Here is a 121896-nt window from a genome sequence, read left to right on the forward strand (position 1 = left end):
CCACTCGGAAAAAGACCTATTTATCCCTGCTCTTTGTTTCCTGTCTGCCAACCAATTTTCTAACCATCGCAATACACTACCCCCAATCCCATGCACTTTAGTTTTACATGCTAATCTCTTAAGTGGGACTTTGTCGAAAGCCTTCTGAAAATCCAAATAAACCACATCCACTGGCTCACCCTCATCAACTCTACTAGTTACATCCTCGAAGAATTCTAGTAGATTTGTCGAGCATGATTTCCCTTTCGTAAATCCATGCTGACTCTGCCTGATTCCACCACTGTTCTCCAAGTGCTCTGCTATAAAATCTTTGATAATGGACTCTAGAATTTTGCCCACTACCGACGTCAGGCTGTCTGGTCTATAATTCCCTGCTTTCTCTCTACCTCCCTTTTTAAATAGTGGGGTTACATTAGCTACTCTCCAATCTGTAGGAACTGTTCCAGAGTCTATAGAATCTTGGAAGATGACCGCCAATGCATCCACTATTACTAGGGCCACTTCCTTAAGTACTCTGGGATGCATACCATCAGGCCCTGGGGATTTGTCGGCCTTTAATCCCATCAATTTCCCCAACACCATTTCTCTGCTAATACTGATTTCCTTCAGTTCCTCTCTCTCACTAAGCTCTGTGCTCCCCAACATTTCTGGTATAATATTTGTGTCCTCTTTTGTGAAGACAGAACCAAAGTATGCATTTCGTTGGTTAGCCATTTCTTTGTTCCCCATAATAAATTCCCCTGTTTCTGAATGTAAGGGACCTACATTTGTCTTCACCAATATTTGGTTCCTCAATGTATTGGTCCAGAAAACCATCCTGTATACAGTCCAAGAATTCCTCCTCTACGGTATTGTGACTAGTTTGATTTGCCCAATCTATATGCAGTTTAAAGTCACCCATAATTACAGATGTTCCTTTATCGCATGCGTCTCTAATTTCCTGTTTAATGCCATTCCCAACATCACCACTACAGTTTGGGGGTCTATATACAAGCCCCACTAACGTTTTTTGTCCTTTAGTGTTTCTCAGCTCTACCCATACAGGTTCCACATTGTCAGAGTTAATATCTTTCCTTACTATTGCGTTAATTTCCTCTTTAACCAGCAATGCAACTCCACCGCCTTTTGCTTTTTGTCTGTCCTTCCTAAATACTGAATACCCCTGGATGTTCATTTCCCACCCCTGATCACCTTGCAGCCATGTGTCCGTAATCCCGACTATATCATACCCGTTTACATCTATTTGCGCGGTTACTTCATCCACTTTATAACGAATGCTCCTCACGTTAAGGCACAAAGCCTTAAGGCTTGTCTTTTTAACATTACTTGTCCACTTCCCACTATTTTTCACTGTAGCCCTGTTTGATTATGGCCCTTGATTTCTCTGCCTATCACTTTTCTTATTCCCCTTACTGTCTTTTGTTCTTGTCTTTGATCCCCCCTCCTCTGACTCCTTGTAAAGGTTACCATCCTCCTGCCATTTTAGTTTAAACTCTCATTAAGTCTCATTCGTAATCCTCAGCAACGACTTGTTTACTCCCAGTCAGCTGGGCGCTGTTGGGAGAGAGTGTTAGGCCAAGCGCTATCCACTAAAATGCCATGCAGCCTTGTTAATGTGTCCTAGCAGGCATTTTAAATGGCAATCAGCCCCTTAGTGATCCTCCGAGCGGCCATTCCTAGTACAAGTTTCAACTCCTTTACCAAGATGGCATCGCGCTAAACCAGCATTTCAGCTCAAGACTCCATCTTGGCCACCTTGGATGTTCTTTAGTGCCTTAAAGTATCCAGGGATAATTATCCCCCATATATCTAATGGAAATCTAATGGAAGTTTGACTCTGTCTGATAGCCAATGAAGTCAATTGGAATAAAAGCTAGGAGAGAGGTAACATGGCTGCTGATTCACTATTGCACAAAGTCAGAATTAACCCCAATGTTTGGGACAACATAGAACCTTAGTATAAATTAAACAGTTAATGGTGCACAAGCATACCTGTGCAAGATGATTTTACCAACACTACTCCAAGGGGTAAACATTAACTGGCGCAAGTAGATAGGCTCTCCGTTAGGCAGACTAATTGACTTTGCTTTACCTTTTACTTTGATTGAAATTCCCTGAAGGTTCTCCCAGTCTCCCGTGGCTATTTGTATTGTTTCTCCAGGCGTCTCCTGTTAAAGGTAGGGTGAGAGACTGAGAGGGGAATGCAAACTGTGGGTCACAGTTACCCAGAGAGAATGTGCAAAGCAACAAAATGACAGCCAAGATCCTCCGACAGAATTAGCAGGGTCGTAAATTTGTTGCTGCCTGGTATTGGGCACAAACTTAGGTATGCGACTACCTTAACTGGGAGGCCTGAAGCTGGCCCAAAATCAGGCCACAGGCCTCTTCCCAATAACATGGCCAAGTTGCGGCAATTCACCTTTTTGCAGAAACAAATTTTAGGCCAACATCTGCACTGGCAGTGACCTTGGATAAGTGCCAGGGGAAGGGGACGATGGAGTGCATGGGGCGTGGAGGGGGGTGGTTGGGTGGGGGTATTAACAACAACTTGTTTTTATGTAGTACCTTAATGCAATAAAATGTCCCAAGGCACTTGGTGAGCAGTGGCTACAAGGAACGCTGATAAGGTGGGAGGAGCTCCTATTGGCTCCACAGGAAAGTTTTAGAAATTTTTTCTTTGATGTTAATCTTACCTTTAGTTGGCAGCCACTGCTTCAGCCACGATGACTGCTGAATCCTAAGAGGGCAAGGGACAAATCCTGTCCCATTCTTTGGAGACCTTTCTCTGTCAGCAGATTGGCATCAGCCTCCACATTTACATAAGCTTGAAAAATGGCCTATATCCGATGTCCTCTTTGGACGTTTTTCAGGGGTCCTGGATCCCTCAAAATTGGGCCCCGTTGTGCTTGTATAGATGGAGCTATCACAAAGTCTTCTGTATCTTTTCCTGCAAATCTCAACACTTATTTAATGCTCCCCCCCCCCAACTCCCACCCACCTCCCCATACGCATCCATAGGCCGGGAAATCCCTCAGAGCTGCTCTCCCTCAGCTAGCATTTACATTTGTAAACGGGGTTCCTGCCTCACTTCCAGCCAAGTAACTGTGACAGAGCGGGAAGCGACTCCAGGGAATTTCCTGACCGTAGTTTCTCACACGTTGGAAAACCAGAGAAATGGGAGCAAGGGGAAAAAACTTTTTCTCCAGCTGGATTTTTGTTCTGAGGGAATCCTCAGAGAAATGAAAGCCTTTTGTGAACCGTGGCGCACTGAGTTCCCTTCAGTCAAAGAAACAGAATGTATTCACAGTTTAAATCTAAGCTGATGTCAGTGGATCTTGTCGCTATGTTTAGTTTCATATTTGTGGCCACTGGACACTTATAATAGAGCGACATCATAATGAAGCTGACATCACAGTGAATTAATCGATTGCTGAAGCTCCACAACTCTAACATCATATAAAACAAATCTTAAGGGCACAGGAGTTAAGAGAATAGGGAAATTAATTTGAAACGATGACAGGAATTATTTCAATCCCCCAGATCAAGCACACGTTATAAAATCCTGAAGGAAGTTGTTCTTTTTCTTCTTTCAACCACAATCTAGCCATAATGCTGCAGGGCAGCTTTCAAATTCAAACCACAGTTGAAAAACATCATTGTGAGCCTCAGTAATAGTAGCTGCTACTCCATGGCTGTTGCCAGAACAGTCCCATAGAAAGACACCCTGATTTCCCAACCTCTACATATTTTAAACTACTCCTGAGGTAAGCCTGACTTTAGATCAAATGTTAACTTATTCTATATATTCTAATTTTTTTTTAACGTTGCGAGCAGACACATGATCAAAGCACAGGTTATGATATCTAATCCTGGCCAGCAGCGTGACACCGTAAATATAACGTGCGAGACTGACAGTTGGTTATTGTGATGTCATATCAAAGCCACTTGCAAAGTTAAAGATTTGCCATAATATTTAACCAGTTTATCACCTGTCCAACACAGATCTATTTTTCCAATTAACCTCGTCAGACCAGAGCTAGGAGAAGTTTAAATCTGAATAACAGTCTAGGGAATTTAGAACTGAGATCACCACCTACCGCCATCTTGGCACGAGGCTCACATATTACTACAATGGTGGAATAGGTGTTTACATATATATATATAGAATTGCATAGAATTTACAGCAGAGAAACAGGCCATTCAGCCCAACTGGTCTATGCCAGCGTTTATGCTCCACATGAGCCTCCTCCCACCCTACTTCATCTCACCTTATCAGCATAACCTCCTATTCCTTTCTCCCCCATGTAGTCATCTAGCTTCCCGTTGTGCATCTATGCTGTTTGCCTCAATGACTCCTTGTGATAGCAAGCTCCACATTCTAACCACTCTCTGGGTAAAAGCATTTCTCCTGAATTTCCTATTAGTTTCATTACTGACTATCTTATCGTTATGGCACCTGGTTTTGGACTCCCCCACAATTGGAAATGCCTTCCTCACAGCTACCCTTCATAATTTGAGGTCATCCCTCAGCCTTCTCTCTTCTAAAGGAAAGAATGTTCTCGCATGTAACTCCATCTACATGATCATGAATTTGAGCCGTCACATTCACTGACATGTAACAAGTACTCCTCTACATACCCTTTGTCTTTAGGCCTGGCCTGTGGTGAGTGAGAACAGGATATTAGTTTACTAGAAGGTTTATGATGTGCTTGAGCAGGCTGACATTCTATTGAATGATCAGCATTTTAGCAGTGATGTGCCCGTGGGCTTGCAGAGTAGCAGTGATACAGCAGAAAACTTGTGGCTCATGGGCAATGATACATGGAAAAGGATGTGAGCCAGTCATTCAGGTAGAAGGCGTGGAGTTGGACTGGCAGATGCTCTGCCATTGCAAAACTGGGAGAATATTTTATGTGTAACTCTGGATCATATTGTGCATTAACATGACTGAAAAATGGTTTAAAATAGTTTTATGGTATTGTTGACCTCATGAAAGCAGTGCAGAGAAAATCTAATTCAATATAGTCTAGACACACTAAAGCATGCTGAGGAAGTTGGGCCTACTTCCCTGAACCCAAGCTTCGACCAACAGTTTCATTCCCAAAACACTCTCGAGTGCATTTCTCAGTACCTTTTATTTACTTTCTCAATAAAAATAATCACACTGCAAAGCACTGTTCCTGTGCCATTTGTTCATTGCTTCAACACAAATTACTAATTCAAATTACATATAAAACTGCTCTAATCATCCTGCACGCTTTCCCATAAAGAAAATTCTTTACCCTCATTCCTGTTATTTTTAAAAATAGATGTTTGCAGTCTCTAACCTCCTGCCATTCCCTTCTCCTCTTGAGGTGCCCCTTCTTATCTGCCACTCTGATGGTACCACATGTCCTTCACTCTCCAGCTCATTCCCAGTGTCTCAAAATGTATTCGCAGTGCTGCGCAGTGATGCCTGACTGTTATAGAGTAGTACACTTGGCAGATAGGTAGGGTAGCAACAGGACGCAAAACATTTCCTAAAATCCCTCCATTCTGGCCATTCTATCGACACACTGGATAAAAGTCCACCTTCAATTTCATCATCTCTCTTAATGTATTTTAAACTTGCATTCACATCATCCCATTCAACATATGGATAACCTCCTGCCAACACCCCCTCGCCGCCACCCCCCCCCCCCAAAATCAGATGGTAGATCCTTGCCCTCAGAGCTCTCCTGTCCCATGCCATGTCCGTCCACGTGGACTACCCCCATTGGGAATTTAACCCCTCACTTTTGAGCAATGTCTGCAGACTCACTCGTGTCTTTCCTCTCTCTCCACCTCTCCTTGCATGCTTTCGAGATCAGAAGTGCACATCCTTGTGGCTGAATGTTTTCAATTTATTAAAAAACTGCAACCCGCTTATTTGTTTCTGTCACCAGGATTTGAGTATCAACAGATCCAGCTCATTGTGTAAATTTGAATACTTGGGCCTCACGATTTAAGAACATTATTTGAAGATTGGTACCTTGTTGTCCCAATGAAAATTAAGTAGAACCATCTCCCATAAGAGCACCTACTTTGGTTGCAATCAGTTACTGTACTGTGTTAGTGCCTAAAGCTCACCTTACTAGGAGATTTAAAATGGAACATATAATTTATCATATTAGCTGTCATGCAGCACTGATTCTCCACCCCCAGATGTCACCAGCTTACTGTGTACCAGTGGGTGGGTGTTTGTGTACTAGTTACATCTGGTGTTATAACACCTTCACAATTGTAGTGAAACATGGCATATTTTTGCTGAATTTCATTTACCCTTGTGTTTCCTGTGAATGAGATAAACAGTACTTGTCATTAAAATTGTGCTATGTGATGCTGAAGCCAATGCCTTCCTGCACCTTCTTGGCTCCGGTTCCTTGCTCCCCCCAGCTTCCAAAGCACCCTCCATTTCTTTTTAATATTCATCCTTGGGATGTGGGCGTTGATGGAAAGGCTGCCACTTATTGTCCATCCCTGGATGCTCCTGAGAAGGTGATGATGAGACATTTCTTGAATTGCTGCAGTTCATCTGGTGTTCCCACCCTTAATCCAAAGTTTTACCCGATTTGGCCACTGTCCTCACCAAGTCTAACAGGCCTATCATTTGCACCTTTAGACTCCAATCACCCCACCCTCCCCCAACCATTCCTCACCAACTTCTTTTCCTCATTCCTCTACTTGCTAACATCACCAACCTAGCTCTATGCCTGGCATCACTGTATACCACACTTGACATAGCCATCATCACACCTCCCCCTCAAAACAAGCTCCGTAACCTTGCCCCACACTAGCTCAGTGGTCTCCTTCTGACCTAGGTCCCTTCTTACACCCTTTGATTCTTTGCCTCTGATCTATTCCTTGATCCCTCATCCTTTATACTCCATCATTGGTAAACATTCTTTCAGCTGGCTTTTGGAACTTCCTTGCTAAATTCCTTTGGTTTAGTGGTAGTCTTCCTGCTTCTGAGTCAGAAGCTGAAGTGTTTGAATGTCTCTCCAGACAGAATGGAGCTCTGGTTCTGAATTCTAGTTGGGACACTCATGTCCAGTGGGATCTGGGTGGTCCCCATACCTCATCATATAGGTTGTGGAAACCCATAAAATCCACCTGTTATGAAGGACTAACCACCACACCCGCAGTATAAAGATGGTCACAGCCATGGGAGGAACATTCTGTCAGATTGGTAATGAGCCTGTGAATTCTTCCACTACTTCACACCATTCTCCAAAGCCCAACCATCTTTAGCTGCTTCACCTTCCCTCCATCATAAGGTCAGAAGTGGGGATGTTTGCTGTTGATTGCACAATGTTTAGTTCCATTCATAACTCATCAGATACTGAAGCAGTCCATGCCTGCATGCAGCAAGACCCGGACAACATTCAGGCTTGGGCTGATAACTGGCAAGTAACATTCGCGCCACACAAGGACTAGGCAATGACCATCTCTAAACAAGAGAGAATCTAACCATCTCCCCATGACATTCCATTGCACTACCATTGTCAAATCCCCCACCATCAATATCTTGGAGGGGGTTGTGGTGAGAGTGAGGGGGAGAGTGGGGGTGGCACGGTTGGGGAGGGCGGGGGTAGTGATTGCAATGGCGGCTGGTGGCACTCCACCATAGATTTATCTGCTGGATCGGGCAACTTGCTCTTCCATGCAGCTGCTGAGCTTTCAGAGTCCAGGGAAACGTGGTCTGCAGGGGTAAATCCAATTGGCTGCCAAAATCTGAGACATGCAGCCTCGTTAATATATCACAATTATCACCTTCCTCTCTTAGAGTGGTTTACTCACCCGAAGCCTAACCCAGCCTGGATAAACTGGACCTTGGTGTGTTTGTAGTGAATGGGGGGTCAGGTTTCCCATTTATTACAATTAAACCCCCCCCCCCCACCTCACCCAACCCACCACTGTCCTGCTCATTCCGGCAGGGGAGGGGGGCATTAACATTCCATCCCCACCTGTCACCTGTGCAGTGATATTTTTCTTTTGGTGAATGTCAAAGATTAAAATCATATGTTCTATCAATAGAGCAGGTTATGGAAAAAGAAACACCTCACAAGGACCAGAAAATCCATATTAATCCTTGGCTGCAGTGATCACAATTGTTATTATTTATCTCAATAGGAAAGCAAATCTCATCAGAAATACTGCCCAGCTCTCCTTGAAATTGTGCCACTGTATTGTTATCCTATACAAGAAAATGGTGCCTAAATTTAGCGTCTCATTTCAAGGACCACACAATACTTAACTGGAGTGTCAGCCTATGTGCTCATCTCCGAGAGGGAGGCTTTTCTCCACAATGCCCTAGCTTAGAAAGAAGAGTCAAGCTGATAACCTATAATTAAATACTCAGGACTCAGTGGAAAAGATAAACATCCTACATTATAAAATACATCAAACAGAGTAAGCAGATAGAAAACGTGCTCACAAAATCTTTTTTTTTCCCTTTCTACAACAACAATTGTGAGGTATTAGTGCCGCTTTATAAATCGTTGGTGCAATCTCACTTACAATACTAGACGCAGTTCTGACCTCCCATGACCAAATTTCAATCCAGTTCACTAATGAGCTGCCTGGGGACACATAGCAGGTGTCTGCAGCTCACCGTCCTTAACTGAAATGAGGCCCAATATTAAGCGTGCCTCAGGCCTACCTCTTATGGTGCAGGGATTGTGCACTATCCAATTTCAGCCCCTTAAATTCTGCAAAATCTCTGCCTCACCATCACTTTCGATGCCTCCACTGCCTCTGAATTGTCACGCTGCTTACCTGACATTAGCATTGGATGAGCAGAAATTTCCTCCAATTAAATAATTAGGAAGACTATTGGCTTTGGCCCGCTCCACAAACTCTGGCCCTAGCCACCAAGTCCATCCCTCCCCCTGGCCATTGTCTGAGCTTGAACTAGACCGCTCATTACCTCGGCATCCAACTTGACCTGGAGCTGAGCTTCCTTTTATATCCTCTCTATCATTAACACCACCAACTTCCACCTCTGTAACATTGCTATTCTCTGCCCTGACTCTGCCGCTGAAACTCAGACATTGTTGTGATAGTTTTCATTTATTGTGAATCAGGACTCCTAGATTTCTGTCATTTTCCATGCACATTATTTTTTTTCCATTTAATTCCTGGTCCGTTCCTGGATTTTTTGTCCCTATATGAAGCACTTTGCATTTTTCCACAGTGAATTTCATCTGCTACCTGTCTCCCCAAATTCCAAATGCATTCAAATTCTCCTGCAGCTTATAGTGCTCAACTTTGGAGCCATATTGGCTAGCGTTTAGGATTTTATTTCTATCCATTCTTTTTTTCTTTTGGGCCTCCTTATCTCGAGAGACAATGGATACGCGCCTGGAGGTGGTCAGTGGTTTGTGAAGCAGCGCCTGGAGTGGCTATAAAGGCCAATTCTGGAGTGACAGGCTCTTCCACAGGTGCTGCAGAGAAATTTGTTTGTTGGGGCTGTTGCACAGTTGGCTCTCCCCTTGCGCCTCTGTCTTTTTTCCTGCCAACTACTAAGTCTCTTCGACTCGCCACAATTTAGCCCTGTCTTTATGGCTGCCCGCCAGCTCTGGCGAATGCTGGCAACTGACTCCCACGACTTGTGATCAATGTCACACGATTTCATGTCGCGTTTGCAGACGTCTTTATAACGGAGACATGGACGGCCGGTGGGTCTGATACCAGTGGCGAGCTCGCTGTACAATGTGTCTTTGGGGATCCTGCCATCTTCCATGCGGCTCACATGGCCAAGCCATCTCAAGCGCCGCTGACTCAGTAGTGTGTATAAGCTGGGGGTGTTGGCCGCTTCAAGGACTTCTGTGTTGGAGATATAGTCCTGCCACCTGATGCCAATTATTCTCCGAAGGCAGCGAAGATGGAATGAATTGAGACGTCGCTCTTGGCTGGCATACGTTGTCCAGGCCTCGCTGCCGTAGAGCAAGGTACTGAGGACACAGGCCTGATACACTCGGACTTTTGTGTTCCGTGTCAGTGCGCCATTTTCCCACACTCTCTTGGCCAGTCTGGACATAGCAGTGGAAGCCTTACCCATGCGCTTGTTGATTTCTGCATCTAGAGACAGGTTACTGGTGATAGTTGAGCCTAGGTAGGTGAACTCTTGAACCACTTCCAGAGCGTGGTCGCCAATATTGATGGATGGAGCATTTCTGACATCCTGCCCCATGATGTTCGTTTTCTTGAGGCTGATGGTTAGGCCAAATTCATTGCAGGCAGACGCAAACCTGTCGATGAGACTCTGCAGGCATTCTTCAGTGTGAGATGTTAAAGCAGCATCGTCAGCAAAGAGGAGTTCTCTGATGAGGACTTTCCGTACTTTGGACTTCGCTCTTAGACGGGCAAGGTTGAACAACCTGCCCCCTGATCTTGTGTGGAGGAAAATTCCTTCTTCAGAGGATTTGAACGCATGTGAAAGCAGCAGGGAGAAGAAAATCCCAAAAAGTGTGGGTGCGAGAACACAGCCCTGTTTCACACCACTCAGGATAGGAAAGGGCTCTGATGAGGAGCCACCATGTTGAATTGTGCCTTTCATATTGTCATGGAATGAGGTGATGATACTTAGTAGCTTTGGTGGACATCCGATCTTTTCTAGTAGTCTGAAGAGACCACGTCTGCTGACGAGGTCAAAGGCTTTGGTGAGATCAATGAAAGCAATGTAGAGGGGCATCTGTTGTTCACGGCATTTCTCCTGTATCTGACGAAGGGAGAACAGCATGTCAATAGTCGATCTCTCTGCACGAAAGCCACACTGTGCCTCAGGGTAGACGCGCTCGGCCAGCTTCTGGAGCCTGTTCAGAGCGACTCGAGCAAAGACTTTCCCCACTATGCTGAGCAGGGAGATTCCACGGTAGTTGTTGCAGTCACCGCGGTCACCTTTGTTTTTATAGAGGGTGATGATGTTGGCATCGCGCATGTCCTGGGGTACTGCTCCCTCGTCCCAGCACAGGCATAGCAGTTCATGTAGTGCTGAGAGTATAGCAGGCTTGGCACTCTTGATTATTTCAGGGGTAATGCTGTCCTTCCCAGGGGCTTTTCCGCTGGCTAGGGAATCAATGGCATCACTGAGTTCCGATTTGGTTGGCTGTATGTCCAGCTCATCCATGACTGGTAGAGGCTAGGCTGCATTGAGGGCAGTCTCAGTGACAGCATTCTCCCTGGAGTACAGTTCTAGGTAGTGCTCAACCCAGCGGTCCATCTGTTTGCGTTGGTCAGTGATTATGTCCCCCGATTTAGATTTGAGGGGGGTGATCTTCTTGATGGTTGGCCCAAGAGCTCTCTTCATGCCATCATACATTCCTCTGATGTTTCCGGTGTCTGAGGCCAGCTGAATATGACTGCATAGGTGTTGCCAGTAGTCGTTTGCGCAACGCCTAGCTGTTCTTTGTGCAGTACTTCTGGCTGCTTTAAGTGCTGCGGATGTTAAATCGCTGGGGGCTTTCTTGTAGTTCAAAAGTGCAATGCGCTTAGCGGCTATGACAGGTTCCAGCTCTTCATTATGAGATTGAAACCAGTCTGCATTTCTCTTCGCACTTTTGCCGTAGGTGGTCAAAGCTGACTCATAGATGGCGTCTCTGATGTGGGCCCACTTGGTCTCAGCATCCCCTGTGGGAGTGTTTTGAAGGGCTGTTGCAAGTGAATTTAGAAATTTTTGTAACAGCTGTGGGTGAGAAATTCTGCTCGTGTTGATGCGCGGGTGGCCCTTCTGCTTGGAATGATGCAACTTCTTTGGTCTGAGTCTAACCTTGCTGCACACCAGGGAGTGGTCGGTGTCGCAGTCCGCACTGTGGAAGCTGCGTGTGATTTGAACACTGTTTAAGGCGGCTCGCCTTGTGACAATGAGGTCTAGCTGGTGCCAACGACGTGATCTTGGGTGCCTCCATGAAACCTGGTGACAGGGTTTAGTGTGAAAGAACGAGTTGGTGATGCAGAGGTTATGATAGGTACACAACTCAAGCAGTCTCTGCCCGTTCTCATTCATCCTTCCAACGCCATAGCGCCCAAGGCAGGAGGGCCATGAGTCATGGTCGGCCCCAACCCTGGCATTAAAGTCCCCCAGCAGGAATAGGTGTTCGGTGTTGGGGATGCTGCTAATGATGTTATGGAGTTGTTCATAGAACTGGTCTTTAGCTTCAGGTGCGGAACAGAGTGTTGGAGCATAGATGCTGAGTAGGTGTACTGGACCAGAGGTGGTGAGCAGTCGGATGGACAGTATGCGTTCCGAGCCATTTGAGGGAGGCTCTATCATGCTGAGCAAGGAGTTTCTGATGGCGAAGCCCACTCCATGCTGTCTTGGTTCTTCAGGATCCCTGCCCTGCCAGAAGAAGGTGTAGTCTTGCTCTGCTAGAGAGCCACTCGCGGGGAGGCGAGTCTCCTGAAGTGCTGCAATGTCCACATTGAGTCTACTGAGCTCGTTGTTAATGATGGCGGTCTTCCGAGAATCGTTGATTTGTGTAAGGTCTTCCGACAGGCCAGGACACATAGTTCTGACGTTCCAGCTTGCAAAGCGAAGGGCTGGTACCTTCTTTCCATTTTTCATGTTGTTTGGTGCGGTGTATCAGTCCACCTTTCGGGCAATGACCCTGAGCTCCAAGCACCCATTGAAGCAGGCAGACTGTGGCGGGACAGAACCTTATTGACCGGGGGCTGCCCGGTTTGAGGCGGGCGGTAGCTGTCCAGTGAGGTGCAATGACCTCTCCCACCGACAAAGGCAACCCGTGGCGCCCAGTTTCTACGCCAATTTATCTGGACTTATAACCCGTAACTGCTGCCTTCCGTGTTGTTTCAGTCGCTGTGAGGCAACTATGGAGTGACCTCTCCATGGCGCATGCCTGGGCAAATTTATGGAGGTTGAGAGTTGCCCAGTCGTCAAAACCCCCCTCTCGGCCTTTCTGGTGGGGTCCAAAGGAGTGCAGGACACGACGTTTGGCACCAGTATGGCTGCAGGAACTGCCGGAAACATGCCAAAGGTGACACATGACCGCCTACGGGGTTCCGCTCCGGATTTTCTGTTAGGGTTTACTCCCTTAGCCTTGGTCTCTCCCGAGACGCCCACAAGGCAGTGGGGTTGTTGGGGCCCCTACACAGGTGTAGGATGGTGCCGGTGGGAGGAGGGGATGCGAGGGGGAGGGGTAGAGGGAGGGGGTGGGGGGGGGTGCAGGGGAAGGGGGTGCGGGGTGAAGATGGTGCGGGGGGGGGCGGGCTGGGACGGGGTTGTGAGGGGGTGAGCTGAGAGGGTGGAGCAGGGAAGGGGACGGGGGTGGGGGGGGGGGTGGAAGGGGGGTAAAGGGGGGGGGGAGGGGGGGTGGAATCTGGTGCAGGTAATAAGCCATTTCCTCAGTGCCCACCATCGACGTCCGGAAAGCTCATCCACGTCCTTCGGGAGGTGAAGCATCATTTGGCAGACTTAGAGGTGATTACATTTGCTAAGGGTTTTTTTTTTGCAGTGGTTTAAATAAAGGCATGCAGCATTGCCGACAGTGCGCTGCAGATGCTCTCCGAGCCATCTCCCGCGGGCGCTTTGAAGTTGCGGCCGCGGGGGCCGTTCGTGGATGTTTTGGGTGTTCGGGGCACCTTTTCACAGGACTTCTCATCCATATGCTCCATGATTCAACCTTTAATAAGCGTTTGACAACTTTACCCACAATGGACGTCAGTCTTACTGGTCTGTAGCTTCCCGGGTCAATTTTGTTGTAGTCTCCAGTCCCCAGGTACCTCTCCAATATTCACTGATTTCTGAAAGCTTTGTTCCAGAGTTCTTGTAATTTCTTCCTCTATTTTCTTAAGGATCCTCTCAAACCCACATGAAAACTGTGGGCTGCTGTCAGCCAGTACTCTCCATCCCTCCCAACATTCACCTCAACACCCCCATTCCATTTCCGATGTCCCATTTGTCCCTTTCCTGGACTTAGTTGCCTAAACCTAACCCTAACGCTTATCTTCACTCCAATTCTAAACCTGCTCAGAGCCCTAACCCTTATCCTAAACTTGCACCCTATCCTAATTCCAACCCTAACTTCATCTTAACTCTAACTCTAACCCTTATCATAACTGTTATTCTAAATTTAACCCTAACCTTTATCACAACCCATATCCTGACCCTAAACTGAACTCTAACCTTTATCCTAATTCTAACCCTAACCCTTATTCTAAACATTATTTTAACCTGAACACTTATCTTCACCTTAAGCCCTCTCCTAACTCCAAACCTAACCGTCATCCTAATTCTAACCCTAAGACTTACCCAAACCATTATTTTAACCCTAACCCTTATCCTAATTCCCGCCCTGAATCTTATCTTAATCCTGTCCCTTATACTAACCCTAAACCTAATCCTAATCCTATTCCTTATTTTAACCCTGACCCTAGTTTGAGACCAACCTTGAATATTTTAGCAGTGTTTGGAAAAGTTGAACTGTTGGCTTTCTGGAAGAATTCATTTGAATTACTTGGGAAATATAAATTAGACTTTTTATTTGATAGATGCAAGGCTCACAGGTTCCTGTTCTTGTGAGATTTTAATGTTGTGTATTTAAAATATGCATTTTGGGAATATGAAAAAAATCTGCACTATTATTTATATTTCCTGAAATGACCATAAATGTAATTTGAGCTTAAAATCATAGTTACCTCAATCAAATAAGGCCCATCTTTTGTTTATTTAATCAGGTAACTATAGTAAAGTTTAACTTGATAATCTAGTTTTAAAGAAGAATTGACTTTTGAAACTGTCAAAATTTCCTGTGTAAAGACAGAATTCCCTTCCAGTGCATACTTTAAATGAAATCATTTGAACGTGTTTAATCCCTGCTTCCAGTCTGCTATGGTTGCCTCATTTTGCCAGGAAGCTTACCCAGAGTCTTCTAAAGGATGTTAATGGGAAACCCTTTTTCAACAAATATCTATTTGGTACAGCAATGATAGAACTCACCCAGAGAGCAATCTAATCGCAATGCCAATCAGCCAATGGGATCTGAACTCTCACACACATAATAAGAAGCCAACACTTAACCACTGGCTTAACGGGGGAAAGAACTCAGTGTGAATTCATACATTGAACTAATTTTTTTTTTAAACCAGTTTTGTTTCTCTCTGCTTTCACTCCACAGGCTTCAGGGATGTTTACAGTGTCCGAGTTCAAATGGTTGACAGATCCTCAGACTGCCTACCGCATACTGAAGCCATGGTGGGACGTTTTTAGCCATTACATCTGCATGGTGATGCTCTTGATTTCTCTGCTGGGAGGAACACTTCAGATTGCTCAGAATAAAATGCTGTGCCTTCCTTGCAAGCTGGTTGTCAATAACTACTGCATTGCCTCTTGGGAAGGTAATTCTAGTGCTTCAGCAAATAAAAATCCAAATGGGAATCCTCCTGCTCCAAATGGGATAATAAACCTTCTCGACAGGCAACAGTACTCGTACATTGATGCTGTGTGTTATGAGAAGCAGCTTCATTGGTTTTCCAAGTTCTTCCCCTACCTTGTGCTCTGGCAGACGCTGCTCTTTTTAATTTGCAGCAACTTTTGGTTCAAATACCCCAGCACCAGTTCAAGGCTTGAGCATTTCATCACCATTCTTCACAAGTGCTTTGACTCACCATGGACAACTCGGGCTTTGTCTGAGGCAGTTGATTTAAGTGGTGAGAAGCAGCCTTACCGCAAAATCAAAGAACTGTTCAAAACATCTTACACGACTGTAAACTTTGAGACAGGCAGCAGGCCTACACAGAGTAGGGTGGAGCCCAATCTGACTGACACCACCGAGAAAACGATCCTAGATCGAAAGGAAGGTGAGCAAGCAAAAGCTATCTTTGAAAAGGTAAAGAAGTTCAAAGCACATGTTGAAGCAAAGGATATTATCTACAAGTTGTATATGAGACAGATTATTATCAAAGTCCTTCTGTTCATTATTATCATTATTTATAGCCCCTATTATATTATTGAGATGAAATTTGATCTCAATTGCAGGGTTAACATACAGGTGTTTACAGGATATCAACAGTATCACTGTGTCCATTCCTTGGCAACTATATTCAAACTCTTGGCATCTTTTTATACAGTAACGGTTGTGTTACATGGACTTCTTAGTTTCTATAGTCTATACTGGATGCTGAGACGCTCACTGAAGAAATATTCTTTTGAAACTGTTCATGAGGAAAGTAGCTACAGGGACATTCCAGACATTATAAATGACTTTGCCTTCATTCTTCACTTAGCAGACCAGTATGATCCACTTTACTCAAAGCGATTCTCAGTCTTCCTCTCGGAGGTCAGTGAAAACAAACTGAAACAGATTAACCTTAATCTGGAGTGGACAGCAGAAAAATTAAGATATAAGCTGCAGAAAAACTCTCAGGACAGGGTAGAGTTGTCCCTGTTCATGTTAAGTGGACTCCCAGATGCTGTCTTTGAACTGAAAGAACTTGAAGTGCTAAAACTGGATCTCATAACTGAAGCCAAATTCCAAACAGCAATGTCTCAGCTTACCAACCTGAAAGAGTTGCACCTTTATCACACACCAACCACTGTGGATCCACAGGCAATGAATTGCTTATCTGAAAATCTGCAAACATTGCACATCAAATTCACTGATATGGATAAAGCTCCACGTTGGATATTTAATCTAAAGAATCTGACAGAACTTCATTTAACTGGTAACTTAAAAATGGAAAAGAATCACTTTGTGTCTTTAAATGGACTTGAGAACCTAAAGAATTTAAAAGTTCTATACCTGAAAAATAGTCTTCCTCACATTCCAGCAGTGGTAACTGGCACAGGACTCCTCTTAAATAAACTGTCCATTGATAATGAAGGTACCAAACTAACTGTGTTCAATACATTAAAGAATATGATAAACCTCACCAATCTTGAACTCCATAACTGTGACCTAGAGCGCATTCCACATTCTATTTTTAGCTTGTACAATCTTCGTGAAATTGATCTGAAAGGCAACAGGCTTAAGACAATAGAAGAAATTATTAGTTTCCAGCATCTGAAATGGCTTTCTTGCCTTAAGCTTTGGCACAATGCTATTGCATATATACCAGTGCAAATTGGGACACTGGAAAATCTGGAGCAGTTGTACCTCAATAATAACAGAATTGAAACCATACCGTCACAACTTTTTTTATGTCACAAATTACGATATTTGGACCTCAGCAATAATCATTTGACTACTATTGGTGATGAGATCAGTGATCTGAAAAATCTTATATACCTTAATGTATCCAACAATAATGTAAGTGAATCTGTCTATAGTTATTGTCAAAGGAACTATTATGTAATTATGTAAGTTAGTTATCTGAAGATCTTTGACCTCTGGCCTCTTTATAATCCACAGATGTTAATTCACTTTCCATTGAATCATTCCAATGTAGCATTCCAATTCTTGAATCTGGCTGATTTCCTAATTGTGTTGGTGCTAGTGTTGGGTTAACTCAATGGTGGAATTCTTGCTCTGGGTCAGAGAGTTCTCGGTTTGAGTCCCACTCCAGCGACTTAAGCCTAAAATCTAGGATGATAGCTTTAGTGCAGTACTGAGGAAGTGCAGCATGGTTGTAGGTACTGTTCTTCAGGTGAAATGTTAAACTGAGGTCCTGTCTTCTTTCTCAGATGGATGTAAAAGATCCCATGGCACTATTTCAAAGCAGAGTAAGGGATTTCTTGCTGGTGACTCAGCCAATAGTTATCCCTCAACCAACATCAGTATCACATTGCTGTTTGTGGGAGCTTGTTGTGTGTGTGCTAATTGACTGCCTATATTATAAGAGTGACTACACTTCAGAAAGTACTCCATTAGCTGTAAAGCAGTTTGTTTATGAAAGGTGGTATATAAATGCAAGTTTTTCTTTAATTCTCACCTCTGAGACACAAGATTGTAGATTCAAGCTCTACTCCTGGGCTTTAGCACAATCTATGCTGCTACATTAAGGAAGTAAAGCCTTGTCAGAGGGCTGAATTTTCAAGCTTTCCACCAGGCAGAAACAGGGTGCGAATGCCCTGCAGATTCTGGGGAATGACCTTTGCCCTGTTCCCACGGTTGCAGTAGCCATGGCAATTATCCTCTGGGCCCTCTGTAAGGCTGATTTAAAATGCAAATCGCAGTCCTATAAGATAGAGCATTGGAAGTGCTTGGAGATTACTGTGCCATTTCAGTCAGGATGAGCTGGTGGTTGGCCAGAAGAACTCATCCTTGAGTCCAATCACTTGGTTGCTTCATCTCTACCCATCTCTGTCACCTTCTCCAGCCTTACAACCCCCTGAGAACTCTACATTCCTCCAACTCTGGTCTCCTGGGCAGCCCACAATCCCTTTGTACCACCGTGGGCAGCTTACCTTCAGCCATGTAGGCGCTTTGCTCTGGAATTCTCTTCTGAACCTCTCCGCCTCTCCACCACTCTCGTTTCCTTTAAGAACCTTCTTAAAACCGACATCTTTGGCCAGGTTTTTAGTCACTCCCTGCTAATGCCTTCTTTGGTTCAGTGTTGACTATTGCCTCGTTACACACTGTGAAGCGACTCGGGGCCTTTTTCTGTGCTAAAATCACCATATAAATGCAAGTTGATGTAAAAAGAAAAAGAAAAAATGAATACCTAACAAATAATACTGAAAACACACAGTCTGGGCTGGATTTTAAGAGCCCGCCGCCGATCTCAGCAATGGCGTCAGCTGCCTGTGCACAGGCACTGGCGCCATTTTTAAAGGGCAGCCAGCCCCGTCACCCAATTTAAATTTTTAAAATCCTACCCCCAAAATTAAATAAATAAATTTCAAACACTCCTTTCCCATCGCCCCAATAACAATTACTATTTGCCCCCTCCTCCACAAAACACTTACCTTTTACATATGACCTTCCCTGCACCCCACCCCCCCACCCACAAACTGCACAAAGTTTAAGGTTCAGCCCTTCCCACCGTCCCCTACACCCATTATGTATTTATGACCTCCTCTCCCCTCCCCACCTGTATGGCACCACGTTTCCCTGGACGGGGGAGCCGGCCACCATGCCAAAGTCCATGGCGGGCTGGTAAGATTCCAGGTGAGGGTATGTTAATTTATTTATTTTATTAATTCACATATGTAAATGCAGGTCCCATTGCCCAGTGATGGCCAGCCGCCACAGAGCCTCACCGCAGGGAGTTTCAGGCCAGGCCCTGCCGATGTCGAGGTCTATGGCGGTCTCATCCAGAGCCATCTTCAGGCCACCCCTGCCATGGATCACGATGTCAAGGGCTTGGTAAAATCCAGCCCTCAGTGTCTGTAAAGAGAAAAGACAAGTAGAAATTTTGAAGAAAAACTTGCATTTATATAGCACCTTTCATGTCCACAGGATGTCCCTAAGTACTCCATTACTGTTGAACTCTGGTCACTGTTGTTATTTGAGCAAATGCAGCAGCCAATTTGTGCACAACCAGGTCCCACAATCAGCCAACAAGATAAATGACCAATTAGAGTTTGAATTTTATGCTCATTAAGGTGGGAAATATTGGTATTCAGGATTTCAGAAACTCAGTCTCAGCAACAAGTACTTCCCAGCCAAGTGTCCTATGGTTTAGTGCACATTAACATTCCCTCTGCTCAATTGGACAAAGTACCTGAGTCCTGACCTCAGAACACCCACTATTTTGCACCAGTATAGCATCTTTCCATTTGGCTCCCAGTCAAGCAACATCTTAATTTTAAAAGTTTCACCCTTGTTTTCAAGTCCCCCCATGGCTTCGCCCCTCCCTATCTCTGTAATCTTCTCCAGCCTCACAATCCTCTGAGATATTTGCACTCATCTAATTCTTGCCTCTTGAGCATCCCCAATTTTAATCACGACAGAATTAGTTGCCATGCCTTCAGTTGCATAGGTCCTAAGCTCTGGAATTCCTTCCCTATACCTCTCTGCCCCTCTACCTCACATTCCTCCTTCAAGAAGCTCCTTAAAAACCTACCTCTTTGATCAAGCATTTGGTCATCTGGTCTACTATCTCCTTATGTGGCTCAATATCATACTTTGTTTTATAGCACTCCTGTGAAGGTCTTTGGGATGTTTTATTGTGTTAAAGGTGCTATGTAAATATAAGTTGTTGTTGTTCCCACACCATCTATCCTGTGACTTCGTTGAGTGAGATTGGCATTCTAGCATAAATAAGTGCCAAGTTAGAGGCAGCTCCTACTATGGTAGGAATAGAAGATACAGTGCTAAAAGGTGATGATGCTACGTGTGGAAAATAGGCCCAGGGCCACTGGGGACTGGATTGAGACAGTCCAAATCATTTCACATGGAATTCCCTATGGACAGCATACAGACAGCCTCAGCTTTCAAACCTCTTTTTCAAGATATGTCACATCAGTGAAAATACCATATAGGAATCTTTATCTGTAAGAGCAGACCCGTTCACGAGCCAGAAATAACCATTTTCAAACTAGTGACAATTTCCTTATGGAATCTTGTTGTTGATTTAAAGCCATCTTAGACATTTTCCCACTGTAGATAAGCACGAATCTTTGGTCATGTTGTTCCAGTTGCCTTTTCTCACTCATGATTTTTCAATTAAATGCTACGACTTGGCAACCATTCCATAATACTTGGATGATGCAAATGACTCACATGAGTAACCTTTGCCTTATTAAAGAACATCACAGGGATGATGACTTTCCTTCATTGCAGCGAGCTGGAAAAACAGCAGACTCTGAATCCCCACCCAGAACAAGAGGCAGAAAAAGGACTGTAACCTATTGCCGACAGAGCAGTACAACAATGAGAATTTATTGTTGCATAAACTTTGACTTTTATTATTGTTTCCTGGTATTGTTCTTAGTGTATGTGTTTTCTTTTTAAATGCTTCAGTTATTTGTTCTGGACTACTTCTATCTTTTTTTGTACAGCTGAGTTAGCAACTCAGTTGCCATTGTGTTTTGTTTCATGGTTCGGGAATGCACTGGTTCCCATTTCCCGAGCTTTGTTTCGGACCTCTTGAGCATCTTCTGGGCTGGTTTGTGAGGAGTCGGGGATGCCTACCTCCTGAGGCCCTGGATACAGTAAATTTGTTGCTGCAGTGAAGTTTGTTCTCTTCACCTCGCTTCTTATTTTTTTTGCCAACATTTCCTGGAGGAAGTTCAAGTAATTTATTCTACAGAACTTGAAGTTGTAATTGTCTCAATTATGGTAGAATGACCCGAACACGCAACACCAAAAAAAAACTACTTGCTAATGTTTGATGTTGAATAACCTGCAAGTGAAAACTTGCCAACTTCAATCTCCAGTGACCATTCAGTCAACAAAAACATAAACTATTTTCAACAAAAGAGTAGGTGAAAGAAAACATTAACACCAATTCACACAGCATCCAACACATTGAGGTTGAGGTATATGAGGGAGAGGAGAAGAGAACCAGTGTGGTGAATAAGTTAATTATACAATAGGTCCCACATGGCAGTTTTAAGTTAGCCCCAACTTTCTGCCATGTGTTGTAAAGCATGGAAAGATGGAGAAAAATGTCTCTGATAGGGAAGAATTAAACCCTGGCCTCCTATGTGGCAAGTGATAATTCTACAACCGAACTGCCAATATGAGTAGTTTTAAAAGCCGTTTTTAGAATTAGGAATAGTTTTTGAAAAGGGAAAGACTACTTACTCTGGTGGAAGTCTTAAATTTAAGATTGTAAGAGAGTGATGAGAGGTTAGGAGAAATGTTTTTATGTTGAGGGTTGTCGGAGCATGGGATGCTTTGCCACAGGAAATGATCTGAATGGTCTCCTTCAGTACCGTTAATGTCTATGATCCTTTACATTGCAAAATTCAGCAGCCACAGCAGGAAATGGTTATGTGTACAAAAAAATATTGGGATAGATTTTCAATTTCTTGTGTGAAACGAGCAATGTGGATCGACTGTTATGGAAATGGTCTGGTCTTAAATAAAAATTGGGCAGGTTCTCAGGGGAGTGTGATTAATTGGCTCACTCTAACAAAGAGCCACACAGGCAGGATGGGCCAAATGGCTTCCTTCTGTGCTGAATCAATCTGTGATTCTATAATTCTACAAAGGGCTGAAAATTCGCTCAGCCGAATTACAGCCCAGGCAGTGAAAATGAATATCTATCCTTTCCTTTGTGTGTTCAAAGCTGAAATGCACCAGCCTGTATGGTCTTCCTTCATTCAGTCTGCTGCGGTGGTGGCGTAGTGGTAATGTCACTAGACTAGTAACCCTAGAACTCCTAGGCTAATGCTCTGGGAGCTATGGGTTTGAATCCCACCACGGCAGATGGTGGAGTTTGAATTCAATTAATAAATCTGGAATTTAAAAAAACTAGTCTAGTGGTGATTATGAAGCCATTGTTGTAAAAATACATCTGGTTCACAAATGTCCTTTAGGGAAGAAAATCTGCCATCCTTACCTGGTGTGGCCTACATGTGATTCCAGACCACAGCAATGCATTTGACTCTTAAATGGACTCACAAGCCATTCAGTTGGATCAAACTGCTACAGAGTCTAAGACTCCCTTCCTAACAGCACTGTTGGTGTACCTACATCCCAAGGACTGCAGCAGTTCAAGAAGGCGGCTCACCACCACCTTCTCAAGGGCAATTAGGGATGGGCAATAAATGCTGGCCTGGCCAGTGACACCCACATCCCCTAAAGAAAGAGGAAAAATAAACTTTATGCCTAAACTGCAGTGAAATCCTACTCATTCATTCCCAGGACCTCTGAACTGTGGAACTCCTTACCTCCCTCATTCTTCTCTTTATCCACATCCTCCAAGCTTTTAAACTTACTGTCACCTAATCACCACTTCCTGATTTATTTCCATCTGGCACTATGAGCTTTGGTAAATACATTTTTTCGCTTTCTAAAGCACCCATCAACTGTGGCCACCAATTGTGGGTGTTTACAGGTTAGTTTGTTGGACCACGGTTGACTGCCTTTACTTTTGGGGCTTTTGTGCCTTGAAGGAATGTATAGTTGCTGTAAACTAGGCAATAATACAGCAAAGGAGGAGCAAGAAACCTCCTGCTCCTCCTGGCCCACAAGTAGTGCTGTAAAGGCCCTTACCTCATGCATCCGGCATTTCTTGTCTTCTATAACCTGCTGGGATTCCCAAGACCCGGGAAACCCAGCTTGCAGAAGTTAAAAATAAGACATTAGTTAAAATGGAGGCACGCTGCCTCCTTCAAAGGTTTTAGCGACTGACCTGCCTCCTGAGAGTGGGTTGGTCATCTGTTCCTCCCGACTGCCTTCATAAGTGGGCGGGTTGGTTGGAAACAAATTGGGGTTGGGGTTGGATTTCCCATATTTTATTTTCCACCAGTTGTAGTGCATAGAATTGCATCAAACACACAGCATAGAAACAGGCCATTTGGCCCAACTGGTCTGTGAAGGTGTTTATACTCCATATGAGCCTCCTTCTGCCCTACTTCATCGCAACCTGTCAACGTATCCTTCTATTCCTTTCTCCCTCATGTACTTATCTAGCTTCCCCTTAAATGCATCCATTGTATGGACAGTATTGAATTCAGTCTCATAAATGTGTGTGTGCGTCTGTGTCTAATTTGAACTTAAGACCTTGGGCTACTAGTATAATACCCTAATCCTGCATATCCATTCCAAGTGCACAAAAACTGGGAATGACTTTAACCAACATCCTATTCCTTCCTGTTGGGAATGCATCAAACATCTGGTCGGTGCATTTCATATTTAATACAATAAATGACAGATCAGAAGTTCAATGGTAACGAGGAGAGTCACTAATGCATGAAGAATTGGTGGAGGTGGGAGGGCATCAGATTTCTGAGGCATTGGGACCAGTTTAGTTTAGTTTAGAGATACAGCACTGAAACAGGCCCTTCGGCCCACCGAGTCTGTGCCGACCATCAACCACCCATTTATACTAATCCTACACTAATCCCTACAATCTACCTATACTAGGGGCAATTTATAATGGCCAATTAACCTATCAACCTGCAAGTCTTTGGCATGTGGGAGGAAACCGGAGCACCCGGAGGAAACCCACGCAGACACAGGGAGAACTTGCAAACTCCACACAGGCCGTACCCAGAATTGAACCCGGGTCGCTGGAGCTGTGAGGCTGCGGTGCTAACCACTGCGCCACTGTGCCGCCCATAGTTCTGGGGCAGGTGGGACCTGTACAAGATGGACGGGCTACACCTTAACACGTCCGGAACTAATATCCTCGCAGGGAGACTTGTTAGTGCTGTTGGGGACGGTTTAAACTACCTTGTCAGGGGAATGGGAACCTGAGGAGTAGCTCAAATTGGAAGGAAGTAAAGCTGGTAACAGGAGGTAGAAAAGTAGCAAGTGACATTATAATGCAGGTGAAACAAAGGCGAGCATCAACTAGGCTTAGAATGCATAATGTCAAGAAGACAAGGTTAAGGGTACTCTACCTGAATACATGCAGCATTTGCAACAAGGTAGATGATTTAAAGGCCCAAATAGAGGTAAATGGGTATGATCTAATTGCCATAATGGAAACATGGCTAGAGGGTGACCAAGACTGAGAACTGAATATTCAAGGATATTCAACATTTAGGAAGGACAGGCAAAAAGGAAAAGGAGGAGGTGTTGCACTGATAATAAGGGATGGGATTGGTACATTAGTAAGGGAGGATCTCAGATCGGAAGAACAAAATGTGGAACCTGTTTGAGTGGAGCTGAGAAACAGAAAGGGGCAGCAAACATTGTTAGGAGTTGTTTATAGGCCACCAAACAGTAGTGGTAGTGTGGGGCATGGTATTAATCAGGAGATTAGAGGAGTATGTGACATGGGTTATACAGTAATCATGGGTGACTTCAACCTGCATATAGACTGGGTAAACCTAATGAGCACTAATGCATTGGAGGACGAGTTTCTGGAGTGTGTTAGGGATGGTTTTCTAGAGCAGTATGTTGAGGAACTGACTAGAGTACTGGCTATTTTAGATCTAGTATTATGCAATGAGAAAGGGCTAATTAATAGTCTTGTTGTAAAATAACCTTTAGGGATGAGTGACCATAATATGATAAAATTTTACATTATGTTTGAAAGTGAGGTAGTTCAATCTGAAGCCAGGGTGTTAAATTTGAACAAAGAAAATTATGAAGGTATGAGGGCAAATTGGCTGAGGTGGATTGGGAAAATATGTCAAAAGGAATGACAGTGCATAGACAATGGAGTGTCTTCAAAGAATTATTACATAGTTTACAGTAACTATACATTCCTTCAAGGCACAAAAGCCCCAAAAGTAAAGGCAGTCAACCGTGGATAACAAAGGAAGTTAAAGATTGAATAAGATTAAAAGAAAATGCCTTTAAAGTTGCCAGAAATAATAGTAAACCTGAGGATTGGGAGGATTTTAGAATACAACAAAGGAGGACCAAGAAACTGATAAAGAAAGGGAGAATAGAATATGAATGTAAACTAGCAAAAAATATAAAATCAGACTGTAAAAGCTTCTACAGGTACGTAAAAATGAAACGTTTGGCTAAGACAAATGTGGGTCCATTACAGGCAGAGAATTTATAATGGGGAATAGAGAAATAGCAGAGAAGCTAAATGATTACTTTTTGTCTGTCTTCACTGAGGAAGATATAAGAAATCTCCCAGAATTAGAGATCCAAGGGATTAGGGGGAATGAAGAATTGAAGGAAATTAGTATTAGTAAGAAGGTTGTGTTGGAGAAATTAATAGGGCTGAAGGTTGATAAGTCCCCAGGACCTGATATTTTACATCCCAGAGTGTTGAAAGTCGTATCTATGGAGATAGTGGATGCATTGGTGATCATCTTCCAAACTTCCATAGATTCTGGAGTGGTTCCTACAGATTGGAAGGTCACAAATGTCACCCCACTATTTAAGACAGGAATGAGAGAGAAAACAGGGAATTACAGACCTGTTAGCCTTACATGAGTCATTGGGAAAATGCTAGAATTTATTTTAAAGGATGTGATAAATGGACACTTGGATAATAATGATCGGATTGGGCATAGTCAACATGGATTTATGAATGGGAAATCATGTTTGACGAACCAGTTGGGGTATTTTGAGGATGTTGCTAACAGAATTGATAAAGGGGAGTCAGTGGACATGGTATACTTGGATTTTCAGAAGGCTTTTGATAAAGTCCCCGACAGGAGGTTGTTTAGCAAAATTAAAGCACATGGGATAGGAGATAAATTACTGGCATGGATTAGGGATTGGTTAACAGGCAGAAAGCAGAGAGTAGGAATAAGTGGGTCATTCTCGCATTGGCAGGCTGTGACTAGTGGGGTACCACAGGGATCAGTGCTTGGTCCCCAGCTGTTCACAATATAGATCAATGATTTGGATGTGGGGACCAAATGTAGTATTTCCAAGTTTGCAGATGACACAAAACTAGGTGGGAATGTGTGTTGTGAGGAAGATGCAAAGCAGCTTCAAGGGGATTTGGACAGACTTAGTGAGTGGGCAAGAACATGACAGATGGAATATAATGATGAAAAATGTGAAGTGATCCACTTTAGTAGGAGGAATAGATGTACAGAGTATTCCTTAAATGGGAAGAGATTAGAAAGTGTAGATATACAACGGGACCTGGGTGTTCCTTGTCAATAAGTCACTGAAACATAACATGCAGGTACAGCAAGCAATTAGGAAGGCTAATGGTATGTTAGCCTTTATTGCAGTTAGGATTTGAGTACAGGAGTAGTGAAGTCTTGCTTCAATTGTATGGAACCTTGGTTAGACCGTACTTGGAGTACTGTGTGCATTTTGGTCCCCTTACCTTAGGAAGGATATTATTGCCATAGAGGGAGTGCGACGAAGATTCACCAGACTTGTTCCCGGGATGGCGGGACTGTCCTGTGAAGAGAGATTGGGGAAACTGGGCTTGTATTCTCTAGAGTTTCAAAGAATGAGAGGTGATCTCATTGAAACCTACAAAATACTTAAAGGAGTAGACAGGGTACATAGGAACATAGGAAGATAGGAACAGGAGTAGGCCATTCAGCCCCTCGAGCCTGTCCCGCCATTCAATGAGATCATGGCTGATCCGTGGCCTACCTTCATATACCTTTGGCCCATATCCCTTAATATCTTTGCTTAACAAAAAGCTATCTATCTCAGATTTAAAATTAACAACTGTTCTAGCTTCAACTGCTGTTTGTGGGAGAGAGTTCCAAACCTCTACCACCCTTTGTGTGAAGAAGTGCTTCCTTACATCTCTCCTGAACGGTCTGGTCCTAATTTTTAGACAATGCCCCCTAGTTTCAGAATCTCCAACCCAGTGGAAATAGTTTATCTTTATCTAGCCTGTCTTTTCCTGTTAATATCTTGAAGACTTCGATCAGATCACCCCTTAACCTTCTAAATTTTAGCGAAAACAGGCCTAATTTGTGTAATCTCTCCTCGTAACTTAACCCCTGTAGTCCAGGTATCATTCTTCTAAGCCTACGTTGCACTCCCTCCAAGGCCAATATATCCTTCCTACGGTGTGGTGTCCAGAACTGTTCACAGAACTCCAAGTGGGGTCTAACCAGGGTTTTGTACAGCTGCAGCATAACCTCTGTGTCTTTATACTCCAATCCTCTAGATATGAAGGCTAGCATTCCATTAGCCTTTTTGATTATTTTCTGGGTAGATGTAGATGTAGGTAAGATGTTTCCCCTGGTTGGGGAATCCAGAACCAGGGGACACAATTTAAAAATAAGGGGAAGCCACTTAGGACAGAGATGAGGAGAAATTTCTTTACTCAGAGGGTTGTGAATATTTAGAATTCTCTACCCCAGAGGGCTGTGGAAGCTCAGTCATTGAGTATGTTTAAAGCAGAGATTGACAGATTTCTAAATACAAATGACATAAGGGGATATGAGGATAGTGTGGGAAAAAGGCATTGAAGTGGATGATCAGCCATGATCCCTCTGAATGGCGGGGCAGGCTCGATGGGCTGAATGGCCTACTCCTGCTCCTACATTCCTATGGGCCTGAGATTCCATTTTATTTCTTTGACTAAGTAAGTTTTAAAATTATGATTATGAATACTTACTTAATTGAACGTCCTGTTAGATATTAATGCTATGACCATTTGAAACCATTTTGCCACCAGAACACATTTTTTAGGGTTAAACATTATACTACAGCTTGATGTAACATTAAGAGACATTTATGCTCCATGTATATATGTACATCATAACAGTTTCCGGTTATAAGCCATGCCCAAATGATTCATTTCCAACTTGGTATTGTTTTACAGCTGGAAGCATTACCCAATGGACTATTTCAGTGCAAGAACCTGCGGACATTGCTTGTGGCTAAAAACAGTCTGACAGTATTATCATCTCAAGTGGGTGATCTGGAGAACCTTGCACACTTGGAATTAACTGGAAATCAGTTTGAATCCCTGCCTGAAGAACTAAGCCAGTGTAACTTTAAACTAGGTGGTCTTATTGTGGAAGAGCCACTATTTAATTCATTACCCGCCTCTGTAAGAGAACATTTGTTAAAAAGTGATAAGGAGCAAATGTAATCAGATCTCATGTCAAAATTGGCCTGTGTTTATAACTAGTAGAGATTATGGGAAGAAATATGCAACTTTTATTGTCAGTAAGGACCTTGGCTCATGACCACATGCATTCTTCAACATGGAATACCAACAGATATCAGATATCAGACAGCTATCTGTCAAGTATCCAGAACAGCATTTGTATAATATAAACAAAAGACTAATTTAGATATGTAGGGGAATAAAACGATCCTTGGGAAGTAGATCGTAAACAGCAGAAAGGAAAAGAATTGAACATTGATCAAGAAACCGAAAGCGACAAATATTGCGATGTTGAATTAGTCATCTTCGTTATAAGTGAAATGAGTTTGTTGATTGATATTCATTGTTGTTGTGTTTACAGGAGATATAAATTTTTACATTGTACAGTCTGGGAATCTGTGGGTGGGTGGAAATTTTCAGATTTCCAGAATAAATATATAAAGTGTTAAATAAAAGTAAAATTGCACTGTAAGACTTTAAAGGATGGTTTCACATCCTGAATTTCGTTTCCTTTCAGATGAATGCTCTCATAGAAAGGCCGACACTTACTATTTAACAATGTTCAGTCATTAATCAGGAACCATGGGAACTATTGAGCTAAAATAGCTACAATGTCTATTTATCTCTCTTCATGCTGCAGCTTAATTATTGAGCCTTTTCTTTTAACTTGGAACGTATTCTGACCATGGAATGAACTGCCACTGCAGACTTTCAAAGATATATTTTGTTAGGATATATTGATTTTAATATTCTTAAAATATTTAATAAATATTTGGCATGTCAGTTTCTTTGCACTGTTTGAAATAGCAAAGCTTTATGATTGCATGTAGCTCCTCACCTGATTGGATAAGGTCAGCAGAGTAACATAACAATTTCTTCACTGCATTTTTCCCCATTTCCCCCTCAGTTTCCTCCCTGAATCAAAAGAAATCATATTTACTTCCACAAACTTACTCGTACCAATGTCTAGGGCAGGTGTCAAACAACTCCTCGTTGTTTGAGAATGTCTAAACAGTAATTTATTTCATCATTTTCTGTGGGTCTTTTCATAACTGAGGAGCGTGATGTGGCATCAGCATGGATGTCCACAGAACTGGCAGTTCATAGTGTTGTTGCTGGTGCATGAGCTGTGCCACCTCTGGCCTTCCTCTGGGCACGTCAGATGTTACGAGTTTGGCGTAGATGGTCCTCGAAACATGCCGAACCAGATTTCAGTGCTTGCCTCCAGGTGGGCCGATCAGCTGCAGTGTTTTCCAAAGAGAGGTGGTCTGCAATGCAGAAGTTTGTGAGCCTCTTTTTTAGGGTGCCCTTATATCAGTTTCCCTGACCACATTGATGCTGTTTGCCCTGAGACAGTTCCCCATAGAAGATTTGCTTGGAGATTCTGCAATCCTTCCTCAAATGTCCCCTTCTCTCCTTTAGTGGGACATCCCATTGATGCAAGGCTTCCAGTCTAGTGGCCCGGTTGAAAATTAAAGAGACACAATTGACTGAGGTGCATTTGTCATGTGGAGGTCACAAACTCAAGTAATATCTGCTCGGCAAGCTATTATGGCTTAAATAGAGTAGGTAAAGTTCCCTGTCCTGCACCAGGTTCCCCAGCCGCCACCTTGCAGCCCTGAAACTGTTATTATGGGCCGTACTGAATGCCACCAAAACGTGCAACCGTAAGGATGGGATTCAAGCCACATGTATAATGTGAAAAAGTTACACAATTTGACTAATGTTGCCAGTCTTATTGCACGACTGCAAGCATTGCCACAGATGGGAGCAAACCAGATGGTATGTTGGATTTAATCATTCTACCGATCTTGCCTCCAGCTCCCAATTGCAGCCCCAGCGCTAGTGTTTAAAATCTAGCTGCAAATTGCCATACATTAAATGAGAGACTGGGAAAGGCAGTTACTAGTATTATGTATAAACTGTAGCCGTGGAGGATATTTACCTCTGCGCTATCAGATGATTTGTGTAATTACGGTAAGGTGCACATATACACATTTTTGCAACTGTTTCATGAGCTCTATTGAAAGATTCTTTTTTTTACTTCATGTTAAATGAAGTAGGAAATTTAGAAAGAAAGAAAAATGCGACATAAGATCAGAGCGAAGTCCCATGTTCACTCACAGTCAACATACGTATGGGTATGTACTCTTTCTGAATATTTAATGGAAACAGGATTCCAAATTAACAATTCAAAAAATTGTCACTAAAGTATTAAACATGGAAGTGGGTATGGAGTTTCCAAGGTTACTTACCTGATGGAATCAGAAGGATTAAATGAAATGATTTTATTTCTAGAATAAAATGGCCAAATTGCCTTTTAATGGTCATGGAAGCACTTGGTGCAGTCAAAAGGCACTGTTAGTTTCATTTTAATATAACTTCAAACATGTCAATTTGTAGGGCGAATATTGGGCATTATATTTGGACTTATGGAGGGAAACATGCTTTGGCTGGAAACTGAGCCCTTAATCAAGCCTATATTTGTACTTTACCACCATTTATAAGTCGCATCCACTGGCGAATCTGACCGTTGACCCTTTTAAGATACGGGTTTCAACAGTGAAACAGCTTTTACTGTGAGTGAAGCTTGGCCCCAGCCTCCCACAATCAGGAAAACACTTCATATTAATTCTGCTGCCATAGAGATATGTTTCTATCAGTCTAACAATTAATCCCAATTACAGTAAGTTGCTACACTGGGACCAATAGACATGAAACCAAGCAAAGGATGTCATACCGCATCAGTTAGATGTCGAAGGAGGATGGTGTTAAATGTCACAGAGAGGTCGAGGAGGAAAAGGATGGTGCATCACAGTCATTGAGTGCCCTTGACCAGAGTGGCACTATTACTATAAGCCAGACAGAAGATGATTTATCCACCAGTTAATGGAATAGGTGTGAACATGAAGCTGGAGGGCAGCAACATGTTTGGCCATCATCTTGCTCATTCTACTCACCTGAGAACCTAAGCTAACTAGTAATCCAGAGGTCCAGGCTAATACCCTGGGGACATGGGTTCAAATTCCACCATGGCAGCTGATGGAATTTAAATTCAATTAATTAATAAAAAATCTGGAATTCACTAATGTCCTTCAGGGAAGAAAATCTTTTGTCCTTACCTGGTCTGGCCTACACGTGACTCCAGACACATAGCAATGTGGTTGACTTTCAACTGCCCTCTGAAATGGCCTAGTAAGCCACTCAGTTGTCAAGGGCAATTAGGGATGGGCAACAAATGCTGGCCTTGCCGGTGACACCCACATCCCATGAAAGAATAAAAAACTAATTACTTTTCTTCTATCTGTTCATAGTCAATGTGCACCATTTGAAACATAATAAGAAAATTGTGTTTGGGTACTCATCAATGTAACAACAGTTGTATAAAGTATAGACCAGATAATCTGTTCTTTGGCCTCCTTGTCTCGAGAGACAATGGGTAAGCACCTGGAGGTGGTCAGTGGTTTGTGGAGCAGCGCCTGGAGTGGCTATAAAGACCAATTCTAGAGTGACAGACTCTTCCACAGGCGCTGCAGATAAAATTGGTTGTCGGGGTGTTACACAGTTGGCTCTCTCCTTGCACTTCTGTCTTTTTTCCTGCCAACTGCTAAGTCTCTTGGACTCGCCACACTTTAGCCCCGCCTTTATGGCTGTCCGCCAGCTCTGGCGATCACTGGCAACTGACTCCCACGACTTGTGATCAATGTCACAGGACTTCATGTCGCGTTTGCAGACGTCTTTAAAGCGGAGACATGGATGGCCGGTGGGTCTGATACCAGTGACGAGCTCGCTGTACAATGTGTCTTTGGGGATCCTGCCATCTTCCATCCGGCTCACATGGCCAAGCCATCTCAAGCGCCACTGGCTCAGTAGGGTATATATGCTGGGGGTATTGGCCGCCTCGAGGACTTCTGCGTTGGAGATACGGTCCTGCCACCTGATGCCAAGTATTCTCCGGAGGCAGCGAAGTTGGAATGAGTTGAGACGTTGCTCTTGGCTGACATACGTTGACCAGGCCTCGCTGCCATAGAGCAAGGTACTGAGGAAACAGGCTTGAAACACTCGGACTTTCGTGTTCTGTGTCAGTGCGCCATTTTCTCACACTCTCTTGGCCAGTCTGGACATAGCAGCGGATGCCTTTCCCATGCCCTTGTTGATTTCTGCATCGAGAGACAGGTTTCTGGTGATAGTTGAGCCTAGGTAGTTGAACTCTTGTACCACTTCCAGAGCGTGGTCGCCGATATTGATGGATGGAGTATTTCTGATGCCCTGTCCCATGGTGTTCATTTTCCTGAGGCTGATGGTTAGGCCAAATTCGTTGCAGTCGCAATCCTGTCGATGAGTCTCTGCAGACACTGTTCTGTGTGGGCTGTTAATGCAGCATCGTCAGCAAACAGGAGTTCCCTGATGAGAACCTTCCGTACTTTGGTCTTCGCTCTAAGACGGGCAAGGTTGAACAACCTGTCATCTGATCTTGTGTGGAGGAAAATTCCTTCTTCTGAAGATTTGAACGCATGTGAGAGCAGCAGTGAGAAGAAGGTACAAACAGTGTAGGTGCGAGAACACAGCCCTGTTTCACGCCATTCAGGTTAGGAAAGGGGTCTGATGAGGCACAGCTATGCTGAATTGTGCCTTTCATATTGTCATGGAATGAGGTGATGATACTTAGTAGCTTTGGTGGACATCTGATCTTTGCTAGTATCTGACGAGACCGCGTCTGCTGACGAGGTCAAAGGCTTTGGTGAGATCTATGAAAGCAATGTAGAGGGGCATCTGTTGTTCACGGCATTTCTCCTGTAGCTGTCGAAGGGAGAACAGCATGTCAATGGTGGATCTCTGCTCGAAAGCCGCACTGTGCCTCAGGGTAGACACGCTCAGCCAGCTTCTGGAACCTGTTCAAAGCGACTTCAGTGAAGACTTTCCCCACTATGCTGAGCAGGGAGATTCCACGGTAGTTGTTGCAGTCACCGCGGTCACCCTTGTTGTTATCGAGGGTGATGATATTGGCATCGCGCATGTCCTGTGGTACTGCTCCCTCGTCCCAGCACAGGCATAGCAGTTCATGTAGTGCTGAGAGTATAGCAGGCTTGGCACTCTTGATTATTTCAGGGGTAATGCCGTCCTTTCCAGGGGCTTTTCCACTGGCTAGAGAATCAATGGTATCACTGAGTTCCGATTTTGTTGGCTGTTCGTCCAGCTCATCCATGACTGACAGAGACTGGGCTGCATTGAGGGCGGTCTCAGTGACAACGTTTTACCTGGAGTACAGTTCTAGGTCGTGCTCCACCCAGCAGTCCATTTGCTTGCGTTGGTCAGTGATCGTGTCCCCTGATTTAGATTTGAGGGGGGCAATCTTCTTGATGGTTGGCCCAAAAGCTCTCTTAATGCCATCATACATTCCTCTGATGTTTCCGGTGTCGGAGGCCAGCTGAATATGACTGCATAGGTGTTGCCAGTAGTCATTTGCACAGCGCCTGGCTGTTCTTTGTGCAGCACTTCTGGCTACTTTCAGTGCTACGGATGTTAACTCGTTGGGGGCTTTCTTATAGTTTAACAATGCAATGCGCTTAGCAGCTATGACAGGTTCCAGCTCTTCAAAGTGAGATTGAAACCAGTCTGCATTCTGCTTCTCACGTTTGCCATAGGTGGTCATTGCTGAGTCATAGATGGCGTTTCTGATGGGGGCCCACTTCGTCTCTGCATCCCCTGCAGGAGTGTTTTGAAGGGCTTTTTCAAGTGAATTTAGAAGCTTATGTAACAGCTGTGGATAAGAAATTCTGCTAGTGTGGATGCGCGGGCGGCTCTTCTGCTGGGAGTGATGTAGCTTCTTTGGTTTGAGTCTAACTTTGCTGCACACCAGGGAGTGGTCAATGTCGCAGTGCGCACTGTGGAAGCTGCGTGTGATTTGGACACTGTTTATAGAGGCTCGCCTTGTGACGATGAGGTCCAGCTGGTGCCAACGACGTGATCTTGGGTGTCTGCATGAAATCTAGTGACAGGGTTTAGTATGAAAGAATGAGTTGGTGATGCAGAGGTTGTGATAGGTACACAACTCCAGCAGTCTCTCTCCATTCTCATTCATCCTTCCAATGCCATAGCGCCCAAGGCAGGAGGGCCATGAGTCATGGTCGGCCCCAATCCTGGCTTTAAAGTCCCCCAGCAGGAACAAATATTCGGTATTAGGAATGCTACTAATGATATTATGGGGTTCCTCGTAGAACTGGTCTTTAACTTCAGGTGGGGAGCAGAGTGTAGGTGCATATATGCTGCGTAGGTGTACGGGGCCAGAGGCGGTGAGCAGTCGGATGGACAGTATGCGTTCCGAGCCATTTGAAGGTGGCTCTATCATGCTGAGCAAAGAGTTTCTGATGGCGAAGCCCACTCCATGCTGTCTTGGTTCTTCAGGATCCCTGCCCTGCCAGAAGAAGGTGTAGTCTTGCTCTGCTAGAGATCCACACACGGGGAGGTGTGTCTCCTGAAGTGCTGCAATGTCCACATTGAGTCTGCTGAGCTCGTTGTTAATGATGGTGGTCTTCCGAGAATCGTTGATTTGTGTAAGGTCTTCCGACAGGCCAGGACACATCGTTCTGACGTTCCAGCGTGCAAAACGAAGGGCTGGTACCTTCTTTCTTTTTGTTGTCGTACTGTTTGGTGCGTTGTTACAGTCCACTTGTTGGGCAATGACCCTGAGCTCCAAGCACCCATTGAAGCAGGTGGGCTGTGGTGGGACAGAACCTTACTGACCGGGGGCTGCCCGGTTTGAGGTGGGCGGTAGCTGTCCAGTGAGATGCGATGACCTCTCCCACCGACAAAGGCAACCCGTGGCGCCCAATCTCTACGCTAATTGAGCTGGACTTGTAACCCGTAACTGCTGCCTTCCTTGTTGTTTTGGTCGCTGTGAGGCGACTATGAGTGACCTCTCCAGGGGGCGTATAACAATATATAACATATATAACAATGTAATACATGGTGGAACGATCATGCTGGGGAAATGTGATTGGGCACAGTTCACAGGGAAGGTTGACTGAATAGCAATATTTAAATATTCAAAGAACGGTTAGATCACAGTCATTTTTCCTCCTTACAGGCCTGTAAACAAATAGTTCAAACTCGCTGAACTCCTCTGGAGGATGGTGTGAAAGGATTGCGGGGCAGAACCAATTCCTCGCTTTAGCCTCTATGCCATTTTGTCCAGAGCGTAATTCTGTGGAAGATTTTTGAGTGTGTTCCTCCCAAAATTTGGCAACTAGACATTAACAAGTTAAACAGTTTCAGGAAAATCTTACTGTTAGCACTTATTCTTTAAAAAGCCTCTCTTAATTATATGGCATATTTATGCAGCAGTCAGCATCGATGTCCTTTATTTCACAATGATTGAAGAAATATAGCGGTCAACCTTCAACGCGCTGCCGGGGTGTAGAACTGAGGATTGACAGCCCGCAGAGAACCCGAAGGAAGTGGAAACCAGACAGCTTCTGGAACAGTCACAATGTCAGTTTAAAGCAAGTGGAAAGTCTACCCTTTATCATTTATTTCTGGTATTTTATTTGTTTTAAGTTAAAAAATGATTGTAGAGAAATTGGTTCCCTAGGCATCGACCCAGGCACCGGAAACGACAACGGCAAACCCAACCCTGTCGACCCTGCAAAGTCCTCCTTACTAACATCTGGGGGCTTGTGCCAAAGTTGGGAGAGCTGTCCCACAGACTAGTCAAGCAACAGCCTGACATAGTCATACTCACGGAATCATACCTTACAGACAATGTCCCAGACACTGCCATCACCATCCCCGGGTATGTCCTGTCCCACCGGCAGGACAGACCCACCAGAGGTGGTGGCACTGTGGTATACAGTAGGGAGGGAGTTGCCCTGGGAGTCCTCAACATCGACTCCGGACCCCATGAAGTCTCATGGCATCAAGTCAAACATGGGCAAGGTAACCTCCTACTGATTACCACCTAATGCCCTCCCTCAGCTGATGACTCAGTACTCCTCCATGTTGAACAGCACTTGGAGGAAGCACTGAGAGTGGCAAGGGCACAAAATGTACTCTGGGTGGGGGACTTCAATGTCCATCACCAAGAGTGGCTCGGTAGCACCACTACTGACCGCTTTGGCCAAGTCCTAAAGGACATAGCTGCTAGACTGGGTCTGCCACAGGTGGTGGGGGAACCAACACAAGGGAAAAACATACTTGACCTCGTCCTCACCAATCTGCCTGCCGCAGATGCTTCTGTCCATGACAGTATTGGTAGGAGTGACCACCGCACAGTACTTGTGGAGACGAAGTCCCGCCTTCAGATTGAGGATACCGTCCATCGTGTTGTGTAGCACTATCACCGTGCTGAATGGGATAGATTTCGAACAGATCTAGCAGTGCAAAACTGGGCATTCATGAGGCACTGTGGGCCATCAGCAGCAGCAGAATTGTACTCAACCACAATCTGTATGCTCATGGCCCTGCATATCCCCCACTCTACCATTACCATCAAGCCAGGAGACTAACCCTGGTTCAATGAAGAGTGCAGGAGGACATGCCAGGAGCAGCACCAGGCATACCTCAAAATGAGGTGCCAACCTGGTGAAGCTACAACCCTGGACTACTTGCATGCCAAACTGCGTAAGCAGCATGCGATAGACAGAGCTAAGCAATCCCATAACCAACGGATCAGATCTGAGCTCTGCAGTCCTGCCACATCCATGGTGGTGGACAATTAAACAACTAACTGGAGGAAACAAAAACAAGAAATGCTGGAATCACTCAGCAGGTCTGGCAGCATCTGTGGGAAGAGAAGCAGAGTTAACGTTTCGGGTCAGTGACCCTTCTTCGGAAGGGTCCGAAGAAGGGTCACTGACCCGAAACGTTAACTCTGCTTCTCTTCCCACAGATGCTGCCAGACCTGCTGAGTGATTCCAGCATTTCTTGTTTTTGTTTCAGATTTCCAGCATCCGCAGTATTTTGCTTTTAACTAACTGGAGGAGGTGGCTCCACAAATATCCCCATCCTCAATGATGGGGGAGCCCAGCACATCAGTGCGAAAGATAAGGCTGAAGCATTTGCGACAATCTTCAGCCAGAAGTGCCGAGTTGATGACCCATCTCGGCCTCCTCCTGAAGTCCCCACTATCACAGATGCCAGCCTTCAGCCAATTCAATTCACTCCGCATGATATCAAGTAACGACTGAAGGCACTGGATACTGCAAAAGCTATGGGCCCTGACAATATTCTGGCAATAGTACTGAAGACCTGTGCTCCAGAACTTGCCACGCCCCAAGCCAAGCTATTCCAGTACAGCTACAACACTGGCATCTACCCTGCAATGTTGAAAATTGCCCAGGTATGTCCTGTACACTAAAGGCAGGACAAGTCCAACCCGGCCAATTACCGCCCCATCAGCCTACTCTCAATCATCAGTAAAGTGATGGAAGGTGTCATCAACAGTGCCATCAAGTGGCACTTGCTTAGCAACAACCTGCTTAGTGACGCTCAGTTTGGGTTCTGCCAGGGCCACTCAGCTCCTGACCTCATTACAGCCTTGGTTCAAACATGGACAAAAGAGCTGAACTCAAGAGGTGAGGTGAGAGTGACTGCCCTCAGCATTTGACCGAGTATGGCATCAAGGAGCCCTAGCAAAACTGAGGTCAATGGGAATCAGGGGGAAATCCCTCCGCTGGCTGGAGTCATACCTAGCGCAAAGGAAGATGGTTGTGGTTGTTGGAGGTCAATCATCTCAGCTCCAGGACGTCACTGCAGGAGTTCCTCAGGGTAGTGTCCTGAGCCCAACCATCTTCAGCTGCTTCATCAATGACCTTCCTTCAATCATAAGGTCAGAAGTGGGGATGTTCGCTGATGATTGCACAATGTTCAGCACCATTCATGACTCCTCAGATACTGAAGCAGTCCGTGTAGAAATGCAGCAAGACCTGGACAATATCCAGGCTTGGGCTGATAAGAGGCAAGTAACATTCGCGCTACACAAGTGCCAGGAAATGACCATCTCCAACAAGAGAGAATCTAACCATCTCCCCTTGACATTCAACGGCATTACCATCGCTGAATCTCCCACTATTAACATCCTAGGGGCTACCATTGACCAGAAACTGAACTGGAGTAACCATATAAATACCATGGCTACAAGAGCAGATCAGAGGCTAGGAATCCTGAGGCGAGTAACTCACCTCCTGACTCCCCAAAGCCTGTCCACCATCTATAAGGCACAAGTCAGGAGTGTGATGGAATACTCTCCACTTGCCTGGATGGGTGCAGCTCCAACAACACTCAAGAAGCTCGACACCATCCAGGACAAAGCAGCCCGCTTGATTGGCACCCCATCTACAAACATTGACTTCCACCACCACCGACGCACTGTGGCAGCAGTGTGTACCATCTACAAGATGCACTGCAGCCATGCATCAAGGCTCCTTCGACACCACCTTTCAAACCTGTGACCTCTACCAACTAGAAGGACAAGGGCAGCAAATACATGGGAACACCACCACCTGCAAGTTCCCCTCCAAGTCACACACCATGCTGACTTGGAACTATATCGCCGTTCCTTCACTGTCGCTGGGTCAAAATCCTGGGACTCCCTTCCTAACAGCACTGTGGGTATACCTACCCTAAATGGATTGCAGCAGTTCAAGAAGGCAGCTCACCTTCTCAAGGGCAATTAGGGATGGACAATAAATGCTGGCATTGCCAGTGATGCCCACATCCCATGAATGAATAAAAAAAAATACAGAGTTAGTGTACCTGTGCAATTTACATGGTTATTTGTGCTTTGTGTTATTTTTTACACTTTGTGCTGTTGTCGATCACATATGGTGGTCTCTTGTCCTCTGAATCCTGCTTTCATTACCCCAGTTCCCTTCCCTTTACTGTCCATCATCAGTCTAGTTTTGACAAGGAAAATGTGCGTGTTTCTTAACCCCTGAGTGTGCAGCCAATTTGAAAATCTAGCAGTACGCTTTTCATGGGTTTAAATATAGGTTATATTTGTTCACACGTTCACCCTGAAAGTCTAAGGCTAGGTCACTATGTTACCACTCACACACACACTTGAGAAAGAAAGCTGTTAAAGACGATAGTGCAAACAAAGGAATAGTTTGTAAGTCACGTGATTAGGCTCGTCTTGGGAAAAGGCATGTCTTGCAGGCCCGATGAAGAAGGCATTTTCACTCCTGAAGGGTAGTCCGATGGGTTCGATAGCCAGAGTCGTATATCAAAGTTGTTGCAAGATTCTTTCAAAGTGGTCACGAAGTTAGTTGCTTTTATTCTTATTACTAGAAGATTGGTTTTCTGTACTGGTGGACTTGAAAAGGAACAGGCTTGGAGACCTTCGGTTGTTGGAGTCTCCAATTTTAAGGCATAGGTGTTCTGCCTTTGTTGCTGTCTCTGCAGCTGTTGTTTGAACACTGACTAGTTTCTCTCTGGTGCTTGGGGTAATAAGATTTCTTATTTGTGATGAGTTTCAGTCAAGTGGCCACCTGATCAATACTTCTATTGTCCACGCAGAATGATTGGAAGTTCAAAGCCATTGCTACACAATGGGGGATTGATGGTGGCCATTTGCACCTACTTATGATTTAAATGGTTTCTTAAAACTCCCTTTGTTAAGTTTCAAGCTTGGAGACAGTGAGTCTAGGAGTCCATCGATCTTGTGTTTTGGGTCAGACCACAAACAATAGGAGGTGTGAATTCCAAAATGTTTTCATTTTGGTATGTCCAATCAAGGGAGGCACTCCACCCATGGTCATTCAATTCGGAACTTTCCGGAGGCTTGAGATATTTCTGAGTCTGGGTCAAAACTGCAAAAGTCACCTGACCCTCAGCAGCCATCTTATTTAGCATTTGAACATCCATTGTGGTTCATTTAAAAAGAAAATTCAGTTCGAGTAGTTTTAGTTTTTTTTAGTTTTAGTTTTAGTGATACAGCACTGAAACAGGCCCTTTGGCCCACCGAGTCTGTGCCGACCATCAACCACCCAGTTATACTAATCCTGCACTAATTCCATATTCCTACCACCTGTCCCTCTATTTCTCTGCCACCTACCTATACTAGGGGCAATTTATAATGACCAATTTGCCTATCAACCTGCAAGTCTTGGGCACGTGGGAGGAAACCGGAGCACCCGGAGGAAACACACGCAGACACAGGGAGAACTTGCAAACTCCACACAGGCAGTACCCAGAATTAAACCCGCGTCGCTGGAGCTGCGAGGCTGCGGTGCTAACCACTGCGCCACTGTCGTTGTAGTAACAGGCTCTAGTCGCAACAATGGGCTCCCCAATTATTTAATATGCTGGCAGTTATGCTGTGTCACTGTTATAATAATGTCCAAAATTCCAGCCCTTTAACAGTATCAGTTCTGTTGTGATGTTGGGATGTTTGAAAATTGACTCATCGGAATGCAGCCTACCCCTGTGTGCTTTGTGTTGACGTTTGGCTCTTATTCACAGTACTAGTGTCCGTGGGGGTTGGGGTTCCTTCTCCATACTCCACAAAGTCCAGTTTTAAAGTCCAGTTGTGGGGGTTGGGGGTAGGGGGAAAGGTCAACCTGGCTCGTGGATCTACAATTCTCACTGCAAAGAGCAATGGCATGGAGGATTTAAATCATCATCCAAATCCAAGGGGTATTTGGGGCCGAGAGTTTTACAAGAGGGTTTGGGTTTTGAACTGACTGAATTTGTGGCAGAAACGTTGAGTTTTGCTTGCGTTTTTTTAAAGGTCTTTATTTTATATTTCTTTTTATGAGAGATATTACCTCCGAGGAAGTCTTCTGTTGCGTTATGAGAATTGTAAGCTTCAGCCAAATCATTATCTTTACATCAGAACCCCTTCTTAACCATTTCCCCATGTTTTGCCTTTTGTTTTTTCGCTTCAGTTTAAACAACAATCTTAACACATACAATATTGTAATAATTTGTACAATCACCAACATGTGCAAAGCAATTCGAATCCAGGACGGAATTTCAATACTGAAACCAATATCCCACCAGGGTGGGGAGGCTATTTCCCGAATATCATCAGCCATGTCTCTGTTCCTCTGATCAAGAGTGTAATAGTGCTTTTGAGACAGTTACACCTCTTTCACCAATTTAGTGAGGGTGCTCGGGCAGGGATGGAATTTCATATCCAAGGTGGGCTATGTATTCTTGGAGGGTTGGGAGGGCACTGTCTAACAGTGAGGTTCACCGAGGTATGATCCCAGATAGGGATTATCCTTTCCTGCAAAATCTAAACCTCCAGCGGTGGCTTAAAACAGAAGGTTGGGTCCTGGATGGGGCACTAGGTGCCAATGTGTATCCTATACCGGTAGTGGCACAGTAGGTTCCGTTACTCTCATATGAAACCTGGGGTAGGACATGGTCCTGAGCCATCACCTCCATAATACAATCGATAGGCTGTGTACTTTCAGACTCAAACTCACACACTGGTCGGGCAAACACATTTAGGAGCTATGGACACAGCACTTCATGTGCGCCTTTTCCCCGACACCCCTTCAGATCAGTGCCAGTCATAGATTTCCCCCACTTAGCCACATAAACCCCTTGCTCTTGCTTCCACCACTTGTTCCAACACAATTTCACACCCCACTTTGACCCTGTAATCCATCTGTGTGTGTTATTCCCCAATCTTTTCCAATCCCCGAATGCATCACCCTTCGCCTCGTCTCTCTTATGTAACCAGAACCACCATCCCACGGGGATGCTTTCCTGACACTCTAGGCCACCCACCTTCCCCCAATCACTTGTACCTTGCTGGTTGTGGTATATAAGTTTGGGTAGAGCACTGATGCTTCAACGAATGTGTAGATTCTATGCTGATTACAATCCATGTTTAATGTTATGAATAGGACATGCCTTTATTGTGCATGACTCTAGATTCATGCAGGAGGTATGTGCAATTGAAATATATAACATGATTTACATCTTTACATCATAGCCTGAAATTTTGTGGCACTTTTCAGCATTACCAATGCTGCAAGATTGGTGTTGCGGTGTTTTAACCCCGCCCGAGGAAATTTGCATGTAGTTGATTTACACCGAAAAGTCACTACATGCAAGTTTCGAGCGAGATATATCCACTGTAACCCGCTGCTCTGCTCACAGCTCTGCTCCTCCCATGTAAAGACCAGCTCAAGGGAGTTTCCTACCTTTGTTCCGGTAGAGCCAGTTTCAGTAGGTTAAGCTTAATAGTGTAGGCACAACATGGCACAAAGTCGCTTGACATCAGCTTAACTGAGATTTCCAGAGTTTGATAGCCATTTTCTTACCAGTTGAATTTTTCTTACTGAGGCCAGTTAGGATGGGGACTGTTGGACCTCAAGAATACCAGACACCCTTGCCAATACCCAAAGATACAAAATAATTTAATAATAATAACTGTTAATTCCAACCTTTTGCTCAAACAAGTTACATAATGAACCCAGTGGCTTAGAGCGAGCTAAACTTGGAAAGCTTGTACATTTTCAGCTTATAATGAACCTTGGAGGAGCTAAAGCGGGTTAAAAAAAATTTGAGTGATGCTTTTAATCAGGAACTATGTGTGCAAGTGTTGGGACTGCCTAGTAACCCAATCCATTTTATTAGATTAGAGATACAGCACTGAAACAGGCCCTTCGGCCCACCGAGTCTGTGCCGAACATCAACCACCCATTTATACTAATCCTACACTAATCCCATATTCCTACCAAACATCCCCACCTATTCCTAACAAACATCCCCACCTATTCCTATATTTCCCTACCACCTACCTATACTAGTGACAATTTATAATGGCCAATTTACCTATCAACCTGCAAGTCTTTTTGGCTTGTGGGAGGAAACCGGAGCACCCGGAGAAAACCCATGCAGGCACAGGGAGAACTTGCAAACTCCACACAGGCAGTACCCGGAATCGAACCCGGGTCCCTGGAGCTGTGAGGCTGCGGTGCTAACCACTGCGCCACTGTGCCGCCCTATGGACAGCAATGTCCAGGTTAAGAAACAAACAGACATGGAGAGCTTTTACCAGGGTGCTGTGGTGTCTCTCCTCATGGCAGCTACTCAAGGGCAGTGTGCATCAGTGTGGCTTTAGATCTATGTTAATTGTGGCGCAAGCGATGTAGCATGAGGATGCCATAAGTGTTAATCTGTTAATTGTGTGTCAATGCTTTGATTATATGCAGGTGGAGGGTGTTAACTGGGGTCTTAGTTGTTATAAGCAGAAACTCACTGAGACTGATGGAGGAATTTGAGTGAGGAACTACATGCTTGTAATCCTTTTATTCTGCACAATAAATGTGAAACTGAGTAAATATAGGCTCCAGCATTATCCTTCCATAACAAGCTTTCTGGAATTTAACAATAAGGATGCACACACAGATAGGCCTGATAGGATCTTTGCTTCCCTAGAGACTGGGGGTTTCAAAATAAAAATACCAGATAACAAGCCACCCAGTCCAAATCAGTTATCAGACAGGGGACACACCACCCAAAAACCGGACTGTCCGGTATAAAACCTAAGGCCAGTATTATACTGAACCAAAGATTCTGTCAGCTCAGGGCACCTGAAATGTTTTGGAGCTCCACCTCCCTCTTCTGCATTCAGAAAGCCTAACCACCTGGAATGGAATTCCTAATGGACATACCCCTGGTCTGCATAATAATGGAGAGGAGGCAAGAGACAGCAAAACACTCTCTACTACCGCTATCAGCAGTGTTGCCTGAGGCAAATGAGCTCCACAGGAAATTTCCATGCATGTTCCAATTGGCAAGATTGGTGCAGTACCCAGCACAAACCTTTGTGTAATAAAAACAGCAAGTGCTGGAAATACTCATCAGGTCTGGCAGCAATGTGGAGAGAGAAACAGTTAACATTTTAGGTCTGTGACCTTTCATCAGAACTGACAAAGGTTAGAAATGTAATAGGCTTTGAGCAATTGAAAATGGGGAGGGGAGAAAAACAAAAGGGAAGGTGTGTGATAGGGCAAGAGATATTAAATGAAAAAGATGTGATGGAGTAAAAGGCAAAGGGAGCAGTAATAGTTGTAGTAAAAGACAAAGCATTAGTCCAGAGAGAGTGTTAATGGCAGAATAATGAACAGCTCTGTCTGAAAGCAAAAACATGAAAAAACAAGTTTAAGACTAGTACATGGTACAAAACACAGTCAAATGGTGGCCATGGGCTGAAGTTGTTGAACTTAGTGTTGAGTCCAGAAGGCTGTAAATGCCTAATTGGAAGCTGAGGTGTTGTTCCTCGAGCTTGCGTGAGCTTCACTGGAACACTGTAGCAGGCCAAGGACAGTAATGTGGGTGTGAGAGCAGGGTGGCGAATTAAAATGGCAAGCAACCGGAAGCTCAAGGTCATACTGAGCGGAGATGTTCTGCCAAGTGGTCACTCAATTTGCGTTTGGTCATTTATTCTCTCCTGCCCTCCACAGATCTTCCCTTTTATTCTTCTTCTCCCGCACCCCCCCCCCCCCCACTTTCACTTGCTCAAAGCCTACTACATTTCTAACCTTTGTCAGTTCTGGTGAAAGGTCACAGACCAATAATGTTAACTCTGCTTCTCTTTCCACAGATGCTGCCTGACCTGCTGAGTATTTCCAGCACTTTCTGTTTTTATTTCAGATTTCCCAGCATCTGCAATATTTTGCTTTTAAATCTTTGTGTAATTGCGATCCGGGAAATTCTGGGTCTGCATGTTTGTAAGCAAATGAAAACACGTTTGGCAAGCACTTTTTAACATGACTGTAAGATGGAAACAAAATGCAAACGCAGCAACTGAAGCACTTGATGACAATGTATTCTGAATGCTATTGCAGGACTTATTGTTCAAATACTTCCACATTCGCTGCATGTCTGCCACACCTCACCATATGACCTCTTACGTTTTTCTTATATCTTAAGGCATTAAGATGCAAGCTTTTGAGAACATTCCATACTGACATTTAGTTGCAAGTGTGAAGCTTGACTTTGAGAATAATTTATCAGGTGCTGGTGTGTTATTTACATGTCTACCTTTGTGCAAATTTATTCCTTTGGATGTATTTCAATAGATTTGCAGATAACACTGCTTGTAGTTTTGTGCTATGACTACCAATCTGTTACTTTCCCATATTTGGTTAGGGTCCTATGTATGTTGTACAGCAGTGGATTTCATTAAATCCTTTAACTGCCCTCACTTCAAAGGAACAGATTAAGTAACTGAAATTCTCCAGATTGCTTTGAAACGATTTGAAAGGTTCTTACTCCCATTAACTGTTGTACTTGTCTGTGCCTTTACTTTGTCTCCTAGCTAAATGATGAAGTTGCTGGCTTTCATCATCTGTTGAATGTTGGGAGGCGGTAGTGGGTGTTTTTTTTTTAAATGGCATTTCACTGACCGGGTTTAATTTTAAACACCCTGTGACCTAGAAATTGGTGAGCGTGAACTGGGCACAGCGAACGATCCCAGCACAGGAATGGGTAAGCCCAAGGCACACCCAATATTGGATCCTGAGCCTCATTTACACAAGACAAGCGAGCTACTGACATCTATAATAAAAGCAAAATATTGCGGATGCTGGAAATCTGAAATAAAAACAAGAAATGCTGGAAATACTCAGCAGGTCTGGCAGCATCTGTGGAGAGAGAAGCAGAGTTAACGTTTTAGGTCAGTGACCCTTCTTCAGAACTGGCAAATATTAGAAATGTCAAAGGTAATAAGCAAGTAAAGCAGGGGTGGGGCAAGAGATAACAAAGGAGGAGGTATAGATAGGACAAGGTCACAGAATAGCTGACCAGAAGGTCATGGAGAAAAGACAAACAATATGTTAATGGTGTGTTGAAAGATAAAACATTCATACAGATAGGGTGTTAATGGGCTGAAAATTGAACAGCCGCAAGTACAAACATGAAAAAAAACAGTGGGTAAGCAAACTGAATAAACTAAGATGAAATAAAATAAACACACACAAAAAAAAGAAAAAAGAAAAAATAACTAAAAATAAAAGTAAAATGGGGGGCCCGTCATGCTCTGAAATTATTGAATTCAATGTTCAGTCCAGCAGGCTGTAGTGTGCCTAATTGGTAAATAAGATGCTGTTCCTCGAGCTTTGCGTTGATGTTCACTGGAACACTGCAGCAATCCAAGGACAGAGATGTGAGCATGAGAGCAGTAGGGAGTGTTGAAACCGGAGCTTTCCAGAAACAGGAGCAACCGGAAGCTCAGGGTCCTGCTTGCGGACTGAACGGATGTGTTCGGCAAAGCGGTCACCTAGTCTGCGTTTGGTCTCCCCAATGTAGAGGAGACCACATTGTGAGCAGCGAATACAGTATACTACATTGAAAGAAGTACAAGTAAATCGCTGCTTCACCTGAAAGGAGTGTTTGGGGCCTGGGATAGTGAGGAGAGAGGAGGTAAATGGGCAGTTATTACACCTCCTGCGATTGCAGGGGAAGGTGCCATGGGAAGGGGACAAGGTGGTGGGGGTAATGGAGGAGTGGACCAGGGTGTCGCGGAGGGAACGATCGCTTCGGAATGCTGACAGGGGAAGGCAGGGGAAGATGCGTTTGGTAGTGGCATCACGCTGGAGGTGGTGGAAATGGCGGAGGATGATCCTTTGGATACGGAGGCTGATGGGGTGGAAAGTGAGGACAAGGAGAACCCTGTCGCGGTTCTGGGAGGGAGGGGAAGGGATGAGGGTAGAGATGCGGGAAATGGGCCGGACATGGTTAAGGGCCCTGTCAACCACAGTGGGGGGGGGGGGGAATCCTCGGTTGAGGAAAAAGGAGGTCATATCAGAAGCGCTGTCATGGAAGGTAGCATCATCACAGCAGATGCGTCGGAGACGGAGAAACTGGGAGAATGGAATGGAGTCCTTACAGGAGGCAGGGTGTAAAGAAGTGTAGTCGAGGTCGCTGTGGGAGTCAGTGGGCTTATAATGGATATTAGTAGGCAGCTCCAGAGATGGAGACAGAGAAGTCGAGGAAGGGAAGGGAAGTGTCAGAGATGGACCATGTAAAGGTGAGAGAAGGGAGGAAATTAGAATCAAAGTTGATAAAGTTTTCCAGTTCGGGGCGGGAGCAGGAAATGGCACCGATGCAGTCATCAATGTACTGGAAAAAGAGTTGGGGGAGGGGGCCTGAGTAGAACTGGAACAAAGAAATTTCAACATATCCCACAAAAAGACAGGCATAACTAGGACCCATGCGGGTAACCATAGCAACACCTTTTACTTGAAGGAAGTGAGTGGAGTTGAAGGAGCAGTTGTTCAATGTGAGAACAAATTCAGCCAGGCGGAGAAAGGTGGTGGTGGTCGGGGACTGGTTGGGCCTCTGTTCAAGGAAGAAGCGGAGAGCCCTCAAACCATCCTGGTGGGGGATGGAGGTGTAGAGAGATTGGATGTCCATAGTGAAGAGGAGGCGGTTGGGGCCAGGAAACTGGAAATTGTCAAAATGACGTAGGGTGTCAGAAGAGTCATGGATGTAGGCGGGAAGAGACTGGACCAGCGGAGAAAAATAGAGTCAAGACAGGAAGAAATAAGTTCAGTGGGGCAGGAGCAGGCTGACACAATGAGTCTGCCGGGACAGTCCTGTTTGTGGATTTTGGGAAGGAGGTAGAAGCGGGCTGTCCGGGGTTGCGGGACAATGAGGTTGGAAGCTGTCGAGGGAAGATCTACTGACATCTGCTGGGAATTCCTCGGCAGCTTACCGCCAAAGAGGGTTTCTGTTTCTGCAAGTACGGTGAGTAAATCATGAGAATTTCCAGAAACAAGTTGAGAATATGTTGAATGGCGATGAGGTCTAGGAGATGATATGAAAAGAAAGAATGAGACTAAGAGATTTTATTTATGTAGTTCCTTATTGCATCTCTCAGAAACACCCCAAAGCATTTCATGTAGATTAGATGCTTTTTGAAGCAATGGCTGGAATTTTACATCTTCCCCCTTCCCCCAGGAGAGGGCTGGAGGCAGGGAACAGGGGGTGCAGATCCTATCCCCCATCTGCCCCCTGCTGCCATTTTACCAGCAGCGGGGGAGGTTTAAAATGGCCCACCCACCCCAGGACAATTGAGGCCCTTTAGTGGCCAATTACCAGTGGCAGCCGGATCCTCACCATCTATGGAGGCTGTCTGGTAAAACCAGACAGCCTCCTTGCTGGTCCAGGATAGGGGGAGGGCCATTCTGATCGGGCACCCTGTGCCACACAGAGGGCCCCCCAGCAGCACAAGCCACCCCCAATGAAGTACCTCCCCCTGCCCTCCTGAATGACCCCCAGCTCCCTCACTGGATTCCAGCTGATTGTCCCCAGCGAGGCCCAAAACCCCACTCATCTTTATGGGGGAATGACGTCCATGGTCCTCTTCTGGCTGGGTGCAGTACCAGCAATGGCCATCGCTCCCGGTGGCACCACTGGGACTGAAGAGCTGCCGCCCTGCTGATTGACCAGCAGCTTTTGGAGGTGGGACTTCCTGCCTCAGAGGGGCAGAAGTCCCAACCAAGGCTGACCTGGGCCATGCAAAATTACCATGTGGCTTCCAGGCCCGGTGGAGGCAAGCTCACCCACGACCTTGCAGGCAGTGTGCGGGGCCTCCTCTGTCACGTAAAAATTCCAGTCAATATTTCTCGGACACTGGCACTGTCCAGATGAACCACAATGGTCTTTTCAAAGCCTATACATTTCTAGCTCCTACATCATTGTTCCTGTGAAGCATAGAAATATATTATTTCAGTTGTTAGAGAAGGTGCTAGAATTCTAAAAAAAAACTCTCAACGAAACTCAAAATTACAGTTAAAATATTTTAAATGGATATTTTCCAGAAGCATTCATTCAAGGGGCTAATATGGATATGCTTTCCACTTTTGTGTATTACACTGATGACTCTTAACAATTTTGAGGTTGGTGTGCAAGAGTTACAAGTCAAGTTAAAACGACTGATAAATTCCCTGATCCTGATGAAAAATATACTAGGGATCTGAGGGAGACCAGGAATAATGTATGGAGTTTTGGCTATAATTAGGAAATAATCCTTGGAAACTTCTGCAGGTCTGTAAATAAGGCTATACTTAAAAAAGGTGGCAAATGACACAGGCAATGAAAAGCCTATTAGCAAGTAAAATAATGGAAACTACTTTTAGGAGTATGCTAGAGGAGATTCTGCATAACAATACCTCAATAAGAATCACGGAACATGAGTTGAGAAGGTGCTGTCTTTCGGAGGAAGCATTATACTGAGGCTCTGTCTGCCTCTCAGGTGGCCATGAAAGATCCCATGACACATCAGTTTCCATATGTATGCTGATGACCCCCCACCCCTCTCACCACAATCCCTCTCAATGCCTCCACTGATTCCGATTGGTCACACTGCATGCCTGACATCCAATGCTGGATGAGCAGAAATTTCCTCCAACTAAATATTAAGTAGACCCAAGCCATTGTCCTCGGTCCCCACTACAAACGCTGTTCCCTAGCCACCGATTCCATCCCTCTCTGAGCCTGAGTCAGACTTTCCGCAATCTCCGTGTCATACTTGACTCCGAGATGTGTTTCCAACCACATATTTGCACCATCATCAAGAGCGCCTATTTCCAACTTGGTGACATCACCAATTATGCCCCCGACTCTGCTGCTGAAACCCTCATCCATGCCTTTGTTAACTCTAGACTTGGTTATTCTAATGGTCTCCCAGTTGAGCTCCCATGTTCAACCTTACATAAACTTTTGCTCATCCAAAACTCTGCAGCACACATGCACCAAGTCTTGTACACACATCACTCCTGTCCTCACTGACCGACATTAGCACCCATTCCTCATTTAAAATTCTTAACCTGGTTTTCGAATCCCTCCATTTCCTCGCCGTCTGTAACTTCCTCCAGCTCTATAACCCTCTGAGATATCTGCACTCCTCCAATTCTGATTATGATTGCTCTAGCAGCCTGGGCCCTAATCTCTGGACTCCCCTCCCTAAACCCCTCTACCTGTCTCTCCTCCTTTAAGACACTTCTTAAAACCTACCTCTTTAACCAAGCTTTTGGTCCCCTGTCCTAATACGTGTTCATGTGGTTCAGTGCCAAATTTTGTCCAGTAAAACCCTTATGAAACACCTTGTTACATTATACTATGTTAAAGGCGCTACATAAATGGAAATTAGTGTTGTTGAAATGAACACCATTCTCCAATTGAGCACGGGTCAATGTATTGTAAAATCCCAGCATAACCTCCAGAGCGTTGCACTTTTATACTCTGTTCTACTTTTATTGTTCTGGCTCTACATCCCAGCATGCTGTCTGCTTTTAATAATTGCTTTTCCACACTGTCCAGACATTGAAAATGATGAGCAAACCATCACGCCCAGATCCCTAAGTCTCTGACAATTCAATTCCATGTAATGCCTTTATCAGTGCCGAACTTTATCTGCCAATTTTCTGCCCAGTTGTGTAGTCTGTCTAAATCATTCTGTAAACCTTTTGTGGTAATCGCTATCCTAACCCTTCTCCTATTTTGGTGTCAGCAGCACATTTGAAAAACCCACATTCAGCCACCTAGGTCCTAATTTCTGGAAATCCCTCCTTAAAACTTTCCAGAGTCATAGAGAGATACAGCACTGAAACAGGTCCTTTGGCCCACCGAGTCTGTGCTGACCAACAACCACCCACTTATACTAATCCTACATTAATCTCATACTCCCTACCACCTACCTACACTAGGGGCAATTTACCTATCAACCTGCAAGTCTTTGGCTGTGGGAGGAAACCAGAGCACCCGGCGGAAACCCACACAGTCACAGGGAGAACTTGCAAACTCTGCACAGGCAATACCCAGAACCGAACGCAGGTTGCTGGAGCTATAAGGCTGTGGTGTTAACCACTGCGCCACTGTGCCACCTCTACCACTCCTTCTTTAAGACACTCCCTAAAACATATTTCTTTGACCAAGCTTTTGGTCATCTGTCCTAATAATTCCTCAAATAAAAGCAGTAAGTGCTGGAAATACTCAGCAGGTCTGGCAGCATCTGTGGAGAGAGAGAAACAGAGTTAACATCAGAACAGATGGAAGGTCACAGACCTAAAATGTTAACTTCTCTTGTCTCTTTGTTCTCCGAAAATACTGGTGCCAGGTGGCGTGTCAATTTCAAGGCGCCGATCCCAGCGCCGGAAATTATCACTGGTGCCGGGGAGGATGGGTCAGGATAGGAATCCTGTTGTTCTCCCAATTGAGGCCAGGTATGAGTGTTGAAAAGCTTGTTAAGGGCTTATCAGGGTTTGAAGTTCAAATTTTTAAGGAGGGTAACATGCCTTCTGAAACCAATCAGCTGAGGGGTGCAGGAGCACAATGGGGAGCTAGTAATGGCTGCCCTCGGGCATCACCCCAGCCCCATAAGAGGGTCAGTGGGGCAAAGGGGGACTCAGCTCATGGTATGGGGTGCCCTTGTCACTGCACAGGTGGCTGGAAGAGTGGACACCCAGCACCTGGGCATTGAATGGGGTCATCACCACCCTCTCCCACCATTATGGGGGCAGAAGATCAGGAGGCAAGGCTTCAAGAGTTGGGCAGCCACCTGCCCAGAAGGAAGACTCCAGCTGGCAAAAGGGGGTACAACTGTCAGATTTTGGGCCCATTGGTAATGACAGCCAACACCCTCTGCAGGAAGGACTGAACCCTGGGCATCAGGAGGGCATGGGAGAGGAAAGAGGGCAGGAAGGACATGGAGGTCATACTCTCAACACAGTATCTGCTGCTGAAAACAGAGCTACTTTGAACTGACCGAGACTCGGTGCCGCAGGACACTGTGACTCTCTACACACATGGTCACAGACATTTGTGCCCTTATCACTGAAGGCCTCATACCTAGCACCACTGGTCATCATGCCCCTCCAGTAGCCATCAAGGTCATGGTGGCCTTGAACTTCTTCACTTCCGGCTCCTTCCAAGGATCAGTGGCATCTCGCAAGTGGCAGCACACAATCACATGTTTGCCAGAGCTGGACAATGCATTCAGTTCACAATAGACACTGCCTCGCATGCACAGGGGCCAATTGTTTTGGGTCCATCGCTGGATTCCCCCAGCTGCAGGGTATTGTCAATCGCACCCGTGTGGTCATCAAAGCACCGAATGACTAGCCAGTGAAATTCATCAACAGGAAGGGCTTCCACTCCCTCAAAGTTGAACTGGTTTGTAACCACAAAAAGAGCTTTCGCCACGTGTGCGCTCACTATCCTGGCAACTGCCATGACTCCTTCATCCTCTAGTAGTTCATGCTGTCTCAGATCTACCCTCCAGCCCCCAAAACGCTTGGATGGATCCTAGAGGACAAGGAATATCCCTTGAAGAGATGGCTACTGACCCCTCTATGAGAGCCCAACACGGAGGAGAAGAGACAATACAACCAACGTCACCTGCTCAGTAGGACAACCATTGAGCAGGCCATCAGGCTTCTGAAGATACGATTCCGGTGCCTGGACCAGTTGAGTGATGCCCTCCAAAACCCTGCTGCAAGGGTCTTGGTCATTGTGGTGGTTTGATACGTTCTCTATGATATGCCCCTCCAGTGAGGTGTGGACCTTGAGGATGATGAGGCCCTGGAAGGAGACAGCTCATCGGGGAGGAGCAGCAGCAAGAGAGGAGAGAGGAGGAGGATGTGGAGGCTGATGGAGATGACGCTAAACAGAGAGGTGCCCTTGCTGCACAAAGAGGTGGCCGGGCACGGCCCAGGGTGCGAAGGGCTCATAAGGATATCATGAATGTCAAGGATCTGCTGATTCAGGGAAGTTTCACCAGAGCCCCACTGATCTAGGTTGAGGGACATGGCATGGAAGGGAGCCTGATATCTGCGTGCTAACACATGGATGGAAGACGCAGCCTGGAACTTCTAATCTAATGATGAAATGAATCTGCCCAGAGGCTTTGCCCTCACTGTGGAGGATCCCGCTATGCCCTTCACCAACTCAAACCACTTTCACGGCAGCAATAAAAGGAGTCTCAGACATATGGCTTAATGTGTCATCATTTGTAAAGTGTACAGAGAGGACATCAGTTCACAGAGACAGTAGGAAGACACCCTAGTGACTCAGTGCTCCATGCGAGTGATGCAGTGGCCTCTGCACTCAGCCACTCCTATGCGGTATTCCCCTTGTGGCTTCTGAGGATGTGGAGGCAGTTTCTCACTCACCTTGGCTTGCAGCTGAGAGGCATATGGCAATCGTCCTCGTTGTGGAGGTGCCCATGGGGGCATCTCCAGAGGCTGCTGCTCCTGCATCATTGCGGCGGCAGCCTTCATCACTGGGCCCTGCTGCACAGATGGTCCCTCAGTCAGAGGGGTCAAGGCAGCCGAGGATGTTGAAGGTGCCCGGTGAGGGGTGGCACCTTCACTCTCCTCCAAGACATCCTGAGGCATTGCCGGGCCGCCGGATACCTGGTGGAGGACACCACCTGGGGCACAACTGGCATCTCTGCGCCACCAGCAGCACTGACCAGTCCACACTACCAAGCATCTCTTGGGTCCTCTGGACAACAGTGCACAGTCCCTGCATGCACTCCGAGAGCTGCCACATATGGCTCTCCAAAAGGTTGGGCACTGTCTCTATGAAGGAGCTCATGCGCTCCTAGCCCTGAGCCATGGTGGCGCACATGAGCTGGATGGAGTCCTCCAACCTCTGCCCAAGACCCTGCACTGTCTCAGGGAACTCTGACATGTGGGAGCACATCTCCTGCTGCTGCTGTTAATCTAGAGCCTTCTTTCCTGTGATTCCTGAGGCCTTGTATCTCTGCCTAGTGGAACAGGGCTGTGTCTGCCCTCCCTCCTCTGAGGTGAACTGACCACAGCTGCCTCTGCCTCTGGCAGCTCCTCCTGCACACCAGTGCCATGACTGTCACACTGTGTCACTATCTCTACACGCACGCTAGGACCCACCGAGGTGAGAGTATCTGCACTAGTGGACGATGCACTTGTAAGGTTCTTCTTCTTACTCGTGTAGCTCAAGTCCTCCTGAGGTAGAGGGTGCCCTGGGTTGGACGTCTGCACCTGTGGGAGATACAAGAAGAAATGATGAGAGCCAGCCTAGGAGGGTGGAAATCTCTGCAGTGCTGAGGCTAACCAATGTTATTTGGTGTGCGACACGCTAGCGGATGGGATGGAGTGCTCTGCACCCTCTTAATGACCACTTTGCTCTCTGAAGCCACCAAGTGCACCAGGAACTGCGGTTTCACCAGGCCTGATTGCCTCCTCTTCCACCATTCTGGCTGTATCCAAGGTTTCTTCCTCCCTGGGGGTTATTCAATAGAGAAGGGGCAGCCCTCCTCCTATCTGGGCCCTCTCCCTTGGGTTTCTCCTGCAAGGACAAAGAGAGCGAGATAAGGCGCTGTTGTCCTCTGTGTCCAATATCCTCTGCCTGTATCTATTAGGAGCTGTGTGTCACAGCGATAACAGGACCTCAGTAGCACTATGGCTGTGAGCCATTCTGAGGGGTCAGTATTGCCCTGGCCACACACTCCTCCCATCTTCAGGAGCAGCAGGTGCCTGGAGGCTCCTCAGGTGTGTGGCTGCTGAAAGGTGAAAGCCCTGAGACCTGTCCAGAGGTTTTGTGGGGGGGGGGGGGGGGGCGTGCACTCACCTTGCCAGAATGTATAAGGTCATTAAAACTTTTCTGGCACTGGATCCAGGATCTCTGTGTCTCACTTCTGCCACTCACAGTAGCAGCAATCTCGGGGCAGGCCTGCTTGGTCTCAGATGGTGGCCTCCTCCAGCCACCCTCTGGGAAAAGGACCTCCCTCCTCTCCCTCACGGCCTCCAACATGAGGTTCCGGTCTGCATCAATGAAGCAAGGGCAGCCCTGCCCCAGATGCCAGCCTTCCAGCTCCCCTGCATTATCTCACCTCCCCTTGGGTGAGTGGAAGGCAATGTCAAGATGCACAGTTTTCTACAGGGCAGCTAGCAGCCTCAGTAATGGCTGTCATGGGGCATCTAAAGTCTGACCCACCTTCCTTCCCACCCCACTGGCTGTAATTGGACAGGAAATCCATCTCCATATCAATAAAGGGCTGCCCCATCTGCAAATCGGGACTTTAATCATTCCCCTCCCCCACCAGAGGCAGGTTTCTGACCCAAAAACAGACCCGGCTCTTGGTTCCCACCTCCAAGGTGAAAATTCAGCCGAATCTTACAGGTCTGCGACCGTTCATCAGAAACCTTCTCTGCTCTGAGTAAAACAACCCCAGGTTCTCAAGTCTTTCCACATAACTGAAGTCTTCCATCTGGTACCATTCTAATAAATCTCCTCTGCCCCCTCATTAAGATCTCGACATCCTTCCTGAAGTGTGGTCAGTGCTCAGAATTAGTCACTATACTCCAGCTGGGCCGAAACATTCTTTATAAAAGGTTTAGCATAGCTTCCTTTTTTTATATTCATCGGCTCCATTTATAAAGCCAAGGATCTTGTCTGCCTTTTGTGACAGAAATCCCGCATGCCAAATGGAAAATATTAATTTTGTTGCATGAGACTCTGCCTGAGACTTTTTTACTAGACATTATTACAAATAACTTTTAAAAAAGCAGAACAGAACAGCTAAAGATGGCCATGCACAAATTGCATATGAGAAGCCACAGACCGGTTGAGAGACAGAGGTAATTACCCCATCTAGCTAGAACAATAGGGGTGCGCTCTGATTCAATTACCTAAAATGGGTTTTGTCAATTTGGGTCATCAAGCCAGTGACACCCATTGACTTTGAAAGAGCCAAACTCCCCCCTACCAAGTATGTTTGCACAGCTTGAGAGAAGAACTTAGAATTTCAAAAAAAACCTTCCAAAAACTTCTGTTTTCAAACAAAGGGGTGGTCACATGATATACCTGCCTTTGTAACTCTGAGTTTGTGAATTGTGCCTCAGAAGGAAGAAAGACAGTAACGGAACTCCAAGAAGCATCTCTCTCTCTCTCTCTCCCTCTCCAGCAAAATCCCAGGAAGGCCTCGGCTGCAGCTAAACCTCAAATCTACAGACCCTCACAGGCAACAACTAAAAGCATGGATAAAGCCTCTCTTCGGCCGTCCGGAACCAGAGAAGCAAGCTCGAATTGTGCACGTGACCCAGCGAGGACTTCAGGACTTCAACTTCAACTAAGGACACTGAAACTCAGTTTTTGAATTCTATTTATTATGGACTTTACTTCAACCTCCCAACTCTATCTTTTCTCCTCTGTATCTATTTGTGTGTGTATGTGTGTGTGCGTGTGTGCGCATGCCTCTTGTTTGAACGTGAGTGTGGATGCATCGTGTATTTTAGTAATTTTAACTGGTTTAGAGTGATAAGGTTAATAAACTTACATCTTTCTTGTTTAAACTCAAGAAACCCTGTCTGATTGGTTCATTCGTAATTATATTCAAGGAACAGTGAGTAAGTGCTCACTGAGGTGGTAAGCTGTGCTAAAAGAATAAACCTTGTTGTGGTCAAACTAGAGAAGGGGTGAAAGGGGAGCCTAAGACCCTTTCCTCACTTGGTCTTAACACTTTTTAAAAGCCTCCTCAACTTGTCCTGCCACAATTAAAGACTTGTGTGCATGCACCCCAGGTCATTCTGCTCCTGCACCCCTTTAAAATTTAGTATCATTTAGTTTGTATTGCCTCTCCTCATTCGTCATACCAAAATGAATCATTTCATACTTCTCTGTGTTAAGTTGTATTTGCCATGTGTCTTCCCATTTCATCGTCTGTCTGTATCCTCCTGAAGTCTGCTACTATCTTCCTCACTGTTTCCTATATCTCCAAGTTACATGTCATCTGCAAACTTTGAAATTTTGCCCTATGTATCCAAGTCTAGGTCATTAGTATATATCACAAAAAGCAGTGGTCCGAATACTGATTGCTAGGGGCACCACTGTATGCTTCCCTCCAGCTGGGAAACAACCATTCATCGTGACTCTGCTTTCAGTCTCTTGTGATGGAATCTTTGTGTGCAGACTGAGTTCTGTACAGCTTGTGTTGTATTTTTCTGAGTCAGTCATTCCCTAGAAATGAAACTGAAAGCTGTAAAGAGTTCTAGGAAAAAGAAGGCTGGTCCTAACCGGTTTTGAAACATACAGTCTTATGATCAGAGACATGTGACTGGAACTCAGCTTTCAGATTGAGAAGAACTCTCCGGTGGATGGAAGCAGTAACAACCAGTTGTGTTTAAAGAGACAAGCTGGGAGCTGCAGGTTTTTGTGCTTCCAGAGAAGCTGCTTGGAATTGGAACAGACTACAAAGCAGCAGTTGGAGCATTGTTTTGGCGTCAGGGAGAGGCGCCTGGACTGAGGGCTGATCTTTGGTGAATGACTTATGGCAGTTGGCTTCAGTGGCCGGAAGAGTTTTCAGTGGCAGCATACCAACAGGATGGTTGTGGGCGGGTCCGAGGTTGCTCAAGAGGCGACAAGACCAAATCGTTGAAGGGAAGATTGTATCACTTGCTATTGACAGTAAAGGCCTGCTACCCGACCTGAACCCGACGGGACCTGGCGACACATGTCGGGTTCGGGTTGGGTCGCTCTTCCAGGTTTGGCATTCGGGCTTGGATTGTGTTGGGCCAGATCGAACATGCTCTATCACCACCTCAGGTAAGCGACTTTAATGTTAATTTACTTTTTGGACTTTAAAGGTGGTTTTGCTACAGTTATTTTAAGCTTGTGCAGGTAAGGAACAAAGTGAAAAAGGGAAGGTAAGTTAACTGATGGTCGGATCGGGTGCGGGAAAAAATGGAAGGACTCGGGCCGGGTCGGGCTTGGGATGGGATGGGATTCTGTCAGGTTGGGTCAGGTCTCAATTGCAGACTCGAGCAGGCCTTTAATTGACAGGACATCATTACTTCTGTATCTGCATCCTGGAGGACAGGACTTAGAAAACTACCTGAAGAAGTTCCTGATTTTGTTGTACTGTGGGACTGGTCGGTGCCATCTTGCTGATAAGACTGTCCGGAGGATTCGTAAGGACTATACGACCTTATGTATGACCATACGAATTGGGAGCAGAAGTAGGCCATTCAGCCCGTCGAGCCTGCCACACCATTAATGAGATCATGGCTGATCTGTTAGCCTGACTATCTTTGTTGCATCTGCTTAACGTGTAACCTTTAAGATAGACATACATCAATCGAGATTTAACCATTAGCCCATGTTTAATTTATGTTGGTTTTGGTTTGAATATTAAAGTAAAGTTTAAAAAAGTGAAATCTTGTCCGTTTGGTTTTTGTTTCCTAAATTGGGGACAGTCAGAGTATTTGATTCTTTCGGTTTGTTGGTGTTCTCCACGGGGATCATAAGATTCTTAGCCAATTTAATTTCCACTCAGCCACTGCCTTTTAATCCCATGAGTTTCAATTTTGCTAACAATTCCATTATGTGGTACATTGTCAAACAAGGGGCTCAATCTTAAAACTAGAGTTAGGCCGTTCACAAGTGAAATTAGGAACCACTTTTCACTCAAAGGATAGTGGAAATCTGCAAATCTGCCATCCAAAAGGCTGGGTCTATAAAAATTTTCAAGACTGAGATCAACAGATTTTTGTAAGGTAAGAGTAACAGAGAAAATGGATCAAAGTCGGGTAGATGGAGTTAAGATACAGATCAGTCATGATCGAATTGAATGGTGGAAACAAGCTCAGATTGCTGAATGGCTTACTCCTGTTTCTCTTTTACTACCATAGGGCATTCTCCATTCCTAGGTGGGCCCTTCAGCTTGTGTTATGAGCCGGTGGGAAAGGTGTCTAGGGGTCCCTCTTAGCCTACACCTGGTCTTACCATAACAGGATTTCATTTTAAACACATTGTGTTTTTAGCTCCCCCTTGCTGAATCCTTGTTCACCACTTTCCAATTATAAGGCAAAGAAACCAGCACAAACAGGTTTCTTAGGTTTAAAGAAGAAAAGTTGAAATTTATTAGACTTGAACTTAAACTCTAATTCGGTTGACGCCTATGGATACACGACGCGCCCACACTAGCATGCACGCATGATACCGCACATGCAAATAGAGACAGAAAAGAGCAGAAGAAAAATAAAGTGGAAAAGTTTGAGGCAATATCTGAAGAGTTTTTGTTGTGGTTCTTCAAGTTCACTGTAGAGTCTTTGGTTTTAGTTAAATCTTGCTTTTCATTGGGGCCCAGTATTCTTCTTAAACCTTGTTCGCTGCAGGAGACTTTTCTCTCTTGGGCTTCATGTGTCTTCAGTGGATTCAGAGGCTTGTGAGAAAGAGATGGGAACATACAGGAGAGACCTTCTCAGTCCAGGAGCAAACAGACACTCTCGTAGTTCAAATTGTTTGTACAATTCAGAAAGACCCAGTTTGCCAAGCAGGTTAGTCATGTGACTAACCAGTCTGACCACGTCTTGGATTGTATCACCTTAGCAGTCTCTGGACTGCTCCTCTTACACACAATACCTGGTGATCAAGGTCCATTGTGGGTTGAACGTGTCAGGGAACGGTCCTTTGTGCTTCCAATCACCGTCTGTTAATATGCAAATCTCTTTTCCAGCCACGGCTGACCTGTTTAACAAGTCCTTTCTTCAATACAGTAACAGTTTAAAATCGATGTTCATGATAAAATCAATGTGCCTTATTCTTGGCAGGTGGGGCCTAACATGACACTTGGCTCTCCTAAATTGTCTAACCTGGGGATTGGGTCCTGAATTTTTATGCAGGAGACAATCCCTTTTCTTAACCAGAGATCTTTATATCTGAGCCCCATTCTCCATCTTTCTTATGTATTCCCAGGTTTAAGTTACAGCCCCACCTTCAGGTTCTTAGTGTGTAGGTATCTTTGATTGACTAATGTTCCTTGGAGTGGGATCCTATTTGTTTCTGTTGAAACACTAAAATAAATGACAATATTGATGCATCTAGATTTACTGAGGTCAGACGAGGTACTGAGGTTGCTTTAGAGAAGGTATTCATTCCCCAACCATGCAAAGCAACTGAACCAACATGTACTTGAAAAGCTACATTGCAAAACACAGACTGGACTGAAGAATCTTTCCATGTTAGTTGAGTTCGCGTACAAAGCTCGGCTCATAACTCCTCCAGGTCTCCCTCATATACATCTTGACTTGTCTTCAGCATTCATAGTTTAAACTAAAGGTAACAGGGTTGTAGTGGTGGGTGATTTTAACTTCCCCAATATTGACTGGGACTCACTTAGTGCTAGGGGCTTGGATGGGGCAGAATTTGTAAGGAGCATCCAGGAAGGCTTCTTGAAACAATATGTAGATAGTCCAACTAGGGATGGGGCCGTACTGGACCTGGTATTGGGGAATGAGCCCGGCCAGGTGGTCGAAGTTTCAGTAGGGGAGCATTTCGGGAACAGTGACCATAATTCCATAAGTTTTAAGGTACTTGTGGATAAGGATAAGAGTAGTCCTCGGGTGAAGGTGCTAAATTGGGAGAAGGCTAATTATAACAATATTAGGCAGGAACTGAAGAATTTAGATTGGGGGCGGCTGTTTGAGGGTAAATCAACATCTGACATGTGGGAGTCTTTCAAACGTCAGTTGATTAGAATCCAGGACCAGCATGTTCCTGTGAGAAAGAAGGATAAGTTTGGCAAGTTTCGGGAACCTTGGATAACGCGGGATATTGTGAGCCTAGTCAAAAAGAAAAAGGAAGCATTCGTAAGGGCTGGAAGGCTAGGAACAGACGAATCCCTTGAGGAATATAAAGACAGTAGGAAGGAACTTAAGCAAGGAGTCAGGAGGGCTAAAAGGGGTCATGAAAAGTCATTGGCAAACAGGATTAAGGAAAATCCCAAGGCTTTTTATACATATATAAAGAGCAAGAGGGTAACGAGGGAAAGGGTTGGCCCACTCAAGAACAGAGAAGGGAATCTATGTGTGGAGCCAAAGGAAATGGGTGAGGTACTAAATGAGTACTTTGCATCAGTATTCACCAAAGAGAAGGGCTTGGTGGATGATGAGCCTAGGGAAGGGAGTATAGATAGTCTCAGTCATCTCATTATCAAAAAGGAGGAGGTGTTGGGCGTCTTGCAAAGCATTAAGGTAGATAAGTCCCCAGGGCCTGATGGGATCTACCCCAGAATACTGAGGGAGGCGGGAAGAAATTGCTGGGGCCTTGACAGAAATCTTTGCATCCTCATTGGCTACAGGTGAGGTCCCAGAGGACTGGAGAATAGCCAATGTTGTTCCTTTGTTTGAGAAGGGTAGCAAGGATAATCCAGGAAATTATAGGCCGGTGAGCCTTACGTCAGTGGTAGGGAAATTATTAGAGAAGATTCCTCGGGACAGGATTTACTCCCATTTGGAAACAAATGAACGTATTAGCGAGAGGCAGCATGGTTTTGTGAAGGGGAGGTCGTGTCTCACTAATTTGATTGAGTTTTTTGAGGAAGTGACGAAGATGATTGATGAAGGAAGGGCAGTGGATGTTATCTATATGGACTTTAGTAAAGCCTTTGACAAGGTCCCTCATGGCAGACTGGTACAAAAGGTGAAGTCACACGGGATCAGAGGTGAGCTGGCAAGATGGATACAGAACTGGCTCGGTCATAGAAGACAGTAGGTAGCAGTGGAAGGGTGCTTTTCTGAAGGAAGGAATTTGACTGGTGGTGTTCCGCAGGGATCAGTGCTGGGACCTTTGCTGTTTGTGGTATATATAAATGATTTGGAGGAAAATGTAGCTGGTCTGATTAGTAAGTTTGCGGACGACACAAAGGTTGGTGGAGTTGCGGATAGTGATGAGGATTGTCAGAGGATATAGCAGGATATAGATCGGTTGGAGACTTGGGCAGAGAAATGGCAGATGGAGTTTAATCCAGACAAATGTGAGGTAATGCATATTGGAAGATCTAATGCAGGTGGGATGTATACAGTAAATGGCAGAACCCTTAGGAGTATTGACAGGCAGAGAGATCTGGGCGTACAGAAAGTGGCAACGCAGGTGGATAAGGTAGTCAAGAAGGCATACGGCATGCTTGCCTTCATCGGTCGGGGCATAGAGTATAAAAATTGGCAAGTCATGCTGCAGCTGTACAGAACTTTAGTTAGGCCACACTTAGAATATTGCGTGCAATTCTGGTCGCCACACTACCAGAAGGACGTGGAGACTTTGGAGAGGGTACAGAAGAGGTTTGCCAGGATGTTGCCTGGTCTGGAGTGCATTAGCTATGAGGAGAGGTTGGATAAACTCGGATTGTTCTCAGTGGAACGACGGAGGTGGAGGGGCAACATGATAGAGGTTTACAAAGTTATGAGCGGCATGGACAGAGTGGATAGTCAGAAGCTTTTGCCCAGGGTGGAAGAGTCAGTTACTAGAGGACATAGGTTTCAGGTGAGAGGGGCAAAGTTTAGAGGGGATGTGCGAGGCAAGTTCTTTACACAGAGGGTGGTGAGTGCCTGGAACTTGCTGCCGGGGGAGGTGGTGGAAGCAGGTACGATAGCGACGTTTAAGAGGCATCTTGACAAATACATGAATAGGATGGGAATAGAGGGATACGGTCCCCGGAAGTGCAGAAGGTTTTAGTTTAGGCAGGCATCATGATCGGCGCAGGCTTGGAGGGCCGAATGGCCTGTTCCTGTGCTGTACTGTTGTTTGTTCTTTGTTCTAAATACATAAATAGATAAGACAAGTACAAGGAACATTTAAAAATGGAGCCATAGTTACACATAATGAGTAGATTTTTAAAAGAATCATTAATGGTGAAATTCTTTAATACATGATATACATGGAATTGAACCAGCACATGCTTGATGGCCAGAGGATCTGTTTCCGAATTAGAACATTCTATGAATCTGTAATAATTATAGAAGCCTAGAATATTACAGCACAGATGGAGATCATTCAACTTTTCACATCTGTGCCAGCTCGCTGAATGATCTAGTCACTCTGTCCCATTCTACGAACTAAAGGCAGTGATTGAGCATGTTTGACAGCACGTTTTTCAAGTGACCAATACGAGTGCATAAATGAAAATCTGCTGCAGAAAACTGTCATAAATTGAACAAGACATTAAAATTATTTATAACTGCACTTTTTGACAGTGAGCTGTGATCTGGAATGCGCTGCCTGAAAGGGTGGTGGAAACAGATTCAATAGTGACTTCCAAAGAGGTATTGGATAAATACTTGAAAAGGAGACATTTGCAGGGCTTTGGGGAAAGAGTCTGGGACCACTTGGATAGCTCTTTCAAAGAGCCAGCTCAGGCATGATGGGCCAAATGGTCTTCTTGTGTGCTGGATGATTCTGGTCAGAGAGCCAAGAACTGAAAACCAGACTGAAATTTCACTTGAGTGTCTGTTAGTCTCCCTAACTTTTTGAAGTATTCTTCTCAAATACAGAAAAGTTCTGGAACGGCGGCTGGGGACACTGGAGCATCCGCGAGGCTAAGATCATCATGCATAGCACTTACAGGAAGGTGGTCACACTGCAGGTAAAGACTGCTCAGGCTGAAAGGGAATGCGTGAACGCCAGACAGAGTAGAAGAACTAGGCAGGCAGTGCAGGAGTCCCCTGGGTCCATCTCCCTATCTAACAGATTCTTTGCTTTGGGTACTGTTGGGGGAGATAGCTTCTCAGGGGAATGCAGAAAGAGCAAGTCTGTGGCACCACGGGAGGCTCAGCTGCACAGGAGGGGAGGGAAGAGAGTGGGAGAGCTATAGTGATAGGGGATTCTATCGTCAGGGGTACAGATAGGTGTTTCTGTGGCCGCAAACGTGACTCCAGGATGGTATGTTGCCCTCCTGGTGCTAGGGTCAAGGATGTCATGGAGCGGCTGCAGGACATTCTGAAGGGGGTGAACAGTCAGAGGTCGTGGTTCACATTGGTACCAACTACATAGGTAGAAAGAGGGATGAGGTCATGCAACAAGAATTTAGAGAGCGAGGTAGCAGATTAAAAAGCAGGCCCTCAAAGGTTGGAATCTCTGGATTACTCCCAGTGCCACATGCTAGTGAGTATAGGAATAGGAGGATAGAGCAGATGAATGCATGGCGGAAGAGATGGTGCAGGAGGGAGGGCTTTAGATTTCTGGATCACTGGGTCTGTTTCTGGCAAAGGTGGGACCTGTACAAGTTGCACGGGTTGCACCTGAAGTGGAATTTTTTTTAAAATTCATTTATGGGATGTGGGCATCACTGGCCAGGCCAGCATTTATTGCCCATCCCTAATAGCCCTTGAGAAGGTGGTGGTGAGCTGCCTTCTTGAACCACTGCAGTCCATGTGGAGTAGGCATACCCACAGTGCTGTTTGGAAGGGAGTTCCAGGATTTTGACCCAGCGACAGTGAAGGAACAGTGATATAGTTCCAAGTCAGCATGGTGTGTGACTTGGAGGGGAACTTGCAGGTGGTGGTGTTCCCATGTATTTGCTGCCCTTGTCCTTCTAGTTGGTAGAGGTCACGGGTTTGGATGGTGCTGTCTAAGGAGCCTTGGTGCATTGCTGCAGTGCATCTTGTAGATGGTACACACTGCTGCCACTGTGCGCCGGTGGTGGAGGGAGTGAATGTTTGTAAATGGGGTGCCAATCAAGTGAGCTGCTTTGTCCTGGATGGTGTCGAACTTCTTGAGTATTGTTGGAGCTGCACCCATCCAGGCAAGTGGAGAGTATTCCATCAAACTCCTGACTTGTGCCTTGTAAATGGTGGACAGGCTTTGGGGAGTCAGGAGGTGAGTTACCCGCCTCAGGATTCCTAGCCTCTGACCTGCTCTTGTAGCCACAGTATTTATATGGCTACTCCCGTTCAGTTTCTGGTCAATGGAAGCCACTAGGATGTTGATAGTGGGGGATTCAGCGATGGTAATGCCGTTGAATGTCAAGGGGAGATGGTTAGATTCTCTCTTGTTGGAGATGGTCATTTCCTGGCACTTGTGTGGCACGAATGTTACTTGCCATTTATCAGCCCAAGCCTGGATATTGTCCAAGTCTTGCTGCATTTCTACACGGACTGCTTCAGTATCTGAGAAGTCACGAATGGTGCTGAACATTGTGCAATCATCAGCGAACATCCCCAATTCTGACCTTATGATTGAAGGAAAGTCACTGATGAAGCAGCTGAAGATGGTTGGGCCTAGGACACTACCCTGAGGAACTCCTGCAGTGATGTCCTGGAGCTCAGATGATTGACCTCCAACAACCACAACCATCTTCCTTTGCGCTAGGTATGACTCCAGCCAGCAGAGGGTTCTCCCCCCGATTCCCATTGACCTCAGTTTTGCTAGGGCTCCTTGATGCCATACTCAGTCAAATGCTGCCTTGATGTCAAGGGCAGTCACTCTCACCTCACCTCTTGAGTTCATGTCTTTTGTCCATGTTTGAACCAAGGCTGTAATGAGGTCAGAAGCTGAGTGGCCCCAGCAGAACCCAAACTGAGCGTCACTGAGCAGGTTATTGCTAAGCAAGTGCCGCTTGATGGCACTGTTGATGACACCTTCCATCACTTTACTGATGATTGAGAGTAGGCTGATGGGGTGGTAATTGGCCGGGTTGGACTTGTCCTGCTTTTTGTGTACAGGACATACCTGTGCAATTTTCCACATTGCAGGGCAGATGCCAGTGTTGTAGCTGTACTGGAACAGCTTGGCTCGGGGCGCGGCAAGTTCTGGAGCACAGGTCTTCAGTACCGGAATATTGTCAGGGCCCATAACTTTTGCAGTATCGAGTGCCTTCAGTCGTTTCTTGATATCATGCAGAGTGAATCGAATTGGCTGAAGTCTGGCATCTGTGACGCTGGGGACTTCAGGAGGAGGCCGAGATGGATCATCAACTCGGCACTTCTGGCTGAAGATTGTTGCAAATGCTTCAGCCTTATCTTTCGCACTGATGTGCTGGGCTCCCCCATCATTGATGATGGGGATATTTGTGGAGCCACCTCCTCCAGTTAGTTGTTTAATTGTCCACCACCTTTCACGGCTGGATGTGGCAGGACTGGAATGGGACCAATATCCTTGTAGGGAGGTTTGCTCGTGCTGTTGGGGCGGCCTTAAATTAATTTGGCTGGGGGATGGGATACAGAGTGGAGGTACAGTAGGGGGTGATGCACAGCCAAATATAGAAGAGAAACTAAGTCAGTCTGGAAGGCAGAGCAAATATAGAGCTGCTAAGGCACAAGTGAATAATGGCAAGGCTGGGTTGCATCTATTTTAATACAAGGAGTCTTGCTAGTAAGGCAGATGAATTGAGGGTGTTGATTAACACATGGGAATATGATATTATTGCTACCACAGAGGCATGGTTGAGGGAAGGGCAGGACTGGAAGCTCAATATTCCAGGGTATAGAATCTTCAGGCGTGACAGGGGAAGGTGTAAAAGAGGAGGTGGCATTGTACTGTTGATCAAGGAGTCAATTACTGCAGTAAGGAGGGATGATATCTTTGAAGATTCCTCAAATGAGGCCATATGGGTAGAACTTAAAAACAAAAAGGGGGCAATCACTTGGTTGAGAGTGTACTACAGGCCTCCAAACAGTCAGGGAGAAATAGAGGAGCAGATACATAGGCAAATCTCAGAGAGGTGTAAAAGTAATAGGGTAATAATAGTAGGGGATTTCAACTTCTCCAATATTAACTGGGATAGTCTTAGTGCAAAAGGCTTAAAGGGGGCGGAATTCTTAAAGTGCATACGGGAGAGCTTTTAGAGCCAGTATGTAGAAAGTCCTATAAGAGAAGGGGCAGTACTGGACCTAATCCTAGGGAATGAAGCCAGACAACTGGTAGAAGTGTCAGTGGGGGAGTATTTCGGGGATAGTGACCATAACTCTGTAAGATTTAAAGTCGTTATGGAAAAGGACAAAGATGGACCAGAAATAAAGGTAATGAATTGGGGGAAGGCCGATTTCAATATGATAAAACAGGATCTGGCCAAAGTGGACTGGGAGCAGCTACTTGTAGGAAAGTCTACATCAGACCAGTGGGAGTCATTCAAAAAGGAAATAGTGAGCGTTCAGGGCCAACATGTTCCCGTAAGGGTGAAGGGTAGGACCAACAATTCCAGGGAACCCTGGATGTCAAGGGATATAGAGGATTGGATAAGAAAAAAAAAGTAGGTTTATGGCAGATTCAGAGTGCTGAAAACAGTGGAGGCCCTAGAGGAGTATATGAAGTGTAGGGGGGGTACTTAAAAAAGTAATTAGGAAAGCAAAGAGGGGACATGAAAAAACACTGGCGGGCAAGATAAAGGAAAATCCCAAGGTGTTTTTTAAGTATATTAAGGGCCAGAGGATAACCAGGGAAAGAGTAGGGCCCATTAGAGACCAAAGTGGCAACCTGTGTGTGGAGCTGGAGGACATAGGTGAGGTTTTAAATGATTAATTTTCATCTGTGTTCACTATGGAGAAGGACGATATAGGTGTAGAGATCAGAGGAGGGATTGTCATATACTTGAACAAATTAGCATTGAAAGGGAGGAAGTATTAGCTATTTTAGTGGGCTTAAAAGTGGATAAATCCCCAGGCCCAGATGAGATGTATCCCAGGTTGTTATGTGAGGCAAGGGAGGAGATAGCTGGTGCTCTGACACAAATTTTCAAATCCTCTCTGACCATAGGAGAAGTGCCAGAGGACTGGAGGACAGCAAATGTGGTACCATTATTCAAGAAGGGTAGCAGGGATAAACCAGGTAATTACAGGCCAGTGAGTGGTACAGTGAGTAACATCAGTGGTAGGGAAACGATTGGAAAAATTTCTGAGGGACAGGATTAATCTCCACTTGGAGAGGCAGGGATTAATCAGGGATAGTCAGCATGGCTTTGTCAGGGGGAGATCATGTCTAACAAACTTGATTGAATTTTTTGAGGAGATGACTCGGTGTGTAGATGAGGGTAAAACAGTTGATGTCGTCTACATGGACTTCATAAGGCTTTTGATAAGGTCCCGTATAGGAAATTGGTTAAGAAGGTAAGAGCCCATGGGATCCAGGGCAATTTTGCAAATTGGATCCAAAATTGTCTTAGTGGCAGAGGCAGAGGGTGATGGTCGAGGGTTGTTTTTTGCAAGTGGAAGCCTGTGACCAGTGGTGTACCAAAGGGATCGGTGCTGGGACCCTTGCTGTTTGTAATGCACATTAATGACTTAGACGTCAATATAGGAGGTATGAACAGTAAGTTCGCAGATGACATGAAAATTGGTGGTGTCGTTAATAGTGAGGAGGAAAGCCTTAGATTACAGGACAATATAGATGGACTGGTAACATGGGCGGAGAAGTGGCAAATGGAGTTTAAGCCTGAGAAGTGTGAGGTGATGCATTTTGGGAGGACTAACAGGGCAAAGGAATATACAATGGATGGTAGGACCCTAGGAAGTACACAAGGTCAGAGGGACCTTGGTGTACTTGTCCAGAGATGACTGAAAGCAGCAGCAGATAGATAAGGTGGCGAGGAAGACATATGGCATACTTGCCTTTATTAGCCGAGGCATAGAATATAAGAGCAGGGAGGTTATGATGGAACTGTATAAAACGCTTGTTAGGCCACAGCTGGAGTACTACGTGCAGTTCTGGTCACCACACTATAGGAAGGATGTAATTGCAGTGGAGAGGGTGCAGAGGAGATTCACCAGGATGTGGCCTGGGCTGGAGCATTTCAGCTATGAAGAGAGGCTGGATAGGCTATGGTTGTTTTCCTTGGAGCAGAGAAGGCTGAGGAGGAACCTGATTGAGGTGTACAAGATCATAGAATAGATAGGAAGAAACTTTTTCCCTTAGCGGAGGGGTCAATAACCAGGGGGCCTAGATTTAAGGTAAAAGGCAGGAGGTTTAAAGGGGATTTGAGGAAAAAAATTTCACCCAGGGGGTGGTTGGAATCTGGAACACACTGCCTGAAGAGGTGGTAGAGGCAGAAACCCTCACAACATTTAAGAAGTATTTAGATGAGCACTTGAAACGCCATAGCATACAAGACTACGGTCCAAGTGCTGGAAAATAGGATTAGAATAGATAGGTGCTTGATGGCCGGTACAGACACGATGGGCTGAAGGGTCTGTTTCTGTGCTGTATAACTCTATTAATCTAAAAGTGATTCCTGCGGGAAAGGGATGTCCTATTATCTTCATCAAAATTAATAGCCATGTGGCTGTAAGTCTAAAAGCTTTTCGGAATGGATTAGACCCCTTAGGCAGAAAGGGATATTATTGCCAATTAAATACAAATTGGTTTGGTGCTTTGTCCCACTGGAAACGATGATGAAATCTAGTTCACTGGCCCACATAGTCCAGGCTTGCATCGTTTGTGGGTTATTAGGACAAAGATTGTTCTCGAGATATTTCCTATCATTATTCCCTGGAAATAATTATCCAGAACACAGAGTGAAAAGTAGAATATCCCCTGCTATGAATCAGGTCGATGTTTCATGTATGTGCCCATTAATGCATGGCCGGACTGGCACTGCCTGGACACAGAACACTCTCTCTGCGCCATCCAGTGAAAGGGACCATGGGGTGGACAAGCAATTTCTGCTAGAACCACCGGGAGGCCACGCCCCCTATTAGTCATCCTGTCTCCCCCCAGGTTCGCATTGGTGACAGGAAGAGAGGGGGTAGTGGGTTTGATGAGGCAGTTGCACAATGCACACAGTAAAGGCAGAGAGAGAGAGAGAGGACGGATTGTGCAAACTCCCCTCCTTTTGAATGCACGCCAAGGACGGGAGGAGGCTGATTTGGCAGCAGGAGCGGTATTTCGCTGCATGTAACAAGGGGAGAGGGTTTGACTCTGCCTCAGAGATAGACTGTAGCACCGTGAAGATACAAGGTAACCAGATGTCTCATTGTAACCGGGGGGGATGTGCCTTCTAGTGCTGTTGCTGAAGGATGCTGGAGATGGAACTAACACTGGGGCAGACGTTATCAGGCAGTGTGAATGAGGAATTCCAAAGCTCGCAATGACCGGCAGCTCCTGCACTCCAGATGAGAAGAGAAAGATCTCAAACATGCAGCCTGACTTCTGCGATCATTCGAATGTTTCTATTACAGAATGAAGATCATGGAAGACTGGGATTTTCTGCTGGCCCGATATGAATAGTTTAAAAAAAAATTTGTAATAAATTCTGAGTGTTTGAGACAGATTTTGGGGGAGCTTGGCTGACATGACATGCTGTGGATTTTCCAACGTGCCTGTTTCATGCTGGAGGGTATCTTTCTCCATGTAAGTAGTGTTTCTTAATACATCGTCTGTCACTTGTTAATGTAATGTCAGGTCTAAGAGAAACGGGAGGGCGGGGGGCTGTAAAATGTGCCAGGACTGCCCCCGATTTCTAACCGTCTGTACCCAGCCTTTGCTAATGTGACAAGACTTCCTCTATATTGCCCAGATTCTTTGTGTTGGGGCGCACTGGGCAATTCAAACGGTTAGAATGTCATCTGTTTTACATCCCATATTTTTGGGGTGGGGGGCGGGGGGAGATGCTTTGGGATATTGATGAAAAATGCAAACAGAAGTTGCATTTGCACTGTCTGTCATTCTGTCTCCTTTCTTTCAGGTCCCAATCGGAGACAATCAGCCTGTTGCCTTTTTCTGTTGCACTGGGTTTCTGCTGCAGCCAACTGGGAGGGTGGGGTTAGCGAGTCTATATATATCTATCCGTTTGTATATGCACGTATGCATATGTGTACGTACTGTATATATGAGCAACGCCAAATATATTGGGCGGAGTTCAAAGCTCTTTAAATTGATTTATAGACGAGATGTGTAGGAGCAGGTAAAACCGAGCGAAGCAAATCAATGTCTAAACACAGGGGTAATTACCATAAAGGAAAACGAGACATAAATGTCGAATGTCGTTATTGCAAGTAGCTGGCGACTGATGTCGTTTGCAAATGGTTCTATGAGCGAGATTAAAGGGGCACCTTATTTTTTTTTCTACAAATTCCTTTTTAATTATAGTTGGGGAAAGAGAAGGCGTCACATTGTCAAGATGATGTCGCCCACCGCTGCCTCATGTTGCATTTTTGATGTAACTGCTGCTGTATCTGTAAGCCAGCCAATCGTGTTTGCCCCAGTGAAGAAGGACTTGCATTTATACAGCTCCTTTCACCACCACAGGGAGTCCCAAAGTGCTTTACAGCCATTGAAGCACGTTTTTAAAGTGCAGTCATTGTTGTAATGTTGGAAGTGTGGCAGCCAATTCGCGAGCAGCCACCTCCCACAAACAGCAATGTGATAATGACCAGATAATCCCTTTCTGTGATGTTAATTGAGGAATAGATATTGGCCAGTACACCATGGATAACTGCTCTTCTTCATGGGATCTTTTACATCCAGCTGAGAGGGCAGACAGGGCCTCGGTTAAATGTCTCATCCAAAAGACAGCACCTCAGACCATGCAGCACTCCGCACCGCACTGGAGCGTCAGCCTTGATTTTTGTGCTTATTTCCTGGAGAGGGTCTTGAACCACGACCTTCTGACTTAGAGCTAATAGTGATACAACTGAGCCAGGGCTGACAGCTCAGCTACCTGAGGTAGCACCTCAGTAGCAAGGGAGGCAGTTAGCATTTGTACTTCACCACAATAGCCCTAATGAACTGAAAATCATCAATACAACTCTGCCTCAGCTTAACTGAAAAATTGTTCATGCAACAGGATAACAGTCTGGATGCACAAACACAGGAAACACCTGTCCAGGGCTTCGAAAACAATTGACTTCACTTCCTAGTGGTACAAAGTATCAAATTCGGTATCACAACATCGGAATGTGTGTGGGGCAACTTTCATTAACATTTCCAGTATTGTTCTTGTCGTCCCTGCTCTGTTCAAGACATGAATTCGGGGAAAGCAGGTCAATATTTTGTGATGCTCATATCAGCTCATATAACAAATGCAAAAAAATTCCCAGGGATTTACACATATTGGCCTGGATTTCCTGTGTATTTGTGCCCAGATACAAGAGCAACTGGGGCACGAATCAAATGCACATTCTAAAACATCATGGATTTCTTAGCGCAAGTGAGTAATGACTGTTAAGTATGATAAGCTCAAATCTTCTTGATCTTTTACAATAGCCTATTGATTCTTCCACCCGTAATAATAGCCTGTCCCCCAAGTTACAGAGATATAGGTATTTCCTGCAATTGCACTTGCTTAGAGGTTCTGTTTAAATTAGGACCAGATTTTCAAACACAAGAAACAATGCAAGTTTGCTGGTGTTTTATATTCCCCAGAGCTTATAGTGGGTGGATTCCTGCCAACGTGATTTGCCCACTGTGCCTGATAATGCAAATGAAACTGCTTCACCAATGTCAAAATTAAATTTAACAACACCCGACAAAAAAAGTGAACATAATCCCCAGACATTAACGTTATCAAACCATGTTCCTGTATCGTTTTTTCACGCTCCTCCTTGATATTTAATAATTAATTTTAAAAGAGAGCCGGACGTTGTCGAGCTCAACAAGCAGGCGAGAACATTTCGCAGCAGTCCCCGAGTTCGAGAGGCTTTTGATAGGCATTTCCTCTAATTAACCTTCAAGAAAGATTTTTTTTTCTCTCCTGTGAGGGAAAATTAATTGAGGAATGCTCAAGCTGCAAGTGCCGCTTGCAAGCAGTGAGTAAATTAATGATGGGTAATTACAAGGCGCAGACTGCTGCTTAAACTGCCAGCAAAAGCCAGCCCACTTAATAAGGTTTAAGTGGTGTCTTGTGATTAGCACCTATGGAAATGGTAAATGGGTCAGTTATTATATGTCCAATATGTCTGGGATAAATACCAACAGTCATAGGTGGCGGGAACTCTTTTGCAATTAAATGAGCATTTTAAAAACATAATTCTCACTGAGACCCACTCTGTATTTTCTGTCTCTTTATATGGAGTAGAGGAACAGGAGTGGGCTATTTAGCTCCTCAACACTGTTCCACCATTCAATGAGATCATGGCTGATCTGTGTTCTAACTCCATATCCTGTCTTTGCCCCTTATCCCTTAATACCTTTTGGTTAACAAAAATCTATCAATCTCTGACTTACAATCAATTGCTATTTGTGGAAGAGAGTCCCAAACTTCTACCACCTTTTGTAGAAGTGTTCCTTAATTTCACCCCTGAAAGGTCTGCCTCTAACTTTTTAACTTGCCCCCTGTCCTAGATTCCCCAACCAGCAGAAATAATTTCTCTCTATCTACTTTATCTTGTTCCCTTAATATTTTGAAAACTTCTATCAAAACACCCCTTAATCTTTTAAATTGCCGGGAGCAGAACCTGAGTTTCTGTAATCTCTCCTTGTAATTTAACTGATATACTCCAGGTATCATTCTGGTAAACCTATGTTGCATTCCCTCCAAGGTCAATAGATCCTTTCTATCTGGTGCCCAGAACTGTTCAAACTGATTTTTATGGCATCAGTATAAGTCGCATGGAAAATTGAAGAGTTTCCCTAATGGCAGCTTCTGAAACCTGCTGTGCCCAATGTGCATGAATGAGACTAAAATAGTTGACATTTTAATTTTCCCACTTAAAGAAAGAATATAAGGTGTTGGTTTTGGCATTTTCCTTGTGTTTGATTGTTTACGGGTATTTATGCACATTTTTACCTTCCGGTGTATTCTAATGAGATTGGCAGGAAGTTTGAACGCAACTTGACACCAGTAGATTGGGCATGATTTTTCAGGTTTCCCCAGTTGCACCCATGAAGGAAATTCTAGGCCATGCTTCATTAAAATCAGGTTTTCTGAACATATTTAGGGGTGATGAGTTAGTGAAAAAAATGATTTTCTTCCAAAATTGAGTGGGAAAAATGAAATTTCTGAATGTTTTCTGAGAAAACAATCAGTTACAGAGAAGCTGGTGCATTGCATTGATTTTTGCAGTCCCAGAGATGTGCATTAATCAAACCTGCAGTCTGCTATGTTTTGTGCTGATGCAATCCTCTGCAAAATAGATGAATTCTTACTTTAAAAAAAAAAGAAAAATAAAGACTTGCATTTATATAGCACCTTTCATGACCACCGGACATCGCAAAGCACTTTACAGCCAATGAAGTACTTTTTTGAAGCGTAGTCACTATTATAATATAGGAAATGTGGCAGCCACTGTGCACACAACAAACAGCAATGTGATGATGACCAGATGTGGAGCAGGCTTGATGGGCTGAATGGCCTACTTTTGCTCCTATGGATAATCTGTTTTGTGATGTTGATTGAGGAATAAATATTGGCCAGGACATGAGGATACCTCACCTGCTCTTCTTTGAAATAGTGCCATGGGATCTTTTACATCCACCTGAGCAAGCAGATGGGGCCTTGGTTTAACATCTCATTTAGAAGATGGCATCTCCGACAGTGCAGTACTCCCTTAATACTGCACTGGAGTGTCAATCTTGATTTTTGTGTTTAAGCCCTGGAGTGGGATTTGAACCTGAAACCTTCTAACTCAGAGGTAACTGAGCCACAGCTGATAATAGAAGATACATCATCCTCTGATGTAAGTAAGAAGAAACATCTTGCATATGTATCAGATGAGACGATAAAACCAAGGCCCCCTTTGCCCTCTCAGGTAGACATGAAAGATCCCATGGCACTATTCGAACAGCAGGAGAGCTCTCCTCAACCAACATCACTGAAAAAACAGGTTATCTGATCATTATCTCATTGCTGTTTGTGGGAGCTTGCTGTGCACAAATTGGCTGTCACGTTTCCTACATTACAATAGTGCCTTCACTTTGAGAGTACTTCATTGGCTGTAAAGTGCTTTGTTAGGTCCTGAGGTCATGAAAGGCACAAGGCTATTATTTTTTCTCTTTAAATAGCATTTTCATGCCCTTAGGATGTCCCAAAGTGTTTTACACTCAAGAAATTACTTTTGCAGTCATTGTTGTTTTGTAGGCAAATATGGGAGTCAATTTGTATATGTCAAGGTCCCACTAACAGCATTGTTGATTAAGGGATACATTTTGAGCAGGACAATGGATTAATTGCCCTGCTCCTTTTCGAAATAATACAATCAGATCTGTTCCAGCCAGTGTTGGCCTTGGTTTAATGCTTCACACAAAAGACACCACCCTCAGAACTGCACCGAATTTAATTTTAAGTAAGATCATTTTGATTTCTGTCTTGCAGTGGGTTCAGCCTCCAGATTTGGGGCCATTATCATGCTGTTTCTGAGGTTGAGGACTGAATCTTTTTTTTTGATCGTTAACTCCAAGAAATGGATGCTGCATCATTAAGAATTGTACTGATTGCTGGAAATTGAGCTGAGTCACAGGGTGAGGGTGAGTCATTGTCTTCCCTTAGCCCAGAGTATTCCTTTAAAAAGTACTTACATTGACATTTTCATCTCATCAGTACAGTTTTGACTTGGCAGTATAACCTGGGCAGTAGAACCTGCCATGGCACTCAAGCAGTCTAATATATCAGGAGGGAGGTCTCATTTGGGTTTCATAGTGACTGCAGTATAAATCTATTCCAATATGAAGCTCACATTTCAAAAGTGTCCAGGACGTCTTTGGACTCTCTGGTAACTTTTAACGCTTAAAATTAGGAGAAAGACGGCACTACAAATGAGCTAACAAGGGAGTGGTGAACTGTGGAGTGCATCAAAATACAGGTGTGCTGAGCTGCTATGCCATGGCTGAATGGCCCCAAGGTGTGTCCAGGATACATCTAAGCCACTGAAACTACCCAGGTTTACAGCATGGAGCACTGGTGAACCCGCATATTGTTCGAGCTGTTTGGAAAAAATCCTAGCCACAGTGGCCAGTCTCAAAGTGAACCTCCCTGTCAGTGAACCTGGGGTTGGCTGGTCAGTCATCAGCAGTGCTCGACACTACTGTGGATCTCCCTGGCCCTGGTGTTGATTACTGGGTCTACAATAGAGGATGGACTTGGTTTCAATATCCTATCAGTGGCCATGTCACCTTGGTGCTAACTCGCCCAAAGTCACCTGCTTATCTTGTCAACAAATTTGTTTGACAATTTGAGCTCTTACGAACAGGCACTAGGAACTCTTCCCATGTGAGATGCATAATCCACCATAAAAAGTGTGAACATGTTGCCACTGTCAGTGCTGTTCATGACAAGGCCACAACTAAATCCCACCAAACAGTGGTACCAAAGGTGAAGTGGGTGGGGTGGGAAGGGAATAATAAGAGGATTTAAACAATGCAGGCTTTGTAATGGCATTGATCCTGCTATGTGTTTTGTTGCAATTGTCTGGGAAGAACTTGTGGTAGCAAGTCCCCAGATATAGAGAGAGATCCTGCCATGATGGTAGTGGGGGGAGGAGATGAGACACATACACAAATAAAAGGATGAGTAAATTCAGGACACTCTCTAGCAGACAGTGATAGGTTGGCATTGGAAGGGGTCTGCCAGAAAATTTCCTGGCCAACTCTTTTTGGCTGGGGAATAATGCAGTCTCCGGAGAATTAGTGACAATGAAAAAAAGTTGACTTCAAATGAGGGGACAGGGTTAAGAATACTTATTTCAGAGGAGCTGCCATGTTTGCATTCAGTTTTTTGATTTTTTTTTGTAGGGCTGTTTAACTTCTGGGACCTGGCCAGGAGAGGGCTGGGGGCTGGTGGTGAAACCCCTCCAACTGAAAATCTTTATCTGCTAGTTTTAAGGAACTGATGAGAAATGTATTTGGGCAAGATCAACCCAAACCCAAATAAGCCACAATTCAGCATTGGACCATAGGAGCATGAGTAGGCCATTCAGCCCATCGTGCCTGCTCTGCCATTCAAGTAGATCATGGCTGATCATCTACCTCAATGCCACTTTCCTGCGCTATCTCCATATCCCTTGATGTCAATAGTCTCCAGAAATCTATTGATTTCTGTCTTGAACATGCTCAGTGATTGAGCTTCCACAGCCCTCTGGGGTACAGGATTCCAAAGATTCACCACCCTCTGAGTGAAGAAATTCCTCTTCATCCCCGTCTTAAATGGCCTACCCGTTATTCTGAGATTATGTCGCTGGTTCTAGACTCACCAGCCAGGGGAAACATCCTGTCTACATCCAACCTGTCACACACTGTAAGAATTTTCTAAGTTTCAATGAGGTCACCTATCATTCTTCGAAACTCTAGAGAATACAGGCTCAGTTTCCTCAATCTCTCCTCATAAGACAATCCTGCCATCCCAGGAAATTAGTCTGGTGAACCTCCGTTGCACTCCCTCTATGGCAAGTTTATCCTTCCTTAGATAAGGACACCAAAACTGTACACAATGCTCCAGATGTGGTCTCACCAAGGCTCCATACAGTTGCAGCAAGACTTCTTTACTCCTGTACTCAAATCTCCTTGCAATGAAGGCTAACATACCATTTATCTTCCTTATTGATTGTTGTACCTGCATGCTAGCTTTTAGTGACTCGTGAACAAGTTGGTCTACTGTACCTAAAGTCCCTAGGTTGTTGATCCAGGAAATGAAAATAATAAATAAACTAGAGCCACGTTCTAATAATTAAGAAATCTTGGTGGAACATTACACAGAGAGCTTTCTTCTGCATCTTCCCAGGGAGTGCCTGGGGCACAGACTGTTCCAAAAAAGAATGGCGATGTTTCAGTCCAACGAACTGAAGCACTGAAGTTATTTTGTAAAATGAACAGCAAAGGGCAAAAGGACACCATCTGGTTAGCTCAATGGGTAAAGACACTTATGTATTGTAGTGCTAGTCCATGTGCATCAATCAACAACCCAGGTTCAATTGCTGGCCTGGGAAATGATAGGAACTCTATTTAGCTTCAATGTCCTTAGCTACGGATAGAGGGGAAATTAAATTAACCAGGTTTCCACTCCTGATCAATACTGAGTTGCCTTTTTGGAAAGTATACATGTCAGGTAAGGACAGGATTAGGCCTACCTGTGATGCGTCCATGATGAGTTTCTAATGCAAAGGAAGGCTAGCCTTGAGTTGTATCAAGAATTAATTAAGTCAGCTGTATAAGAGAGCTGCTGTCAAATCTGAATCTTACTCTTTCGCTCTCTGGGCATAAGTAAGTATTGCAGATGCTGGACTTGTGAAATAAAAACAGAAACTGCTCCCCGGGTCAGGCAGCATTGTGGAGAGGGAAATGAGAGTTAATGTTTCAGGTCAATGACCTTTCATCAAATGTGGAAGATGTTAGAGATGAGCAGCTTTTAAGCAGGTGCAAAGCCAGGGAAAAGGGGAGCAGGAAAAGGACCATAAGGAAAGGTTTGTGGTACTGTGGAGGAGGGTAAGAGTGTTGGGGTGATGGTGCGAGGCAACTCCTTAGTACTTTAGTTTGGAGACTCTTGAGCATTGTGACTGGTTCCTGTACGTCAGCAGACACTGCGCTGAGTTCAAAGAAAAAATATTCTTTCCTAAACAGTTCATGTCAAGCTTCATACCCTGTGCAGCCAACAGGGAGGGCAGATAACTCACCCCCAGGTCTCTGATATTACTGTTCTAATTTTACTTCCCCTTCTCAACATCTTTGCGTGACAGCGTGATTGAGATTAAAAATGAATACAAGAAGAATCCCACTATTCCCTTGTTCCTCACACCAGGGCACTGTGTACATTATCAACACTCATTGCTAGTCTAACTTGGTTTGCCTAAATATTTGAAAGCAAAAGGGAAGAAAATCAGAAATTGGCAACTTATTCTAGCAAAGGGTGATAGTCATGAAATAGATTATCAGTGGGATAAAGAAAGAAAGTCTTGCATTTATATGGTGCCTTTCATGACCACCAGACATCCTAAAGCACTATACAGCCAATGAAGTACTTTTGAAGTGTAGTCACTGTCGTAATGTATAAAAAGCGGCAGCCAGTATGTGCATAGCAAGCTCCCAGAACCAGCAGTGTGATAATGACCAAATAATTTTTTTTTGTGTTGTTAATTGAGGGATAAATATTGGCCTGGACACTGGGGATAACTCCCCTCCTCTTCTTCAAAATAGTGTCATGGGATCTTTCACCTGAGAGGACCACAGTTTAATATCACATCTGAACAAAGGCATCTCCAACAGCACAGCACTCCCTCAGTACTGCATTGGAATATCAGCCTGGATTTTTATACTCAAGCCCTAGAGTAGAACTTGAATCCAAAACCTTCTAACTCAGAGGCAAGTGCATTATCAACTGAGCTACAGTAACACAATAGCAAAGAGTTCCTGTTAATGATGCGGATTCTGGGCTAAAAACTAAAAATGCTGGAGGAGGCAGCGGTCAGGAAAGGCTGCCACACCAGCTCCAACTAACCAACTGGAGGGGTTTCCTCTCCGATCTGCAGGGCCTGCCACCTTTCCCCTCTAAAATATTTCATTATTTTTACACCATGTTAAGGCACTCTCAATCTCTGACCTGCCTCAGCAGCGCTCAACTCTCCCACTGGGGCTGTCAAGACTCTAGAGCTGCCGGCAGCATCGGGAGCCCACCCACCATCCTTAATAGGATGGCTAGTGCGGAGTCAGCCAATCGGAAGGCTGCCTCTGGGAAAATAGGTCTGGCTGCTGGCAAGTGCAGGCTCAGGACCCCCATTTTGTCCCAAAGCCTGCAGGAAAATCCTGCCCTATGTTACTATTTTACTTTGTATAAGCACAGATTGAGTTAATAATTGAATGCCAGCATGCATTTGCTAGAGGCAAATTGTGTTTGACTAACATGATTTGAGTTCTTTGATGAAGTGATGGAGAGAGTTGATAAAGGTAGTGCAGTTGATTTCGTGTGTATGGATTTTCAAAAGACGTTCGACAAAGTCCCACATAATATACATGTTAGGAAAATTAAAGCCACTGGGATTAAAGGAACAGTGGCAGCATGGATACAACATTGGCTGCAGGACAGAAAGCAGAGAGTAGTGGTGAACGGCTGTTTTACAGACTGAAGGAAAGTTGACAGTGTGATCCCTAGCGGTCAGTATTGGGACCACAGTTCCTTTGATATATAATGACCTGGACTTAGGTATATAAGTTTGTAGGTGACTTCCTAAAAAAAAAAGACTTCAGGAGGACACAAGCAGACTGGTGAAGTGGGCAGATCCATGGCAAATGCAATTTAATGCAGACAAGTGCTAAGTGATTCAATTTGGTAGGAAGAATGAGGAGAGGCCATAAAAACTAAATGGTGCAATTACAAAGGGGGTGCAGGGACAGAGAGACCTGGGAGTATACACAAGTCTTTGAAGGTGGCTGGACAAATTGAGAAAGCTGTTATGAAAAGCTGTGGGATCCTTGGTTTTATTAATAGAGGAACTGAGTACACAAGCAAAGAAGTTATGCTAAACCTTTATAACGAACCAGTTAGGCTCAAGCTGGAGCATTGGAGCCAATTCTGGGCACCACACTTTAGCAAGGATGTCAAGGTCTTAAAGAGGGTGAAAAGGTGATTGACTAGAATGGTACGAGGGATGAAAGACTTCAGTTAGGTAGAGAGAATAGAGAAGCTGGGATTGTTCTCCTTACAGCAGAGAAGGTTAATGGGAGATTGGATTGAGATGTTCAAACTCATGAACAATTAGCAAAAGAACTAGAGGCAACATAAGGGGGGAAAAATGACATAACTAGTTGCTTTGATCCGGAATGCAGCACCTAAAAGGGTGGTGGAAACAAATTGAATAAGAACTTTCAAAAAAGAATTGGATTTAAACTTGAAAAAATTGCCAGGCTTTGGGGAAAGCGGAGGGAAGTGGGGCTAATTTGATAGCCCTTTGAAAGAGCCGACACAGGTGCAGTGGGCCAAATGGCCTCCTTCCCATGCTGCGTTATTCTATGATTATGTATGATTGTGCAAAAATTAGATCAGATCAGAACTATTCTGAGCATCAGCTGCGTTTATGAAATGCTTTTCGGTCTGAACTATATTTGAGCCAAGAAGAGGTCTGTTAAAATGTGAGTTAGATTTTTATTGCACTGTTTATTTTTCCATTGCTCCAGCAGCTTTACAAGAAGTTTGCCCTTTTGTGTTTTGCAGGTTTTGATAAGTCTAGAGAGCTAGAAAAAGCAGATTTATAGAATTAAACATCATCTCTTTGTGGCCTCTGTTGCAAGAAGCAATACTTCCTCTGTAGGTAAGTGTAAAACATATATAGTATACAGACTGGGGTTAGTAAGGCTGGAGTCTGGAGAGAGGCTTGTTGGTGCTGTTGTTTATGAACTTGCCTTTCTCCACAGGGGTTAGAGTTCAAATAAAGCCCAGGCTGGATGAAAGCCAACTTCAGGCACACTTTATGAAATAAGTTCCAACAGCCTCAAACCACAGTAGAGGAAGCTTTACTCTGCACCCAACCATCTCATGCTTGGTTTTGGGAATGTTTTATGCTGACACTGGCTGCCTGAAATGGAAAGTAATTTCCTCCGACTGACTTAGTATTCAAAAAAAAAATGCTGAATCAGTTATGCCTTGTGCCTAAACTGACAAGTTTCCAATTAAGACTTTTCCTTGGATACATTTTCTGAATCCAAATTAACTAATAGTTCAAGCATTTATTTTATTTATTTTCTTTTTGGCAGATTGGAAACCATTTGCTCCTAATCGCTAGATGTCGGTCCCACGTGCGTACTTGTGCCTCTGTTTCGTTGTGCATGCTACAATTCCTGAGATCTTTTAAAAGGGAGGAACAGCACTCTGATTTGATGTCTGCAAAACACAAATACTGAAATTCCTTGACCTTTAATCAGGAATGTTTATGAGTGGAAGTGGTGGGAACAAAAACCACTGAGGAAAAGCTATTACTGCTTTGTTCTGCCAACAGTGGGATAAATGTGGGGTGTATGATGCTGAGAATAGCAGACTAAGAACATCCCAGAGGAATCTGGTCTGTGCTAAGTTTGCTAAATTCAGCCTTGATGGGGTTCTGGGGGTGTTGGGTTGTTGGGGTGGAACAAGAGGTTCAATAATCTGTGTTCTTGAACAATAGGAAGATGATAAAACTTTCCTGGATCCCTGTTTCTGACTATAATTCAGTGATGCCTGGAGTGTGCATGTTTATGTGTCCTTTGGTTGGAGGGTGAGTACAGCCTCAGCTTTGGCTATAGTGCTCACTAGACTCAAATATCCTTCTGACACACATTGTCCAGGATCACAGTTCTCAAGAGACTACCAACACTGTTTGAAGCATATTCCAGCATGAGACATCACATTCAGGAAAGTGAGCTACAAAAATGGAGTTAAATAATCCAAAGCCAGGTATCGTGTTGGTGGATTAATGCACCATGCCGCACCGACACAAGCCATGTACCGGTTCTCGTGAATGAGGTTCGCCTTTCTCCTGCAACTCTAATAACGATGCTCTTGGTAAAGAACGTCCTTCCATCGTTCCCTTCTCTACCGATATGAACAATATCAGAATTTGACCCTGCCAGCTCCCTCCAGATAATTCGCGCTCTGGCTTCCAAAAAGAGCTCTGGTCCTGAAAGGAATGTTCCCATATACTCAAGAAGTGTGCTCCTGAACACAATCTCTCATCTTCAGTCCACCTGGTCTTCTGCTTGGAATTTTGCAGGTGCTCACTGAGAACAACAGTCCTTCTTAGCTTATCATTATTACATACCACCCTTACACTGGTACTTTCTATGGAAGCTGCTGCTAACTCTCCAGTTATTCATCACCTTGAAGGTTCTGGTCTATTTCATAATCATCAGTATGAGTTATGTCTTGGACTTCCTACTTATGATCTTGTTAACAATGTTACACACCTATGGAAAGCTGCTCTTAATTATGTCCATGAATCATCTGTTTTTCCCTTGGACATTTGTAAAGTATCTGACGGGGTCGGGCACCATGCACCGCTGAACAAATTACCATTGAATAGTCTCTCACCAATGTTCATAGTTATCTAATTTCCTCTGATATTACTCCATCTGTGCTGTATTTGATGGAAACCTGGTTCATATTTCAGGGGTTTCTCTGCCACTCTGCTCCTTCCTCATGTCAATGATCTCCTCCACTCAACATCCAACTCAGTCTGCTCGTCTGCTGATGATTCAATTCTACAATGCATCAGCTTCCTTCAGAACTCATGCTGTCACATGCTTATAAATTCTGTTTCTCTCAGTGCATTGGCTGAATCAGTATAGCTACTCCATGACCTGTAATGGGACAATGAGGGCGGCACAGTGGCGCAGTTGTTAGCACCACAGCCTCACAGCTGCAGCAACCCGGGTTCAATTCTGGGTACTGCCTGTGTGGAGTTTGCAAATTCTCCCTGTGACCGCGTGGGTTTCCGCCGGGTGCTCCAGTTTCCTCCCACAGCCAAAGACTTGCAGGTTGATAGGTAAATTGGCCATTGTAAATTGCCCCTAGTGCAGGTAGGTAGCAGGGGAATATGGGGTTAATGTAGGATTAGTATAAATGAGTGGCACAAACTCAGTGGGCCGAAGGGCCTGTTTCAGTGCTGTATCTCTAAAAAAAAAATGAAAATCTTCTTTCTTTTGAATCCTCCTAAGGCACAGGGTCTTCGAGTCTCTTAAGACTAACCAGCAGCTACTAGCTCTGATTCTGATGGCTCCATCAGTTCTTCATCTATTGCCGTACTATCTCCTTAGACCACAGTTGGAACTCTTAGATTTTTCCCGTTATTAAAGCTGCTTCCAAGATGTTTGTTTTCTTCTTTTTTGTCAAATGTATCATCATTAATTCCAGTCTGTCCATTGAGCCCATCATCCAAGAGGTATCTGCTGTTTTTATGTCAGAAGAGACCCTCCCAATATCTTTCTTATAAACCTAGGTAAGATACAAGAAAAAGCTCACCACAACCTTCTTCTCTTGTATCATTGCTACAGGAAAATGCTGCCACCAACTTTCATTTTTGGTTCTTTTAAGCTGCACGTATGCCATCCTAAATGCTATTCCTCTTCCCTACATCCTACAGTTCAATTGCCATGTTCAGTCCTTCCTCCTTCTTACATCCTTCAGGCTTTCAAAATCTATACTTAACACCATCTAGTCATTGCTTCTGATTTGCCTCATCTGTTTTACTGCTTTCAGCATTGGCAGTCAATTTGAAATAAGTTGTACCATTGAGTAGATGTACAGAATGGGAGCCAACTGGCAGAGAGAGATGGGAAAATCAGAAATCTAAAAAGCAACACGAATAAACAAATATAGAAAATAATATCCTGTTCTCTGTCAAAAAAGATGAAGCATTAAGTTCCAGAATGGAGAGTAAAAGAGGAATTGTGTAGTGTAGTGAGTTCGACAGGAGTCTTTAATCCCCGAGACCTGGCTTATAGACAAACTAATAACTAATGCTTGCTCTGTCTGCTGGCTGTAAGGATCCTACATGAAATTAGTCTGGGCAGTTTTGATCCATTTCTTATTTGGTTTAGACACACCATAAACAAACCACTGATGTGGAACGAATTGTATGAAGTTGGTAAGCATATTCAGAGAGCCCCAGGATGGCTAGTGAGGGAAATGGAGAAATGTCACACAGCAGCAGACTCAGGCTTCAGAGAAGCCGCATCCTCACCTTTGTCAAACCTCGATAAGGTTACCACAATTGAATTTTAATTAAAGATCTCCTTTTAACTGTTAGTTTAATCCAAGCAGCAAAAGAAGCATAAATTAAAATCAGTTTGCCCATGTAGAAACTAAGTTGGTTGTTTATTTTACCATAACACGCAAAAAAAAATAAATTAAAGTGGGGTTACTTTTGATGAACCAGTGCCGGTAAACTGTGAAATTCTCAAATTGCAACTTTCCAAGATTAAAGAAAGAACTTGCTTTGATATAATACCTTTTACATCCTACTCACACTGGGAATCACTTCACAATCAATCAAGTACTTTTGAAGTGTAGTTACTGTTGTAAAGCATTAACTTTCACTTTAACCCTGTCTGTACCAAATTATAACCTGCTGAAATCATTTTTAGCAGCTGGTCACATATTAAAACTTCAGCTGAAGAGGTGGAGGGACTGGTTTTTACACTAGAATACATTTTACATGGCAGATAGTCGGTATGGGATGAGACAGCAGTATCGTACTGTAGATGAAATTTCCAGATGACAAAGAGCAACCGTCCGAGTATAAATGAGACGGGCATCTTCCAGACAGCACTCTTAGTACTGAACAACACAACTAGCTTTCAACTCAATGATTAAGTGTGGTTGCTTGCGGTTGTAAGACTTTCACTTAACAACTAACAAGTATGGATTCTCTTATGATTATACAGATTTTCAGTGTTTTAACAAGAAAATTATCTTATTTTAACAGGAACTATGATTCCAGTCACAGAGTTTAAGCAGTTTACTGACCATCAGCCTGCATTTAGAGTACTGAAACCGTGGTGGGATGTTTTTACCGACTACATCGCCATCGCTATGTTGATGATTGGTGTGTTTGGATGCACATTACAGGTATGTGTATGAAGACCCTGGAGTTAATCACCTATTTGTTTGAGTTTCACAAACCAGGGGCCATTTTTCGTGTCGCCATCTCCCTGTTTGTTAACAGGTCAAAAATAAAGTGACAGGTAATGGACCAGACCAAATTACTGGACCTGCCTAATTGCCACACAAGTCAGGAGGCAGTCATTTCCAGCAAAAGTTAAAGGGAAACTCAATGAGGGAGGGAGAACTGGATGGAGATTTGGCAGACCTTTTCCTGGCAGTTGCGAGGTGTGTATTGAGCCTTAAAGGGTTCTAAATTGAATGTATTTGCTACTACAAGTTCTTCCCAACAGTTAAAGCTCTCCCTTTAAGACGCTGCTCTGGGCCCATCACATTTGGCTGCCGCAATATTGGGGGAACGCATTTCCTGCCAGCAACTGGCCAAGTACATAATAATGAGGGAAAATGGATTGGGTCCCACACTGACTCCTCCCAGTTCCTGCTGCCTACGCTTGAACAATGTTCAAAGCAAAAATCGACACATGAAGTTTCGGAGGCACTGGCCACAATTTTTCAGTCTTCTTTCGACTCAGGGGTGGTGCCAGAGAACTGGAGAACCTAAAATTTTACTCCCTTGTTCAAAAAAGGGTGTGAAGATAAACCCAGCATCTACAGGCCAGTCAGTTTAACTTCGGTGGTGCTTCTATTACAAATTGAGGGGTCTGGACAGAGTAGATAGGGAAAAACTGTTCCCATTGGTGGAAGGATTTAGAACAAGGGGGCACAGTTTTAAGGTAATTGGCAAAAGAAGCAATGGTGACAATGATGAAAAACTTTTTCAGGCATGAGTGGTTAGGATCTGGAATGCACAGCCTGAGAGTGTGGTGGAGGCAGGTTCAATCGAGGCATTCAAGAGGGAATTGGATTGTTATTTGAAAAGGAAGAATGTGCAGGGCTACGGGGAGAAGGTGGGGGAGAGGCACTGGGTGAGTTGCTCTTGCAGAGAGCTGGCATGGATGCAACGGGCTGAATGGCCTTCTATACTGTAACCATTTTATGATTCTATGTCATCTAATTCCGATAGTAGCACAGATACCAGCAATACTGGAGAAGTTGGGTAGGCGGTGGCGTAGTGGTATTATCACTGGACTAGTAACCTAGAGACCCAGGGTATTTCTCTGGGGACATGGGTTCGAATCCCACCACAGCAGAAGGTGGAATTTGAATTTAATTAATAAATCTGGAATTAAAAGCTAGTCGAATGATGGCCATGAAACCATTGTCGATTGTTGTAAAAACCCATCTGGTTCACGAAAGTCCTTTAGGGAAGGAAATCTGCTGTCCTTACCTGGTCTGGCCTACATGTGACTCCAGACCCACAGCAATGTGGTTAACTCTTACATGCCCTCTGAAATGGCCTAGCAAGCCACTCAGTTGTACCTAACCGCTACGAAGTTAGGAAAAAGGAATGAAACTGGACGGACCATCTGGATCGACCTAGGCACCGGAAACAACAACGGCAAACCCAGCCCTGTCGACCCTGCAAAGTCCTCCTGACTAACATCTGGGGGCTTATGCCAAAGTTGGGAGAGCTGTCCCACAGACTAGTCAAGCAACAGCCTGACATAGTCATACTCACAGAAGCATACCTTACAGACACTGCAATCAATATCCCTGGATATATCCTGTCCCACTGGCAGGACAGACCCACCAGAGGTGGTGGCACAGTGGTATACAGTGGGGAGGGAGTTGCCCTGGGAGTCCTCAACATCGACTCTGGACCCCATGAAGTCTCATGGCATCAGGTCAAACATGGGCAAGGTAACCTCCTGCTGATTACCACCTACCGCCCTCCCTCAGCTGATGACTCAGTACTCCTCCATGTTGAACAGCACTTGGAGGAAGCACTGAGAGTGGCAAGGGCACAAAATGTACTCTGGGTGGGGAACTTCAATGTCCATCACCAAGAGTGGCTCGGTAGCACCACTACTGACCGAACTGGCCGAGTCCTAAAGGACATAGCTGCTAGACTGGGTCTGCGGCAGGTGGTGGGGGAACCAACACGAGGGAAAAATATACTTGGCCTCGTCCTCACCAATCCGCCTGCTGCAGATGCTTCTGTCCATGACTGTATTGGTATGAGTGACCACTGCACAGTCCTTGTGGAGACGAAGTCCCGCCTTCACATTGAGGATACCATCCATCGTGTTGTGTGGCACTATCACCGTGCTAAATGGGATAGATTTCGAACAGACCTAGCAGTGCAAAACTGGGCATCCATGAGGCGCGGTGGGCCATCAGCAGCAGCAGAATTGTACTCAACCACAATCTGTAACGTCATGACCCGGCATATCCCCCACTCTACCATTACCATCAAGCCAGGAGACCAACTCTGGTTCAATGACGAGTGCAGGAGGGCATGCCAGGAGCAGCACCAGGCATGCCTCAAAATGAGGTGTCAACCTGGTGAAGCTACAACCCAGGACTATCTGTGTGCCAAACTGCGTAAGCAGCATGCGATAGACAAAGCTAAGCGATCCCACAATCAACGGTTCAGATCTAAGTTCTGCAGTCCTGCCACATCCAGCCATGAATGGTGGTGGACAAGTAAACACATCAGGGAGCCCAGCACATCAGTGCGAAAGATAAGGCTGAAGCATTTGTAACAATCTTCAGCCAGAAGTGCCGAGTTGATAATCCATCTCGGCCTCCTCCTGAAGTCCCCAGCATCACAGATGCCAGACTTCAGCCAATTCGATTCACTCCGTGTGATATCAAAAAACGACTGAAGGCACTGGATACTGCAAAAGCTATGGGCCCTGACAATATTCTGGCAATAGTACTGACAACCTGTGCTCCAGAACTTGCTGAGCCCCTAGCCAAGCTGTTCCAGTACAGCTACAACACTGGCATCTACCCGGCTATGTGGAAAATTGCCCAGGTATGCCCTGTACACAAAAAGCAGGACAAATCCAACCCGGTCAATTACCGCCCCATCAGTCTACTCTCTATCATCAGTAAAGTGATTGAAGGTGTCATCAACAGTGCCATCAAGCGGCACTTGCTTAGCAATAACCTGCTCAGTGACGCTTAGTTTGCGTTCCGCCAGGGCCACTCAGCTTCTGACCTCATTACAGCCTTGGTTCAAACATGGACAAAAGGGCTGAACTCAAAAGGTGAGGTGAGAGTGACTGCCCTTAACATCAAGGCAGCATTTGACTGAGTATGGCATCAAGGAGCCCGAGCAAAACTGAGGTCAATGGGAATCAGGGGAAAAACTCTCTGCTGGCTGGAGTCATACCTAGCGCAAAGGAAGATGGTTGTGGTTGTTGGAGGTAAATCATCTCAGCTCCAGGGCATCACTGCAGGAGTTCCTCAGGGTAGTGTACTGGGCCCAACCATCTTCAGCTGCTTCATCAATGACCTTCCTTCAATCATAAGGTCAGAAGTAGGGATGTTCGCGGATGATTGCACAATGTTCAGCACCATTCGTGACTCCTCGGATACTGAAGCAGTCCGTGTAGAAATGCAGCAAGACCTGGACAATATCCAGGCTTGGGCTGATAAGAGGCAAGTAAAATTCGCGCCACACAAGTGCCAGGCAATGACCATCTCCAACAAGAGAGAATCTAACCATCTCCCCTTGACATTCAACAGCATTACCATCGCTGATTCCCCCACTATCAACATCCTAGGGGCTACCATTGACCAGAAACTGAACTGGACTAGCCATATAAATACCGTGGCTACAAGAGCAGGTGAGAGGCTAGGAATCCTGAGGCGAGTAACTCACCTCCTGACTCCCCAAAGCCTGTCCACCATCCACAAGGCACAAGTCAGGAGTGTGCTGGAATACTCTCCACTTGCCTGGATGGGTGCAGCTCCAACAACACTTAGGAAGCGACACCATCCAGGACAAAGCAGCCCGCTTGATGGGCACCCGATCTACAAACATTCACTCCCTCCACCACCGACGCACAGTGGCAGCAGTGTGTACCATCTACAAGATGCACTGCAGCAATGCACCAAGGCTCCTTAGACAGCACCTTCCAAACCCACGACCTCTACCACCTAGAAGGACAAGGGCAGCAAATACATGGGAAGACTACCACCTGCAATTTCGCCTCCAAGTCACACACCATCCTGACTTGGAACTGTATCGCTGTTCCTTCACTGTCGCTGGGTCAAAATCCTGGAACTCCCTCCCAAACAGCACTGTGGGTGTACCTACCGCAAATGGACTGCAGCGATTCAAGAAGGCAGCTCACCACCACCTTCTCGAGGGCAATTAGGGATGGGCAATAAATGCTGGCCTGGCCAGCATCGCCCACATCCCATGAATGAATTTTAAAAAAATATGGCTGCTGGTGTAGCTTGACAATGACAGCATAGCAGAGGGGATCATAGGAACTAGAAGCATCTAAAATCTTCCGGCCTTTGAGAAGCTTTATCTGACTCCTCCTCACCTCAATAAAATAAAAAAAAATAGGCCCTGCACTATTGTAGCATCTTGGATTTCCCTTTATTGCCTGAGAAGAATCTAATTAGTTTATAACATACCTTGTGGCACTTTTTGACTCCACATTTACATGACATTTGGCCGAAGGCCTTGATAATATGAACTCTTCTCAAGGAGAAGTGTTTTGGTCTTGACGCTGTTATTGTGGCTTTGAGACAATGGGAAAATCCCAGGAGTCATATTGAAAAGGCTGGCAAATACCCTTGGCCATCAGCCAGGATGGTTTTCATTTAATACACCCAGTGCGAAGCTTAACCCAAGCAAGCATTTAGCTGCCTTGAGCACCAAAGAGGAGACATTTCAATCCTGGTGTTCAATTTAATTGATATCTTGATGATCCAACCCCTCTATCATTCTTAAGGATTTTATCTCCCAGCACATGGCAAACAGTAGGGACTGATTTAACATGGCGAGATGAAAGATGGAATTGCTTCTAAGTACTTAATCTGTCATAACCTGCAGGGCTATGGACCAAATGCTGCAATGTGGGTGGCTCTTTTTCGTTTGGCCGGCGCAGACACGATGTGTCTGTGCCATAAACTTACTATGATTCTTAACATTTTTGATTAACCTTGCTGGTAAAAAGTTCCAGTGTCCAGAAGGCACCTTTCTGACTCATAGTCGGTGAAAACATGCTCCTATCCGATGTGTGTTCTGTGCTCGCCTGCTGAAAGTCCTCAGATATTAGAGATGTGCACATTTATTGTTCGATGGTCCTCTCCAAACACTTGGAGGCACCATTGCTGGTAACATGAACTGCAGTAGTCTCCAAAGTAAAAACAGTTGCGTGCAGAGGGAAGGGGGAGAAGTTAAGTCCTCCAAAGCTGCAGCTGCCAGTAAGAGAGTTTAGCGTGAGGTATTAGTCATTCAGATAAATGCTAAAAGGCCAATAGATTTTTAAAAGAAAACATTTTTCTAAGAAAAGCATGGTAACAATCTTTGAAGGAAATAGTCTTCATCTTAAACGTGACCATTCTTCACTACAAAGATGGAATCAGTGGTGTTCAACACTGCAATAAAGGAAAAGGATTTACTGTTACTGTAGTGGGCTAATGTAACCCCACTATTTAAAAAGGGAGGTAGGAAGAAAGCAGGGAGTTATAGACCAGTCAGCCTGACGTCAGTAGTGGGGAAAATTCTAGAGTCCATTATCAAAGAGTTTATAGCAGAGCACTTAGAGAACAGTGGTAGAATCAGACATAGTCAGCATGGATTTACGAAAGGGAAATCATGCTTGACACATCTACTAGAATTCTTCGAGGACGTAACTGGTAGAGTTGATGAGGGGAGCCAGTGGATGTGGTTTATTTGGACTTTCAGAAGGCTTTTGACAAAGTCCCACATAAGAGATTCGCGTGTAAATTTAAAGCGCATGGGATTGGGGTAATGTATTGCGATGGATAGAAAATTGGTTGGCAGACAGGAAACAAAGAGTAGGGATAAATGGGTCTTTTTCCGAATGGCAGACAGTGACTAGTGGGGTACTGCAGGAATCAGTGCTAGGACCCCAGCTATTCACAATATATATTAATGATTTAGATGAGGGAACTAAATGTATTATCTTCAAATTTGCAGATGACACAAAACTGGGTGGGAGGGTGAGTTGTGAGGAGGATGAAGAGAGGCTTCAGGGTGATTTGGACAAGTTGAGTGAGTGGGCTAATGCATGGCAGATGCAGTATAATGTGGATAAAAGTGAGGTTATCCACTTTGGTAGCAAAAATAGGAAGGCAAATTATTATCTACACGGCTATAAACTGAGAGAGGGAATATGCAGCAAGACTTGGGTGTTCTCGTACACCAATCGCTGAAGGTAAGAATGCAGGTCCAACAGGCGGTAAAAAAGGCAAATGGCATTTTGGCGTTCATAGCGAGAGGATTCGAGTACAGGAGCAGGGATGTCTTGCTGCAGTTATACAGGGCCTTGGTGAGGGCACACCTGGAATATTGTGTGCAGTTTTGGTCTCCTTATCTGAGGAAGGATGTTCTTGCTATAGAGGGAGTGCAGGGAAGGTTTACCAGACTGATTCCTGGGATGGCGGGACTGACATATGAGGAGAGATTGAGTCGGTTAGGATTATATTCACTGGAGTTCAGAAGAGTGAGAGGGGATCTCATAGAAACCTATAAAATTCTAACAGGACTAGACAGGGTAGTTGCAGGAAGGATGTTCCCGATGGTGGGGAGTCCAGAACCAGGGGTCATGGTCTAAGGATACGGGATAAACCTTTCAGGACTGAGATGAGGAGAAATTTCTTCACCCAGAGAGTGGTGAGCCTGTGGAATTTGCTACCACAGAAAGCAGTTGAGGCCAAAATATTGTATGTTTTCAAGAAGGAGTTAGATATAGTTCTTGGGTTTAAAGGGATCAAAGGATATGGGGCGAAAGCAGGAACAGGTTACAGAGTTGGATGATCAGCCATGATCATAATGAATGGCGGAGCAGGCTCGAAGGGCCAAATGGCCTACTCTTGCACCTAATTTCTATGTTTCTATGTTACTCATCCACAGTGTCTGAAGACAATTATAACTTCATTTCCTTAATATTGTAAGATTTTTGTGTGTTTAGGTGGGATGTTGACTAGCTTTTGACCCACATGGTACAAATTCAGGCTTCTTCATCAAGACAGAGAGTTTATTAAGTACAGCAAGAATATACAAGCAATACTTAACCAACGGCAGTAGTTATAGGAACATAGGAGCAGGAGTAGGTCCATTCAGCCCATCAAGCCTGCTCCGCCATTCAATACGATCATGGCTGATCATCCACTTCAATGCCTTTTTCCCACACTATCCTCATATCCCTTTATGTCATTGGTATTTAGAAATCTGTCAATCTCTACTTTAAACATACTCAATGACTGAGCTTCCATAGCCTTCTGGAGTAGAGAATTCCAAAGATTCACAACCCTCTGAGTAAAGAAATTTCTCCTCATCTCTGTCCTAAGTGGCTTCCCCCTTATTTTGAAATTGCGTCCCCTGGTTCTGGGCTCCCCAACCAGGGGAAACATCTAACCTACATCTACCCTGTCTATCCCTTTAAGTATTTTGTAGGTTTCAATAAGATCACCTCTCATTCTTCAAAACTCTAGAGAATACAGGCCCAGTTTCCCCAATCTCTCTTCATTGGACAGTCCCGCCATCCCGGGAGCAAGTCTGGTGAACCTTCGTTGCACTCTCTCTATGGCTAAAATATCCTTCCTAAGGTAAGGGGACCAAAACTGCACACAGTACTCCAGATGCAGTCTGACCAAGGTTCTATACAATTGAAGCAAGACTTCATTACTCTTGTACTCAAATCCTCTTGCGATAAAGAGTAACATGCTATTAGCCTTCTTAATTGCTTGCTTCACCTGCATGTTAGCTTTCAGTAACTTATTGACAAGGACACGCAGGTCCCTTTGTAGATCTACACTTTCTAATCTCTTACCATTTGAGAAATACTCTGCACATCTATTCCTCCTGCAAAGTGGATAACCTCACATTTTTCCACATTATATTCCATCTGCCACGTTCTTGCCCACTCACTAAGTCTTTCGAAATCCCCTTGAAGCTGCTTTGCATCTTCCTCACAACACATATTCCCACCTAGTTTTGTGTCATCCGCGAACTTGGAAATATTACATTTGGACCCTGCATCGACATCATTGATGTATATTGTGAACAGCTGCAGCCCAAGCACTAATCCCTGCAGGATATAGAGTATCCTTAGTCCTTGTCTTTCAAGCTGCTGTGGCAGCATCTTCTTTCTTGAGGGGTTCTTTTCACTGTAGGTTGGTTTCTTCTTGAATCGGTGTGCCCCAAGTTGCCCCAGCTATTTATGGCCACCTCCAAGAATTCCTTCCATATTAGGTTACAGTCCACCTTAACCCTTTGATCGGTCAGGTTTAATCTCACCTTCTGTACATTGTCCCTTCTTGATTAGTTTATAGCAATCAGATTACAGCAGATATGATCCTACCCTCTGTTCATTGTCTCTGCTGATAGCTTGATGGCCGAAGTCATTGTCACACAATGGGGAATGTTTGTTGTTAATTCACGTCTTGAATGGTCTCTGAATATCTTTATTTGCATTATCATCCTTCGTGGACCTACCAACTCTATCCCTTATTTTGACTGAATCTGTCTTAGTAAAGACAGAATGGGCATCTGGTCTCACAGTAACACTACTTCTGCTATTGTTACAATAAACACTGACTCCCACCACAGTATACCAATATACATTGCAAATGTATTTATTTTTTATTTAGAGATACAGCACTGAAACAGGCCCTTCGGCCCACCGAGTCTGTACCGACCAACAACCACCCATTTATACTCATCCTACATTAATCCCATATTCTCTACCACATCCCCACCATTCTCCTACCACCTATCTACACTAGGGGCAATTTACAATCACCAATTTACCTATCAACCTGCAAGTCTTAGGGAGAGAAAGCACTGAAACAGGCCCTTCGGCCCACTGAGTCTGTGCTGACCATCAACCACCCATTTATACTAATCCTACATTAATCCCGTATTCCCTACCACATCCCCACCATTCTCCTACCACCTACCTACCCAAGGGGCAATTTACAATGGCCAATTTACCTATCAACCAGCAAGTCTTTGGCTGTGGGCGGAAACCGGAGCACCCGGCGGAAACCCACACAGTCACAGGGAGAACTTGCAAACTCCACACAGGTAGTGCCCAGAACTGAACCCAGGTTGTTGGAGCTGTGAGGCTGCGGTGCTAACCACTGTACTGCCCTTGAACAATATAGCTCTAAACACAAGTCCATAACTTAGTTCTAATCTAATACATTGAGATGATATACACATATATGTGTGTACTGACCTGAAATGTTAACTCTGCTTCTCTCCACAGATGCTGCCAGACCTGCTGAGTATTTCCAGCATTTCTTGTTTGTGTTATCATTTGTATGATTTGTTTCTGTTGAGTGAAGATGATATCATAATGATGGAGTGTCTCTGCCTTTTCCTTGCTTATTTTATAGCCTGAAAAGATCAACTCAAAAAGGGGTTGAGAGGATTAAGTTTGCTCATATAAGTCAGCCACATACAAAGAGGTACAGGCGATTTGCTGCATGACCATGAAATTGATAGGACTGCAAAAATATTCCAGTTTCATAATGAAATTATTCGTCAAATCAAGGAAAAACTTGCATTTTTATAGCAGCTTTCAAGACCTCAGGACATCCCAAAGAGCTTTACAATCGATGCCCAAAGTATTACTACTGTCAATGAAGTACTTTTGAAGTGTAGTCACTGTGGTAATATGGGAAACCTAGCAGCCAATTTACACACAGCAAGCTCCCGCAATCAGCAATGAGGTTATGACCTGATCTTCTGTTTTTCATGTTGGTTGAGGGATAAATATTGGCAGGGGAGAGGTCCTCTGCTCTTTTGAAAAAGAGGGCCCTGGAATCTTTTACATTCACCTGAGAGAGCAGATGGGGCCTTAATTTACTGTCTCACCTGAAAGACAGCACCTCTGGCCGTGCAACAGTCACTCAGTACTGCACTGGTATCAGCCTAGACTTTTGTGTTCAAGTCTTTGGAGTGAGACTTGAACCAAAATCTTCAATTCTGCACGCCATTCATTAATATGATGCTTGAGTAGTGTATCATCAGGCTACAGAGCTATGTCTTGATTCAAGGTATCTGCCAGTGATTACGTGGCCCAAAGGCCACTGATGAGGGGTTTGTAGTTTGTCACTGCGGCAGGTCATTTCTCTGTGAATTGCTGATGAATTAAAGCCCGCAAGTACGTGGAATTTAAGCTCTGGAGTGGGTCATAAATGGCCATCAATGTACTGTGTGTCAACTTGTGTGTCAAGTGGTGAACTGCAGTGAATTTTCAGCACTGAGCAACCCAGAACAAGAGCTACATGTGCAACACTGTAGTGTCTGCAGCCCAGCTTAAACTTTAAAATATGTGCCACCAAAGTGCAGTAAAGTAATATTCTTTAATTGAGAGGTGTGAAAAATAGTAAGCACATATAAGATCAAAACTTCCTAATCTATTTCGATTCATAGAAACTATAACAATCCATTAAACATATCAGACACATGTAAATAATAGTACAAAAATGAAGATATTAAGTTATTTGAATATTCAAGCACTACTCCATAGTTAAATAAGATTTTCCAAGTTGAGTAGTTTGAACAACTGGCCCATAATTTTTCAGTCTTCCTTAGACTTGGGCGTGGTGCCAGAGGACTGGCAAATTGCAAACGTTACACCCTTGTTCAAAAAAGGGTGTAAAGATAAGCCCAGCAATTACAGGCCAGTCAGTTTAACTTCAGTGGTGGGAAAACTTATAGAAAAAATAATTCGGGATAAAATCAATTGTCACATGGACAAATGTGAGTTAATTAAGGAAAGCCAGCATGGAGCATTTCAGGGAAAATCATGTTTAACTAACTTGCTGGAGTTTTTTGAGGAGGTAACAGAGCAGAGAGGGTTGATGAGGGCAATGCTGTTGATGTGATGTACATGGACTTTCAAAAGGCGTCTGATACAGTGCCACACAACAGACTTGTGAGCAAACTTGTAGCTCATGGAATAAAAGGGACGATAGCAACATGGATACGGAATTGGCTGAGTGACAGGAAAAGGACTAGTGGTTAATGGATGTCTTTTGGGCTGGAGGAAGGTTTGTAGTGGAGTTCCACAGGGGTCAGTGCTGCGACCCTTGCTTTTCCTGATATATATTAATGACCAAGACCTTGGTGTACAGGGCACAGTTTCAAAGTTTGCAGATGATATGAAACTTGGAAGCATTGTGGACTGTGAGGTAAATAGTGCAGAACTCCAAAAGGACATAGAAAAGTTGGTAGAATGGGCAGACAGATGGCAGATGAAGTTCAATGCAAAGTGATTCATTTTAGTAGGAAAAACATGGAGAGACAATATAAAATAAAGGGTACAATTCTAAAGGAGGTGCAGGAGCAGAGGGACTTAGGTGTATATGTGCATAAGTCATTGAAGGTGGCAGGACAGGTTGAGAGAGCGGTTAATAAAGCATACAGTATCCTGGGCTTTATTAATCGGGGCATCGAGTACAAGAGCAAGGAAGTTATGTTGAACTTGAATAAGACACTAGTTCGGCCTCAGCTGGAGGATTGCGTCCAGTTCTGGGCGCCGCACTTTAGGAAAGACATGAGGGCATTGGAGAGAGTGCAGAAAAGATTCATGAGAATGGTTTCAGGGATGAGGAATTTCAGTTATGAAGATAGAGTGGAGAAGTTAGGGCTGTTTTCCTTGGAGAAGAAAAGGTGATTTGATAGAGATATTCAAAATCATGAGGGGTCTGGACAGAGTAGATAGAGAGAAACTGTTCCCACTCGTGAAAGAATTGAGAACGAAAAGTATTTAGTAAGAGGAGCAGAAGTGACATGAGGAAAAACTTTTTTATGCAGCGAGTGGTTAAGGTCTGGAATGTGCTGCCTGAGAACGTGGTGGAGGCAGGTTCAATTGAAGCATTCAGAAGGGAATTAGACAGTTATATGAAAAGGAAGAATGTGCAGGGTTACGGAGAGAAGACAGGGGAATGGAACTGAAGGAATTGCTCTTTTGGAGAGTCAGTGTGGACACGATGGGCCGAATGGCCTCCTTCTGCACTGTAACGATTCTGTGACAATGATGCTCATGGATTGAGCCCTTTCCTATCCTGAGTGGCGTGAAACAGGGTTGTGTTCTCGCACCCACACTTTTTGGGATTTTCTTCTCCCTGCTGCTTTCACATGCGTTCAAGTCCTCTGAAGAAGGAATTTTCCTCCACACAATATCAGGGGGCAGGTTGTTCAACCTTGCCCGTCTAAGAGCGAAGTCCAAAGTACGGAAAGTCCTCATCAGGGAACTCCTCTTTGCTGACGATGCTGCTTTAACATCTCACACTGAAGAGTGCCTGCAGAGTCTCATCGACAGGTTTGCAGCTGCCTGCAATGAATTTGGCCTAACCATCAGCCTCAAGAAAACAAACATCATGGGGCAGGATGTCAGAAATGCTCCATCCATCAATATTGGTGACCACGCTCTGGAAGTGGTTCAAGAGTTCACCTACCTAGGCTCAAAGCTAGGGTGGCACAGTGGCGCAGTGGTTAGCACCGCAGCCTCACAGCTCCAGGGACCCGGGTTCGATTCCGGGTACTGCCTGTGTGGAGTTTGCAAGTTCTCCCTGTGTCTGCGTGGGTTTTCTCCAGGTGCTCCGGTTTCCTCCCACAAGCCAAAAGACTTGCAGGTTGATAGGTAAATTGGCCATTATAAATTGTCACTAGTGTAGGTAGGTGGTAGGGAAATATAGGGACAGGTGGGGATGTTTGGTAGGAATATGGGATTAGTGTAGGATTAGTATAAATGGGTGGTTGATGTTTGGCACAGACTCGGTGGGCCGAAGGGCCTGTTTCAGTGCTGTATCTCTAATCTAATCTAATCTAAACTATCACCAGTAACCTGTCTCTAGATGCAGAAATCAACAAGCGCATGGGAAAGGCTTCCACTGCTATGTCCAGACTGACCAAGAGAGTGTGGGAAAATGGCACACTGACATGGAACACAAAAGTCCGAGTGTATCAGGCCTGTGTCCTCAGTACCTTGCTCTATGGCAGCGAGGCCTGGACAACGTATGTCAGCCAAGAGCGACGTCTCAATTCATTCCATCTTCGCTGCCTCCGGAGAATACTTGGCATCAGGTGGCAGGACCGTATCTCCAACACAGAAGTCCTCGAGGCGGCCAACATCCCCAGCTTGTACACACTACTGAGTCAGCGGTGCTTGGCCATGTGAGCCGCATGGAAGATGGCAGGATCCCCAAAGACACATTGTACAGCGAGCTCACCACTGGTATCAGACCCACCGGCCGTCCATGTCTCCGCTATAAAGACGTCTGCAAACGCGACATGAAATCCTGTGACATTGATCACAAGTCGTGGGAGTCAGTTGCCAGTGTTCGCCAGAGCTGGCGGACAGCCATAAAGATGGGGCTAAAATGTGGCGAGTCGAAGAGACTTAGTAGTTGGCAGGAAAAAAGACAGAGGCGCAAGGGGAGAGCCAACTGTGCAACAGCCCCAACAAACAAATTTCTCTGCAGCACCTGTGGAAAAGCCTGTCACTCCAGAATTGGCCTTTATAGCCACTCCAGGCGCTGCTTCACAAACCACTGACCACCTCCAGGCGCGTATCCATTGTCTCTCGAGATAAGGAGGCCCAAAAGAAAAAAAAAGAAGAAAGATGCTCATGGATTGAGAGGGAATGTACTGCCATCTCGTGGTCTGTGCAGGAATTGTTGAAATATCCTCAACAATGGCAGCCAACCCTGGGAGGTGACCTGTGTAAGACACAGGCACTTGTACTTGGCCTTTGTAAAAGTTGTGCTATGCTTAACTTTCACACTTGCCCCTGAAAAATAAACAAACCTATTTATTTATGTGCTTGCTGATTGGTGTTCTGCGGATATTTATGCAAAAGGTGATTCTTTGGTAGATTTTAAATGTTCCCATGAACACCGAACTATTCAGTAGGCTGAAACACAAAAAAATGCACTGCTGTATTATAGGTGTTAACTTTAGCTCAGTGGGTGGCACTCTTGTTTCTGAATCAAGAGATTCTGGGTTCAAATCCCACTGCTAGAAGTTTGAGTAGATATTTTAGGCTGATACTCCAGGAAGGAACTGAGGCTGTACTGTCTCTTGCAAGAAGAGTGGAGGAGTTCTCCAAGTAATTAAACCTCCAGGATAGGTATGTAATGGCTGGGGAGTCCAGAACCAGGAGTCTCAGAATGCGGGGTATGCCATGTAGAACCGAGATGAGGAGAAATTTCTTCCCTCAGAGGGTGGTGAACCTGTGGAATTCTCTACCACAGAAGACAGTGGAGGCCGAGTCATCAAATATAATCAAGGAGGCGATAGATATATTTCTTAATGCCAAAGGGATCAAGGGATATGGGGAGAAAGCAGGAACAAGGTACTGAATTAGATGATCAACCATGATCTTTTTTGAATGGCGGAGCAGGGCCGAATGGCCTACTCCTGCTCCTATTTTCTATGTTTCTATGTAATTAGCAAATGAATTTTAACACAGATGTATGTGCTTTATTGCATTTTGGTAAGAAAGTAAGGAGATCACATACTTGAAAAATAATCTAAATGGGGTAGAGGACTGTCGGGATCTGGGAGTATAAATAGACAAATAACTAAAATTAATGACTGAGGTAAATAAGGCCATAAAAAACACAGTGAGAACTAGGATTTATTTCTAGAGGGATAGAATTGAAAAATGGAGAAGTTATGCTTAGCTTGCATCTAACCTTGCTTAGACTACAGCTGGAGCACAGTGAGTGGTTGCCATATTGTAGAAAAGATTTTTTTTTATTATTTGTTTCATGGGATGTGGGTATTGCTGACAAGGGCAGCATTTGTTGCCCATCTCTAATTGCCCTTGACAACTGAATTCAGAGGGCAATTAAGAGTCACCCACATTGCTGTGAGTCTGGAGTCATATATAGGCCAGACCAGGTAAGGACAGCAGATTTCCTTCCTAAAGGACATTAGTGAAGCAAATGGTTTTTACGACAATTGATGGTACTTTCATGGTCACCATTACTGAGACTAGCTTTTAATTGAATTTAAATTCCACCAGCTGCCATGGTGGGATTTTGTTTTTATTCATTCGGGGGATGTGGGCGTCACTGGCTAGGCCAGCATTTATTGTCCATCCCTAATTTCCTGTGAGAAGGTAGCGGTGAGCTGCCTTCTTGAACCGCTGCAGTCCATGTGGGGTAGGTACACCCACAGTGCTGTTAGGAAGGGAGTTCCAGGATTTTGACCCAGCGACACTGAAGGAACGGTGATATAGTTGCGAGTCAGGATGGTGTGTGGCTTGGAGGGGAACTTGCAGGTGGTGTTGTTCCCATGCATCTGCTGTCCTTGTCCTTCTAGGTGGTAGAGGTTGCAGGTTTGGAAGGTGCTATTGAAGGAGCCTTGGTGTGTTGCTGCAGTGCATCTCGTATGTGGTACACACTGCTGCCACTGTACATCAGTGGTGGAGGGAGTGAATGTTTAAGGTGGTGAATGGGGTGACAATCAAGCGGGCTGCTTTGTCCTAGATGGTGTCGAGCTTCTTGAGTGTTGTTTGAACTGCACCCATCCAGGCAAGTGGAAAGTATTCCATCACACTCCTTACTTGTGCCTTGTAGATGGTGGACAGACATTGGAGAAACAGAGGTGAGTTCTCACCGCAGAATTCCAAGCCTTTGACCTGCTCTTGTAGCCACAGCATTTATGTAGCTGTTCCAGTTCACTTTCTGGTCAATGGTAGCCCCTAGGATGTTGATAGTGGGGGATTCAGCAATTGTAATGCCATTGAACATCAGGGGGAGATGGTTAGATTCTCTCCTGTTGGAGATGGTCATTGCCTGGCACTTGTGTGGCACGAATGTTACTTGCCACTTATCAGCCCAAGCCTGGATATTGTTCAGGTCTTGCTCCATTTCTATACAGACTCCTTCAGTACCTGAGGAGTCACGAATGGTTTTGAACATTGTACAATCATCAGTGAACATCCCCACTTCTGACCTTTTATAATTGAAAGAAGGTCAGTGATGAAGCAGCTGAAGATGGTTGGGCCTAGGACACTACCCTGAGGAACTCCTGCAGTGATGTCCTGGAGCTGAGATGATTGATCTCCAACAACCACAACCATCTTCCTTTGTGCTAGGAATGACTCCAACTAGTAGAGAGTGTGCCCCCTGATTTCCATTGAATTTAGTTTTGCTAGGGCTCTTTGATGCCATACTCTGTTAAATGCTGCCTTGATGTCAAGGGCAGTCACTCTCACCTCATCTCTGGAGTTCAGCTCTTTTATCCGTGTTTGGACCAAGGCTCTAATGAGGTCTGGAGCTGAGTGGCCCTGGCAGAACCAAAACTGAGCATCAGTGAGCATGTTAATACTGAGCAAGTGCCTCTTGATAGCACTGTGGACGATCCCTTCCATCACTTTACTGATGATCGAGAGTAGACTGATGGGGCGGTAATTGGCCGGGTTGGATTTGTCCTGCTTTTTGTGTACAGGACATACCTGGGCAATTTTCCACATTGCCGGGTAGATGCCAGTGTTGTAGCTATACTGGAACAGCTTGGCTAGGGGCGTGGCCTGTTCTGGAGCACAAGTCTTCAGTACAATTGCCGGAATGTTGTCAGGGCCCATAGCCTTTGCAGTATCCAGTGCCTTCACTTGTTTCTTGATATTACATGGAGTGAATCGAATTGGCTGAAGGCTGGCATCTGTGATGGTGGGGACTTCAGGAGGAGGCCGAGATGGATCATTCACTCAGCACTTCTGGCTGAAGATGGCTGCAAATGCTTCAGCCTTATCTTTTGCACTGATCTGCTGGGCTCCCCCATCATTGAGGATGGGGATCTTTGTGGAGCCGCCACCTCCTGTCATTCACGACTGGGTGTGGCAGGACTGCAGAGCTTAGATCTGATCCGTTGGTTGTGGGACCGCTTAGCCCTGTCTATTGCATGCTGTTTCCGCTGTTTGGCAAGCAAGTAGTCCTGTGTTGTAACTTCACCAGGTTGACACCTCATTTTTAGTTATGCCTGGTGCTGCTCCTGGCTGCACTGAACCAGGGTTGGTTCCCGGCTTGATGATAGTGGTAGAGTGGGGGGATATGCCAGGCCATGAGGTTACAGATTGTGGTTGAATACAATTCTGCTGCTGCCCCACATGGATGCCCATTTTTGAGTTGCTAGATCTGTTCCCATTTAGCACAGTGGGTAGTGCCACACAACATGATGGTGGATACCCTTAGTGTGAGGATGGGACTTCATCTCCACAAGGACTGTGCTGTGGTCATTCCTACCAATACTGTCATGGACAGATGCATCTGCGACAGGTAGATTGTTTTGGATAAGGTCAAGTACATTTTTCCCTCTTGTTGGTTCCCTCACCGCCTGCCACAGACCCAGTCTAGTAGCTATGTACTTTATGACTCAGCCAGCTGTGGGCTACTGAGCCATTCTTGCTGATGGACTTTGATATCCCCCACCCTGAGTACGTTTTGTGCCCTTGCTATCCTCAGTGCTTCTTCCAATTGGTGTTCAACATGGAGAGGCACTGATTCATCAGCCACGTGGGTGGGCAGAGACGGTAGGTGGTAATCTGAAGGAGGTTTGCTTGCCTCTGTTTGACCTGATGCCATGAGACTTCATGGGGTCTGAAGTCAATGTTGACGACTCCCAGGGCACCTCCCTCCTGACTGTATAACACTGTTCCACCACCTCAGGCCATACCCAAGGATTGTGATGGTAGTGTCTGGGACATTGTCTGCAAGGTCTGTTTCCATGAGTCTGACTATGTCAGGCTGTTGTTTGGCTAGTCTGTGGGACAGCTCTCCTAGTTTTGGCACAAGCCCCCAGATGTTAGTAAGGAGGACTTTGCAGGGTCAACAGGGCTGGGTCTGCCATGGTTGTTTCTGGTGCCTAGGTCAATGCCAGGTGGTCCGTCTGGTTTTATTCCTTTTCTTGGGCTTTGGAGCAGTTTAATACAACTGAGTAGCTTGTTCGGCCTTATAAGAGTCAACCACATTGCTGTGGGTCTGGAGTCAGATGTAGGCCAGACCAGGTAAAGACAGCAGATTTCCTTCCCTAAGGGACATTAGTGAACCAGATGGGTTTTTATTACAATCGACAATGGTTTCATGGCCATCATTAGACGAGCTTTTCATTTCAGATTTATTAATTGTATTCAAATTCCACCATTTGCCTGGATTTGAACCCATGTCCCGATAGTATAAGCTTGGGTTTCCAGATTACCAGACCAGCGACATTACCACAATGCCACTGTCTCCCCACACTATGCCCAACATTTTACGCTCCCCAAAGAGTGGGCTGGTGGGAGGGGGGTTGGGGGGGCATAAAATGGAGCGGGAGACTCGGGGGGCCTTCCTGACCCGCTCCGCCTCCGCCACCACTTTACGCAGGGCGGCGGCGGCAGGAAACGGCCCGCCCGCCCCAGACCAATCAAGTGGTCAGTTGACGGCCAGTTACGGGCTTTCGACCGCCACCACAGGGATTTTACCCTTGGCTGTTCAGGCAGCACATGCTTGAGAAAAGCTGCCTGACAAAAGCAGGCAGCTTTCTGACAGCCTGGGGTTGTGGGGTGGGAGGGGGGGTGGGGATGGTGCCCTCCTGATCGGGGGAGGGCTGTCCTGATGCCCCAACCATCCCCAAATCCCAGCACGCCCCTCGCCGCCTTCGACCGCCCCCCCCCCCCCCCCACCCCCTTGCCTCGTCGGGGCCCAAGTGATCACCTACAGCGAGACCCCAAAAACTCATCATCTATTCAGGGCCAGCCTTCCTCTTCCTGCTGAAGCTGGGTGTAGTCCCAGTAGTGGCCACCACTCCCAATGGCGCTGCTAGGACTAAGAGTTGCCGGCCCGCTGATTGGCCGGCAGCTCCATTAGGCGCAACTTCCTGCCTCAATGAGGTAGAAGCCCCGCCTCAGACCAATTAAAGGCCTTTGGACCATAAAATGCGTCTAGATTCCCAGGCCAGGTTGAGGCGGGTTTGCCACCGACCTTTCGGTCAGTGGAAGGCTCCTGTCCGCCAAGGGAAAGATTCTGGCCAATGCCACTGTCTCCACACATGTATAGAGGCACAGGAGAGGTTGCAAAAATGATTTACAAGGATGATACCCGAACTGCGAGGTTATTCTGATCAGGAAAGGATGAACAGGCGATAGCTCTTTTCTGTTGGAAAGAGAAGACTGAGGGGTGACCTCCATAAACTTATGAAAGGTTTTGTTAGATTAAACACAGAGTGTTTCTACTCTGGTGCAAAACTAGAGGCCATCAATATAATGTAATCACCAAGAAATCAATTCGGGAGTTCAGGAGAGAAACATCTTTACTCAGAAAGTGCTGAGAATGTGGAAGTGACTACCAGAGGGAGTGGTTGATGTCAATACTTGGATGCATTTAACAGCGAGTTAGCTAAGCATTTGAGGGAGATGGGAATAGAATATGATGCTGATAGAGTGAGGAGGAAGGATGAGAGGAGGCTTGAGTGGGACCATAGCACTGTGGTACAGGGAGCCATTCAAGTGGGGGGAGAAAAGAGAAATGTAGTCGTAATCGGGGATAGTATAGTTAGGGGCATAGACACTGTTCTCTCTGGCCAGTATCGAGAGTCCCAAAGGCTATGTTGCCTACCTGGTGCCAGGGTTTAGGATATCTCAGCTGGGTTGCAGAGGAACTTGGAGTGGGAGGTGAAAGATCCAGTTGTTGTGGTCCACGTAGGTACCAACGATATAGGTAGAATGAGGATAGAGGTTCTGCTGAGGGGATATGAGCAGCTAGGGGCTAAATTAAAAAGCAGAACCAAACAGGTAATAATCTCTGGATTACTACCTGAGCCACAAGCTAATTGGCACGGGGTCAATAAGATTAAAGAGGTAAATGCGTGGCTCAAAGATTGGTGTGGGAGATATGGGTTTGAATTCATGGGACATTGGCACCGGTACAGGGGAAGGAGGGAGCTGTTCAGATCGGCTGGGCTCCACCTGAATCATGCTGGGACCAGAGTCCTGGTGAATCGCATAACTAGGGCTGTAGATAGGGCTTTAAACTAAATAGTAGGGTGGAGGGTTCAGTTGCATGAAAAATTAGGAAGTCAAAGTTAAAGGAGAAGGTAGGAGTGCAGATTAGTGGTGAGGCTGATTGTTACCAGAAAATAAAAGGAAGGGACAGAATGTGTGAATGTCATATTGCACCAAGGAATCGTACAAGAGTAGGGAAATTTGATAATAGAACAATCTTAAAGGTTTTGTATCTGAATGCACATTTGGAATAAAATTAATGAGCTAACAGTGCAAATAGAGACCAATGGGTATGCTTTAGTGGCAATTACTGAGACGTGGTTGCAGGGAAACCAGGTTTGGGAATTGAATATGCAAGGGTACTCAGTATTTCGGAAGGATAGGCAGGAAGGAAGCTTTGATAGTAAAGGAAGAGATCAGTGCTGTGGTGAGAAACGATATAGGCACTGGAGATCAAGATGTAGAATCAGTCTGGGTAGAAATAAGAAATAGCAAGGGAAAGAAGTCACTGGTGGGAGTAATCTATAGGTCCCCAAACAGTAGTTCCGCAGTGGGGCACAGTATAAACCAGGAAATACTGGGGGTTTGTAAGAAAGGTACGGCAATAATCATGGGTGATTTTAATATGCATATAGACTGGATTAATCAAATTGGCAAGGTTAGCCTCAATTGAGAGTTCATTGAATGTATTAGAGATTGTTTTTTGGCGCAATATGTTGTGGAACCAACCAGGGAACAGGCTGTTCTAGATTTGGTATTATGTAAAGAGGTGGGATTAATTAATGATCTCATCGTTAAGGATCTTCTAGGGAAGAGTGATCATAGCATGCTAGAATTTCAAATTCAGTTTGAGGGCGAGAAACTGGAGTCCCACACTAGCGTTCTGGAGTTAAACAAAGGTAATTATATAGGTATGAGGACAGATTTGGCCCTAGTGGACTGGGCAGGAAGACTAAAAGGTAGGACAGTTGATGAGCAGTGGCAGATGTTTAAGGAGATATGCAATTCCTCCCAACTAAAATATATTCCAGAGAGGAAGAAAGATTCTAAGAAGGGGAAAAAACATCCGTGGCTAAGCAAGGAAGTTAAGGATAACATGAAGACAAAAGCTAAGGCATACCATATTGCAAAGGCCAGTGGCAGGCTGGAAGATTGGGAAACTTTTAAAGATCAACAAACGGTTACTAAAAAAGTAATAAAGAGAGCAAAGGTAAATTATGAAAGAAAACTAGCGCAAAATATAAAAACGGATAGCAAAAGCTTCTATAAGTGTATAAAAGGGAAGAGAGTAGCTAAAGTGAATGTTGGTCCCTTGGAGGACGTGACTGGGCAGTTGATAGAGGGGAACACAGAAATGGCGGAGACACTAAATCAGTATTTTGCCTCAGTTTTCATGGTGGAGTAACAGATAATGCGAAGGTTATAGAAAGGGAGGTACTTAGAACACTCATTACCAGGGAAAAAGTACTGAGCAAACTATTGGGATTGAAGGCAGACAAGTCCCCAGGGCCTGATGGCCTACATCCTAGGGTCTTAAAGGAAGTGGCAGCGGAGATAGTGGATCCATTGGTTATAATATTCCAAAATTCCCTGCATGTGGGAAAGGTTCCAGTGGATTGGAAAAATGCTAATATAATGCCCTTATTCAAAAAGGGAGGGAAGCAGAAAGTAGGAAACTATAGACCAGTTAGTTTAACATCTGTCATTGGGAAATTGTTAGAATCCATTATTAAGGAAGTAATAACAGGACACTTAGAAAGTCAAAGCGCAATCCATCAGTGTCAGCATGGTTTTATGAAGGTTAAATAGTGTTTGACTAATTTGCTAGAGTTCTTCGAAGATGTGACAAGTAAAGTGGATAATGGGGATCCTGTAAATGTAGTTTATCTGGACTTCCAGAAGGCATTTGATAAAGTGCCGCACAAAAGGTTAATACACAAGGTAAGATCATATGGGGTTAGGGGCAATTTATTAGCTTGGATAGAGGTTTGGCTAACCAACAGAAAACAGAGAGTCAGGATAAATGGGTCCTTTTCTGGTTGGCAAGATGTAACTAGTGGGGTGCCACAGGGTTCAGTCCTCAGGCACCAACTATTTACAATCTATATTAATGACTTGGATGCAGGTGTCGAAGGTACTATAGCCAGATTTGCAGATGACACTAAAACAGGTGGGATAGTAAGTTGCAATAAAGAAATAAGAAATTTACAAATGGATATGGATAGGTTAGGTGACTGGGCCAAAATTTGGCAGATGGAGTTTAACATGGATAAGTGTGAGATTATCCATTTTGGTCAGCAGAATAGAAAGGCAAATTATTATCTAAATGGAGAGAAATTTCAGAGTGCTTCGGTGCAGAGGGATCTGGATGTCCTTGTGCATGAATCACAGAAAACTAGTATGCAGGTGCAGCAGGTAATAAGGAAGGCAAATGGAATTTCAGCATTTATTGCTAAAGGAATAGAGTATAAAAGTAGGGACGTGTTGCTGCAACTGTATAAGGCATTAGTGAGACTGCACCTGGAGTATTGCGCACAGTTTTGGTCCCCTTACTTGAGGAGGGATGTAGTTGCATTGGAGGCAGTTCAGAGCAGGTTCACTAGGTTGATTCCAGAGATGAGGGGTTTGTCTTATGAAGAGAGATTGAGCAGTTTAGGCCTTTACGCTTTTGAGTTTAGAAGAATGAGATCTAATTGAGGTATATAAGTTGATTAAGGGGGTTGACAAAGTAGACGTAGAGAGGATGTTTCCTCTTGTGGGGCAGTCTAGAATGAGAGGTCATAGTTTTAGGATAAGGGGTAGCAGATTTAAAACAGAGATGAGGAGAAATTACTTCTCTCAAAGGGTCGTGAGTCTGTGGAATTCACTACTCCAGAGTGCGGTGGATGCCGGGACATTGAGTAAATTTAAGGAGGAGAGCGATAGATTTTTAATCAGTAATTGGGTTGAAGGGTTATGGAGAACGGGCAGGAAAGTGGAATTGAAGCCGAGTTGAGATCAGTCATGATTGTATTGAATGGCGGAGCAGGCTCGAGGGGCTGAATTGCCTATTCCTGCTGCTAATTCTTATGTAGTTATAAAAGCCGGACTAGTTGGGCCGAATGGCCTGTTTCTGGGCTGTATATTTGTTGTAATCTTCTGTCCTGGCCAATGTTTACCCCTCAAACAACATCAGTAAAAGAAGGGATTATTTAGTTGTTTATCACTGTGCTCTTTGTGCGACCTTCCTGCATTAAACTTGTGTTTCCTCCATCACAACACTTCAAATGTACTTCACCAGCTGTAAAGCACTTTGTGATCTGAAAGGCTTCACATAAGTTATTTCTTTATTTACTGCAAGCAAATCATTTTAATATTTTTATATTTTATGTAGAGAGTGTATCACTAATTGAAAAGCTGAAATCAGCACAGGTACAATGGACTGAATGACCTCTTGTGTTATAATTTCTATGATTATATGATTCATCAATAAGTATTTCTATTTAAACTTGCACAGAAGTTATACTTTTTAATGGCTTGTTGTCCTTTCTGTCTCTTTCCCAGGTAATGCAAGACAAGATTATTTGTCTTCCTAAACGAAATTCACCCCACAGCTTGCATCCTGTTAAAAATCAAACTCTTGTCAACATTTCTTCTAGTCAATTTGTAACACCAGCAGTGTTGCCAGTATCACACCCATCCTCTCGTCCTTCTGATGAAATGAAAGGACTGAAAACAAATCTTGACCTTCAACAATACAGCTTTATAAACCAAATGTGCTATGAACGTGCACTGCACTGGTATGCCAAGTATTTCCCCTATCTTGTCCTGATACACACCCTGATCTTCATGCTGTGTAGCAATTTTTGGTTCAAATTCCCTGGATCCAGTTCAAAAATCGAGCACTTCATCTCAATACTGGGGAAGTGCTTTGACTCGCTGTGGACAACCCGTGCTCTGTCTGAAGTTTCTGGTGAAAATCCCGAGGAAAAGGACAATAAGAGCAGCCAGAAGAATCACCAGGTCAGGGTAGCACCGGGCTTGTCTAACTCGGAAGGCAACCTGGTGAAAACGCAGTCCTTGCGATCTATTCCCGAGAAGATAGTGGTGGAGAAGCCAACAGTCAGTGCCTTGGACAAAAAGGAAGGTGAGCAGGCAAAAGCATTGTTTGAGAAAGTCAAAAAATTCAGACTGCATGTCGAAGAGGGGGATCTTCTCTATTCCATGTACGTGCGTCAGACCATCATCAAAGTCATTAAGTTCATTTTTATCATTGCATATAACAGTATCCTTGTCTCCAAAGTTAACTTCACTGTGGATTGCGAGGTCAACATTCAGGAGATGACAGGCTACTGTAAGTTTTCCTGTAATCACACCATGGCTCACCTGTTCTCCAAACTGTCTATTTGCTATCTATGTTTTGTTAGTGTCTATGGCCTAACTTGCCTTTATACACTGTACTGGCTGTTTTACCGTTCCCTTAAAGAATACTCCTTTGAGTATGTGCGGCAAGAGACTGGGATCGATGACATCCCAGATGTCAAAAACGACTTTGCCTTCATGCTACACCTGATAGATCAGTATGACCCTTTGTATTCCAAGAGGTTCGCAGTGTTCCTTTCGGAAGTTAGTGAGAATAAACTGAAGCAGTTGAACCTGAACAATGAGTGGACCCCAGATAAACTCCGTCAGCGGCTGCAAACAAATGCTCAGAATAGGCTGGAGTTGCAGCTTTTCATGCTCTCGGGGTTACCGGATACTGTGTTTGAGCTGACGGAATTGCAGTCTCTAAAACTGGAGATAATCAATAATGTCACCATACCAGCGACCATTGTGCAGCTTGAGGATCTCCAGGAGTTGTCTCTGTACCAATGCTCGGTCAAGATCCACAGTGCTGCTCTGGCATTCCTGAAGGAAAATCTCAAGGTTTTACGAGTCAAGTTTGATGATATCCGGGAGCTCCCACATTGGATGTATGGACTGAAGTGTTTGGAAGAGTTGCATCTTCAAGGCTCTTTGAGTCCTGACCTTTCTAAGAACATCACACTGGAGTCCTTGAGGGAACTCAAAAGTCTCAAGGTTCTTTCCATTAAAAGTAACTTGACCAAAATCCCACCTCCAATTGTTGAAACTTCAAGTCACCTCCAAACGTTGTGCATTCAAAATGATGGCACCAAGTTAGTGATGCTCAATAGCTTGAAAAAAATGGTCAATCTGACCGAGCTCGAGCTTATTCACTGTGACCTGGAGCGAATACCCCACGCCGTGTTCAGCCTGATCAATCTTCAAGAACTTGACTTGAAGGAAAACAATCTGAAATCCGTTGAGGAAATTATCAGCTTTCAACATTGCCGCAAACTCACCTGCCTCAAGATGTGGCATAACAGTATAACTTACATCCCGGAACACATCAAGAAGCTATCGAGCCTAGAACGTCTTTACTTTAACCACAACAAGATCGAGGTTCTGCCTTCGCACCTCTTCCTTTGCAACAAGCTGAGATCCTTGGACTTGGGCCACAATGACATCCGGTTCATCCCACCCGAGATAGGCGTCCTCCAAAACCTGCAGGACTTTATCATCACTGGCAATAAAGTGGAGAGCTTGCCAGACGAGCTGTACTTTTGCAAAAAGCTGAAGACGCTAAAAATTGGCAAGAACAACCTGTCGGTCCTGTCACCAAAGATTGGTAACTTGGCGCATCTCACCGTGCTGGAACTGAAGGGTAACCATTTTGAAGGGCTGCCAGCAGAGCTGGGGGCATGCCGGTCACTGAAGCGAAGTGGGCTGCTTGTAGAGGACGCCTTGTTTGACGTGCTGCCTTCTGACGTCAGGGAACAAATGAAAATGGAATAGAGTGTTGGCAAAAGGGCAGTCTAAGTTTCAGCCATAATGTCGCCACTTTTCAGGTCACGTGACCCTTGATGGGTGAGTCTGTTGTGAGCTGGGTGTAGGTTCTTCTTCTTTGTTTTGCTTTTAAATGTGTATAACTCAAGAGTTACTGCCAACATTTTTACATTAATCTTGTATTTTATAATCCACCATTTGTAGCTGTGCTTTATGAAACAATGGATGGAATTAGTGACAATTCAATAATTAGTGTCTCACCACGATTATGGTTAAAATTTTCAGATGAGTGGATTTTACTGCATTACAAAGATTCTGGATTAGTGCCAGAGGAAACTTAGAGCAGATCATTGCCGTCCTGCACTGGAAAAAAAGATGATCAGTGCAGACACGACTGACAGAACCTCTGTGCGTGAAGATATGACCAGCCTTTTCTAAAACTATATAATATATATAAAATCAGAACCTGTTCTCAGAAAACAGGAGTCAGACAAGATGGTGGTTTTTCCCAAATTTATTTATTTTACGAAAAATATCAATTGAAAAAAAATGTGCCTTTTGTAGGGTATTAATACCCCAAAACTGCTGCACAAGCAAATATAACATGCCACTAAGCCACGCAAAGGATACCACAAACTGATTTAAATGCTCATTGCTTATCATTTATTCAATGCAATGTGCTGGCAGGGAAAATAGGATTTTGCACTAAAACAAAAGGATTGTGTAACCCACTATGAGCTGGTGCTAGCTGAAGGGGCACTGGAGGGTTGGGCGTGGGGAAGACAGGGGTTGATGGGGGGTGTAACCATTATGCCTCAATGTTGCTTATTTAGAACATTGCTGTATTTGGAGGCTGCGGAACTAATGCTAAGCATGTAACTGGGACCTGAGGTACGCTGGTGCGCAGTCTTATCAGTTTGAACTGCCTCTAAACAGTCTACAAGGCAGTGGAAGATTGTGACCGAGTTACAGTGTAGCATTTCAAAATTGTGGCTGCGATGTTGTAGAACATGGGAGACTGAACTGCTGCTAAGGAGCTGTTGGTTTAAAAAAAAGTATTCAGTATATTTCAAGGAATGTTCTTAACAATATGTAGGTTGGCAAAGCATGGTAGGAGCCGCGTGATATAGTCAAAAAGGTAATTAGAAGGATAGTGACAAGAATTAAAGACATATGGCCTCAAACTGACCAAACGACAGGTTATTTTTAAGAAGAATACTGAAAGAAGCACTATGCACCTATGCGTGTGTGTATACACAATTACTTATTTTATTTGTGGGGAGAGGGTAATTTAGAACTTAGGTTTAAAAGTGCAAGCTTGCCATTATACTACACCTGCCAATCTGAGATTACAAGGCCTAAATCATATGTGCCTGCAGACCAGAGTTACGCTGTAGAATGCGTGACCGTTGGTGTTAGCACTGAGTTCAACTAAGAGATAGTATCTGTTTACAGATGGTGCACAGCTCCACTCTGCCAGTCTAGATATATGAACACACTTACATTAGCATGTACTTTATCTCTACAAAGCCTTATTTCCTGTTCTCTTTTTTAAATCACACCTCTGTGTCATCTTTCTTCTCATTATATATTCATATTCCCACACTTATAATGGAAAGGAAATTCACTAGTTAATGTTTTTAACATTAAAAAGACTTAAGTTTATAATGAGTGCAAGCTGCCCAACAGACACTTTCCTTTAAACACAAAAAGCACCGTCACACCAGATCCAAGGTAATACTACAACTTATTCAACAGCAGAGGGTGCACAACCATCTACTGCTGGTGGTTTCATTCATAGAGCTAAAATGTCAGAGAGCCAAGCTACTGCTGAGTTATAATGCTGCTTAAGCACCAATGTGAAATGCAAAAGCACTTAGCAGTAATTTTTTTTATTCTTTCATGGGAGGTGGGCATCGCTGTCAAGATCAGCATTTGTTGTCCATCCCTAGTTGCCCTTGAGAAGGTTTTGGTGAGCCACCTTCTTGAACCACTGCCAGAACCATAGAAACCATAGAATAATTACGTCACAGAAAGAGGCCATTCAGCTCATCATGTCCGTGCCGGACAAAAAAACTAGCCCCCCCCCCCCCCCCCCAGTCTAATCCCACCTTCCAGCACCTGGTTCATAGCCTTGCAGGTTACAGCACCTCAGGTGCATGTCCAAGCACCTTTTAAATGATTCGAGGGTTTCTGCCTCCACCACCATTCCTGGCAATGAATTCCAGACACCCTCCACCCTCTGGGTGAAAAGGTTTTTCCTCATGTCTGCTCTAAACCTTCTACCAGTCACCTTAAATCTGTGCCCCCTGGTAATTGACCTCTCTGCTATGAGAAACAGGTCCTTCCTGTCTACTCTATCTAAGCCCCTCATAATTCTGTACACCTCAATTAAGTCACCCCTCTGCCTCCTCTGTTCTAAGGAAAACCACCCTCACCTATCCAATCTTTTCTCATAGATGCAACTTTCAAGCCCTGGCAACATTCTTGTAAATCTCTTCTGTACTGTCTCCAGAGCAATTATGTCCTTCCTGTCAATGTGGTGACCAGAACTGTACTCAATACTCCAGCTGTGGCTTAACCAGTGTTTTATACAGTTCCAGCATTACATCCCTGCTTTTGTATTCTATACCTCGGCCAATAAAGGAAAGCATTCCATATGCCTTCTTCGCCACTCTACCTGCCCTGCCACCTTCAGGGACCTGTGGACATGCACTCCAAGGTGTCACGCTTCTTCTACCCCTCTCAATATGCTCCCGTTTACTGTGTATTCCCTTGCTTTGTTTGCCCTCCCCAAATGTAATACCTCACACGTCTCCGGATTGAATTCCATTTGCCACTTTTCCGCCCATTCAACCAAACCATTGATATCATTCTGGAGTCTACATCTATCCTCTTCACTATCAACTACATGGCCATTTTTTGTGTCATCAGCAAATTTTCCAATCATGCCTCCCACATTTAAGTCCAAATCATTAATATATACCACAAACAGCAAGGTACCCAACACTGTGCCCTGTGGAATGCCACTGGAAACCACTTTCCATTCGCAAAAACATCCGTCCACTACTATCTTTTGTTTCTTGCCACTGAGCCAATTTTGGAACCAACCTGCCACATTCCCCTGTGTGCCATGGGCTTTCACCTTACTGACCAGTCTGCCATCGGGACCTTGTCAAATGCCTTACTAAAATCCATGTAGACCACATCCACTGCACTACCCTCATCAATCCTCCTTGTTACTTCCTCAAAAAACTCAATCAAGTTAGTAAGACCTGACCTTCCGTTAACAAATCCATGCTGACTATCCCTGATTAATCTGTACCTTTCTTAGTGACAGTTCATCCTGTCCCTCAGAATTGATTCTAATAATTTACCCATCACTGAGGTCAGACTGACCAGCCTATAATTATGTGCAAGAGATAGGCCACCCTTTTTAAACAATGGTACAATGTTCACATACCTCCAATTGTCTGGCACCACGCCCGTAACCAGTGAGGATTTGACGATGATCCTCAGCGCATCCGTTATTTCCTCCCTGGCTTCCTTTAATAACCTGGGATGCAATCTATCTGGCCCTGGTGATTTATCCACTTTCAAGGATGTCAGACCCTCTCTTATTATGCTGATTGTATCTAATATTTCACACTCCTCCTCTATAACTACAATGTCTGCAGCAACCCTCTCCTTTTTGAAGACAGAGACAAAAAACTCATTAAGAACCCTGCCCAAGTCTTCTGCATCCACGCATAAGTTCCCTTCTACATCTCTGATATGGCCTATCCTTTCTTTCGTTATCCTCTTACTCTTAATGTACTGATAAAACATCTTCGGGTTTTACTTGATTTTACCTGCCAATAATTTTTCATGTCCTGTCTTTGCTTTTCTAATTTCCTTTTTTACTTCACCCCTGCACTTTCTATACTCCTCTAGGCTTTCTAAAATATTAAGTTTTTTTCTGATCGTCATAAGCTTTCTTTTTCTGATTTAACTTACTGTGTAAGCTTCTAAATAACTAGGGGGCTCTAGATTTGACAGTACTACCCTTTTTCTTTGTGGGGACATGTCTACACTGTGCCCGTAGAATGTTGCTTTTGAATGCCTCCCACTGGTTTGCCATTAATTTTCTTTCAAGTAGCTGCACCCAGTCCACTTTTGCCAGGTCACCTCTCAGTTTTGTAAAAGTTGCCTTTCCCCAATTTAGAACTTTTACTCCTGTTTTATCCTTGTCTTTTTCCATGATTATGCTAAAACTAACTATTATGCTCACTATCTCCAAAATGGTCACCCACTGTTACTTCATCCACTTGCCCAGCTTCATTACTAAAGACTAAATCTAGAATTGCACCCCCTCTCTTGTTACATGTTGGCTAAAAAAGTTCTCTTGCTGTCCATGTGGTGTAGGTACACTCACAGTGAGGAGTTCCAGGTTTTTGACACAATGACAGTGAAGGAATGGCGATATAGTTCCAAGTCAGGATGGTGTGTGGCTTGGAGGGGAACTTGCAGGTGGTGGTATTCTCATGCATTTGCTGCCCTTGTCCTCCTGGATGGTAGAGATCGCGGGTTTGGAAGGTGCTGTCAGAGAAGGCTTGGTGAGTTGCTGCACAGCATCTTGTATATGGTACACACTGCTGCCACTGTGCATCGGTGGTGGAGGGAGTAAATGTTGAAGGTGGTAGATAGTGTGCCAATCAAGAGGGCTGCTTTGTCCTGGATAATGTCAGGCTTCTTGAGTGTTGTTGGAGCTGCACTCATCCAGACAAGTGGAGAGTATTCCATCACACTCCTGACAGGCTTTCGGGAGTCAGGAGCTGGGTTACTCGGTGCAGAATTCCTAACCTCTGACCTACTGTTGTAGCCACAGTAGTTATGTGGCTGGTCCAGTTAAGTTTCTGGTCAATGGTGATCCCCAGGATGTTGATGATGGGGATTCAGCGATGGTAATGCCATTGAATCCCAAGGGAGGATGGTTGGATTCTCTCTTGTTGGAGATGGTCATTGCCTGGCATTTGTGTGGCGCTAACATAATGGGAGTCTTAGAAAAAGAGTGAGGATATATCACTTCATTGCTTTTGGTTATCAAGGAGAAATTTTAGAGCCATCTTCTTGAAGTTTACTGCATCATTATTTTCTTGCTTGAGAAAACTAAATGTCAGGGAGATCACGTGGCAGTGTATGTTGTCTATGGATTGTTGGATGGTTTGGGCAAATGGACCAACTGACCTTTTCACATTCCATACTTTATATAACAGAAGATTGTGTGTACAGTTTAACATTTAGCTGTTTTCAAAATTCATGTATTATGACTAAAACCACTTTTTAACTAAATGAAGACAATGAAGGAAAAGTAAAAATAAATTAAAAGCATCTAGAAGCTACTTGCATGTACAGCTAAAAGCAGCGTGCTTTCATTTTGCACCTCACAATCCATGGAAAGTCCAAAAATACATTCCTTCACCTATAAGCTAGAAATGTGGGGGAGTTTTAAACTTAGAAATAAGGGCCAGCGATTAGTATTGTTGTGCACAGAATTTGTGCACAACAGAATATCCCCAGTACAAGAGGAGGATCCCAGGCTCAGATCTGTATTTCCAACAATGCCAAGAATCTACCTGAACTATAATGTACGGCCCTGTCAAGTGCTCTTTCTTTCAATTTTAGTCTCCTCGCCTTGCCCTGTGCCATATACCATTCTTTCAGCGAGAAGCAAACAGTTTGTGACCAGTCTGTAAAGATGGCACTCCCATCACCAGTTACTTGTTGATGTACGAGAGCAGCTTGGGTTGACTTATCCTTTGAATACCGCACCCCCCCCCCCTCCCCCTCTCCCTCTCCCTCTCCCTCTCCACATGTAGGAATATCTTCCTCCATTTGATATCTTGACCCTCTGACAACCTGGTTGGGAAAGAAAGTCTTGCTTTTGAGGTAATCCAAAACGCTGCTGCCCGTGTCCTTTTTATATTGAGTTATATTGAGCACCATTTGTCGCAACGCCTTGATTTTATGATTCTCATTCATGTTTTCAAGTCCATCCATAGCCTCACTCCTCCTTATCTCTGTAATCCCCTCCAGCCCCACAACCCTCTGAGATATCTGCGCTCATTTAATGCTGGCCTCTCAAGCATCTCTGATTTTAATTGCTTGACCATTGGTGGCTGTGCCTTCATTTCTCACAGCCCTAAGCTCCAAAGGGGAATCAGGAGCAATGATAGAATAAAGGCAACAGCAAACCTGAATGTATTTGACAATACTGATTCAATGGGAGATTACAGCCTATAAAATTACTCTTTGCATTACTAGTATACAAGCCCTTAATGTCCTCTTATAACATCCTTCTGTGCATTATCATAATGGAGGTGTTAACTTGTTTGAAATAAATGGATTAGTACCTCTGTTACAATGGCATTTCAGAGGAATGTCATATGACTGTGTCATGTTCAACAGGATATTGCTGTCATTTGTTTCAAATAAAATACCCATGTTATTTGAGACAACCAATTGATTTTGCTTCCCAGTGCAAATATGAATGTTGCACAAAGGTTTTATTGTGTGTGAGGCAGGAATCATGGATTGATACAGCACAGGAGACCATTTGGCCCATCTTGCCTGTGCTGGCTCTTAGAAAGACTTACCCTGTTAGCTCCACTCCCCTGCTCTTTCTCTACAGCTATGCAATTTTATTTCCTTTTTGTGTATACAATCTATCCAGTTCCCTTTTGAGAGTTATCATTGAATCTGCTTCATCACTCTTTCTGGGAGTGCATACCAGATCATGACAACTTGCGTTAAAAAAAAACTCATTCTCCTCTAATTTTTTTGCCAGAGTTGTGGACCTTTTGAAGTAGCTGGAGGCAAGTTAATTAGGGATTTTTTTTTTCTTCTGATGTTATTAGGATGCTGTGGCAGGATATAAAATGCAAAAAGTCTTAGTAAGCCCAAAAATATAATTTTGGGCACATTCCATCACCTTATCCACTCTGGAGTTTCCTCAGAGGTTTTGTTAACCTGGTTCTATGGAGAGCTACTAAAATTGACTGTTGTTAAAAAAATGTTTGTGTTGGCCCAGCAACAGCATGGATAAAGGAAGTACTTGCACCTGTCAAAAACATCTCAAAATCACTTCCCAGTGAGTTACTTGGAATTGCACTTTTGAATTGCAACAATTTTTGAGATGAATAACCTGTTGAACAATCTGTTTTTGGCGGTATTGATTGAGGAAGGAATGGTGGACAGTGTACCAGGAGAGCTTCGTACTTTACTTCAGTTAATGCTATGGGTTCTTTAGCATGAAGGCACATCAATAATGATTCTTGGGATTTGGGCATCGATGAAAGGGCCAGCATTTCTTTTCCATTCGATTAGATTAGAGATACAGCACTGAAACAGGCCCTTTGGCCCACCGAGTCTGTGCCGAACATCAACCACCCATTTACACTAATCCTACACTAATCCCACATTCCTACCAAACATCCCCACCTGTCCCTATATTTCCCTACCACCTACCTATACTAGTGACAATTTATACTGGCCAATTTACCTATCAACCTGCAAGTCTTTTGGCTTGTGGGAGGAAACCGGAGCACCCGGAGAAAACCCACGCAGACACAGGGAGAAATTCCTAGTTACCCATGAGAAAGTAGCTCACGGGTCACCACTGCAGTCCGTGTGAAGGTGCTGTTAGGCAGTGAGTTCCAGGATTTTGACCCAGTGAAGATGAAGGAGCCGCAATATATGTCCAAGTCAGGATTGCGTGTGAGTAGCAAGAGAATTTGGAGGCAGTCGTTTTTCCATGCATCTGCTGCTCTTGTCCTTCTAGGTGCTAGATGTCCTGTAGAGGGAGCCTTGGTTGCTACGTTGCGTTCTGTAGATAGTACACACTGTTATACCATGCTAACTCAATCAGAAAAAGCAGACCAGATGAAAGCAAGGATCTTATTGGTGTGAGGTTCATTTTTATTTAATTACTCTTTTATCCAAATGCTACCTGTCAAGCTCTGGGCTCGTTCTGTCAAAAGTAGTTCGTAGCTGCTTTCTGCACTTTATTACTGATGCTGCCTTTTTCTTTAGTTTTGAAGGAAGTGCACGTTATCTTTTGTAATCAGAATTTTTTAAAAATACTTTGATAAGCTAGATTTAACAGGTTAAAATATTAAACCTGTGAAGTATTCTGTTTGAAATCTTCCTTAAAACAAATAATATATTTTGAATAATTCAACCAAAGAACATTAGAGTTGACTGACAAGAACAGTCACTGTGTGTTTAAAGTTATTCAATAAGATACTTGAAGAGAATCACTCCATGATCGAATACTGTGTTTGTAAGTTAAGACACACGTATGTGCGACAGATATGGGCCAATTTGATGTTTTTTTCTTGGGATCCTGAAATTATATTGCAATTAGATAAATGTGTGGAAATCACTACTTTTGTTAAGTATATCCCATAATAAATTGGAAATATCTCACAGTAAGCTGGATTTCCTTTGATTAAGGGCTTATTTACGTTTGGAATGAAGCCAAGTGAGATCCCAAGAGGACGGAGGCTCACTTCACTTCCAAGGTCGGTGGGACCTTTGCACCTGATTTCCACAAGTTTAATCATTTACAAAGCTAAACTGCTTTGCACCAATGCTATATCCTGTCCTGAAAATGCATCCAAAGAAACATGCATACGTATCACAGAGACTCGGTTCAATATTTCTAAGGGAAATATTGACATGAGATCAGTGCATTGCTCTCTGTGTCACTCCTGCAATGTGAATTGGATGTATTACTAATTGAACTGCAGGAGGGCCTCCTTGTGGTCAAAATATTATCATCACTCACTTATGCACTTACTCATTATAGCAAACAAAACGGTAATTATTTGTAGTTTCTTGTATCGTTGATAATAGGTTTGTGTACTTTTTTTGGCCTGAAAATTCTATTTATCCTCAAATGAGGAAAAACCCTATTATTGTAATCCAAAGTCATTATTTTATTCATTTGACATCTGTTTATGTGATATGTGTGTCCACTACTGATTTAGAACAAAATTGCCTTTTTATTTTTTAATGTTGATTTTTATCACACTGTACCTATTAATATATTGTATTTTATTGACAATAACAGTATGAAAAGGCTGAATGTGTCAACTGTGAAACTTTGTATTTGTGAACTCTATTTCAAATAGAAATATCATACATGATTATGTCTAACACTTAACAGTTGTTTGAATGGACTCCTATTGTATCTATCCGTGAATGCAAAACAGTATAAGGATAAATGAAACATAATAGCCCATAAGTATAAAGGATGTATTTGCTTATTTAATGCAGTTTTTACAACCTTTTCAGACAGCTGTCTCAATTAGAAACATTGTGTGAAGTGGTTAAGAATTGTAAAGGAGAATGTTTGAAATTGAACCCCATGCAAGAGTCTGACTAAATTAGTGCTATTTCGATAAGAGAATTCTATGCCATGTATGTTCTTGTGTTTTAAGAAATGAACAATCAAATTACTGTAGAATTGCAATCACAGAAATGTAGCTCCTGAAAGAAGCACAATAATGTTTCCCTAATTACCACAGATCGGGTGTAACTTGTTAATTACACAAATAACTGTTTAAAAGCATGTTACAGGTGGCTTGTTCAACACAACTAGTACGAAGTTTGAAAGCTGTCAGGGTGTTCAATTATAAACTGTGTACACAATTCTTTCATTTGCATTGGTGCTTGAGTTTCAAAGGAAAATGTGCAGAATTTGGAGTGTGTTAGGACACATAATGTTATGTACTGTACAAGGTATTGTGAATCTTGACTCATGGTAATGCAGCAGAGTGTGTTTATTAGACAAGTCTTTTCCTTCTGGTAGTTATCCCAATGATACCTTAAAGCTGTTTTAATTTGTTAAAAACATTTCATACATGTTAAAATGAAATAAATACATTGGTAAAAGAATACAATTTGTTTAATGATTACTGCCTGCTTATTTATGTCCTTATCATTCATGCTTGTAGTGTTAATAAACACTTTGGAGAATGAACAACAGAACTCAGAATACTACAGCACCAGGATATGTTTTCCTCTTAACTTTGGAAAAAATGTACGCTCAAGTATAACGTGGGGCACACTGCTTCATACTCATATCCAATTTTTTTGACATTAATTAACAGAGGAAAATATACCAACAGATTCAAAGGCATAATAAAGAAACACACACAGTAGAGTTATTTTACACTACCTTTTAACTTGCTATCAAATTATGTATGGAGTACTGGATGG

General features: G+C 44.4%; 2 protein-coding genes across 19 annotated transcripts; both read left to right on the forward strand.

The window, feature by feature from the left end:
- The first annotated feature begins 15161 nt into the window (after positions 1-15161).
- Positions 15162-28527, forward strand: LOC137372481 (volume-regulated anion channel subunit LRRC8B-like). Its single transcript, XM_068036352.1, has 2 exons — positions 15162-17282; positions 28255-28527. The coding sequence occupies exons 1-2, from the start codon at positions 15162-15164 to the stop codon at positions 28525-28527; spliced, it is 2394 nt and encodes a 797-aa protein (XP_067892453.1).
- Positions 28528-57638: 29111 nt separating this feature from the next.
- lrrc8c (leucine rich repeat containing 8 VRAC subunit C) lies at positions 57639-121564 on the forward strand. Of its 18 annotated transcripts, none has more exons than XM_068036727.1 (7): positions 57639-58095; positions 63819-63910; positions 70434-70605; positions 81326-81422; positions 81865-82969; positions 85569-85711; positions 109351-121564. In XM_068036727.1, the coding sequence occupies exons 5-7, from the start codon at positions 82927-82929 to the stop codon at positions 111640-111642; spliced, it is 2478 nt and encodes an 825-aa protein (XP_067892828.1). In that variant the 5' UTR covers positions 57639-58095; positions 63819-63910; positions 70434-70605; positions 81326-81422; positions 81865-82926; the 3' UTR covers positions 111643-121564. The 18 variants fall into 18 exon arrangements, 17 of the variants coding, with proteins under 17 accessions (XP_067892828.1, XP_067892830.1, XP_067892832.1 ...); XM_068036729.1 differs by lacking the exon at positions 70434-70605 and adding an exon at positions 75506-75657; XM_068036731.1 differs by lacking the exon at positions 70434-70605.
- The last annotated feature ends 332 nt before the right edge of the window (positions 121565-121896 follow it).

This window comes from Heterodontus francisci, chromosome 8 (genome assembly GCF_036365525.1).
Source record: "Heterodontus francisci isolate sHetFra1 chromosome 8, sHetFra1.hap1, whole genome shotgun sequence".
In the NCBI taxonomy this organism is placed as follows: domain Eukaryota; kingdom Metazoa; phylum Chordata; class Chondrichthyes; order Heterodontiformes; family Heterodontidae; genus Heterodontus; species Heterodontus francisci.

What these genes read in the sequence shown, in the direction of transcription:
- LOC137372481 (XM_068036352.1), top strand. Translation starts at nt 15,162, where the DNA reads ATGTTTACAGTGTCCGAGTTCAAATGGTTGACAGATCCTCAGACTGCC. An exon ending in TTAATGTATCCAACAATAAT is followed by an intron (nt 17,283 to 28,254) that starts GTAAGTGAATCT and finishes ATTGTTTTACAG; the next exon opens with CTGGAAGCATTACCCAATGG.
- lrrc8c (XM_068036727.1), top strand. Translation starts at nt 82,927, where the DNA reads ATGGAAGCTGCTGCTAACTCTCCAGTTATTCATCACCTTGAAG. An exon ending in AGTTATTCATCACCTTGAAG is followed by an intron (nt 82,970 to 85,568) that starts GTTCTGGTCTAT and finishes TTATTTTAACAG; the next exon opens with GAACTATGATTCCAGTCACA. An exon ending in TGTTTGGATGCACATTACAG is followed by an intron (nt 85,712 to 109,350) that starts GTATGTGTATGA and finishes TCTCTTTCCCAG; the next exon opens with GTAATGCAAGACAAGATTAT.